Source organism: Pseudophryne corroboree, chromosome 1 (genome assembly GCF_028390025.1).
Source record: "Pseudophryne corroboree isolate aPseCor3 chromosome 1, aPseCor3.hap2, whole genome shotgun sequence".
Lineage (NCBI taxonomy): Eukaryota > Metazoa > Chordata > Amphibia > Anura > Myobatrachidae > Pseudophryne > Pseudophryne corroboree.
In genome coordinates this window covers 292497285-292641463 of record NC_086444.1, presented here as the reverse complement: position 1 = coordinate 292641463, position 144179 = coordinate 292497285, and the positions used below count along the sequence as shown (strand labels likewise).

The 144179-nt window shown below is 45.3% G+C and overlaps 1 long non-coding RNA gene across 1 annotated transcript; it reads right to left on the bottom strand.

Moving 5' to 3' along the window:
- Window positions 1–66492: 66492 nt before the first annotated feature.
- On the bottom strand, window positions 66493–124705 carry LOC135058800 (uncharacterized). Its single transcript, XR_010245277.1, has 3 exons — window positions 124168–124705; window positions 89481–89630; window positions 66493–67512 (listed from the first exon to the last, which is right to left on the bottom strand). It is a non-coding gene; the product is annotated as an uncharacterized LOC135058800 (long non-coding RNA).
- Between the last annotated feature and the right edge of the window lie 19474 nt (window positions 124706–144179).

Below are 144179 nucleotides of genomic sequence, written 5' to 3'. Positions count from 1 at the left end.
GTGAATGGTGTGAGGTGTGTAAGTCTGTTTTTTCAAGGAAAGTTGTGTGTTTAAGTAAAAGAGGCGTGTGTGTGTGTGTGTGTGTGTGTGTGTGTGTGTGTGTAATTGTGTGTATGTGAAAGTGGCGTGTGTGTGTGTGTAATTGTGTGTGTAAGTGAAACTGTTGTGTGTGTGTGTGTGTGTGTGTGTGTGTGTGTGTGTAATTGTGTGTGTATAAATGAAATAGGCATGTGTGTGTATTTGTGTGTGTGAAAGTGATGGATGTGTGTGTGTGTGTGTGTGTGTGTGTGTGTGTGTAATTGTGCAAGTGAAAGTGACTGTGTGTGTAATTGTGTGTAAGTGAAAGTGGCACGTGTGTTTGTATGCAAGTGAAACTGACGTGTGTGTAATTGTGTGTAAGTGAAAGTGGCATGTGTGTGTGTAACTGAAAGTGGCGTGTGTGTATAATTGTGTGTGTAAGTGAAAGTGCCGTGTGTGTGTGTGTGTGTGTGTAATTGTGTGTAAGTGAAAAAGGCATGTGTGTGTAAGTGGAAGCAGTGTGTGTGTAAGTGAAAAAGGTGTGTGTGCGTGTGTATGTGAAACAGGCACGTGTGTGTAAGTGAAAAAGGTGTGTAAGTGAAAAAGGCATGTGTGTGTAACTGAAAAAGGCATGTGTGTAAATGAAAAAGGCGTGTGTGTGTGTGTAAATAGAAGAAGTGTGTGTGCAAGTGAAAGAGGCGTGTGAGTTGGTGAAAAAGGCATGTGTGTGTGTGCAAGGAAAAGAGGCATGTGTGTAAGGGAAAGATGTGTGTGTATACTACTATTGTGAAAGGCATCTGAGTACGCCGCTACTGTTCACCCTGAGTACCAGATATCTACATATGGCATATATGTGTGTGTGGGGGGGAAAGGGGGGCACCAACATTTTATCATGCCTCCGGGCGACTGGGGTGAACTTACGCCACTGAGTGTACCCATCAAATAATTAAGGATGTCTTTGAGAGCAAATAGCTTACTAAACTAAGCAAGCAATAAGGTGACCATATCAGCCTCTGTCAATGATAGTCTCAGAAATGCATACACTATGCTTTGATATTGTTGGCACATTACATTAAAATACTAGTAAACAAGTTGAGTATTTTTTCCTTAATTGAATTTAACATCCTATAACAGATGTTGCTGAATTGCATTATACTTACAATAACTTTGTCTGATATACTTATTGTTCCCCTCATAAGTAAAAGGGGATCCGGTCTGAAGATCGACAGTGTCTAGGTCGACAATGTTTAGGTTGACCACTATAGGTCGACAGTCACTAGGTCGACATGGATGGAAGGTCGACAGGGTTTCTATGTCGACATGTGCTAGGTCGACAGGTCTAAAGGTAGACATGAGTTTTTCACATTTTTTTTATTTTTTTATTTTTTCATACTTAACGATCCACGTGGACTACGATTGGAACGGTAAAGTGTGCCGAGCGAAGCGGTAGCGGAGCGAAGGCACCATGCCCGAAGCATGGCGAGCGAAGCAAGCCATGCGAGGGGATGCGGTGCACTAATTTGGGATCCCGGTCACTTTACGAAGAAAACGACAAAAAAAAAAAAAAACCTCACGTCGACCTTTAGACCTGTCGACCTAGCACATGTTGACCTAGAAACCCTGTCGACGTTCCATCCATGTCGACCTAGTGGCTGTCGACCTATAGTGGTCGACCTAAACATTGTCGACCTAGATACTGTCGATAAAACGAACCACACCCAAGTAACAGATGCTGGAGTGTTATTAAACCAAACTTCCTAACATCGTAACTGAGCATGGTACAAGTTATTAGGTACAAGTTATTTTAAAATCATTATTGTAAAAAATAAAACTTCTATACATGGAATATACAGTTTTACTTTAACTTTCACCTGGCTTGTTATAAAAAGTAAACTGTAAAAAAAAAGAAGTGACTCCTCCCCTTTCAAATTATGACTGCAAAATAAATGCCTAAAGGTGAGTAATAATTAGTAGGGGGGTGCAAGCGGACTGGGTGACACCATTCAAAGAGGTTACAGCAAAACAGAGGAGCTGCTCTGCTATTTTGGTGTTCCCCCTTGCAATGATGTCACTGAGAATCATCCACACTGTGCCCCTGTGCGACGAGAATGGGGCAAGACATGCAGTCACGCTCCCAAAACCTTGGGTCGGGTAGGGGGTTCTTGGACCTTTGTCGCAAGCAATTGGAATCAGACATGGCAGTGCCAGGGTAAGTAAAGCACACTGAATTATGTGATGTGCAAATAGTAGGGAAATTTAATGTGTGTCAGATGGCACTTTATGAGTGATGGGTATGAAATGATGAGTAGGTGATGATTAGAGACACCACAAGTCAAGGAAGGATGATAAGTTGATGATATGTATAAGGGCCCTCATTCCGAGTTGTTCGCTCGGTAAAAATCTTCGCATCGCAGCGATTTTCCGCTTAATGGGCATGCGCAATGTCCGCACTGCGACTGCGCCAAGTAAATTTGCTATGCACTTAGGAATTTTACTCACGGCATTTTCATCGTTCTGGCGATCGTAATGTGATTGACAGGAAATGGGTGTTACTGGGCGGAAACAGGCCGTTTTAGGGGCGTGTGGGAAAAAACGCTACCATTTCCGGAAAAAACGCAGGAGTGGCCGGAGGAACGGAGGAGTGTCTGGGCGAACGCTGGGTGTGTTTGTGACGTCAAACCAGGAACGACAAGCACTGAACTGATCGCAGATGCCGAGTAAGTCTGGAGCTACTCAGAAACTGCTACGAGGTGTGTAATCGCAATATTGCGAATACATCGTTCGCAATTTTAAGATGCTAAGATTCACTCCCAGTAGGCGGTGGCTTAGCGTGAGCAACTCTGCTAAAATCGCCTTGCGAGCGAACAACTCGGAATGACCTCCAAGGTTTTAAAATGACAGCAAACATGTCACCCTAGGGACCAACAAGCCAGCAATACATCCAGCATGTTAAATGCATTGTATTTATTCCCCAGCCATCTGAGAACAGTTAACTTCATCATTTGCAGCTCCATGTGGGGAGAGGTGCTTTCTGGAAGTTGTTCATACACATTTATAACCTGCCAATTATTATTTAGTACAATCATCAGGGAATTTATAGAGGATGAGAAACTGATGGAGTGTGAAATGGAAAACAAGACTCGCTCGTAGACTGGACTTCAATACAGACGCTCTTTTAGTTATCACAAAATTTTCCATAATCTTATCCGTTACCTACTTGCATGGGACCGCGTCACTTGCCATTTGTCAAGCTGAGATGTGAACGCCTACATTTTCACACTTAACTGCATTCACCTGCATTACACCATCATAATCATTCTATACATTTGTAAGTGCGGAGCACAATTCCGTGCCTGGTGTGCTTACAGAACTGAAAGGATTGTTAGCTGCCTCAACCCTAATTGGCACTACACACTGGCAGATCCGCCGCCGAGCTGCCCGACGGCGGATACGGCCGACGGGTGACCCGGCGGGGAGTGGTGACGGGGGAGTGAAGTTTCTTCACTCCCCCCGTCACCCGGCTCCATAGCAGTGCATAAAAATATGGACGAGATTGTCCATATTGGCCTGCATGCACAAGCGACGGGGCACCAACGATGAACGGGTGCGGGGCTGCCTCCACACTGAAAGATATGAACTGTATCGCGTTCATTAATGAACGAGATTGTTCATATCTTTCAGTAATATCGGCCAGTGTGTAGGGCCCTTAAGCTGTGGCTATTTTATTGTAACTTTTCACCTCCGAACCATAGAAGGTTAGCCAGAGGCCCAGCAACAGCTATTTAAGTGTGCCATTCAATTGGTGATATGCAATCTTGATAAGCGGTTTTGTACATTACTAATAATTAGTACACCAACATCTATGGGGTGGAAGAAAAAATATGCGCAATTGGCGGTCATGTGCTGCTGGAGAACAGTCTGAAAACTGGCACCTCATCGCCAGTAATTTAATATCCCTGTAAATGCACATTTTTTTAGTAATATGTGAAAGTAGATACTGTAGAATATAAGCAACGTAAGGCAATTGTGACAAGAGAAAAACAGCCATTTATATATATATATATATATATATATATATACAGGTTGAGTATCCCATATCCAAATATTCCGAAATACGGAATATTCCGAAATATGGAATTTTTTGAGTGAGAGTGAGATAGTGAAACCTTTGTTTTCTGATGGCTCAATGTACACAAACTTTACATATACACAAAGTTATTAAAAATATTGTATTATAGGACCTTCAGGCTGTGTGTATAAGGTGTATATGAAACAAATTCATTGTGTGAATGTACACACACTTTGTTTAATGCAAAAAGTTATTAAAAATATTGGCTAAAATGACCTTCAGGCTGTGTGTATAAGGTGTATATGAAACATAAATACATCCTGTGCTTAGACTTGGGTCCCATCGCCATGATATCTCATTATAGTATGCAATTATTCCAAAATACGGAAAAATCCGATATCCAAAATACATCTGGTCCCAAGCATTTTGGATAAGGGATACTCAACCTGTATATATATATATATATATATATATATATACTTTGCAGAGGTGCGGCACTCATACCAAATAACAAGACATCAGAGGCGTAAAAGCTTATGCATCAACGTTTCAATATTTACATATTGTCTTCCTGAAGACAATATGTAAATATTGAAACGTTGATGCATAAGCTTTTACGCCTCTGATGTCTTGTTATTTGGTATGAGTGCCACACCTCTGCAAAGTATATCGTTTCCCTGTGAGGGCACCGCCGCAGCTGCTGATTCAAGCATGGAGTGCCGGACCTGCGTTTCCTATATATATATATATATTAGTGATGAGCGCCGGAAATTTTTCGGGTTTTGTGTTTTGGTTTTGGGTTCGGTTCCGCGGCCGTGTTTTGGGTTCGACCGCGTTTTGGCAAAACCTCACCGGGTTTTTTTTGTCGGATTCGGGTGTGTTTTGGATTCGGGTGTTTTTTTCAAAAAACACTAAAAAACAGCTTAAATCATAGAATTTGGGGGTAATTTTAATCCCAAAGTATTATTAACCTCAAAAAACATAATTTCCACTCATTTTCAGCCTATTCTGAACACCTCACACCTCACAATATTATTTTTAGTCCTAAAATTTGCACCGAGGTCGCTGTGTGAGTAAGATAAGCGACCCTAGTGGCCGACACAAACACCGTGCCCATCTAGGAGTGGCACTGCAGTGTCACGCAGGATGTCCCTTCCAAAAAACCCTCCCCAAACAGCACATGACGCAAAGAAAAAAAGAGGCACAATGAGGTAGCTGACTGTGTGTGTGAGAAAGATAAGCGACCCTAGTGGCCGACACAAACACCGTGCCCATCTAGGAGTGGCACTGCAGTGTCACGCAGGATGTCCCTTCCAAAAAACCCTCCCCAAACAGCACATGACGCAAAGAAAAAAAGAGGCGCAATGAGGTAGCTGACTGTGTGAGAAAGATAAGCGACCCTAGTGGCCGACACAAACACCGGGCCCATCTAGGAGTGGCACTGCAGTGTCACGCAGGATGTCCCTTCCAAAAAACCCTCCCCAAACAGCACATGACGCAAAGAAAAAAAGAGGCACAATGAGGTAGCTGACTGTGTGTGTGAGAAAGATAAGCGACCCTAGTGGCCGACACAAACACCGTGCCCATCTAGGAGTGGCACTGCAGTGTCACGCAGGATGTCCCTTCCAAAAAACCCTCCCCAAACAGCACATGACGCAAAGAAAAAAAGAGGCACAATGAGGTAGCTGACTGTGTGTGTGAGAAAGATAAGCGACCCTAGTGGCCGACACAAACACCGGGCCCATCTAGGAGTGGCACTGCAGTGTCACGCAGGATGTCCCTTCCAAAAAACCCTCCCCAAACAGCACATGACGCAAAGAAAAAAAGAGGCGCAATGAGGTAGCTGACTGTGTGAGAAAGATAAGCGACCCTAGTGGCCGACACAAACACCGGGCCCATCTAGGAGTGGCACTGCAGTGTCACGCAGGATGTCCCTTCCAAAAAACCCTCCCCAAACAGCACATGACGCAAAGAAAAAAAGAGGCACAATGAGGTAGCTGACTGTGTGTGTGAGAAAGATAAGCGACCCTAGTGGCCGACACAAACACCGGGCCCATCTAGGAGTGGCACTGCAGTGTCACGCAGGATGTCCCTTCCAAAAAACCCTCCCCAAACAGCACATGACGCAAAGAAAAAAAGAGGCACAATGAGGTAGCTGACTGTGTGTGTGAGAAAGATAAGCGACCCTAGTGGCCGACACAAACACCGTGCCCATCTAGGAGTGGCACTGCAGTGTCACGCAGGATGTCCCTTCCAAAAAACCCTCCCCAAACAGCACATGACGCAAAGAAAAATAAAAGAAAAAAGAGGTGCAAGATGGAATTGTCCTTGGGCCCTTCCCACCCACCCTTATGTTGTAACTATAAACAAAACAGGACATGCACACTTTAACCAACCCATCATTTCAGTGACAGGGTCTGCCACACGACTGTGACTGAAATGACGGGTTGGTTTGGACCCCCACCCAAAAAGAAGCAATTAATCTCTCCTTGCACAAACTGGCTCTACAGAGGCAAGATGTCCACCTCATCATCATCCTCCGATATATCACCGTGTACATCCCCCTCCTCACAGATTATCAATTCGTCCCCACTGGAATCCACCATGTCAGCTCCCTGTGTACTTTGTGGAGGCAATTGCTGCTGGTCAATGTCTCCGCGGAGGAATTGATTATAATTCATTTTAATGAACATCATCTTCTCCACATTTTCTGGATGTAACCTCGTACGCCGATTGCTGACAAGGTGAGCGGCGGCACTAAACACTCTTTCGGAGTACACACTTGTGGGAGGGCAACTTAGGTAGAATAAAGCCAGTTTGTGCAAGGGCCTCCAAATTGCCTCTTTTTCCTGCCAGTATAAGTACGGACTGTGTGACGTGCCTACTTGGATGCGGTCACTCATATAATCCTCCACCATTCTATCAATGGTGATAGAATCATATGCAGTGACAGTAGAAGACATGTCCGTAATGGTTGTCAGGTCCTTCAGTCCGAACCAGATGTCAGCATCAGCAGTCGCTCCAGACTGCCCTGCATCACCGCCAGCGGGTGGGCTCGGAATTCTGAGCCTTTTCCTCGCACCCCCAGTTGCGGGAGAATGTGAAGGAGGAGATGTTGACAGGTCGCGTTCCGCTTGACTTGACAATTTTCTCACCAGCAGGTCTTTGAAACCCAGCAGACTTGTGTGCGCCGGAAAGAGAGATCCAAGGTAGGTTTTAAATCTAGGATCGAGCACGGTGGCCAAAATGTAGTGCTCTGATTTTAACAGATTGACCACCCGTGAATCCTTGTTAAGCGAATTAAGGGCTCCATCCACAAGTCCCACATGCCTAGCGGAATCGCTCTGTCTTAGCTCCTCCTTCAATGTCTCCAGCTTCTTCTGCAAAAGCCTGATGAGGGGAATGACCTGACTCAGGCTGGCAGAGTCTGAACTGACTTCACGTGTGGCAAGTTCAAAGGGCATCAGAACTTTGCACAACGTTGAAATCATTCTCCACTGCGCTTGAGACAGGTGCATTCCACCTCCTATATCGTGGTCAGTTGTATAGGCTTGAATGGCCTTTTGCTGCTCCTCCAACCTCTGAAGCATATAGAGGGTTGAATTCCACCTCGTTACCACCTCCTGCTTCAGATGATGGCAGGGCAGGTTCAGGCGTTTTTGGTGGTGCTCCAGTCTTCTGTACGTGCTGCCTGTACGCCGAAAGTGTCCCGCAATTTTTCTGGCCACCGCCAGCATCTCTTGCACGCCCCTGTCGTTTTTTAAAAAATTCTGCACCACCAAATTCAAGGTATGTGCAAAACATGGGACGTGCTGGAATTTGCCCAGATGTAATGCACGCACAATATTGCTGGCGTTGTCCGATGCCACAAATCCACAGGAGAGTCCAATTGGGGTAAGCCATTCCGCGATGATCTTCCTCAGTTGCCGTAAGAGGTTTTCAGCTGTGTGCGTATTCTGGAAACCGGTGATACAAAGCGTAGCCTGCCTAGGAACGAGTTGGCGTTTGCGAGATGCTGCTACTGGTGCCGCCGCTGCTGTTCTTGCGGCGGGAGTCCATACATCTACCCAGTGGGCTGTCACAGTCATATAGTCCTGACCCTGCCCTGCTCCACTTGTCCACATGTCCGTGGTTAAGTGGACATTGGGTACAGCTGCATTTTTTAGGACACTGGTGACTCTTTTTCTGAGGTCTGTGTACATTTTCGGTATCGCAACCCTAGAGAAATGGAACCTAGATGGTATTTGGTACCGGGGACACAGTACCTCCAACAAGTCTCTAGTTGGCTCTGCAGTAATGATGGATACCGGAACCACGTTTCTCACCACCCAGGATGTCAAGGCCTCAGTTATCCGCTTTGCAGTAGGATGACTGCTGTGATATTTAATCTTCCTCGCAAATGACTGTTGGACAGTCAATTGCTTGGTGGAAGTAGTAAAAGTGGTCTTACGACTTCCCCTCTGGGATGACCATCGACTCCCAGCAGCAACAACAGCAGCGCCAGCAGCAGTAGGCGTTACACGCAAGGATGCATCGGAGGAATCCCAGGCAGGAGAGGACTCGTCAGAATTGCCAGTGACATGGCCTGCAGGACTATTGGCATTCCTGGGGAAGGAGGAAATTGACACTGAGGGAGTTGGTGGGGTGGTTTGCGTGAGCTTGGTTACAAGAGGAAGGGATTTACTGGTCAGTGGAGTGCTTCCGCTGTCACCCAAAGTTTTTGAACTTGTCACTGACTTATTATGAATGCGCTGCAGGTGACGTATAAGGGAGGATGTTCCGAGGTGGTTAACGTCCTTACCCCTACTTATTACAGCTTGACAAAGGGAGCACACGGCTTGACACCTGTTGTCCGCATTTCTGGTGAAATACCTCCACACCGAAGAGCTGATTTTTTTGGTATTTTCTCCTGGCATGTCAACGGCCATATTCCTCCCACGGACAACAGGTGTCTCCCCGGGTGCCTGACTTAAACAAACCACCTCACCATCAGAATCCTCCTGGTCAATTTCCTCCCCAGCGCCAGCAACACCCATATCCTCCGCATCCTGGTGGACTTCAACACTGACATCTTCAATCTCACTATCAGGAACTGGACTGCGGGTGCTCCTTCCAGCACTTGCAGGGGGCGTGCAAATGGTGGAAGGCGCATGCTCTTCACATCCAGTGTTGGGAAGGTCAGGCATCGCAACCGACACAATTGGACTCTCCTTGTGGATTTGGGATTTCGAAGAACGCACAGTTCTTTGCTGTGCTTTTGCCAGCTTGAGTCGTTTCATTTTTCTAGCGAGAGGCTGAGTGCTTCCATCCTCATGTGAAGCTGAACCACTAGCCATGAACATAGGCCAGGGCCTCAGCCGTTCCTTGCCACTCCGTGTGGTAAATGGCATATTGGCAAGTTTACGCTTCTCCTCCGACAATTTTATTTTAGGTTTTGGAGTCTTTTTTTTTCTGATATTTGGTGTTTTGGATTTGACATGCTCTGTACTATGACATTGGGCATCGGCCTTGGCAGACGACGTTGCTGGCATTTCATCGTCTCGGCCATGACTAGTGGCAGCAGCTTCAGCACGAGGTGGAAGTGGATCTTGATCTTTCCCTAATTTTGGAACCTCAACTTTTTTGTTCTCCATATTTTATAGGCAGAACTAAAAGGCACCTCAGGTAAACAATGGAGATGGATGGATTGGATACTAGTATACTATATATACAATTATGGACGGACTGCCACGGTTAGGTGGTATAAAAAAACCACGGTATAAAAAAACCACGGTATAAAAAAACCACGGTATAAAAAAACCGCACTGTACACTGGTTGATAAAGAGATAGTAGTATACTCGTAACAATTAGGATGACACTATGACGGTATAAAGAATGAAAAAAAAACCACGGTTAGGTGGTAGGTATATAATAATAAATAATACAATTCTGGTCGGACGGACTGCCTGCCGTGTGCCGACACAGAGGTAGCCACAGCCGTGAACTACCGCACTGTACACTGGTTGATAAAGAGATAGTAGTATACTCGTAACAATTAGGATGACACTATGACGGTATAAAGAATGAAAAAAAAACCACGGTTAGGTGGTAGGTATATAATAATAAATAATACAATTCTGGTCGGACGGACTGCCTGCCGTGTGCCGACACAGAGGTAGCCACAGCCGTGAACTACCGCACTGTACACTGGTTGATAAAGAGATAGTAGTATACTCGTAACAATTAGGATGACACTATGACGGTATAAAGAATGAAAAAAAAACCACGGTTAGGTGGTAGGTATATAATAATAAATAATACAATTCTGGTCGGACGGACTGCCTGCCGTGTGCCGACACAGAGGTAGCCACAGCCGTGAACTACCGCACTGTACACTGGTTGATAAAGAGATAGTAGTATACTCGTAACAATTAGGATGACACTATGACGGTATAAAGAATGAAAAAAAAACCACGGTTAGGTGGTAGGTATATAATAATAAATAATACAATTCTGGTCGGACGGACTGCCTGCCGTGTGCCGACACAGAGGTAGCCACAGCCGTGAACTACCGCACTGTACACTGGTTGATAAAGAGATAGTAGTATACTCGTAACAATTAGGATGACACTATGACGGTATAAAGAATGAAAAAAAAACCACGGTTAGGTGGTAGGTATATAATAATAAATAATACAATTCTGGTCGGACGGACTGCCTGCCGTGTGCCGACACAGAGGTAGCCACAGCCGTGAACTACCGCACTGTACACTGGTTGATAAAGAGATAGTAGTATACTCGTAACAATTAGGATGACACTATGACGGTATAAAGAATGAAAAAAAAACCACGGTTAGGTGGTAGGTATATAATAATAAATAATACAATTCTGGTCGGACGGACTGCCTGCCGTGTGCCGACACAGAGGTAGCCACAGCCGTGAACTACCGCACTGTACACTGGTTGATAAAGAGATAGTAGTATACTCGTAACAATTAGGATGACACTATGACGGTATAAAGAATGAAAAAAAAACCACGGTTAGGTGGTAGGTATATAATAATAAATAATACAATTCTGGTCGGACGGACTGCCTGCCGTGTGCCGACACAGAGGTAGCCACAGCCGTGAACTACCGCACTGTACACTGGTTGATAAAGAGATAGTAGTATACTCGTAACAATTAGGATGACACTATGACGGTATAAAGAATGAAAAAAAAACCACGGTTAGGTGGTAGGTATATAATAATAAATAATACAATTCTGGTCGGACGGACTGCCTGCCGTGTGCCGACACAGAGGTAGCCACAGCCGTGAACTACCGCACTGTACACTGGTTGATAAAGAGATAGTAGTATACTCGTAACAATTAGGATGACACTATGACGGTATAAAGAATGAAAAAAAAACCACGGTTAGGTGGTAGGTATATAATAATAAATAATACAATTCTGGTCGGACGGACTGCCTGCCGTGTGCCGACACAGAGGTAGCCACAGCCGTGAACTACCGCACTGTACACTGGTTGATAAAGAGATAGTAGTATACTCGTAACAATTAGGATGACACTATGACGGTATAAAGAATGAAAAAAAAACCACGGTTAGGTGGTAGGTATATAATAATAAATAATACAATTCTGGTCGGACGGACTGCCTGCCGTGTGCCGACACAGAGGTAGCCACAGCCGTGAACTACCGCACTGTACACTGGTTGATAAAGAGATAGTAGTATACTCGTAACAATTAGGATGACACTATGACGGTATAAAGAATGAAAAAAAAACCACGGTTAGGTGGTAGGTATATAATAATAAATAATACAATTCTGGTCGGACGGACTGCCTGCCGTGTGCCGACACAGAGGTAGCCACAGCCGTGAACTACCGCACTGTACACTGGTTGATAAAGAGATAGTAGTATACTCGTAACAATTAGGATGACACTATGACGGTATAAAGAATGAAAAAAAAACCACGGTTAGGTGGTAGGTATATAATAATAAATAATACAATTCTGGTCGGACGGACTGCCTGCCGTGTGCCGACACAGAGGTAGCCACAGCCGTGAACTACCGCACTGTACACTGGTTGATAAAGAGATAGTAGTATACTCGTAACAATTAGGATGACACTATGACGGTATAAAGAATGAAAAAAAAACCACGGTTAGGTGGTAGGTATATAATAATAAATAATACAATTCTGGTCGGACGGACTGCCTGCCGTGTGCCGACACAGAGGTAGCCACAGCCGTGAACTACCGCACTGTACACTGGTTGATAAAGAGATAGTAGTATACTCGTAACAATTAGGATGACACTATGACGGTATAAAGAATGAAAAAAAAACCACGGTTAGGTGGTAGGTATATAATAATAAATAATACAATTCTGGTCGGACGGACTGCCTGCCGTGTGCCGACACAGAGGTAGCCACAGCCGTGAACTACCGCACTGTACACTGGTTGATAAAGAGATAGTAGTATACTCGTAACAATTAGGATGACACTATGACGGTATAAAGAATGAAAAAAAAACCACGGTTAGGTGGTAGGTATATAATAATAAATAATACAATTCTGGTCGGACGGACTGCCTGCCGTGTGCCGACACAGAGGTAGCCACAGCCGTGAACTACCGCACTGTACACTGGTTGATAAAGAGATAGTAGTATACTCGTAACAATTAGGATGACACTATGACGGTATAAAGAATGAAAAAAAAACCACGGTTAGGTGGTAGGTATATAATAATAAATAATACAATTCTGGTCGGACGGACTGCCTGCCGTGTGCCGACACAGAGGTAGCCACAGCCGTGAACTACCGCACTGTACACTGGTTGATAAAGAGATAGTAGTATACTCGTAACAATTAGGATGACACTATGACGGTATAAAGAATGAAAAAAAAACCACGGTTAGGTGGTAGGTATATAATAATAAATAATACAATTCTGGTCGGACGGACTGCCTGCCGTGTGCCGACACAGAGGTAGCCACAGCCGTGAACTACCGCACTGTACACTGGTTGATAAAGAGATAGTAGTATACTCGTAACAATTAGGATGACACTATGACGGTATAAAGAATGAAAAAAAAACCACGGTTAGGTGGTAGGTATATAATAATAAATAATACAATTCTGGTCGGACGGACTGCCTGCCGTGTGCCGACACAGAGGTAGCCACAGCCGTGAACTACCGCACTGTACACTGGTTGATAAAGAGATAGTAGTATACTCGTAACAATTAGGATGACACTATGACGGTATAAAGAATGAAAAAAAAACCACGGTTAGGTGGTAGGTATATAATAATAAATAATACAATTCTGGTCGGACGGACTGCCTGCCGTGTGCCGACACAGAGGTAGCCACAGCCGTGAACTACCGCACTGTACACTGGTTGATAAAGAGATAGTAGTATACTCGTAACAATTAGGATGACACTATGACGGTATAAAGAATGAAAAAAAAACCACGGTTAGGTGGTAGGTATATAATAATAAATAATACAATTCTGGTCGGACGGACTGCCTGCCGTGTGCCGACACAGAGGTAGCCACAGCCGTGAACTACCGCACTGTACACTGGTTGATAAAGAGATAGTAGTATACTCGTAACAATTAGGATGACACTATGACGGTATAAAGAATGAAAAAAAAACCACGGTTAGGTGGTAGGTATATAATAATAAATAATACAATTCTGGTCGGACGGACTGCCTGCCGTGTGCCGACACAGAGGTAGCCACAGCCGTGAACTACCGCACTGTACACTGGTTGATAAAGAGATAGTAGTATACTCGTAACAATTAGGATGACACTATGACGGTATAAAGAATGAAAAAAAAACCACGGTTAGGTGGTAGGTATATAATAATAAATAATACAATTCTGGTCGGACGGACTGCCTGCCGTGTGCCGACACAGAGGTAGCCACAGCCGTGAACTACCGCACTGTACTGTGTCTGCTGCTAATATAGACTGGTTGATATTTAAAGAGATATTAGTAGTATACAACAATACTATACTGGTGGTCAGGCACTGGTCACCACTCCTGCAGCAAAAGTGTGCACTGTTAATTAATATAATTGTACTCCTGGCTCCTGCTAACAACCTGCAGTGCTCCCCAGTCTCCCCCACAATTAATTATAAGCTTTTAATTTATACATTGATGACTGTGCAGCACACTGGGCTGAGCTGAGTGCACACAGACTGAGTCACACTGTGTGACTGACTGTGCTGTGTATCGTTTTTTTTTTCAGGCAGAGAACGGATATAGCAGAGAGAAGTGAACGGATATATTATATTAAATAAAAGTTAACTAGCAACTGCACTGGTCACTGACTGTGGTAAACTAACTCTGTCTGCGACTCTGCACAATCTCTCTCTATCTAATCTATCTATCTCTATTCTAATGGAGAGGACGCCAGACACGTCCTCTCCCTATCAATCTCAATGCACGAGTGAAAATGGCGGCGACGCGCGGCTCCTTATATAGAATCCGAGTCTCGCGAGAATCCGACAGCGTCATGATGACGTTCGGGCGCGCTCGGCTTAACCGAGCAAGGCGGGAAGATCCGAGTCGCTCGGACCCGTGAAAAAAAACATGAAGTTCGGGCGGGTTCGGATTCCGAGGAACCGAACCCGCTCATCTCTAATATATATATATATATATATCAAGTCCACGGTGCGGCACTCATGCTAAATTCAGTATTAAACGGACCAGAGTCCTGGTTGCTTTAACGTTTCAATTTATTGTGTCAAATTGTCATCAGGAAGTGATACAACAAGAAATGCAAAACATTTATATAGACATACCACATCAGGAGCAGGAAAGAATCAAGCTGGAAAATCACCCCGATCACCGGTGTGTGGATTATTCTGACATCATCAATCCAAGACCAAAGGCCAACCCCTTTGACCTCAGTAATATTGGTTGTCATAGTAACCGTGCAAATATATTTATTAAACATCACATGTATTAAAAGAGAACAATTTTAAAAATTACTTTAAAAATACAGCCGTCAGAAAAACCCATAACACCTTTACTATAACATATATACAAACGGTGTAGTATTGACAAACTTTTCATAGTTGCACCGCACCACTCAGAGCGCGGCGCTACGAACATTGTATTACAACATAAACAAGTAAAAGGCTGTGCCATGGGAAGTTCCATGGCACCGACATACGCCAACATCGTTATGTTCATGATAGAAAATGCATTATTTTTTTCTGATACAAACATAAGTGGACATATATTACAATATTCAAGGTTTATAGACGACTTATTTCTGGTTTGGCAAGGGGATGTGTCGATTTTATTATCATTAATTGAGACACATAATCAATCTCCCAGCCCCATTAAATTTACACATACAGTATCACAAAACACAATTAATTTTTTGGATGTTAAAGTCACGATATTAGATAATAGCATCCACACAAGTCTATACGTAAAGCCAACTGATAGAAACACTTTTCTGAAAGCACAGAGCTGCCACCCTAGAGCTATGGTTAATAGTTTACCCTACTCCCAGATGATCCGCATTCATAGGATCAATAGTAATCATATTATTGCAGAACAAGAAATTGATTTGTTAATTCAGAAGTTTCTGGTTCGTGGTTATAACAAAAAATCCTTATTGCGTGATAAACAACGGGTGTTGTCAATGGATAGGACAGCGTTATTAAATAAGGCATCCAAGAGAAATCACCACTTAAAAAACATCCCTTGGGTGAGTACATACAATACCTCTTCGGAATGTATAGTAAAGACAGCCAAAAAAAACTGGCCGATTGTCCAAAGCGATTTGAATTTGAACTTGCAGGGACACAGGTTAATGCCATGTTATAAACGAGGTAGAAGCCTTAAAGATATACTGGTGAAGACAGACACGACACGTTTAACTGATCGGTCTGGTATATTTGGTTTTAAGAGGAACGGTTGCTTTAAATGCACATGTGTGACCTGTCAATTTTTGTTGACAGGTGATGTATTTTACCATCCACATACAGGTACACCTTATAAAATTAAACATCACTTCACTTGTAACTCGTGCTTTGTGATCTATCAGATCATTTGCCCGTGTGGCCTTAGCTATATTGGCAAAACTGAATCAAAATTCAAGGAGCGCATGGGTAATCACAGAGCAGCTATACGAGCTGCGATCACATTGGGCACTGGTGAACAACCAGTAGCTCGTCATTTTGCGGAGAAAAAGCACACATTATCTAGCTTGAGATATCGGATGATAGACACTGTCTTACCTAATATACGAGGTGGTAATAGATCATTAAAATTGTTGCGCTTGGAAGCGAGATGGATACACCGCCTGAATGTTCTATCTCCTAAGGGCTTAAATTAGTGTATTACATATTTTAATCTACGATAACACACATTGGGATGTATTTTTAAAATACTGTAAGAATGTGGTTAGAGCACTGGTGGCTCTTTATGTATGCATTAATAAATATGTATTACCTTGTTTTCTAGCTTGCATTTGAACACTTTTTGACATGTTATGTGTGGAAGGGTTAATTAGATGCAAGGAGACGGCCTCCTCTGATGAGCAGTAACATACACCTGTGAGCCACTTTATAACAAGCATTAATGGATGCAGCATAATGACTATAATAGTTGATATTGGTCATATAAATTAAACAGATTTTTAGTATCAACAGTATTGATTTATTCTGGATAATAAATTCTGCACATTGGATGTTTATGTTGTAATACAATGTTCGTAGCGCCGCGCTCTGAGTGGTGCGGTGCAACTATGAAAAGTTTGTCAATACTACACCGTTTGTATATATGTTATAGTAAAGGTGTTATGGGTTTTTCTGACGGCTGTATTTTTAAAGTAATTTTTAAAATTGTTCTCTTTTAATACATGTGATGTTTAATAAATATATTTGCACGGTTACTATGACAACCAATCTTACTGAGGTCATAGGGGTTGGCCTTTGGTCTTGGATTGATGATGTCAGAGTAATCCACACACCGGTGATCGGGGTGATTTTCCCGCTTGATTCTTTCCTGCTCCTGATGTGGTATGTCTATATAAATGTTTTGCATTTCTTGTTGTATCACTTCCTGATGACAATTTGACACAATAAATTGAAACGTTGAAGCAACCAGGACTCTGGTCCGTTTAATACTGAATTTAGCATGAGTGCCGCACCGTGGACTTGATATCACTAATTTTTCGTGAGGGCACCAGCGACAGTTACTACTATGGCTTACATGGAGTGCCGGACCGCAGCTTTCTATATATAAATATATATATATATATATATATAGTTTATAATTTGCAAACAATCTGCAAAAATACATACTGTATCTGTAGTAACCAATATCTAACAACTAAACATTTGCTTTGATCTAATGCGAGTAAGATAATGAGAACATGTCTGGTTGCTATGAGTTACTGCATATTTTCAGAGTTTGTTGGTAAATAACTCTGGTTATATTATTTGAATAAGTGAAGCAAACACATCAGTTTGTGTGTTTTAAATTAGCTCTTCATATCAGACTGCACAAAGCCATTACATTGAGAACAGCAGTTTTAATTGACTGTATATAAAGTATGGCTGCGGTTTGCGTGTCCGATAGTGTATTTATGAATATAAGATGATGATGCCAGGAGAAAATATGTAAATATGTACTTGATACCAAAGTATATTCACTTCTCGCTAACAGCTTGTCTTGTATTCATAAATACACTCTTTACAGGCAGCACAAATAGCTCACAGAGAAAGCTTTTAAAGGATGTTGCAGAACACAACAGGAACATTCGGATACAGAAGGAGTGTATGTGAAAATTGGTATCTGGACTCAGGGTCGACACCCATTAGGTCGACACATATTGGTCGACAGTGAATAAGTCGACACTAGAAATAGGACAACGCGACCATTAGGTCGACATGAACAAGGTCGACATGCAAAAAGATAGACGTGCGTTTTTCACATTTTTTGTTTTACTTTTTCATACTTTACAATCCACGTGGACTATGATTGGGAACAGTAACCTGCCTGAAGCATGGCGAGCAAAGCGAGTCATGTGAGGGGACCTGGCGCTCTAATTGGGGTTCCCGGTCACTTTATGAACAAAACAACACCAAAAAACCATGAAAAACTCATGTTGACCTTTTTTCATGCCGACCTAATGGCAGTGTCGACCTATTTCTAGTGTCGACATAGCCACTGTCGAACCAATAGGTGTCGACCTAATGGGTGTCGACCTAGACACTGTCGACCATGAGTCCCATACCCATGAAAATCACTTACAGGATGTTCTGCAACACACATGAGGAAGAATAGTTAACATTTGTTATACATAGATAATATTAAATACAGTCATTAATGATTTGCCATTTGCATTATTAATTATATGACAACAGTTAAGATATGTTGGATATAATCTGAGCCATGGGCAAACAAATAAGGAACATCTTCATATCCAGAGCTATCCATTTGTTGACTGAGCTGTCACAGATGTTAGAAGACCTCTATCACAGAGTACTGGAGTGAAATGTTCTTCAGCTTTATTTGCGTACAGCAAACTTGATCCACATGGAACCCCAGCAGTGTGTGTTTTTAAGGTATAGTATCCTCATGAACAATTAGTACCACTTGTAGATCTATTAAACACACCAGTGCTGTAGCTAGATAATCTGGAAAACATGCAGACCATGAGGATCAGGTTGTAGAAGCACTGGTGTAGTCAATTACTGTGTACACTTGTGCATCAGCAAGGATCTACAGTATGACAGAATAATAGCTGGTTTATACACAACATGGGGGCAAATGTATTAACCTGGAGATGACATAAGGAAGTGATAAACCAGTGATATGTGCAAGGTGATAAAGGCACCAGCCAATCAGATCCTAACTGGTAATTTACATATTGGAGCTGATTGGCTGGTACCTTTATCACCTCACACATATCACTGGTTTATCACTTCCTTATGCCTTCTCCAGGATAATATATCTGCCCCAAGGACCTTTAGCATACAGTGGGGCAGATGTATTAACCTGGAGAAGGCATAAGGAAGTGATAAACCAGTGATAAGTGTAAGGTGATAAAGGAACCAGCCAATCAGATCCTAACTGGTAATTTACATATTGGAGCTGATTGGCTGGTGTCTTTCACCTTGCACTTATCACTGGTTCCTGATGCCTTCTCCAGGTTAATACATCTGCCCCAGTACACCTCCCAACATGACCCTATTCAGGTGAGACATATTGCCCTGCTTCTGGTCTTTTCTCTTAATTTATGATTGCCGGCACCTGTTTTAAGCAGGTAAATGGATAAGAAAGGTATTTCAGCACAGGTGATGGCAATCATAAATTGAGAGGGAAGTCCAGGAGCAGAGCATTCTGTCCCTCCTGTAGAGGGTCATGTTGGAGAATATGGCAAACATATGTTAAGCCACTAGCCACGGCCAGGTGTCTCTGCTCTGGTGGTTCTACACTATATGATAATAGCACCATTTTGGCACATATTTTTAAACTGAGAACCAAATCAAATCACCTGAAGGCACCCCAGGATCCTCCTTTATGGCACTACAAGTATCAGCATCCCCTTCAACTACTGATCCAATAGACGCCTCTTAGATCAGTGATACACAGAATGGTGGATGCTCAATCAATTTATTGGGACATCACAAGTACATGTAAGGGAGGAGTTCCTCTAGGCAAGAAAGGGCAAATTCCCCAAACACACTGCAATGGTCCAAGTTTCTGCTTTTTTTCCCTCGCTTTTTCTGGTAATTACTGTCACATGCCATGGCTGTGTTTATGCAATAGTTCAGCTGGCTCCAAACACAGAAATAATACTGTGTGACCTACTGTATGCCTGTCTAATAACCTAGATCAATCGCAATTAATGTTGCCAGTTGGCCAAGAGGCTTACTGCTCCTTTAAATCAATTGTCCAAACTTATGCACCGTATTCAGAATCAGTTACTGTTTTGCTAATTTAGCAAAACTACAACTTTTAACATCTGCATGCTGGTGGCCGCCCAGTACAGGGCAAGGCCACCCAGCATGCCAATTGCCATCAGCGATGCGATCATGATGCAATTGCTATCGCATCGCAGATCTGGCAAAATAAGGGTAGGCCACTGACTGGCTGTGTATGCAGTCGGACTGCCATCATGATTCTTCTCGCAGCGGCCGCATGCGACGTCACTCAGCCAGACCTGTCCGAGTTCCCATCGCCATGTCCCCGCAATGCCGCAAGTGAAACCCCTCTGCCTTTCAATTAAGCAGAGGCATTTGCATCACGGTGATACGATCGCATGTCCCGGGCCGCGTGTGCGCAGAATGGGCCCTGCCCATGAGCACTGGCATAAAAATCGTGAGAATACATTGCAGGTGCGATCAGTACTGAATTAGGCTTTACATCCCTAAATGTATCCCCTACTAGAGATGAGCGACTCAGGCCACCCCGAACTTCCGGGTTCCGAGTCATGGCTTGGGTTCTCTCGCCTGGCTCGGGTTCCAAATCAAGGCAAAACATCATCCTCCCGGCGTCGGATTCTCACGAGTTTTGGATTCAATATAAGGGGGGCTGGGACTCTGGGCCATTTCACTCCAGTCCAGGTGCATTGCTGTATGCTGTGCTCTGGTTTAAGTGGCTGTGCGGCGTCCATCTCAGAGTGGCTGCACAGTGTCCATATCAGAGTGGCTGTGCAGTGTCCATCTCAGAGTGGCTGTGCAGTGTCCATCTCAGAGTGGCTGTGCAGTGTCCATCTCAGAGTGGCTGTGCGGTGTTCATCTTAGAGTGGCTGTGCGGTGTCTATCTAAGTGACTGTGTGGTGTCCACTGTGTTCACATAAGCAGTGGGTTAAAAAAAGTAAAAAAAAATTATATAGTAAAACAAAGTTTAAAATTTTTTTATAATTTATTTGCACTGTTCTGTGCACTGCACTCAAGTACACTGCACTCCAGCATGCTCTGTAGCCCAGTGCACATAAGTAAAAGTGGTCTGCTGGACAGCCGTTATGCATGCATAAAAGTATTCTGAAACAGTGTGACCTGTGCAGTCAGTTAAAAAAAGAAAAAAATATTATTGTATTATTTGTTTGAACTGTTCTTATTTTGTGGGGGCCCAAACAAAACAAGCACTTCAGCCACAAAAGTGTCCCTTTCCGTGAAGCACTTGGTTTGTTAAACTGTGCATATCCTTTTTAATATCAAACATAAGGATGGGTGGGACGGCCCAAGGACAATTCCATTTTGCACCACTTTTTATTTCTGCCGTTGCTGTGTGGCAATATTTCTTAGATGTGCTATAAACTGCCATGTGTGTGTGCCGCTGCTCTGTTGCTTAGAAACTACCCAGCTTGCTGCAGCCTAAAGAGGATGAAAACAATATTGTGAGCTTCGAGGTGATCACAATTGACTGGAAATTAATGTTATTGAGATTAATAATACTCTAAGAACAAAAAAATGCCCAAATTATGTATGGAAAAAATCCAAAACCAAAACCATTCACAGATGAAATACAAAACCGAATCCAAAACCAAAAATTAATTAGAACCATAACCAATAAAAATGGTCAAACACACATCTCTAATTCTTATCTTGCCTATGAAGCCAGTTTATTACCCTGAAATATCACGTGTCACACACAGAAGAACTGAACACAAGTCTGTGCATACTGTAATTACACCTGCATCGCATGCATGGACAAAATGTAGGTACAGTATATGCCCAAATGCTGACCCACTGCCCCAACCTATACATTTGGTTTCATAGCCATCATCATACTAGTGCATTAGCCCTCAACATACCCTTACTAGACTTAGCCTATGTCTGCTTGGCTAGTTGCTACCTAGTTACGTCCCTTAGCTGCAAGTGTAGATGTGACTGGGTTGCGTATACCTCCCTATTACCGGTAGATGTGTGAGCCCATCTATAGAGCATGTGCTGTGGGAAAACATGGCAAATCCAACTGTGTGCAACTATGCATCAGCCCCACTGTGTTAATGCTGAAAGAAGTCAATAAATGAAATAAGTCTGGATCTGGGCAGACCCTTTTTCTTTACTTACTCATACAGTGCAACTTTTAAAGATACAGGACCTGATTTAGAGATAAACTCTGTTGGCAAAGCCGCTGAGTCTTAGGAGGCATCTGCAGTAGAAAGACGCCAACTGCATTATTTTGTGATCTGCTACTACGTCTGAAGATGCAGCATCGGATAATACACTGGTCATCTGAGTAACTTCGGTGCACTCAGGATGGCTGGAAGTTTCACACTGCTGAAACCAGTGAAGCTACAGCTAAAGACACAGCCATTGGCTTCACGGGCTCAGATAACAAGGCCAACATTTTCCAGTTGTCTGCAATGCTGCCTGTAGCCGCCCCATCACCACCACAATACGCCAGCAGTGTCAATCATGCTGCAGGGCATGACATCGTAGCAGCAGATCTGTGCAGTACGGCTTCTGCACATGCACAGATCCATAAAACATTGGAGATATAAATACATATTTGGTTTACGAATATCTCTGAATTGGGCACCACGGTACATAAGTGGAAAGTATCTTTACAATACAAAAAAAATACCTACCTAATGTAATTTGATGATATCACAATTCTTGGTCACAGACCAAATTTCTGTTTCAAATAGAAAAGGAGGACTGAGGCACAGGTGTAAAGTTTGACTGGAGCATATTCCCGGGCACACAATATCATGCACTGTCAACTTTCAGGAGCTCTCACAAAGCAGCAGCACAAGAGAAAAGAGCAGTTTCTTTTATCAGTATGTTAACAAAAGAGATGAGCGCCGGAAATTTTTCGGGTTTTGTGTTTTGGTTTTGGGTTCGGTTCCGCGGCCGTGTTTTGGGTTCGACCGCGTTTTGGCAAAACCTAACCGAATTTTTTTTGTCGGATTCGGGTGTGTTTTGGATTCGGGTGTTTTTTTCCAAAAAACCTAAAAAACAGCTTAAATCATAGAATTTGGGGGTCATTTTGATCCCAAAGTATTATTAACCTCAAAAACCATCATTTCCACTCATTTTCAGTCTATTCTGAATACCTCACACCTCACAATATTATTTTAAGTCCTAAAATTTGCACCGAGGTCGCTGGATGACTAAGCTAAGCGACCCTAGTGGCCGACACAAACACCTGGCCCATCTAGGAGTGGCACTGCAGTGTCACGCAGGATGTCCCTTCCAAAAAACCCTCCCCAAACAGCACATGACGCAAAGAAAAAAAGAGGCGCAATGAGGTAGCTGTGTGAGTAAGATAAGCGACCCTAGTGGCCGACACAAACACCGGGCCCATCTAGGAGTGTCACTGCAGTGTCACGCAGGATGTCCATTCCAAAAAACCCTCCCCAAACAGCACATGACGCAAAGAAAAAAAGAGGCGCAATGAGGTAGCTGTGTGAGTAAGATAAGCGACCCTAGTGGCCGACACAAACACCGGGCCCATCTAGGAGTGTCACTGTAGTCACGCAGGATGTCCCTTCCAAAAAACCCTCCCCAAACAGCACATGACGCAAAGAAAAAAAGAGGCGCAATGAGGTAGCTGTGTGAGTAAGATAAGCGACCCTAGTGGCCGACACAAACACCGGGCCCATCTAGGAGTGGCACTGCAGTGTCACGCAGGATGTCCCTTCCAAAAAACCCTCCCCAAACAGCACATGACGCAAAGAAAAAAAGAGGCGCAATGAGGTAGCTGTGTGAGTAAGATAAGCGACCCTAGTGGCCGACACAAACACCGGACCCATCTAGGAGTGTCACTGCAGTGTCACGCAGGATGTCCCTTCCAAAAAACCCTCCCCAAACAGCACATGACGCAAAGAAAAAAAGAGGCGCAATGAGGTAGCTGTGTGAGTAAGATAAGCGACCCTAGTGGCCGACACAAACACCGGGCCCATCTAGGAGTGTCACTGCAGTGTCACGCAGGATGTCCCTTCCAAAAAACCCTCCCCAAACAGCACATGATGCAAAGAAAAATTAAAGAAAAAAGAGGTGCAAGATGGAATTGTCCTTGGGCCCTCCCACCCACCCTTATGTTGTATAAACAGGACATGCACACTTTAACCAACCCATCATTTCAGTGACAGGGTCTGCCACACGACTGTGACTGATATGACGGGTTGGTTTGGACCCCCCCCAAAAAAGAAGCAATTAATCTCTCCTTGCACAAACTGGCTCTACAGAGGCAAGATGTCCACCTCATCATCATCCTCCGATATATCACCGTGTACATCCCCCTCCTCACAGATTATCAATTCGTCCCCACTGGAATCCACCATCTCAGCTCCCTGTGTACTTTGTGGAGGCAATTGCTGCTGGTCAATGTCTCCGCGGAGGAATTGATTATAATTCATTTTAATGAACATCATCTTCTCCACATTTTCTGGATGTAACCTCGTACGCCGATTGCTGACAAGGTGAGCGGCGGCACTAAACACTCTTTCGGAGTACACACTTGTGGGAGGGCAACTTAGGTAGAATAAAGCCAGTTTGTGCAAGGGCCTCCAAATTGCCTCTTTTTCCTGCCAGTATAAGTACGGACTGTCTGACGTGCCTACTTGGATGCGGTCACTCATATAATCCTCCACCATTCTTTCAATGGGGAGAGAATCATATGCAGTGCCAGTAGACGACATGTCCGTATCCGTAATCGTTGTCAGGTCCTTCAGTCCGGACCAGATGTCAGCATCAGCAGTCGCTCCAGACTGCCCTGCATCACCGCCAGCGGGTGGGCTCGGAATTCTGAGCCTTTTCCTCGCACCCCCAGTTGCGGGAGAATGTGAAGGAGGAGATGTTGACAGGTCGCGTTCCGCTTGACTTGACAATTTTCTCACCAGCAGGTCTTTCAACCCCAGCAGACTTGTGTCTGCCGGAAAGAGAGATCCAAGGTAGGCTTTAAATCTAGGATCGAGCACGGTGGCCAAAATGTAGTGCTCTGATTTCAACAGATTGACCACCCGTGAATCCTTGTTAAGCGAATTAAGGGCTCCATCCACAAGTCCCACATGCCTAGCGGAATCGCTCCGTGTTAGCTCCTCCTTCAATGTCTCCAGCTTCTTCTGCAAAAGCCTGATGAGGGGAATGACCTGACTCAGGCTGGCAGTGTCTGAACTGACTTCACGTGTGGCAAGTTCAAAGGGCATCAGAACCTTGCACAACGTTGAAATCATTCTCCACTGCGCTTGAGACAGGTGCATTCCACCTCCTATATCGTGCTCAATTGTATAGGCTTGAATGGCCTTTTGCTGCTCCTCCAACCTCTGAAGCATATAGAGGGTTGAATTCCACCTCGTTACCACTTCTTGCTTCAGATGATGGCAGGGCAGGTTCAGTAGTTTTTGGTGGTGCTCCAGTCTTCTGTACGTGGTGCCTGTACGCCGAAAGTGTCCCGCAATTCTTCTGGCCACCGACAGCATCTTTTGCACGCCCCTGTCGTTTTTAAAAAATTCTGCACCACCAAATTCAAGGTATGTGCAAAACATGGGACGTGCTGGAATTTGCCCATATTTAATGCACACACAATATTGCTGGCGTTGTCCGATGCCACAAATCCACAGGAGAGTCCAATTGGGGTAAGCCATTCTGCGATGATCTTCCTCAGTTGCCGTAAGAGGTTTTCAGCTGTGTGCGTATTCTGGAAACCGGTGATACAAAACGTAGCCTGCCTAGGAAAGAGTTGGCGTTTGCGAGATGCTGCTACTGGTGCCGCCGCTGCTGTTCTTGCGGCGGGAGTCCATACATCTACCCAGTGGGCTGTCACAGTCATATAGTCCTGACCCTGCCCTGCTCCACTTGTCCACATGTCCGTGGTTAAGTGGACATTGGGTACAACTGCATTTTTTAGGACACTGGTGAGTCTTTTTCTGACGTCCGTGTACATTCTCGGTATCGCCTGCCTACAGAAGTGGAACCTAGATGGTATTTGGTAACGGGGGCACACTGCCTCAATAAATTGTCTAGTTCCCTGTGAACTAACGGCGGATACCGGACGCACGTCTAACACCAACATAGTTGTCAAGGCCTCAGTTATCCGCTTTGCAGCAGGATGACTGCTGTGATATTTCATCTTCCTCGCAAAGGACTGTTGAACAGTCAATTGCTTACTGGAAGTAGTACAAGTGGGCTTACGACTTCCCCTCTGGGATGACCATCGACTCCCAGCAGCAACAACAGCAGCGCCAGCAGCAGTAGGCGTTACACGCAAGGATGCATCGGAGGAATCCCAGGCAGGAGAGGACTCGTCAGAATTGCCAGTGACATGGCCTGCAGGACTATTGGCATTCCTGGGGAAGGAGGAAATTGACACTGAGGGAGTTGGTGGGGTGGTTTGCGTGAGCTTGGTTACAAGAGGAAGGGATTTACTGGTCAGTGGACTGCTTCCGCTGTCGCCCAAAGTTTTTGAACTTGTCACTGACTTATTATGAATGCGCTGCAGGTGACGTATAAGGGAGGATGTTCCGAGGTGGTTACCGTCCTTACCCCTACTTATTACAGCTTGACAAAGGCAACACACGGCTTGACACCTGTTGTCCGCTTTTCTGTTGAAATACCTCCACACTGAAGAGCTGATTTTTTTGGTATTTTCACCAGGCATGTCAACGGCCATATTCCTCCCACGGACAACAGGTGTCTCCCCGGGTGCCTGACTTAAACAAACCACCTCACCATCAGAATCCTCCTGGTCAATTTCCTCCCCAGCGCCAGCAACACCCATATCCTCCTCATCCTGGTGTACTTCAACACTGACATCTTCAATCTGACTATCAGGAACTGGACTGCGGGTGCTCCTTCCAGCACTTGCAGGGGGCGTGCAAATGGTGGAAGGCGCATGCTCTTCACGTCCAGTGTTGGGAAGGTCAGGCATCGCAACCGACACAATTGGACTCTCCTTGTGGATTTGGGATTTCGAAGAACGCACAGTTCTTTGCGGTGCTTTTGCCAGCTTGAGTCTTTTCAGTTTTCTAGCGAGAGGCTGAGTGCTTCCATCCTCATGTGAAGCTGAACCACTAGCCATGAACATAGGCCAGGGCCTCAGCCGTTCCTTGCCACTCCGTGTGGTAAATGGCATATTGGCAAGTTTACGCTTCTCCTCCGACAATTTTATTTTAGGTTTTGGAGTCCTTTTTTTACTGATATTTGGTGTTTTGGATTTGACATGCTCTATACTATGACATTGGGCATCGGCCTTGGCAGACGACGTTGCTGGCATTTCATCGTCTCGGCCATGACTAGTGGCAGCAGCTTCAGCACGAGGTGGAAGTGGATCTTGATCTTTCCCTAATTTTGGAACCTCAACATTTTTTGTTCTCCATATTTTAATAGGCACAACTAAAAGGCACCTCAGGTAAACAATGGAGATGGATGGATACTAGTATACAATTATGGATGGACTGCCGAGTGCCGACACAGAGATAGCTACAGCCGTGGACTACCGTACTGTACTGTGTCTGCTGCTAATATAGACTGGATGATAATGAGATGTAGTATGAAATAAAGAAGAAAGAAAAAAGAAACCACGGGTAGGTGGTATACAATTATGGATGGACTGCCGAGTGCCGACACAGACGTAGCTACAGCCGTGGACTACCGTACTGTACTGTGTCTGCTGCTAATATAGACTGGATGATAATGAGATGTAGTATGTATAAAGAAGAAAGAAAAAAAAAAACACGGGTAGGTGGTATACAATTATGGATGGACTGCCGAGTGCCGACACAGAGGTAGCTACAGCCGTGGACTACCGTACTGTACTGTGTCTGCTGCTAATATAGACTGGTTGATAATGAGATGTAGTATGTATAAAGAAGAAAGAAAAAAAAACCCACGGGTAGGTGGTATACAATTATGGATGGACTGCCGAGTGCCGACACAGAGGTAGCTACAGCCGTGGACTACCGTACTGTACTGTGTCTGCTGCTAATATAGACTGGATGATAATGATATGTAGTATGTATAAAGAAGAAAGAAAAAAAAAACCACGGGTAGGTGGTATACAATTATGGATGGACTGCCGAGTGCCGACACAGAGGTAGCTACAGCCATGGACTACCGTACTGTACTGTGTCTGCTGCTAATATAGACTGGATGATAATGAGATGTAGTATGTATAAAGAAGAAAGAAAAAAAAAACCACGGGTAGGTGGTATACAATTATGGATGGACTGCCGAGTGCCGACACAGAGGTAGCTACAGCCGTGGACTACCGTACTGTACTGTGTCTGCTGCTAATATAGACTGGATGATAATGAGATGTAGTATGTATAAAGAAGAAAGAAAAAAAAAACCACGGGTAGGTGGTATACAATTATGGATGGACTGCCGAGTGCCGACACAGAGATAGCTACAGCCGTGGACTACCGTACTGTACTGTGTCTGCTGCTAATATAGACTGGATGATAATGAGATGTAGTATGTATAAAGAAGAAAGAAAAAAAAAACCACGGGTAGGTGGTATACAATTATGGATGGACTGCCGAGTGCCGACACAGAGGTAGCTACAGCCGTGGACTACCGTACTGTACTGTGTCTGCTGCTAATATAGACTGGATGATAATGAGATGTAGTATGTATAAAGAAGAAAGGAAAAAAAAACCACGGGTAGGTGGTATACAATTATGGATGGACTGCCGAGTGCCGACACAGAGGTAGCTACAGCCGTGGACTACCGTACTGTACTGTGTCTGCTGCTAATATAGACTGGATGATAATGAGATGTAGTATGTATAAAGAAGAAAGAAAAAAAAAACCACGGGTAGGTGGTATACAATTATGGATGGACTGCCGAGTGCCGACACAGAGGTAGCTACAGCCGTGAACTACCGTACTGTGTCTGCTGCTAGTATAGACTGGATGATAAATAATGATATAAAAAATATATATATATCACTACTGCAGCTGAACAGGTATATATTATATAATGACGGACCTGCTGGACACTGTCTGTCAGCAGAATGAGTTTTTTAATTTTTATAGAATAAAAAAACACCACACAAGTCACACGATGAGTGTACTTTTTCAGGCAGACATTCAATCACAATATACTATACTGGTGGTCAGTGTGGTCAGGTCACTGGTCACAGTGGTCAGTGGTCAGTCACACTGGCAGTGGCACTCTGGCAGCAAAAGTGTGCACTGTGTTTAATATGTACTCCTGGCTCCTGCTATAACCTATAACTGCTCCCCAGTCTCCCCCACAATTAAGCTGTGTGAGCACAGTCAGATATTATACATAGATGATGCAGCACACTGGGCTGAGCACAGATATGGTATGTGAGTGTGACTGAGTCACTGTGTATCGTTTTTTTCAGGCAGAGAACAAGAACAGAATGGATTATTAAATAATAATAAATTATAAAACTGCACTGGTGGTCAGGTCACTGGTCAGTGGTCATCAGTCACTAGTATAACTCCTCCTAAGCTCCAGTAAGTAAATGAAGTGTCTCACTCTCACTCTCCTATCTATTTTAATTTCTAAACGGAGAGGACGCCAGCCACGTCCTCTCCCTATCAATCTCAATGCACGTGTGAAAATGGCCGCGACGCGCGGCTCCTTATATAGAATCCGAGTCTCGCGATAGAATCCGAGCCTCGCGAGAATCCGACAGCGTGATGATGACGTTCGGGCGCGCTCGGGTTAACCGAGCAAGGCGGGAAGATCCGAGTCGCTCGGACCCGTGTAAAAAAACATGAAGTTCGGGCGGGTTCGGATTCAGAGAAACCGAACCCGCTCATCTCGGGTTAACATACAGTATTTCAAGACGTCAGATGGACATAACATGAAAATAATAACAAATATGCCCTATTCTATATGGAAAACAAAATTGATTTTGAGCTAGAAATTCTCCTTGAGGTAAAACACTTTATAACAAATGATGACAAATAAGCTTGCAGGGATTGATTTGCTCAGTTCAGCGGGGGATTTACATTGGCTTACTTAGCAAGCAATTATTTACTATGGAAAGTATTCTCTCAGTTCAAGAATGATGGGATTTGTGTTAAATAAACCACATGGGTAGTAGCTACAGTAGTGTACAGTAATCACCGCTGATAGTGTACATATAAACTTATTTAGATTTAGAAGCAAGTCCAGTTACACAGCACAAATTTGCACCAGGACAAACCGTGTTGTATGGGCTATCCATGGCCCAAAGTTGTTGGTTTTTTTCTATTTGAGCGCTGCCTTATACCTGCTGCCCCATATAAAATTTGTGGCTTTTTGATGAGTTTTCAGCACAACTGCAAGGAGAATCTGGTGGCAGTCTTCTCCAGAAAGCATGCAGTTAGACCTGGGACACAACAGAGCAGTAGTGTTAGGTCAGTCGGGGAGCACTTAACCTTGTGAGGTTTTATGCATGTTTATAGTGCAGTGAAAGAGGTCAGTTTGTGTAGGGATCGTCATAAACACACTATACAATGCTGCTTTCCTTTAGCTTGAATTTAGATGAGTAATGTCATTGTATTACATGTGTTCATCAATAAAATAAAATTGCTTTGCAGAGACAGACTTTGTTACAGAGGGGGTCACAGATCCAGGTCCCTTGAGTGCATTATATAATTTGTCATTCAATTTACTAATCCATAAGAGGCCTTTAGAACAAATGGACACCTGGTTAATCCAGTTGCTATAGTACAAGTGCATACCTCGGGTGGAACAAACATCTGTCTTTAAATTATTGACTGAAGCAGTGTCACAAGCCTTTGTCTAATACTGTATCTGTTTTATAGTATAAATGTCGGTGTCACTTGGAACAATAACCTTACAACTTTTGTTTCAGTGATAATATTATGTATTATTAGTAGAGATGAGCGGGTTCGGTTGCTCGGGATCCGAATTCCCCCGAACTTCACCCATTTTACACGGTTCCGAGGCAGCCTCGGATCTTCCCGCCTTGCTCGGTTAACCAGAACGTGCCCGAACGTCATCATCCCGCTGTCGGATTCTCGCGAGATTCGTATTCTAAATAAGGGGACGCGCGTTGCCGCCATTTTCACTCGTGCATTGGAGATTGAACGGAGAGGACGTGGCAGCGTTCTCTCCCTGAAAAGCTCCGTAATCTGTGCTCAGTGTGCTGCAAATATCTGTGCTCAGTGTGCTGCAAATAATCTATGCTCAGTGTGCTGAAAAATAGAGATGAGCGGATTCGGTTTTACTCGGTTTTACTCGGTTCTCAAAACCGAATCTTATTGGCTATCCAAAACACGTGACATCCGTGAGCCAATTAGATGCCGTTTTGAGAACCGAGTAAAACCGAGTAAAACCGAACCCGCTCACCTCTAGAAAATATCTACGTTCTCTGCCTGAAAACGCTCCATATCTGTGCTCAGTGTGCTGCAAATATCTGATTAGTGTGCTGCATTGTGGGGACTGGGGACCACCAGTATAAGTATATACATGATGTGGCCATTCACTGGTACCTGGTGACAGAACGTATACTGGATTCCCCCACAATGTAACTTTATATCTGTCATCTATATACATGATGTGGTCATTCACTGGTACCTGGTGATAGAACGTATGCTGGATTCCCCCACAATGTAACTTTATATCTGTCACCTATATACATGATGTGGTCATTCACTGGTACCTGGTGACAGAACGTATTCTGGATTCCCTCACAATGGGGGTAATTCCAAGTTGTTTGCAGCAGGATTTTTGTTAGCAATTGGGCAAAACCATGTGCACTGCAGGGGAGACAGATATAACATGTGCAGAGAGAGTTAGATTTGGGTGGGGTGTGTTCAATCTGCAATCTAATTTGCAGTGTAAAAATAAAGCAGCCAGTATTTACCCTGCACAGAAATAAAATAACCCACCCAAATCTAACTCTTTCTGCACATGTTATATCTGCCTCCCCTGCAGTGCACATGGTTTTGCCCAATTGCTATAAAAAATCCTGCTGCGATCAACTTGGAATTACCCCCAATGTAACTTTATATCTGTCACCTATATACATGATGTGGCCATTCACTGGTACCTGGTGACAGAACGTATACTGGATTCCCCCACAATGTAACTTTATATATTTCACCTATATACATGATGTGGTCATTCACTGGTACCTGGTGACAGAACGTATACTGGATTCCCCCACAATGTAACTTTATATCTGTCGCCTATATACATGATGTGGTCATTCACTGGTACCTGGTGACAGAACGTATACTGGATTCCCCCACAATGTAACTTTATATCTGTCACCTATATACATGATGTGGCCATTCACTGGTACCTGGTGATAGAACGTATACTGGATTCCCCCACAATGTAACTTTATATCTGTCACCTATATACATGATGTGGTCATTCACTGGTACCTGGTGATAGAACGTATGCTGGATTCCCCCACAATGTAACTTTATATCTGTCACCAATATACATGATGTGGTCATTCACTGGTACCTGGTGACAGAACGTATTCTGGATTCCCCCACAATGTAACTTTATATCTGTCACCTATATACATGATGTGGCCATTCACTGGTACCTGGTGACAGAACATTACTGGATTCCCCCACAATGTAACTTTATATCTGTCATCTATATAATAATTATAGTAGTACAGTATAGTAGGCCATTGCTGTATCTTGCAGCTCTGTGTCACTGCAAGTATCCATTCCATATCTGTGCAGCATTTTTGTGAGCAGTATATATAGTATTACAGTGCAGCATTTTGGTGACTAACAGTATATAGTTGTACAGTAGGCCATTGCTGTATCTTGCAGCTCTGTGTCACTGCAAGTATCCATTCCATATCTGTGCGGCATTTTTGTGAGCAGTATATATAGTATTACAGTGCAGCATTTTGGTGACTAACAGTATATAGTTGTACAGTAGGCCATTGCTGTATCTTGCAGCTCGGTGTCACTGCAAGTATCCATTCCATATCTGTGCAGCATTTTTGTGAGCAGTATATATATATATATATATATATATAGTATTACAGTGCAGCATTTTGGTGACCAACAGTATATAAGCACATGAGGGAAGAGGGCCCTGCTCGTGAGAGCTTATAATCTAAAGGGGAGGGGTAGACAGACATGGGTGACACAGATGGGGTACATAGAGAACGTGGAACAGAGGGTTAGGAATCAGGATGAGATTTGGCTGGGTTTGGTGAAGAAGTGGACCCCCAGAAGGCACAAGTCAATACTTAACATTGCAACATTTTACTGGGCTATGCAGGAGAAAATTAAAAATAGGGGGAAAAAAAAAAAGAATCGATAACTTCTACCGCTTTCAAAAAGGTCAATGGAAGCTGAAATAATGGACAACTACCTCATGGAAGCCAGATACAGTATACCAAACAGTACTTAGCAGAGTTAGGAATGAGTGCTTATGAAATACAGTAACATTTTGTCATAATATTTCAGAAACTGCATGGCTGGTCTCTTGCACTCTTTTGCTCTAATACACCACCTGCTTTAGGATTTATATTCAAAAACATTATTGTCTCCATAATCCCAAAAACGTCAGTCTTCTTGGAAAGTGGTTTGTTCCTTTGTAAGGGAAAGAAAACAAATGTTCTCAAACAACGGTTTCTCAATTTCTTTTTCCTCTGGGAAGAGATTGTGGATTCGCAGGAATATCTGAGCATTTCTGTAATCAGAAAGCAGTGACTTTCTACAGATGTTTACGAATAATTCCAGTGATTTTGTCATTTTCTTCCAGTGATTTGGACCAATAATACCATTGATTAGCACGAATAATTCCTGTGATTTTGTCATTTTCTTCCAGTGATTTGGACCAATAATACCATTTATTAGAACGAATAATTCCAGTGATTTTGTCATTTTCTTCCAGTGATTTGGACCAATAATACCATTGATTAGAATAAATAATTCCAGTGATACTGAAGTGTTTGTGTCGCTTAGCTTAGCCGTCCAGCGACCACAGTGCACCTCTTTTTCTCTTTTCTTTGCATAATGTGCTGTTTGGGGCCAATTTTTTTAAGTGCCATCCTGTCTGACACTGCAGTGCCACTCCTAGATGGGCCAGGTGTTTGTGCCGCCCTCTTTGGTTGCTTTGCTTAGTCATCCAGCGACCTCGGTGCAAATTTTAGGACTAAAAATAATATTGTGAGGTGTTCAGAATAGACTGGAAATGAGTGGAAATTGTGGTTATTGAGGTTAATAATACTATAGGATCAAAATGACCCCCAAATTCTATGATTTAAGCTGTTTTTGAGGGTTTTTTGAAAAAAAACCACCCGAATCCAAAACACACCCGAATCCGACAAAAAAATTTCAGGGAGGTTTTGCCAAAATGCGTCTGAATCCAAAACACGGCCGCGGAACCGAATCCAAAACCAAAACACAAAACCCGAAAAATGTCCAGTGCACATCTCTAATTATTAGGGATGCTATACATCCCAGTTTTCCCAGTATTGCGCTGGTGCTAATGTGCACCAAATCACTAAAATGACTCCCAAAATTACTGAGTTTCATTTTTTTTTTTTTACAGAATTTGTTTTAGCATTTATCCAAGGTTCAAAATGGCATTGTAATTTTGAAAAAAATGAGTAGTAGGTATACAATCATTACACATGACCAAATAATGCACAATGAAAAATAAAATCTCTGGACTTAGTAATGACTTCCATTAAAAAATAATGAATGTTATAGCATATTTTTTTTTTAAAAAATGCATGACTGGATTTAAAATAAAAAAAAGGTGACTATATAAAAAAATCAGTTTGCCCATTCACACAGTGCATTCAACGGTTCCTGCACTGCTAGCAATTCTAAGCTTTGTACTCGAATAACTCAGAATTTGTATTCACATACATTCTATCTATCAGTTTGACAACATGCTCATGAATTCCTCATTTATCTGTGTACTTCATCTACCCTAATTTAAATTATCCAGAATCCCTTGTAGTTATCTATCACATTTTTGGCAGTTGCAATTTCCATCCATCTATTCTGCTTTTGTCCAGTATAATTTGTCCTTCTCTGGAGCTTGTCCATCATTAATGGTTCTCAACACAGCTCAACGTTTAATTTATAATGTGATCTCCAAGCAACGCTTTGGCACAGCAAGCCAAATTAAGAACAGTTCAACGGCCATTAGCAGCATGGAAGCTGTTGAGTAACCTCTAGTTAAATAGTTCAGCGATGACTGTATTATCAGATGATACATAACCATGAACACTAATGTGCACTTATACTATGCCCTGAGTATGTACAGTAGGTATACATAATGTTATTCTCAAGAACATGATGACAAGTATTTTGTAATACAAAATATTCAAAAACAGTATTAAAATTAATAATAATAATAATAATAATAATAAAATTAATAATAATAATAATAATAATAATATTAATAATAATAATAATAATAATAGCAATAGCAATATAGAATGTCCATTTGGGATGTGACAGGATACATAGACAGAGCAGAGGTTGCTCCAGGGACTGTGGCTGTATAATGTCTCTTTTATTGCAACAGTGCAAATATACAATTAATGCTGGTCTGAATCAGATCTTCTCACATCTGTTTGATTAAATGTTATTTTTTAGTTATTTTGAATAAATCATTATGTGCCGAAAATAACCAATGTATTTTATATACTCTCTACAGTTTTTCTTCAGACAGAAGAACAACATCATCATCAAAGCCTCACGAACAAGTCTCTCAAACTCTGGGGTCTATTTACTAAGCCTTGGACAGAGATAAAGTGGACAGAGATAAAGTACCAGCCAATCAGCTCCTAAATGCCGTGTCGCAGGCTGTGTTTAAAAAATGACAGTTAGTAGCTGGTTGGCTGGTACTTTATCTTTGTCCAAAGCTTAGTAAATAGACCCCTCTATCGGCAACTGTCACTTGCTTCTCCAGTTAGAATCTCTCCTGTCCGTCAGTTTTACACTAGATCTATTTATTAATCAATTCTGCCTTTAAAATATGCAGTTTCCGCATGTTTAAGACTTGAATTAAGATGCACTAATTAGGAAATTAGGAGATATCGTAGATATTGTCTGCTTTCTGTAAACGAGCCCCCACATCATCCATAATCATAGTTTTCAGATCTTACCTTTATGGGCTAACGTCATCTTCAATGATCCCCGTGTATCACTGCTTTTTCCCTATTGCACATGTGCAGCTGGAAAGCCGCATAGTAGCCTTGAGGTGTCCAAATTGTAGATAGAAGTTATAAATGGTATATGATGACTTTATTTTTTCCTGATCACTGGGACAGGGTCATATTAATGCCTGTGTCCTGGCAATTTAAATTAAATCATTTTGACAGAAAAATAATCCTTATTGCCACAATATGCAGTGATAAGGATTGTTAATATTCGGAAACTGGCCGCAAATCATATAAATATGCCCCTAATTGTTGGTTTCTATAGCACATACCTCCCAACATTGTTCAATGGTAATTTGAGTGACTACGTCATAGGGGGAATTGCCATGCCATGCGTTTTTAAGTAAATAATTCCCAACTGATAACTGACAGAGCTGAAACTCCTGATTGTAGAATGGCAGAACAGTGCCCTGAAATCAAGATTCTCCTGCCAGACTAGGGACAGCTTGGAGGTATGATGGTGGTCAGGGTCGTAGCAAGAACTATGTGGGCCCCATAGCAACATTTTGAAGGGGCCACCATCCCAATGCTTCTAGAGAGACACTTCTCTGCAGAAGTTGTTAATTTTATGCCCTATAATAGTGCCCTAGTTCATTTTCTGAATCATAGTAGAGCCTTATTTAATGTTGTGTCCCATAGTAGTGCCCTAGTTTCTTTTCTGAATCACAGTAGAGCTTATGTTCACCCTATGTCACATTTCAGAGCTGACAGTAATAATAATAATAATAATAATAATAATAATAATAATTTTATTTATATAGTGCTCTTTCTCCAATAGGACTTATACCGCACAGTACCCCCAATTTACATTATGATATATAGTGTTCCCCGTTCATATTGTGCCTCATCACAGTGCACCAGTTCATATTATATAACATTAAAATGCCCAACAGTTTATTTTATACCACACTACAATGAGCAGGTCCAGGGGCATATCTAGATATAGTGCAGGCCCCAAGGAAAAAGTTTGAAAGGACCCCTACCTACGTACCACCCAGTCGCAAAAAAAAATGTATATAACACATGTAACTGTGACAAGGAAGGTGGGCCCCTCTCAGCTCTGGGTCCCATAGCAGCTGCACTGCCTGCACCTATGGTACTTACTCCCCTGATGGGGGGTCATTCCTTTGGAAGCAGCATTGATAACGCTGTATGTACTGTAAATGCAGCAAGAGGCGTCCATTACATGCAAACACCTCCTGCTTCACTAGTGATCCGAGCTGCATCCTAGGCCGCAAGCCGCCCGTTGCAGAAGCCAGGAAATCTCCGTCATATGAGACATAACATTAACAAAGACACTACTACGGTTCAGAAAATTAACAAGGGCACTATTATGGGGTATAATATTAACAACTCCAGTGGTCTCTCTCTAATCATTGGGACAGGGCCCCCTCACAATGTTGCTATGGGGCCCACAAAGTTCTGGCTATGCCCCTGAACTCTCAGGTGCACCTGCATGACCTCCTGTACGGTGGGTTTACACAGTGTGCCATATTAAAAAAACCTGCTGATTATCTACATATTCACGTAACTGGTAGGAGTTGGTGTTCTGGTTTTGAAAGATTTTAGAAAAGGGAATGCCCATAGGGGGGTTTTCAATAGCCAAGAACTTTCTCACACACATTCGTATCACAATAGATATATGGTTTAGATGGAGGAAGCAGATTCTAGGAACCTCACAGTTAGTGCTTCATTTAAAAACTTTGTCATCTAAGACCCATGTTTGTAGGAATCTGCATATATTTTAATGACTTCAACAAAATGGTCACCGTTATTGTTATTACTTATATTTTTGGCTCCAGTGTATGGTTCTTAGTAGTTTATTATTTGCTCAACTATTTATGTGACTTTAAAATAATTAAAATGCAGAGTTTCTCTTTGTAGTTTTTGTCTCCAGTTGACAAAGGTCAAATGCCTTTTCCGTGGATTTCCCTTTCCGAGTTTCACCATACTGTTTAATCATCCATTAAAATTTTAACTTCTCTAGATCTTAGCTGATTTTGGAAATATCAAAACAAGGAGAATTGCCATTGTTGTTGATCTTTCATGGTCTGACATTTTCCAATACAGTGGCAATAATCAATGGATAATTAGTGGATTGAAGCCTGGAAAATATTTCTTTTCTTGTATAATGTTTCTCACTTTCTCTATTATCCTTTAACCTTGAGCATTTAAGTATTACATTTGCATATGACAGCAAATAGGACGAATCATTTGGTTAGTGACCAATTCAACAAACAAGAGGCAATTGTGTGCCTAATGGAAAATCTGACTTGATCACATACAGTAATTCACATCTCCACTTTAATAACGCCTTTACATATATAAAATGCACTTATAGTATGTTGCACGTATCTCCTATGTACCATTTGTCATTCCTTTTTCATTTCCTCATGTGTATTGATTTTTATGCCTTTCATTAGCCCTGAGTGCATTTTCTCCCTCCCCCAGTGTGTGCATCATCTGTGTCCCTTTCTGACTCTGCTGTATGTCTATTGTCTGCAACAATACCTCATCTTTTGTTGGGGGGGGGGGGGGAGAGGGGGGGGGGGTGTTTGTCATTTGTTTGCACCTTCACTTTGGGGCTGATACAGAGCCAGACAGATGCTACTGTGGCACCTGTGCAGAAGTGAATATGCACATCTTTGCGTATCTCCGTACGATTCAGAGTTGGATGGATGTTGGTGCGTGAAATGGGAGGTTCAGGGCAGAAACCGGGCAATGAAACTGGGAAGGCGCAGAACTTTTCGGTCTAGAGATGAGCGGGTTCGGTTCCCTGAGAACAGAGCCGGCCCTAACCAATATGATGCCCTAGGCAAGATTTTGGCTGGTGCCCCCTAGCACCACCGCTGGTACCGCCTCTGACCTTGCACCTCTTTCCCAGCACCATCACCCCTCACCCATAGCAGTCCTTATTTTGGTGTTTGTACCCCCTATATTTTAAATAGGAACAGTTTGCACATTTGGCGCATAGCCCAAAAAGGGGGGTGTTTTTGCTGGCAAGGGGCATGGCCACACAATAGTAACCCCAATTCCAATTACGCCACACAGTACTGCAACTTTATTCACATTTGATCATGCGATAGTGTCCATAATTCATATTACATCCCACAGTAGTATCACTTTACCTTATAAACGTTACTCCTCACAGTAGAGCCCCTTATTCACATTACACCACACCCTATTGCTCTTTATTCACATTAGACGACACAGTAGTGCCCTTTCTATATGCAACGCCACACAGTAGAGCACCTTATACACATAATGCCACAACTTAGTAATGCATTTATACACAATTCCACACAGTAATGCCCCTTACACATATGAGACACATTATTAATGTCTTTATAAACATAATGCGCCTTACACATTATGACAACCTTTATTAATGCCCTTTTACACATAATGTTCCTTACACATATGCCGCACATTATTAATGCCCTTATACACATAATGACACATATAGTGCCCCTTAACACATATGTTGCACATTATTAATGCATTTTTATATGACACACATAATGCTCCTTACACATATTCCGAACACTACTGCACAACCAACCCACTCACATGCACACAGCACTCACACTGCCACTAACACTGTGACCTCTGCCTCTGCTTGGATACAGATGTGTCCTCATAAATCTTGTCTCAATGCTAACGTCGGGCACCTTTTTTTTAATGAAAATGCATCTTATTTGCATTGCAATGTGGCTAGGATGCACAAGCAGCTTCTGCTGATTAAATTGATACGCAGCATGCCTATCTTCTGTGTGTGACTGCGGCTGTATCTGCATACGAAATGCTAAACACAGAATATAGGCATGCCGCATATCATTTTAATCAGCAGAAGCTGCTGATGCCCCTAGGCATATCAAATGCCCTAGGTAACTGCCTAGTTTGCCTATGCCTATGGCCGGCTCTGCCTGAGAACCAAACCCTACTGGACTTCACTACCCGAGCCCGGATCCGAGTCAGGCTCGGGTTTTCCCGCCTGACTCGGAAACCAGAACGAGGCAAAACGTCACCATCCCGCTGTTAGATTCTCGTGGGGTTTGGATTCCATATAAGGAGCCGCACATCGCTGCCATTTTCACTATGGCATTGGAGAGTGTAGAGAGAGGACGTGTCTTTGTCCTCAGTGTCCTGCATCAGTTCAGTGGTAGTGTCTTGTGCTGCATCAGTCCAGTCACAGTGGTTGTGTCCTCTGCTGCCATATGTCCAGTGCTGCTGTATAAGTCCAGTCCAGTGGTGCTGTCTTATGCTGCATCAGTCCAGTGGTGGTGTCTTGTGCTGCATCAGTCCAGTCACAGTGGTGGTGTCCTCTGCTGCCATATGTCCAGTGCTGCTGTATAAGTCCAGTCCAGTGTTGCTGTGTTGTGCTGCATCAGTTCAGTGGTGGTGTCTCGTGCTGCATCAGTCCAGTCACAGTGGTGGTGTCCTCTGCTGCCATATGTCCAGTGCTGCTGTATAAGTCCAGTCCATTGCAGTGGTGCTGTGTTGTCCTGCATCAGTACAGTGGTAGTGTCTTGTGCTGCATCAGTCCAGTCACAGAGGTTGTGTCCTCTGCTGCCATATGTCCAGTGCAGCTGTATAAGTCCAGTCCAGTGGTGCTGTCTTATGCTGCATCAGTCCAGTGGTGGTGTCTTGTGCTGAATCAGTCCAGTCACAGTGGTGGTGTCCTCTGCTGCCATATGTCCAGTGCTACTGTATAAGTCCAGTCCAGTGGTGCTGTCTTATGCTGCATCAGTCCAGTCGTGGTGTCTCGTGCTGCATCAGTCCAGTCACAGTGGTGGTGTCCTCTGCTGCCATATGTCCAGTGCTGCTGTATAAGTCCAGTCCATTGCAGTGGTGCTCTGTTATCCTGCATCAGTCCAGTGGTGGGGTCCCTGTGCTGCTGTATATGTCCAGTGGTACTGCCTTATATGTCCAGTGATACTGCCGTATAAATCCAGTGATACTGCCGTATAATTCCAGTGGTACTGGCGTATAATTCCAGCGGTACTGGCGTATAAATCCAGTCCAGTGATACTGCCGTATATATCCAGTGGTCATGCCGTATAAATCCAGTGGTACTGGCGTATAAATACAGTCCAGTCATACTGGCGAATATGTCCAGTGGTACTGCCGTATAATTCCAGTGGTACTGTCGTATAATTCCAGTGGTACTGGTGTATAATTCCAGCGGTACTGGCATATAAATCCAGTCCAGTGATACTGCCGTATATGTCCAGTGTTACTGCCATATAATTCCAGTGATGCTGCCGTATGTGTCCAGTGGTCACGCTGTATAAATCCAGTCGTACTGGCGTATAAATCCAGTCCAGTAGTACTGCCGTAAAAGGTCCAGTGGTACTGCCGTATAAATCCAGTGATACTGCCGTATATGTCCAGTGGTACTGCCATATAATTCCAGTGATAGTGCCGTATATGTCCAGTAGTACTGCAGTATAAATCCAGTGGTACTGCCGTATAAATCCAGTCCAGTGATACTGCCGTATAAGTCCAGTTGTACTGCCGTATAAATCCAGTGGTACTGCCGTATAATTCCAGTGATACTGCCGTATAATTCCAGTGGTACTGGGGTATAAAAACACGAAAAGTGCCCGCCGTACATCTCTAGTTCTGTCTTTTGCGCATGTAAATAAACGTCTGTGCTATTCTGAGTCACATGTATGGAGAAGGGAAGCGTGATTCAAATGGATGTCTTGTACCTAGCAATGGGCTGGAGCCAGTGCCAATACTAATGATGACATTGCAGGAAGGGTGCCTTCCCACTTCCTTGAATTAGCCCTATGGAAAATCGCATCAGCATACAGATGTGTCCTAATACAGTACACTCTGGTTCAGATCACACCCATATAGCCCCTCCAGTGTGATTCGGTAACAATAAGCATCTGTTTATCTGAAAATGTGCATCTTATTCACATAATTAAAGCAGTGAGAAGTGAGAAAATTACATTGCTAGCAGTGACGTATGGTGGGGTGAGACAGGTGTGGCAGAGCTTTTCCTGTCATACTAATGTATACGCCAGAGTTTTAACTGTATAAATCATATAAAAAATACATATGAGAAATATCACCTTTGTATTATTCTAATAATTTTTATAGTCAAAACTGTGGAGTAAAAAGTATATGACAGGTGAGGCAGTAGCTCCCCTGCCTTTCTCTCGACACATCTCTGATCAAAGCTCACCAAATTTCTAGCAGTATATAATGCTGCACCTCTATACAGGGGGTGATTCAGACCTTATCGTAGATGTGCTAAATTTTGCACATCTACGATCAGCTTCCCTGACATGCGGGGGGGGGGGACGCCCAGCTCAGGGCTAGTCCGCCCTGCATGTCAGGCCCTACCCCGTCGTACAAGCGATGCTTTTGTACTGTAGGAGCAGCTCCCAGCCAGCGCAGCTCCTGCTCGCTGACAGGGAGCTACTCGTTGCTGCCCGGATCGCAGTGGCTGCGTGTGACATCACGCAGCCGATGCGTCCTGCTCTCCCAACAGCTGTCGGCTGTCTGCCATGTGCCGGTGCACTGCAGCGCCAGCGCATGTGCACTTCAGACCTAATCGCTGCTGTGCAAACACGCACAGCAGCAATCGGGTCTGAATTAGCCCCATAATGCCCACATAAACCCTTGGGCTCATATATTGTGTGTAAATCTGGGTCTGGTTCTAGCCAGTGCATCCTGATCTATTTACCTCATCACAAGTCCCCGATTGCTGGGGCTTACAGTACTTAAACATCTGTGCGCAACTGAGATTGCTTCTGTGTAAAAAGGGCTCTGATAAAAAGCTGAGGCTTTTCCTTACACAACATTCCATTGAGCTTTATTTGTACATGTGTCATTACACTGCATGATGAAAGTCACAGCCGAGCCTCTCTGGTACACTGGGGTAAATTTACTAAAACTTAATTTTCGATCCTTAAATGTGTGGACCCACTTTACTAAATTATCATTGTAAATTAGTCCTCTCATTGACAGCATGTATAATCCAGGCAGCATACAATATGGGAGTACATTATTTCACCATTCCGGTGATAAGCGTCCTCCAATGTTGGTATTGTTTTTCGGATGCCACACTTAGTAGTGCATATGTGCCGTCACTTACTCCCATATGCTCCCACTTACTCCCATGTGCTTGTGAGTCGGTGCATGAACGGTCAATGTTTAAGCACACCAGAGCTGAGCAGAGTGGTGGCGCGGAGGTGAGGGATGGCGCCTGTGCATTATTATCTTATCTAGTTGATTTGTTTTAACTAAAATGATCATTTGGGAGACATATATATATATATATTTTTTTTTTTTTTCTATTTTAATGGATGGACATGCTTCATTTCTACACTTGCCCCGCTGTCCTCTCACAACTTCTAATGCTAATTTGTGGCTCCCCTAACCCACCTCTGAGCCATCTTTTATTGTGTATGTTTTGAGTTTAGTTTCATCCTTTGCTATTCCCTGCTGTCGCCCTCATATTATGCTTCTATTGTGTTTCTATTGTTAATCTCACGGCTGTCCTTTTTTTGAGTAACCTTATCCAATGGATTCGGTATGAAATACCAGGGTGTCAGGATTCTAGCGGTTAGGAGTCTTACATCAGAATCCCGACAGCAAGCGTAACAAGTCCCCTCTTGGGCTCACTGCACTCTCCACGCTTCGCTTACCACACAATTATATTCCCCCTCCGGTGGTGGCGTGGCCCACCACCTGAGTGGGAATAAGATTTATGGTAGATTTACCATGGTTAAATCTCTCTCTGCGAGGTACACTGGATTCCACAGGTAATACATCGGGGTGTAGAGTTGGATCTTGATCCGAGGCACCAACCGGCTAAAGCTTTGACTGGTCCCAGGATGCACTGCACCGCATCCTTTATAACCCCGCCTCCGGGCACTGGAGCTCAGTTTCATTAACCAGTCCAATGCAGCAGTATGTAAAAGAGATGGCATATGTTAGTCACATAGGGGGTCATTCCGAGTTGATCGTAGCTGTGCCTAAGTCCGACACCCTCCTAGCAGAGGCAATAGCAAGCAGAAACACGACCTTAAGCGTAAGGCATTTAAGGTCCACAGACTCAAGATGTTCAAATGGAGACTCTTGTAGGGCATTTAAGACAACAGAGAGATTACAGGAGAGACATAGGGAGGCTGAATCCGTAACACACCCTGAGTGAAAGTACTGTATGAACATCAGGAATAGACGCAATTTTTCTCTGAAACCACAACGAGAAGGCAGATATATGAACCTTGAGGGAGGCCAGGCGAAGGCCTAAATCTAGGCCTTGTTGGAGAAAAGCCAAAAGCCTGGAAGTTCTGAACGAATAGGCAACATAATTTTTAGCAGAACACCATGTGATGTAAGAGTTCCAGACCCTGTAATAAATCTGTGCAGAAGCCGGTTTGCAGGCCTTCAACATAGTTTGAATAACCGCCTCAGAGAATCCTTTGGCCCTCAGGAGTGAAGCTTCAAGATCCACGCCGTCAAAGCCAGTCTGGCCAGGTCTGGGTAGACACAAGGGCTCTGAAGGAGGAGGTCTGGGCATTGAGGAAGTAGAAGAGGACGCTCTATCAATATGCCTGCAGGTCTGAGAACCAATGCTATCTAGGCCACGCTGGAGCGACCAGAAGCAGTATTCCTCTTTCTTGCTTGAACTTCCATAGTATCCTGGGCAGGAGTGACACTGGAGGGAACACATTTGGTAGCCGAAAGTTCCATGGAATTGCCAGCGCATCCATGAACGCTGTTTGAGGATCCCTTGTCATTGATCGGAACCTTGTGATTGTGCCGAGATGCCATCAGGTCTACATCTGGTAGGCCACACTTATCCACTAGGAGTTGAAAGACTTCTGGATGAAGACTCCACTTTCCGGCGTGTATGTCCTGACGACTGAGGAAGTCCGCTTCCCAGTTGAGGACCCCCAGAATGAACACTGCCGATATTGCTGGCAGATGGCGTTCCGCCCAATAAAGGATTTTTGATACTTCCATCATTGCCATGCGGCTTCGAGTGCCACCTTGATGATTTATGTATGCCGCCATGGTGGCTTTGTCTGGTTGTACTTGAACAGGCCTGTTCTGTATCAGAGGCAGGGCAAGAGTCAAAGCACTGAACACTGCCCGCAATTCCAGAATGTTTATCGGGAGGCGAGATTCCTCCCTGGTCCACCGACCCTGGAGAGAGTGTTGCTCCAGCACCGCGCCCCAACCACTCAGATTGGCGTCCGTAGTCAGGAGGAACCAGTTGGGAATCCAAAAGGGACGGCCCCTGCTCAACTGTTGGTCACTGAGCAACCAGCTCAGTGGCAAATGAACCTCTGGAGTCAAGGAGATCATTTAAGATCTGATCAGGCCATCCCACTTGGAAAAGATTAACCTCTGCAGAGGGCGGGAATGAAATTGAGCGTACTCTACCATGTCGAAAGCCGACACCATGAGGCCTAGCACTTGCATCGCTGAGTGTATTGACACTCTTGGGCGAGAGAGGAAGTATCTGATCCCGTCCTGAAGTTTCAGGACCTTATCTGGAGACAGAAACAATCTCTGGCTGTGTGTGTCCAGAAGTGCCCCCAGGTGCACCATGCTCCGAGCAGGGACCAGCAAGGAATTTTTACAGTTGATGAGCCACCCGTGGGCTTGTAGGAAATGGACCGTCAGTTCCAAATGACTGAGGAGAACATATTGGGAGTTCGCCAGGATCATCAAGTCGCCCAGATATGGCAGGATCCTGATTCCCTGATGGCGGAGAAGGGCCGTCATTATGGCCATGACCTTGGTGAAGATCCGAGGGGCCATGGCCAGTCCAAATGGTAGTGCCTGGAATTGATAATGTAGGTTGCCAATAGCAAACCGCAGCTTTTGCTGATGCGATATGGCAATAGGTATGTGCTGGTAAGCATCCTGTATGTCCAGGGATACCATATAGTCTTCGGGTTCCATGACCAGTACATTAGAGCGCAGAGTTTCCATACGGAATTTGGACACTCTCACAAATTTGGTCAATGATTTGAGGTTGAGTATAGGCCGGAAGGACCCATTTGGCTTCGGAACTAGAAACAAGGTCGAAAAGTATCCCCTGCCTCTCTGGGACAGAGGCACCGGCACTACCACTCCTGTGTCCAGGAGGGATTGTACGACCAAGTGTAGAGCTTGCGCTTTCAATGGATCCGAAGGGATAACCATTGAGCGGAACTGGTGAAGGGGACATCTCTTGAAAGAGACTGCGTACCCATGAGAGACAACTTCCCGCACCCAGGCGTCCAAAGTGGTCTTTAACCAGCCCTGGGCGAACTGCAGAAGTCGGCCTCCCACCCTGGGGTCCTGCCCTGTCATGCAGCAGGCTTGCCTTGTTTGGAAGCAGGTTGACGGACGGCCCAGGATTGTTTAGGTTTGGGTTTAGTGGATTTGGAAGTACGAGCCTGTCTCAGGTATGCCTGACCCTTTGCCTTCCCTGGAGGTCGAAAGGAATAAAAAGTGGTACTCTTTGCCTTCGGTGCAGAAGGATTAGTACTTGGGAGAAATGCAGTCTTAACAGTTGCCAAGTCAGTCACAATCTTATTCAGATCCTCCCCAAAAAGTACGTCTCCCTTAAAAGGGAGCACCTCCAAGGTCTTTTTGGAGACTAGGTCCACCTTCCAGGACCTCAACCACAGAATTCGGCGAGCCAGTATAGACGTAGTGGACGCCTTGGCTGCCATTACACCTGCCTCAGAGGCCACCTCCTGAATATAGAGGGAGGCTGAGGTAATATGAGACAGATATTGTCTGGCAGTGTCAGAAATATCCTGAGACAGCTCATACTCAATTGCCTGAACCCATGCTTCAATTCCTTTCTCTGCCCAGGAGGCAGCTATAGTGGGTCTATGTACAGCACCATTAAGAGAGTAAATAGACTTCAGGCATCCCTCCACACGCTTATCTGTTGGTTCCTTCAGTAAGGTGACAGTGGTGACAGGCAGAGTAGATGACACCACAAGACAGGCGACATGAGAGTCCACTGGCGGTGGAGTTTCCCACTTGTTACTCAACTCTGCAGGGATAGGATAACGAGCTAGCATATTTTTAGACAGGGAAATGTATTTCCTGGAGACGACCAGGATTCCTGACTATGTCAATTAAATGGTCAGAATGTGGTAAGACGACTTTAGTAACCTTCTGATGTTTGAAATTATCAGGTTTCTTAGATGCCGTAGTGGAATCGATCTCATCATCTATTTGGAGAATCAGCTTAATAGCCTCCACTAGGTCAGGAACATCAACCTGGGTTGTAGATTCCTCATCAGAAGCAACTGTATCAGTTTCTGATGGATCAGTATATTCCCCATCCTCATCAGAAAAATTATCCCAAATATTAGTGGATTGTGAGGAAGAAATGGCCTGCTTAGATGACCCCTTGACCCAAGAGGGGCGTGGGGTAGACTTTTGTCTAACCAAAGATTGATTTAATTGTTGTAACTGGGTAGACAGAGTGTCCGCCCAGGGTGGATTGACTACAGGGACAATAATTGGCTGTAAAGGCACAGGAGGTCCCACTAGGGGGCGTAAGATGTGTCACAAGCATATTCAGCATACTTGAGAATGCTGCCCAAGGTGGTTCCTGATTGGCCACAGGTGCTGCGGGCTGACTGGGAGATGTATGGCACCCAGTGCCTGAACCATCAGCTAAAACTTCCCCCTCAGGTAAATCCTTTGTGCCAGCACTGCATGATGCAGAAGTGTCCGCGGATTTCCCGCCCTGTGTGGCAGACATTATAAGGAATGTAGCCTTAGAGCGTAACAGTACAATATAGCCAGACAAACATTATACCTGCAAATAACCCCCTGATTTATGTGACAGTAAATACAGGGCACAAACAGAGGATTAAAGCGGTATGAGGTGACTGAAATACACAGAAAAAAATACAAAACAGTGTGTACTGTGTAGCACTATATATATATATGAGTCCCTGACGCACCTAGCCCCGCAGGGTACAGAATATAGTGATAGCAAGTAGTGTGATACACGATAATGAAATCCACACAGCAGCTACAGGCACACTCAGTCACAGGTACAATGCAGAAGTTATCTCAAATAAACAATAAAACTGCACTGGACTGGTAAAACTACATATAGATATGTATGTATATAGATATAACAATGCCCAGTAGATACTGGATGTATATCACAGAATACTTGTACTAAATATTCAGATAGCAGTACACTTGTTCTTAACTAACACTGTCTAAAATGACATGTAGAATACTTAAGTGTCTGTAAATGCACAGCGCTGATGAAACAGGCTGCTTTACAGAGGAGACCATGCCCTTCAGTCCCGGAGTTCAGCTCAGCTACTTGTGTACAGGTGGCGCCAAAATCTCTGTCAGAAAGTGAGGGAGAGTGAAATGCAGCTCCAGGGCGGGAACACCAGCAGTAGATGGCGCCCCGGAGCTGGGGGAGGGGCTACAGGTCAGCGCCTTATCTCCTATGCTGGTCTTCACCACCGGGTACTGCGGAGCCTATGTAAAACGGATTTTAGTAAATCCGACCTGTGCTCCCTGCCCTGGTGGATATAGTGGGGTCCCTGTGCAATACAGTGTCCACGCCAGCGGCGCGGTCCATCTCCCGGGACCGCAACTGGACCGCGATTTACCGGCGGGTCCCACCTGGGGGACCCTCTTAGCTCCTCCCTGATGTGTAGCCAAGCGATCCAGAAGAGTGTCAGCGGTGGTGTGCCCTCCGCTGCAAGTACCCGGGATCCCGGCCGCAGGAGTATGCAGCGCTGCTGGGGATGTGATGGAGCCGCAGCACAGAATGTCAGAAAGACAAACAGTGTTGCGGCCCTTGAAATCTTCTTAAAAAGCTCTTTTCAGGGCTGCCTAACTCAGCCCCACCTGTTAGTGACCTGCTCTGCAGGCACCAACTTACAAACTGAGCTCCAGTGCCCAGAAGCAGGGTTATAGAGGAGGCGGTGCAGTGCATCCTCGGAACGATCAAAGCTTTAGCCTATTGGTGCCTCGGATCAAGATTCAACTCTACACCCCAATGTATTCCCTGTGGAATCCCAATGTGACCCGCTGCTGAAATATTCGGTTGGTATTCCGACTGCCGGGATTCCGACAGCTGGTAAATGAACTGCGTCTCTATCCAATGCTTTCTTCCTAGAGGCTCACCTCAGTGTCACTCTCTGTCTCCCCAGTGTTACCCTGTCTGTCACCTTATGCTCCCCTTCAGCATCACCCACTGTGTGTTCCAACCATCTTCCTCCATATGTCACACTTCACATCTCTCCAGTGTCACCCTATGGCTCTCCTCCAGTGTCACCCTGTCACCCATTGCGTGTCCCTAGTTTAACCCTCTATTTCTCTTGCATTAGTCTCCCCAGTGTACCACTCTGTCATCCATTATGTGGATGTTAATGTCCTACAGGTAGTGTGTGTATTTATGTGTGTTTGTGAAAGGGTGTACAGTAAAGTCTGCATGTTAAGTTACAATTTTATGTGCTGAGAGGTAAATGCATTATGCTCTCATTTCATTCCTTAGGTGTGTGGACCCTCTTCACCTCTGTATTGTGGTGAAGCAGGTCCACATATTGCATACCTCCCAACACATACTTGCCTACCTGACCCTCTCCATGAGGGAGAAAATGCTCTGTTCCTGGACTTTCCTGGTAATGTATGATTGCCATCACCTGTGGTGAGCTAGTTAATTGATAAGAAAGGTGTTTCAGCACAGGTGATGGCAATCATACATTACCAGGAAAGACCAGGAACAGAGCATTTTCTCCCTCATGGAGAGGGTCAGGTAGGCAAGTATGTCCCAACATGATGCTCTCCAGGAGGGACAGAATGCTTTGCTCCTGGACTTGCCTCTTAATTTATGATTGCAGACACCTGTGTTGAACAGGTGAATGGATAAGAAAGGTGCTTCACTACAGGTGCTGGCAATCATACATTAAGAGGAAAGTCCAGGAGCAGTGCATTCTGTCCCTCCTGGAGAGAGTCATGTTGGTAGGTATGTATTGGCGGAATGCATACTTGCCGATATTGCTGGTCATCGAACAGGGAGCGTGTCTGTCTGTAAGGGGGCTTGTCCGGCGGGCGTGGCAGCAGGAATACATCATCGTGGCTCTGCTTCCGCCATACAGTGCAGAGGAAACAGGCACTGGGTAGCGGGGGCGGAGCTACAATGACGAGGGTTCTGCTTGAATCGCGTCATCGATGCCCCCTCGAACCGCCCTCTGGTGCTCCATTGTGGGCAGCTGAAGGGGGTGCGAAGGCTGGCGGCAGATGTGGGAAACTTACCTTCCTTTCCATGGGTCCGGGAGCACCTCCCGGGTGTTCCGGGAGGGTAGGCAAGTATGGCAGGATGTATTATAACTGTTGCAGCTGACGTAGGAGAGTGTTAAATTACCTGTCCGAGATATGTGCTCTCCCACTTTCGGTAGTCGTGTTCTGCACCCTGGTCCCCACTGTGTAGGTGCCGAGTCTCCCTCTCCCAGCGACCCCTGCACCATAGTGCTTTGCACATGCGTGCTTGTTATTGTAGGACGCCAGTGGTGTTTGAAAAAAACTTTATTATACAATAAACAATGGTCAGCCAGGCCACTGTGTGAAAGAGTCAGAGGAAAGCAGCAACTTCAGTAAGAGCTGGCGATATCATTACAGGTACAAAACAAAATGGTCATGTGAACTGACCGTTCATCCATCAGTCTGGGCACATCGCCGCCATCTACCTTACAGTGGCACCAAGAAGGGGAGGAGTGCTATGCACACCCGGCATTTACCACAAATACAGGCTGTGATACATTCAGAGAAATTGTAACTGCCTCACTTAACATGTGCAGTTACTGTTTTCTCAGCTATCATCTATCCCTGAATGTATTATACCTGCATGTATTGTGCGGGTAAAATTCCTCATGCTGTGCTTCAATACCGAGGTGAAGCAGAAAATAGGATTTTAAATCCTTTTCTCTTAGTCTGTAGAGGATGCTGGGGTCACATCAAGAACCATGGGGTATAGACGGGATCCGCAGGAGACATGGGCACTTTAAGACTTTCAAAGGGTGTGACATGGCTCCTCCCTCTATGCCCCTCCTCCAGACTCCAGTTTAAGGAACTGTGCCCAGGGAGACGGACATTTAGAGAAAAGGATTTATAGTTAAACCACGGTAAGCATCTTACCAGCTCACACCTCAAGCATGCCGCAGAACGTGGCATTTAATAGAACACCAGTCAACGGCATGAAGAATATACAGCAATATGCTGACAAAAATCATAACACAACCTGTGTGTAACCACAACCAATAACTGCAGATACAGTACGCACTGGGACGGGCGCCCAGCATCCTCTACGGACTAAGAGAAAAGGATTTACCGGTAGGTATTAAAATCCTCTTTTCTCATACGTCCTAGAGGATGCTGGGGTCACATCAGGAACCATGGGGTTTATACCAAAGCTCTAGAAAGGGCGGGAGAGTGCGGATGACTCTGCAGCACCGATTGACCAAACTGAGGTCCTCATCAGCCAGGGTATCAAACTTGTAGAACTTCGCAAAGGTGTTTGAACCCGACCAAGTAGCCGCTCGGCAAAGTTGTAATGCCGAGACACACACCCCCCCCCCCCCCCCTGGGCAGCCGGCCAGGACGAACCAACCTTTCTGGTAGAATGGGCCTTCACCGATTTCGGTTACGGCAATCCAGCCGTAGAATGAGCCTGCTGAATCGTATGACAGATCCAGCGCGCAATAGTCTGCTTGGAAGCAGGAGCCCCAATTATGTTGTGAGCATACCGGACAAACAGAGCCTCCGTTTTCCTAAACTGAGCCGTTCTGGCCACATAAGTTTTCAAAGCTCTGACTACGTCGAGAAACTTCGATTCCAGCAAGGCGTCAGTAGCCACTGGCACCACATTAGGTTGGTTCAAGAGGAACGACGAAACCACTTTTGGCAGAAACTGCTGACGAGTCCTCAACTCTGCTCTATCTTCATGGAAGATCAAATAAGGGCTCTTGTGAGATAAGGCCCCTAACTCAGACACCCGCCTTGCAGACGCCAAGGCCAACAGGATGACCGCTTTTCAAGTGAGAAAAACCGCAACTCCACCTTCTGTAAAGGTTCAAACCCACGTGATTGAAGGCACTGCAACACCACATTAAGATCCCAAGGTGCCACTGGAGGCACAAATGGAAGTTGGACGCGCAACACGCCTACACGAAAGACTGAACTTCCGGAAGGGAAGCCAATAGTTTCTGAAAGAAAATTGCCAATGCTGAAAACTGGCCCTTAATGGAGTCCAATTTCAGGCTGCATTCCCTCCAGCCCGTAGGAAATGGAGAAAACATCCTAACTGAAACTCTTCCATTGAAGCTTTCTTGGATTTACACCAAGACCCATATTTTCTCCAAAGACAGTGGTAACGTCTAGACGTTACTCCTTTCCTGGCTTGAATAAGAGTGGGGATAACTTCCTTGGGAATACCCTTTCGGCTAGGATCCGGCGCTCAACAGTTATGCCGTCAAACGTAGCCGCGGTAAGTCTAGGTACACGCACGGCACCTACTGTAGTAAGGTTCTCTCGAAGAGGAAGAGGCCCAGGATCTTTTTTTTTTTTTTTTTTTAAGTAACTCTGAAAGTTGGCCAGTCTGGAACAATGAAAATTTTCCCAAAACCATGATCTTCTCATGATCACGAGAACTTTTGGGAACAGTGGAAGTGAAGGGAGTACATACACTGACCGGAACAGCCACTGGGTCACCAGTGCATCTATCGCTATTGCCTGAGGGTCTCTTGACCAGGAACAATATTTCTGAAGCTTCCCGTTGAGACGCGATGTCATCATGTCTACCGAAGACTTCTTGGTGGAGGTTCTACTCTCCCAGATGGAGATCGTGTCTGCTGAGGAAGTTTGCTTCCCAGTTGTCCACTCCCAGAATGAAAATTGCAGACAGAGCCCTTGTTTTTCTGCCCAGAGGAGGACCTTCGTCACCTCTGCCATTTCTGCTCTGCTTTTCGTTCCGCCTTGCTGTTACATTATCCAACTGGACCTGCACGGGATGATCTTGAAGAAGATGTACCACTTATTGAAGACCGTTGTAAATGGCTCTCAATACCAGCCTGTTCATGTGAAGGCAGGCTTCCTGACTTTAGCATTTTCCTTGGAAGCTTTTCCTTGAGTGACAGCTCCTCAGCCTCGGAGACTTGCATCCGTGGTTACCAGGACCCAGTCCTGAATCCCGAACCTGCGTCCCTCTAATAGGTGCGAGCTGTGTAACCACCACAGGAGTGAAAACCTGGCTTTCGACAACAGGACTATCTTCCTGGTGCCTGTGCAGGTGGAATCTACTTTACCAACAGGTCCCACTGGAATACCCTGGCATGGAACCTGCCAAACTGTATGGCCTCTTAGGCCGCCACCATATTTGCACGGATGGATTGACCCTCTTGATGGTTTCAAAACTAGTATTACCATTTTCTAGATTTCCAGAGCCTTTTCCACCGGAAGAAAAAACTCTCTGAACTACCCTGTCCCGAAAAACAAATAATCTTTCCTGGAAAATTTATGATCCAACCGTGTTGTTGGAGTATGGACAGGGAGAGCACGATGTTTTGTACCAACCGCTCACTGGATCTCGCCTTTATCAGGAGATCTTTTAGATAAGGAATAATATTGACTCCTTCTTGACGCAGGAGGACCATCATTTCCACCATCCCCTTGGTGAAAAGCCCTCGGCGCTGTGGAGATACCGAAAGGTAGTAAGAATGCCAAATTAATTTCTCACAAATATTTAAAATGCCTGCTCTAATATATATTGCAGACGCCAGGCGCATCTTAATACCATATACGATAAAAGTGCGCTGTACATCGCAAAACACTATATCCCATAAGAGAAAACAATACACCCACACATTATCTGAGTTCCAAAGCTCATTGAAGTATATATTTGCTATTAAAAGGATATGGATTCAATATATATTACAAAGTACAGTATACCTATAGTTACATGAATACAACTCACACAGTAAGCAGTTAAAACATAGTTACATACAATTACATGCCAGCGATACAATACCATTATCCTTAAGTTATATAAATTCGTCTTTCCATATCACTCTCTCTCTCTGTAATGTAATGGTGGGACTCCATCTTCCTCTGAGACCTTACAGCAACTCTGAGACCAAAACAGGAACTACCTTCCTGTGTGATCAGCAAAATGTGTTAACTAGTTTCTGGGGGAGGGGACTCACGATGAGTCACCAGTTCCTTTGTATGTGCTGGACAAGGTTCAGCCTTGGGGATGTCCAAAGGGCTGGCCTGAGTTTCCTGGTCATTACCTGTTTGGAATATCTATTGTTCTAATAAAAGTGATTTTAGCTTTTATACATTCAATCATAATTCCGTGTTGCAATGTCCTACAACTTAATAACAAGTATCAAGTGAATCTACACATTAATCTGGTTGTTTTAATAGTAAATATGACCGGTCTATCTGGTTTCGTTCAAATAATACACATTCATGACATTAATTCATTAGATAATTTTAAATCATCATGATGTCTGGCGCTTGATATTATTATAATTATGTACTGTATGAAATAAGTGTCGAATCCATCTCTGTGGCATGTCCGTGTAAATGCGTGTGTTACCATATATTGCTGTGCTCGCTGCGCATATTTGCAAGTATAGCGACTTAAATGTGTGTAGTTTGTATGTTCTCTTTATGTAATATTTCTGACTTCGACAGTAGCGTCTGGAATTGGTAATGGCAATTCTGAACCGCAAATCTCAGATAAGCCTGGTGAGGAGGATAAAAGGGAACATGCAGGTAAGCATCCTTTATCTCCTGACCCCCTGTAATCCCCCTCCTCCAGACTGGAAATCACTGCCCCCAGTGATTCCATCTTGAACTTGAACCGTTTTAAGTAGAGATTCAGATTTTTAGGTTCAGGGTCGGTCTGACTGAGCCGTCCAGTTTCGGAACAACAAAGAGGCTTGAATAACCCCCTCCCTTTGTTGTGACCCAGGCACCAGGACTATGACCTGGTCCTGACATAACATTTGAATTACCGATATAACTGCTTCTCTTCCTGGAAGTGACGCTGGCAAGGTCGATTTTAAAAATTGGCATGGGGAAACGTCTTGAATTCGTACCCCTGGGACACTATATGTAAAACCCAGGGATCCAGGCCAGATTGACTCCAATTCTGACTGAGTAGTTTTAGACGTGCCCCCACCCGAGCGACCTCCCGAGAGGGAGCCCCAGCGTCATGCTGTAGACATGGCAGAAGTATGGGTAGACTTCTGTTCTTGGTAACCTGAAGCCGCTGTAGACATCTTTATGTCTCTTCCCCTACCTGCAAAATACGGGGAACCCTTTTGCTGTATTTACTGGGTTGAAAGGACTGCATGTGAGGGTGATCTTTTGCCGGTGCCGGTACAGAGGGCAAAAAATGTCAACTTACCTGCGGTAGCCGCTGAGACCAACGCCTCCAGTCCATCACCAAATAAGGCCTCACCTTTGTATAGGAGATCCTCCATATTTCTCTTGGAATTTGCATCCGCGTTCCACGGGCGAATCCCCAACGTCTGCCGAGCCAATACTGCCCTGGTAGCGGCTTGTGAACTGAAGAGTCCAATATCTTTTATTGCTCCTAGCATGTATGCGGCAGCGTCTTTAATATTTCCTAACTTGGGAGTATCTCATCTCTATCAATCGTGTCAATTTCTGATGACACGCTCTGACCATTTTGTAATAGCATGACACACCCACGCGCAAGCAATAGTGGGCCTGAACAGTGTCCCTTTGCAACATATAGTTTTCACCTTTCGGTTCGTCGGCCCGTTTAGTGAAGCCGTGCCAGGTATAGGGAGAATTACCTTCTTTGTCACCCTAGACAGTGCACTGTCTAACACAGGGGGTGACTGCCGGGAAAGAATATATTAAGCTCGTCTAATTTTATCTATTTCCCTGAAATCCCTATCGGCGACACAGGACTCAGAGTCCACGTCGGTAGCAGTAGTCATAACATTTGTAAATGGACTTTATGTGACCCAGAGAGGGTCGCCTGCAGATGGAAGAAACAGAATGCTGACAAACATATCTTCTACATATCCAGCATGCAGCATTAGATACAGCCTTATCTAATCCCCATGCAGGCTCTTGGTGTGCCGGTAGCGTCACCACCTTACAACTCTGCGTCCCCAAATGGTTTCCTCCGTGAAGGAACTCCCTGCTTCAGATATGTCACCCACGTGTACCACACACACCTACAGACACACTGGGACTAATAGGGGACAGACCTCTGTCAGACGGACACAAAAAAAGGTTAGCCAGTTCACACCCCAGTGCAAACACACAAATCTGTGAAATATATCATAAAACAGACCTGCAGCGCTTTATAATATAACATGATACAATACAAGCACCATATACATCGCCCCCCCCCCTTTTGCACCCTGATACAAGTCAGTAGTGAAGGGAGGACCAGCGTTTCTCTGGAGGACAAAATGGCGCTGAGTAGTGTGCTGGCTTAGTGAGGAAGAAGCCCCGCCCCCATAGTGAAGCGCTTCTCCCGCTCTTAATTAAATAATTAATTTCACTGGCGGGGGTAGGACAGTGTGTGTTAATGTCCCTTTTTGCCATAAACAAGTGTTTTTTCTGCCCAGGGAGCCCCCCCTGCGCCCTGCATATGTCTAGCAGTGTATGTGTGTGTGGGCTGTGAGAAGAAAGCTCCGCCCCCTCAATGGCGCGCTTCATCCCGCTTTTTTCCAACTAATATTTATACTGGCGGGGGTTAGGACAGTGCCTTGGCACTTATGTCCCCTCTTGCCAGTGTATTTTGAGGATTTATATGCTGCCCAGGGCGCCCCCGCGCCCTGCACCCTGTAGTGCCGCTGTGTGTGGGAGCAGAAGCCGTCACTGAAGTCTTCTTTCCTTCTTCTACTCACCTGTCTTCTGACTTCTTGCTCTGCAAGGGGGGTGACGGCGGGCTCTGGGAATGAACCCCTAGGCGTACCTAGTGTTCCAAACCCTCAGGAGCTAATGGTGTCCTGTAGCCAAAGAAGCACAGCCTTTAAACTCACATCTGACTTCTCTCACCTAAGTCCCACGAAGCAGGGAGACTGTTGCCAGCAGTTCTCCCTGAAAATAAAAAACCTAACATAAAGTCTTTTCAGAGAAACTCAATAGAGCTCCTCAGAGTGCATCTAGTCTGCCTGGGCACAGATTCTAAACTGGAGTCTGGAGGAGGGGCATAGAGGGAGGAGCCAGGTCACACCCTTTGAAAGTCTTAAAGTGCCCATGTCTCCTGCGGATCCCGTCTATACCCCATGGTTCTTGATGTGACCCCAGCATCCTCTAGGACGTATGAGAAAGCAACAGTGCCAAGATGTATTAATATCTCGGAGGCCAAAGTGGGTGAACGAAAACTCCCGCTTGGCGATTGTTGGTAGAGCACACTGTGCATTATACAAACACAATGATCAACGTAGATTCCCCTGGCGATTGATTAGTTCCACCGGAACACTGGATTTGGAACAAAATAAGCCAATGCGGATGTCTTCCACACTGCACCTTAAAGAAAACAGATAACACACCTCATAGGGCAATACATTCTGTCTCTTTGCAACTATTCACAAAATGATATTGAGGACTCCTACCCTGTGAAGGGGTCTATATGCAAAGTAGACAAAACAGCATTTGGTTTTGAGAGGGTAAATCCCACAATGGATTCGTCATTCACACTGTGCATTAGCCTAATGCTGATGCACTTTCTTACCCCTGGCAGGCTCCTGGGCACATGCGCAAGATCTTGCAATTCTTGTGCAATTCAACATGCACTTCGGATCTTGCAGCCACTGCAGACAAGGTGCTGTCCCTGGCTTGCAGCTGTTGAAATTGTTAGCTCAGGTGGTGAAGTGGTCAGGGATTCTTACTGTTCATACAGTGGATGAATCTCTGGGAATATACAAGTTTTCGCAAATTTGTGATATCTCCTGTGTTACCATTGAGACGGCACCCGCCACAGTCAGTGACAGATCTTTTGTTGATGAGGTGTATGGTGGAACAACACCTGCAGCTGTCAAAATCGATATTTGCAGGTGTCAGTATGGTCATAGCAACTATCCTCTAGCACACTCTTCTCAAGTCAAACATTGGGTAAAAATGGACTTGTTGCACATAACCAGCACTGTTATCCACTTTTGCCCCATATTGTCAGTTCATTCATCTAACCCACACCTTTTTTATCCTTATCTTTTCAGAACCATTATGTCTGGCGAAAATACACGTGTAAGTAATGGTTGTACAAATACAGACATACAAGATACTCACTTCCGAAAATACACAGCAAATTAAAAAAAAAGAAGAAAATGAAAAATTCAGAGGAGCGTCTACATTCACACACATTTACAACAGAGGAAAACAAGACCCTCATTGATGGTGTAATAACCAATTATATGGAAGACCAGGTGGCCTCAATTACTCTGTGGACTGCAAAGAGGCGATATAGCAAGAAATTGCCAATGATGTCCGTTCACTATGCACATGTATTTTGATAAAGATATCATGATTGCAAGAGTTCAGTTAAAACTTCCCCGCTGGCGATCGCTGCTAGAGTACATGTAATGTCAACCCCTGTGATGGTGTAGAGACGTATCTGCTTTCTTCCGATGATGCTGGATGGTTCTATACCTCTCCCGACTTCTTCCGTTGGAGCCTGTGGCAGAAGAATGGACACCCCAAAAGGACCCCGCAGGTAAAGGATAAGCCAATTCGACGATGACAACAATTTTATTTGTAAGGAGATGATTAGTCACCGCTATAAGGTCAATTGCGTTTAGAGCGAAACACATACACTATGTATCAGCGTAATAAACATTAGTATTAAGGCAGGTGGTAACATCAAACATCAACCATTGTAGTATAATTACCTATTTTAAGAATTGTCAAGTAAAATCTGGTTTGGGCAATAAATTTGCACACTCGTCTGGACTGTCCACAGGGTGGCGCTGTGTGCCAAATATTAACATTCAGTACTTGCACTGTAATGGGATTTTCCTGAGATAGTGTCAGCGGACACTAGGTAAGTATTTGCAGGAAATTGGTACGTTGACAAGTAACACAACCACAAATAGTAACGGTACTGAAGGTATTTGTATCCACAAAAGGTAAGTCATTTAGCAAAGTTATAAATCTGGATGTTCCTAAAGGTAATTGTATCCACGGAAAGGTAGGTCAATTAACACACCGTCTCATAATATAAACTAATAAAGTCGTGAGACGATTCTGGCTGTCAGAGTGAGGATGGAAGTTCCTGCAACTCTGTCCCTTCTGTTGAACTGTGTAATAATTACTGGATGCAGTTCACATATAATGTCAACACCGGGGGCAGTAGTGAGACATTCTTAACTTGGGAGTCTTTGGTTTGACCAGTTGGGGTCAGGGGCGTCCCCCTTATTCCCTACCACAAATAGTTATCAACAGGAGTGGAGGTGCACAATAATAGTAGTCAGCGGGGAGATTGGCTAGTGTACCTGCAGTATTCTGATCACTCTGCCGGGTGTTTATGAGTACCCCTGTGTCCTCAGCTGCTGCTTTTTCCTTGTGTCGGCTGCTGAGGCTCCCCTCCTGTCTCTCTCCTATTAAATTGTCTGTGGCTTAACATCCACTATGTGTGGGCTGCTGTAGTGACCCTTGGTGTAGCGACGCCTCACCTGCTCCCGCTGGTCTTAGCCGGGTGTGGGCCGCCTGGGTGCCTTGCTCCATCCAGAATGCGAGCACAGCAGCAGAGCCCTGTGCTGCACTGTGATCAGCCGCGTCTCCTCCCTGGCAACAGTCGGCGGCTTGGTGTTCTCCCGCGGCTCCCTCTTGCCGCACCATGCCGCACACAGCTCTCCGTCTCCTGCCTGTGGCGGCTCTCTCTCTCTTCGGCGGCGGTGGGTGGTTGGGAGGTCTCTCGCGGTTCACTGCCGTGGCCTCTTCACACGCCTGCGATGGTCTCAGCTCTGCTCCCCACAGCGCTGCACACTCTGCTTTCCTCCTTCCCGGTGTCCGCTTACTTCAGACCTCGGTCCCCGTCACTCACGCCTCCTCCTCTCACGTCCCCCAGAGCCAATCCGCGGCGGACCAGTTTTTCCCGCGTTAATGGGCTACTGGTCTCAGGACCTGGGTCCTAGGACTCTTCCTCTCAGTCCACTTCTTGGACCGTTGCTAGGCAATGCAAGGGGAGAGAAATTAACCCTTGCAGGGTCAATTACCAGTCTTATAGGCAGCTTTGGCTGCCATTCGGGGCTGCAGCAGGATACAGCAGAGGTACCCAAATGTGGGTATCACATGTTCCCCTGGTGGAATTATGCGTGTCCTCACGCATATTCTTTTAAAGTGACTCAACAGTCCCGGTTAACAGTCATTGAAAGACAACTTTGGTCAATAAAAGGTAATCACATTTGTCACACTCTACATACTACTTTCGGTAGGGCAAGGGCAAAACGCCTTTAGTGCTACGTTCTGACCTCCTGATACCGATTACAGTAGATCCACTTTCAGAATCAGAGACACCAGAAGAAAAGTACTCTCTGTCACTGGCAAGTTCGTCATCCGGCGATTCTGGAGCCGTGCTCCGGGTAATGGAGTAGGGAATGGCGCTTCCCATAAACATTAATAACTTAATGGGGTCATTAAGCGGTATACCTCCCTGGGGCCCCCATCCCTTCGCCACAGGACTCCCCTCCTTCTGCAGTACAGGTTCTTCGGAAGTGCACAACTTCAATTGGTCACGAGGTACATTGGTGAGTCGACCATCTTCTCCCTTGGTCTGGTACGTATACAGGTCTTCAGTCAGGAGTCTTACAATAGTGTATGGCACAGCCTCCCACATGGTGTTGAGTTTACTGATTCACCAATTTTTCTTTTGCCACACTCTGTCGCCTACTTGTAGAGGCATCGTCCGGGCATCAGCGTTGTAATTCCTCTCTTGCCGGGCGTGACTTCCAGCCGCTTTTCTACAAATAGCCTGGCGGTCTCAATGCAAAGTTGGTGTTCTTGGACCCAGTCGGTTTGCGGAATATTGGACTCTTCCACTTCAGGAGTCAATTCCAGGTCCTTGGGAAGTTTGCCTTGTCTCCCAAACATCAGGAAGAAAAGTGTGAATCCTGTCGAACAGGTTCCATGTTATTGTACAGGTACGTCATTTCCGGTAGGAGTGGGCCACCAGGCCCTGACTTCTGCCGCGAGGCTTCTGAGCATCCCTATAACGGTCTGGTTGGCTCTCTAGTAGAGGCCGTTTCCCTGCGGGAGATAAGCGGTGGGCCTCAATTTCCGGCATCCGTACATGGAGCATAGCTGGTGGAACAGTAGGGATTCAAAGGCAGGGCCTTGATCCGTCAGGACCCGATCAGGTCGCCTCAGTATTCTGTGTCTCAAAATGACCGGACTGGTTGTGATATGCGGTAAGCAAGAAGCAGGCTCGTTCTTTTGGGACCACAACCTGGTGAATGGGTTGATGGGTCCCAGGGTCAAGACTTGTGCGAATGACAAGTCCTTGCCGAAGACTCAGGCAATCACGTTGTCTCAATAGTTTGACCAACTCTAGATCTGCATTAGCTCTCTGTACTTTGCTCAGCCGACCATTCCAGTGGAGAAGTTCTTTAAGGTTCCTGATCACGAACTCTCTTTTTGGATCAGCTCCCAATCGAACCCTCCCTTGTCTTATAGACTTGGTTCACGCGAGGGGTCTGTGGTGACAACAACAGCGTCGGAGGTGACCATACGTCTTTGTGCCTTAGGAGCCTTGAAGACCGGGGTATCAACGTCTTCAGCCCAATCTTTCTTCTTCCTCGACATCTGCCATGGGCAGGCGGGACAGGGCATCTGCATTGTCATTGGATTTTCCACTGCGATACGTTACTGTGTAGCAGAAGTTGGCCAGGCGTGACAACCATCTCTGCTCCATGGCTCTCAGCCGGGCCGTGGATAGGTGGGCCAAGGAGTTGTTGTCGGTGACAATTACAAAAGGGGTGGCGGCCAAGTAATTTTTGAACTTCTCTGTCACGGCCCAAATCAGGGCGAGCAGCTCCAGTTTGAACGTGCTGTAGTTTTCGTTATTGCGTTCTGTTTTCCTGAGGCCCCAAATGGCATAGGCGATCACCCTTTCCCAGCCATTCTGTACCTGCAATAGCACACGTTCCAGGCCGCGGTGGCTGGCATCTGTATAGACCTGGAAGGGCTTCTCGTAATCAGGGTTGGCCAGGAGGGGTGCCTCGACCAGTGACCGCTTAAGCTGTTCAAAAGATGCTTGATAGTCTTCGGTCCATGCGACCACTGCTGTACTTCGCCTCTCTTGGCCCGACTTGCCACGCAGGAGTTCATGCAGTGATGAGGCCACTTTAGCAAAGTTCTCAATGAAGTGTTGGTAGTAACCGACGAACCCCAGGAAGCTGGGTACGTCTTTGACGGTTCTTGGTACTTGCCAGTCACGCACCACGCAAATCTTCTTTGGATCTGGCTTCACCCCTTCAGCGCTCACGATGTGCCCGAGGTATTGCACTTTTGGCTTCAGGAGGTGGCATTTGAATGGCTTCAACTTCAGGCCACATCGAGTCAGCTGTCCGAACACTTCCTCCAGGTGTTTCATATGGTCCTCGTACGTCTTTGAGAAGATGATCACGTCATCGAGATACAGGAGGACAATATCAAAGTTCCAATGGCCCAACCAGTGTTCTATGACCCCCTGGAAGGTGGCATGGGCATTGCAGAGTCCGAACGGCATTCTTTCGAATTCGAATAGGCCCATGGGGTGGTAAAAGCCGTTTTCTCCCGATCTTCCAGGGCCATCGGGATCTGCCAGTACCCGCTGGTCAAATCCAAGGTTGAGAAATAGACAGCGGTCTTCAGGGCAGTCAGGGACTCCTCAGTTCGTGGCAGTGAATATGCGTCCCTGTGGGTGACTATATTCAACCTCCTGTAATCTATGCAGAAACAAAGGCTGCTGTCCTTCTTCTTGACAATGACCAGCGGGGCGGCCCATGGGCTGTGGTTCTCCTTGATCACGCCGGCCTCTTGCATCTCACTGATCATGGTTCGTACCAGTTGGTACATGGCCGGTGTGAGCGGCCTGTGTCTCTCTTTAATTGGCGGGCTCACTCCGGTGGGAATGTGGTGTTGCACACCCTCTGCTTTACCAAAGTCAGCTGGATGTTGGCTGAAAGTTCCTAGTGCTGATGCACTGAGTCACTCCCCCCACAGGATCCAGTGCACATGTGTGAGATCTTGCTACTCGTGCTAGATTTCACATGCAGTCCGGAGTCAGCAGCAATGTCATTATCGGCAGCAGGATGTGGTGTATGGCCAACTACACCTTCAGCTGTCAAAACTGATAGCTGCGGGTGTCTGAACGGTCAGTGGTTCTGACCATTCATACATTGCCTCTACATAATGACATGCTAACTTTTAGATAGCAGGGCCAATACTGACAGGGGTGCATTGTGTCCCTGTCATTTAGCATGCACCGCTGCTATCATACATGGGGAAGAAGCTGTATCAGTGCACATATTGTGCACAGATATTGCTTCTCCCGCATAAAGACACTTCATTGCCTCTTTGTGGTGCTATAATAAATAGATAAATTAAAAATAATTTGATATGTTATTGATTTTGACAGCTGCAGGTATTGTTGGCCATACACCAGAGCTGTCCTTAGCTGTGGCGAGTGCCAGCTCTGTGCTGCATGTGAAATCTTGCATGAGTACTGAAATCCCGCACATTTACACTGCAGCCGGCCGGGCAGGCAGACACAGCGCATCAGCACTAAGCAGATGCGCTGTGTGATCCGGCAGGGAGCGCCGGAGAGGGAAGTTTGCACTAATCCGCTCTGGCAGACAAGATGATGATACATCTTGTCGATGTAGCTTCCTGCTTCGCCTAGGTAATGAGGCAAAGCAGGAAGTGCTATAGCGGCATGATGCATGCTGCTATAATACAGCTGCCCCTCAGTGCCCCGATGTGCTTTGCAATGTAAGAATGATCAGTTGCACTGGCCATTCCAACACCCACAGCTATCAATCAAGCAAGCTGCAGGAGTCCGAACGGTTAATGTCACTGCACATTAATACATTGTCCCATTAGCTGTGCTGATTATGAACAAAGCTCTATGCTGCTATGTCATTTGTCACAAACCACCTCACTAAATAGTCCTGTATCTGAAACTTTGAATGAAAACACACAGTTGTCCAACCATTCAAACATCATTTCTGAAGATACCAGCATTGACCAATGTCCTGTACCAAATGCTGCAAACATTGAATTGGGGGCAAAATCTAATCCAATCATCCAACATATGAATGAGCTTTTTTTTGTAATTCAATTTCAGAATTTAAGAATTTCTGACATGTTGAACTGGGACAGATGTCTCAAAATGTACAGGATATTCACAGTTCCCTAAATAAAATCAGAGAGATTCAAGAACAAAATACTCTTGTGTTAAAAAATGCTTTAACATCAATTTCAGATTATTTCAGGAATCTAACTGATATTTAAAAAAAATTAGAATCTACACTGGGGCTTAATAAAGCAACTAGTTCCAAACAACCACAAAAAAAAAAAGAAAAAAAAGAAGAGGAGCAAACTCTTGAGTGTCCAGAGGAATCTGAATCCTCATGAAATTCAAGTTTCCCATTCTACTAAACAAAAAAAAATGGAAAAAAAATGCTGAAAATGAAGCAACACAGATTATAAAAAATTGGTAATTTTCTACTTCTATCAAAAATGTATACACTAATCTGGCTTTTATCAAAATTCAGGCATAAATTTGAAAATGAATACCCTTTATACGGAAGACGGACTTAACAAAAAAATACAACTAAATCTTTAATTGTATTTTTTGGCTTACATTCTTAAACTGTAAATTAAAATTTTGCATTGTACTAATGGTATTCAATTTGCAGAAATATTTTCTGAATATTACAAATAATTAAATTTTTGAGACATAAATCATAATTTTACACTGTTATTTTTTTTATAGAGCAGGTTCTATTTCTATTTTAATGACAAGTTAATAATTTTAATGTGAAGTCCGTAATTGGCCTCAAAAACTGTTGCAGTTAACTGTTCTCCAAATGTACTGTATCAGTCAGGATTAGTGCTAGTTAGGATGGTTCTTAGCTACAGTATCCAATTTTCCTGCTAGCTGCTAAGATGATGGGGTCATTGTTCCTAACTCAATTTTTGATAATTCCATCTAAACATATTTGTTTCAGTTATTTAAACTTTCGCCAGGTATGATGACTAATCGGCAATTTTATGTATTACCTGAATGAGTTAAACAATTTTTACACATGATTTTGATATTATAACTAGAGATGTTTTGTTGCAACTATCCGTAATACAACGTAAGAACTGATATATGCATGACTATATAGCCTAAAGAATTTGCAATCTGTTACAATTTTAACATAAAATTGTGTTTCTACTTGAAAAATTTTTTTTTTTTGATAGAGTACAACTTATTTGAACAAGATTATTATGTACAAACAATTTGGAAACTATCTTTATTACATATTGATATTTTTTAAATGATCTTTTTTGTTTATATTTAGTCAGTTTTTATTTTTCTGATATCAATAGTTCTGTATTCGCCCCTGTCACCTTGCACACATCCACACAGATAAACATAGGGTACAAGTGGTAACAGTGTATATAACAGCGCTGATGCCGCTTATCCCCCATAATGACCGTTCTTAAGTTCTTAATGTTGAGAAGTGGTATCAGTCCAAGTTATGTACACTGATACCGCTTCTCCCCCATCTATTACAGTGGCATGCAAGGTGACAGGGTCACTATGCTCCACTGTCATTATCGGCACTGCTACTGTATCTGTAAGATAGCGTGCTGATGTGCAGGGGCAATATAAAAACAGTAGGTTTCGACATCTGCAGGTGTCGTTGCAGCATACAGAGCCAATCTTACCAGGCTGTGAATGGCGGTTCCTAAGTGCGTACAAGAGATCACTCGTTAGTAGAAAGATCTTGCACATGAGTCATTGAGCTGGCCAGGGGAGGAGACCCAGTACATCAGTACTAGGCTAATGCGTTGTGGGGATCTGACAAGGATTGAAGTGTAGTGGTGGTAGGGAATTCCACTTACCCACTCTTGGAAAACAGGATGTTAATACATTCTAACGATATTGCTTCCTGCTTTGTCTTGGTATAGAAGCGAAGCAGGAACAGTATTACCATCACAATCAGTGCTTGATAGCAAATTTACCCTTTTATTTTTGTATCATAAATAATTTAGCTTTCAAATTTTTACACAAAATTAACTTTTCTGATTCAACACAAATCCTTTATTTGAAACTGTTAACTGTAGCATTTGTTCATACAATATATTAATAAACGCAAATATCAATGCAAATAATTGAAATACATAATAAAAAAAAATAAAACCCCCCAAAAAATATAGGGGTCACTTCAATTTGCCGACAGTTGATTAGCGCCGGGAATTAGCTCCCAGTGCTATTCGATACAGCGCCATGTGACCCTTAATTGTTGGAATTTATTCTCACACCCCTGGGGAGTACAAGCAGAAATCCGACACAAAAGTGCTGCCATATGGCCGTCGCAATGCAGATTCTGTAGGAAATCAGCATCACGCCGGGCAATTAAGTCGGAGAATGCCCGTTCTCCCGACAAATCAACCTGTGTGTTAAGTCCGGGAGAACGGGCATTCGCTGAATTAACAGTGAGTAGAATTGAATAGTTTGATGGATCTAAAAGAAGCCATACAATTAAACATCTAAGATAATGTAAGGCTCTTATAACATCACCTAGGAAAGTAGACTGTATAACATTTAACCTATTAAAATACTGTATATTTTTACATACTGTATAAATTATTTTACATTTTTTATACTAAAGAACAGTATTCATTATTTTAGCTAAATATACCACAACTGTTACACAGTTTTAAAATAATACACTATTCGCCCTAATAAATTATTTTTATTTTGTACTCCTGAACATTCTTTTTAGACTGTTGGAGCATATAAATCAATTCTGAGGGAAAATAGTTCTAATTAAATTAGGGAGGGAGAAACCTCTGGATCAGGGTGGTTTTGTTGTCCAACAACCATTTGAAGTTTGTGTCTTAAACAAATTTTATGAAGAACACAGCAGGTTGGAAAAATATGGCATACTTTGTGAGGGCCATATACAGTAAACGGGTGCCACCTGACTTATCCAAACTACAGAACTGAATTTTAAGCATTCCATAAGTTCTTTCAATTATACTTCTTGTGGCAATATGGGCTTTGTTATAAATAAAATCCTGTCTTCGAGCAGGCTTATAAATTGAAGTCAAAAGCCAGGTTCGAGCGGGATAACCTCCATCACCTGTAATAAAATTTTGGGAAAAAATAAATAATATATAATTACAAGTTTCTAATACAGTATATGTCACCAATAACCATGGTTGTATAAACCAAATTAATCACAAAATTTAGAACACTCTTGATTGGTGTAAGAACAGCAAATAGGTTTTACATGGTTAAGGTTGGAGGTTCGAATTAGAGTGTGAAAATAAACCTAAAGTATGAATTTCAACGGTGTATCTATTTTTATTGTTGTCATCATACAGTATATTATACATTATCATCATTATATTAGTTTCTTATTATTTTTATTTTTATTTTTTATATTATATGTAGTTTTAGAATTCAATAAATGAAATAGGTTTTGTTTATATCAAGTATTTAATCAAACCTTATAAATGAGGTTGAACACCTATTGAGATGAACAGGAGTCTGATGGAGGAGTGGTAGAGAAATTGACTGTGAAGAAAGAGGTTGGGAGTTCAATCCAAAGAGTGGGAGGATGTAGTCTTTTGGTTATTTATTTACATTTTTAATTTTCATTTTTATTCACAATAAACACTATTTTGTGGAGGTGTTCATTGGAATTTATTAATTTGTGAATAAAACTATGTATGATTTTTTGAGAGCGCATATTATTACGACGGTATAGAAATGAGGTGGAACCACACTTTACACAGGCTGAATGCAGCTCACTAACATTGAGAGCTGACGATGGAGTAACAGTAGTGTAATAGTTTATGAGGGACTGGGCAGTGAGTTTGATTCACCGGTAAGGTGTAATCGTTATTTTCTTTAAATATTAAATAGGTAGATTTTATATATATATATTTTTCTGAAGGTCTAAAAATAGGGACCTTTTGTGGACAGAGCGGGCATTGAGATAATAAGAATTTACTTACCGATAATTCTATTTCTCGGAGTCCGTAGTGGATGCTGGGGTTCCTGAAAGGACCATGGGGAATAGCGGCTCCGCAGGAGACAGGGCACAAAAAAGTAAAGCTTTACTAGGTCAGGTGGTGTGCACTGGCTCCTCCCCCTATGACCCTCCTCCAGACTCCAGTTAGGTACTGTGCCCGGACGAGCATACACAATAAGGGAGGCATTTTGAATCCCGGGTAAGACTCATACCAGCCACACCAATCACACCGTACAACTTGTGATCTAAACCCAGTTAACAGTATGATAACAGAAAGGGCCTCTTAAAGATGGCTCCTTAACAATAACCCGAATTAGTTAACAATAACTATGTACAAGTATTGCAGATAATCCGCACTTGGGATGGGCGCCCAGCATCCACTACGGACTCCGAGAAATAGAATTATCGGTAAGTAAATTCTTATTTTCTCTATCGTCCTAAGTGGATGCTGGGGTTCCTGAAAGGACCATGGGGATTATACCAAAGCTCCCAAACGGGCGGGAGAGTGCGGATGACTCTGCAGCACCGAATGAGAGAACTCCAGGTCCTCCTTTGCCAGGGTATCAAATTTGTAAAATTTTACAAACGTGTTCTCCCCCGACCACGTAGCTGCTCGGCAGAGTTGTAATGCCGAGACCCCTCGGGCAGCCGCCCAAGATGAGCCCACCTTCCTTGTGGAGTGGGCTTTTACAGTTTTAGGCTGTGGCAGGCCTGCCACAGAATGTGCAAGTTGAATTGTGTTACAAATCCAACGAGCAATCGACTGCTTAGAAGCAGGTGCGCCCAACTTGTTGGGTGCATACAATATAAACAGCGAGTCAGATTTTCTGACTCCAGCCGTCCTTGAAATGTATATTTTTAAGGCTCTGACAACGTCCAACAACTTGGAGTCCTCCAAGTCGCTAGTGGCCGCAGGCACCACAATAGGTTGGTTCAGATGAAATGCTGATACCACTTTAGGGAGAAAATGCGGACGAGTCCGCAGTTCTGCCCTATCCGAATGGAAGATTAGATAAGGACTTTTATAAGATAAAGCCGCCAATTCAGATACTCTCCTGGCAGAGGCCAGGGCTAGTAACATAGTCACTTTCAATGTGAGATATTTCAAATCCACCTTTTTCAATGGTTCAAACCAATGGGATTTGAGGAAATCTAAAACTACATTTAGATCCCACGGTGCCACCGGAGGCACCACAGGAGGCTGTATATGCAGTACTCCCTTGACAAAAGTCTGGACCTCAGGGACAGAGGCCAATTCTTTTTGGAAGAATATTGACAGGGCCGAAATTTGAACCTTAATGGATCCCAATTTGAGACCCATAGATAATCCTGATTGCAGGAAATGTAGGAAACGACCCAGTTGGAATTCCTCCGTCGGAACACTCCGATCCTCGCACCACGCTACATATTTTCGCCAAATGCGGTGATAATGTTTCACGGTGACTTCCTTCCGTGCCTTAATCAAGGTAGGAATGACTTCTTCTGGAATGCCTTTCCCTTTTAGGATCTGGCGTTCAACCGCCATGCCGTCAAACGCAGCCGCGGTAAGTCTTGAAAAAGACAGGGACCCTGCTGTAGCAGGTCCCTTCTCAGAGGTAGAGGCCACGGTTCGTCCGTGAGCATCTCTTGAAGTTCCGGATACCAAGTCCTTCTCGGCCAATCCGGAACCACTAGTATTGTTCTTACTCTTCTTTGCCGTATGATCTTCAATACCTTTGGTATGAGCGGCAGAGGAGGAAACACATACACTGACTGGTACACCCAAAGAGTTACCAGTGCGTCCACAGCTATTGCCTGTGGATCTCTTGACCTGGCGCAATATTTGTCCAGTTTCTTGTTGAGGCGAGACGCCATCATGTCTACAATTGGTCTTTCCCAACGGTCTATTAACATGTTGAAGACTTCTGGATGTAGACCCCACTCTCCCGGATGAAGATCGTGTCTGCTGAGGAAGTCTGCTTCCCAGTTGTCCACGCCCGGGATGAACACTGCTGACAGTGCTATCACGTGATTCTCCGCCCAGCGAAGAATCTTGGCAGCTTCTGCCATTGCACTCCTGCTTCTTGTGCCGCCCTGCCTGTTTACATGGGCGACCGCCGTGATGTTGTCCGACTGAATCAACACCGGCTTTCCTTTCAGGAGAAGTTCCGCCTGGCTTAGAGCATTGTAGATTGCTCTTAGTTCCAGAATGTTTATGTGAAGAGACTTTTCCAGACTCGTCCATACTCCCTGGAAGTTTCTTCCTTGTGTGACTGCTCCCCAGCCTCTCAGGCTGGCGTCCGTGGTCACCAGGATCCAATCCTGAATGCCGAATCTGCGGCCTTCTAATAGGTGAGCCTTCTGCAACCACCACAGAAGTGACACCCTTGTCTTTGGTGACAGGGTTATTCGCAGGTGCATCTGCAGATGCGACCCTGACCATTTGTCCAACAGATCCCTTTGGAATATTCTTGCATGGAATCTGCCGAATGGAATTGCTTCGTAAGAAGCCACCATTTTTCCCAGGACTCTTGTGCATTGATGTACTGACACCTTTCCTGGTTTTAGGAGGTTCCTGACCAGATCGGATAACTCCTTGGCTTTTTCCTCTGGAAGGAAAACCTTTTTCTGAACCGTGTCCAGAATCATTCCTAGGAACAGCAGACGAGTTGTCGGGATTAAATGGGATTTTGGAATATTCAGAATCCACCCGTGTTGTCTTAGCACCTCTTGAGATAGTGCTAAAGCTGTCTCCAGCTGTTCTCTGGACCTTGCCCTTATTAGGAGATCGTCCAAGTATGGGATAACTAATACGCCTTTTCTTCGAAGAAGAATCATCATCTCGGCCATTACCTTGGTAAAGACCCGAGGCGCCGTGGACAATCCGAACGGCAGCGTCTGAAACTGATAGTGACAGTTTTGAACAATGAACCTGATGTACCCCTGGTGTGCGGGGTAAATCGGAACGTGTAGATACGCATCCTTGATGTCCAAGGATACCATAAAGTCCCCTTCTTCCAGGTTCGCTATCACTGCTCTGAGTGACTCCATCTTGAACTTGAACTTTTTTATGTAGAGGTTCAAGGACTTCAGATTTAGAATAGGCCTTACCGAGCCATCCGGCTTCGGTACCACAAATAGAGTGGAATAATACCCCTTTCCTTGTTGTAATAGGGGTACTTTGACTATCACCTGCTGAGCGTACAGCTTGTGAATGGCTTCCAACACCCTCTCCCTTTCGGAAGAGACGGTTGGTAAAGCAGACTTCAGGAAACGATGAGGAGGATCCGTCTCTAATTCCAACCTGTACCCCTGAGATATTATCTGCAGGATCCAGGGGTCTACCTGCGAGTGAGCCCACTGCGCGCTGTAATTTTTGAGACGGCCGCCCACTGTCCCCGAGTCCGCTTGAGAGGCCCCAGCGTCATGCTGAGGTTTTTGCAGGAGCCGGGGAGGGCTTCTGTTCCTGGGAAGGAGCTGCCTGTTGGTGTCTCTTCCCTCTTCCTCTGCCTCGTGGCAGGTACGACAAACCCTTTGCTCTCTTATTTTTGTAGGAGCGAAAAGGCTGCGGTTGAAAGGTCGGTGCCTTTCTCTGTTGGGGAGTGACTTGAGGTAAAAAAGTGGATTTCCCGGCAGTAGCCGTGGCCACCAAGTCTGATAGACCAACTCCAAATAACTCCTCCCCTTTATACGGCAAAACCTCCATGTGACGTTTTGAATCCGCATCGCCTGTCCACTGTCGTGTCCATAAGGCTCTTCTGGCTGAAATGGACATAGCACTCACCCGAGATGCCAGTGTGCAAATATCCCTCTGTGCATCACGCATATAGATAAATGCATCCTTTATTTGTTCTAACGACAGTAAAACATTGTCCCTATCTAGGGTATCAATATTTTCAATCAGGGATTCTGACCAAACTACTCCAGCACTGCACATCCAGGCAGTTGCTATAGCTGGTCGTAGTATAACACCTGCATGTGTGTATATATTCTTTTGAATAACTTCCATCTTTCTATCTGATGGATCCTTAAGTGCGGCCGTCTCAGGAGAGGGTAACGCCACTTGTTTAGATAAGCGTGTGAGCGCCTTGTCCACCTTAGGGGGTGTTTCCCAGCGCGCCCTAACCTCTGGCGGGAAAGGGTATAATGCCAATAACTTTTTTGAAATTATCAACTTTTTATCAGGAGCAACCCACGCTTCATCACACACGTCATTTAATTCTTCTGATTCAGGAAAAACTGTTTGTAGTTTTTTCACACCATACATAATACCCTGTTTTACGGTATCTGTAGTATCAGCTAAATGTAACGTCTCCTTCATTGCCAAAATCATATAACGTGTGGCCCTACTGGAAAATACGTTTGAATTTCTACCGTCGTCACTGGAGTCAGTGCCTGTGTCTGGGTCTGTGTCGACCGACTGAGGCAAAGGGCGTTTTACAGCCCCTGACGGTGTTTGAGGCGCCTGGACAGGCATTAATTGATTGTCCGGCCGCCTCATGTCCTCAACTGACTGTTTAAGGGAAGATAAACCATCACGTAATTCCACAAATAAAGGCATCCATTCTGGTGTCGACCCCCTGGGGGGTGACATCTGCATATTTGGCAATTGCTCCGCCTCCACACCAATATCGTCCTCATACATGTCGACACCCCGTACCGACACACACCGCAAACTCACAGGGAATGCTCTAATGAAGACAGGACCCACTAGCCCTTTTGGGGAGACAGAGGGAGAGTCTGCCAGCACACACCACAAAGCGCTATATATACAAGGGATATCCTTATATTAAGTGCTCCCTTATAGCTGCTTTAATATATAATATATATATATATATAGCCATTAATGTGCCCCCCCTCTCTGTTTTACCCTGTTTCTGTAGTGCAGTGCAGGGGAGAGACCTGGGAGCCGTCCTGACCAGCGGAGCTGTGACAGAAAATGGCGCCGTGTGCTGAGGAGATAGGCCCCGCCCCTTTTCCGGCGGGTTCTTCTCCCGCTATTTTTCCAGTCAGGCAGGGGTTAAATATCTCCATATAGCCCCTATGGGCTATATGTGAGGTATTTTTAGCCTTGTATAAGGTTTATATTTGCCTCTCAGAGCGCCCCCCCCCAGCGCTCTGCACCCTCAGTGACTGCCCAGTGAAGTGTGCTGAGAGGAAAATGGCGCACAGCTGCAGTGCTGTGCGCTACCTTATGAAGACTGAGGAGTCTTCAGCCGCCGGTTTCCGGACCTCTTCACGCTTCAGCATCTGCAAGGGGGTCGGCGGCGCGGCTCCGGGACCGGACTCCACGGCTGGGCCTGTGTTCGATCCCTCTGGAGCTAATGGTGTCCAGTAGCCAAGCAGCAAATCCACTCTGCATGCAGGTGAGTTTACTACTTTCCCCCTAAGTCCCACGTTGCAGTGATCCTGTTGCCAGCAGGACTCACTGTAAAGAAAAAAAACCTAAACTAAACTTTCTCTAAGCAGCTCTTTAGGAGAGCCACCTAGATTGCACCCTTCTCGTTCGGGCACAAAATCTAACTGGAGTCTGGAGGAGGGTCATAGGGGGAGGAGCCAGTGCACACCACCTGACCTAGTAAAGCTTTACTTTTTTGTGCCCTGTCTCCTGCGGAGCCGCTATTCCCCATGGTCCTTTCAGGAACCCCAGCATCCACTTAGGACGATAGAGAAATGTATTTTTAGAATATGTATTTATATATTATTGATTCATTTATATTGTGTGTATAATTGTATTTATATGTTAAAAGATTTCTTATAAGATTTGTACCTAGTAAATACTGTGTGTGTGTGTGTGTGTGTGTGTGTGTGTGTGTGTGTGTGAGAATCTTTGAAGCTTTAATTATCTGGAGGTTGGACTAGCAGGTGGTTGAGCAGGTGTATAAACAGGTATTCTATATTCATTATCATGTGCACCAATAGGATTCAACATTATTCCTTTAAAAAGGGTCCTGTGACTTTTGGAAATCATTCTTTGATAAAGCCCCTGTGGGAGGAGCGAACGCGTCAGAAGCTTTGATTTTTGGACCCCTGCATTAATTGGACCCGTACTTTGCATCAGCTATTGATACCATCATTTGCTGGAACAATTACTGGGAGGAGAGAAACCACTCACCAGTGCCTGCATACGGCACTAAGAGGTGTGGACTCACAGAGCCTTGAAGTCGGGCAGGATCATATACAGCAGGCACCAGCACAGGTGCTGTTTCCCGGAGCCAGAGACCACCTCGGTAGACACTGGGACTCCTTCTTGCTGACATCATTGGCTTAAGCCTCACGTAAGGCTCCGGTTTGGAGCGGTTCTCACGCAGCTCATTGCTTTGTGCTGGATGGTTACTTTTAAAGGAACTGTGATAAAAAATAACTATCTATGGATATTTAATCAATGTACGGGTTCTAACTAGCAGCTGATATTGGTTACATACTGACTAGTATTCACGGACTGAGTTATTTCCTTACATAATAGTATATACACTTCTGTGCACAGATTATGCTTAAGTCCACCTCCTTATAGTATAATATATACTTGTTATTCTTATTCAAAGATTTTTATGGTATTAATGAGACCGGTCTTGCTTTAAAATTTGAGATGTATTATGTATGAATAAATGTTATGCTTATAAAATACAAGATTTTGATGTATTGAAATTTTCAGCAATATCATATTATCTAGTATAGCGCAAGAGGGTATTAGTTAGAGTTCTATAAACCAAATTAATCACAAAATTTAGAACACTCTTGATTACACAAATTCTCACTAACTCACTAGTGAATAAGGGATCTATTTACTAAGCCTTGGATGGAGATAAAGTAGCTGGAGATAAAGTACCAGCCAATCGGCTCCTAACTGCTATGCCACAGGCTGTTAGGCGCCGGGGTCCGCTCGTCGGTGCGGCCCGGCGCCTAGCAACCAGGGACGCCGTGCGCGTACAGCCGCCGGCTCCCTGGCAACGCTAGACGCCGGGCGCACGGAGCCGCTCAGACCCTAGCAACGGGGACGCCACGTTCGGGCCGCGTTCCCCGTTGCTGGGTCTTTTCTAATTGTATAATGGTGTGCTGGCCGTGCAGCATGCAAGCTGCACGGCATTACTTGTGATTACCCAGTCTGGCTCCTGATTGGGGAGCTCACAGTTATAAGCACCCTTTGGACTTCTCACAGACGCCGGTGATAGCTTCCTGTTTGCCTGTGTGGGTTACAGAGAGTTTCCAGTCCTGCTCTATCCGGTTGTTCCTGTCCTCAGTGATCCTGTACTCGGAAATTGTCATCTGTTCCTGGAGTCTGACCGAGCACCTTTAACATCCCGTGGTGTTCGTGAGTCGCGGCGTAGCCGTGTGTTGCGGCTTGACCGCTTACTGTTTATTATTTTGTATCTTTGTGTTCTGGAGCTTTTGCGGAGGATTCCGCTCCCCCTGATCCACTCTGGTATCCAGCGGTGCTGGATAGGAGTTACGGATCAGTGGATCTTTGGTTGTCCTTTTCCCTGGCGGCTAGTCCGCACATACTTTTTGGTTTAGTTAGTTAGCTTGTAACCCCTGGCCTGGTTGCTTAGTCAGAGGGCCCCTTGTTATCACCCTGTCTCGGATTTCCCTTTGTCTCCCATTAAGACCTGAGGGGGCATCGGGGTTGGGCAGACATAATCCGCCCTTCGAACGCGGCTGCCATGGGCTCAAGCAACCATAGTCTCGCAGGGGATTTCTGATAACACGGGCGAGACAACGGAGTTAGGGCGCCAGGGGTTACTAGGCTCTCCTGCTCCCACAACCAGTATATCTTTTCAGTACTCAGACCTCTGCCATAAGATCTCCTCTGGTCTGGAGTACGGGAATCATAACATTATCACCGGCCAGACTAAATTTAAAATTAAACAGGAGTTAATTTTTTCCCTTGTTCAGTTGGGAGATTTGTCGGCCTCATGAATCCCACCGGTGTCGGGCCAAATCCTGGCCAGCTTCTAGTTAGCCAGATTCAAGAGCTTACTCAGATGGTTCAGGATCTGTCCCTTCGGGTGAGGTCACAGGAAGATCTGTTACGGACTTCCCCGAGGGTCATTCCTGAACCAAAAATGCATCTGCCTGACCGTTTTTCTGGGGATAGAAAACAGTTTTTTAATTTTAAAGAGTCTTGTAAACTTTATTTTCGTTTGAGACCAGTCTCCTCAGGTACGGAGGCTCAGCGGGTTGGAATTATTATTTCTCTGCTTCAGGGGGATCCTCAGACCTGGGCTTTTGGTTTAAAGACAGACGATCCGGCTTTATTTTCTGTAGACGCCTTTCTAAAGTCTTTAGGGCTATTGTATGACGACCCTGATAGAGAGGCATCCGCCGAGAGTCAGTTGCGTGCTCTCAGACAGGGTAGGAATCCCGCAGAGATTTATTGTACGGAGTTTCGCCGTTGGTCGAACGACTGTGGATGGAATGACCCAGCCCTGCGCAGTCAGTTTCGCCTCGGCTTATCTGAGTCTATAAAAGACAGTCTCCTTCAGTATCCCGCTCCTGAGACTCTCGATAAACTCATGGAGCTCTCTATTAAGATTGATCGTCGGCTCAGAGAGCGGAGGGCTGAAAAAGGAGCATCTGTCGGGTCAACTCCTTGTGTTTTTTCCATCCCTGTGGACATAGAGGAGCCTATGCAGATGGGTCTCTCCAAACTGTCTCCTGAAGAAAGAACCAGAAGGCAAAGTTCTGGTCTTTGTTTATACTGTGGAGGTAAGGGACATTTTGCCCGTAGTTGTCCGAACAAGTCGGGAAACGTCTCGACCAAGTGAATTGTGAGGGGGTTCACTTTGGTCTGCAGCTTATCTCCTCAAATAATTCACTGTTAGTCCCAGCTAAAGTTTCCTTTGGCAGCCTCTGTTCCTCGGTCTCTGTTTTTGTGGACAGTGGAGCTGCAGGGAACTTTATGGATTTGACATGGGCCAAGACCTTAGGTATTCCTCAGTTAGCCTTGGGTAGGTGTATCACCATGCATGGTTTAGATGGGAGTCCCTTGTCCAATGGGGTTATTTCTCTCTGTACACCTCCTGTTCTACTCTCGGTAGGAGCTCTGCATTCTGAAAAAATTGAGTTTTTCCTCACCCATTGCCCAGCAGTTCCAGTGGTTCTGGGTCACCCTTGGCTGGCCTTTCATAATCCCATCATTGATTGGCAGTCGGGGGAGATCTCACAATGGGGTACCATCTGTAATAAGGAATGTATTACGCTTCCCATCAGAATAGCTGCTGCCATTCCCGCACCCATTCCTGTGGAATACCAGGATTTTGTTGATGTTTTTTCCAAGGGCAATGCGGATATTCTGCCTCCCCATAGGCCTTATGATTGTGCCATTGAGCTAATTCCTGGTGCCACTTTGCCTAAGGGAAGGTTATATGCATTGTCCGGACCTGAAACTGTGGCCATGAATGAGTATGTTAAAGAAAGCCTAGGGAAAGGATTTATCAGGCCATCTAAATCCCCTTTAAGTGCAGGCTTCTTCTTCGTAGAGAAGAAGGATGGTTCACTCAGACCCTGCATTGACTTTAGAGCCTTGAATAAAATCTCAGTAAAAAATACTTACCCTCTGCCACTGATCTCTGTCCTCTTTGATCAGCTACGTTCGGCTGTGATTTTTTCTAAGATTGAACTGAGAGGAGCATATAACCTCATCAGAATCAAGTCAGGGGATGAGTGGAAAACGGCATTCAGTACTCAGTCAGGCCACTATGAGTATCTGGTTATGCCATTCGGCCTGTCTAACGCTCCGGCAGTTTTCCAGGATCTCATTAACGATGTGCTCCGTGAATTTCTTGGAAAATTCGTTGTAGTCTACTTAGACGATATTTTGATTTATTCTGACTCTGTAGAACAACATGTTACCCAGGTGCGTCAGGTTCTAAAAAAATTACGTGAAAATCACCTATATGCCAAGCTGGAGAAGTGTGAATTTCATGTCACGGAGGTATCCTTTTTAGGATACATTATTTCCCCTCGGGGATTCCGTATGGAACCAAAGAAGCTCCAAGCCATCCTTAGTTGGGCGCAACCCACCAACTTAAAAGCAATTCAGCGCTTTTTAGGGTTTGCGAACTACTATAGAAGATTTATTCACTCTTTCTCTGACCTAGTTGCTCCCATTGTGGCACTGACTAAGAAGGGAGCGGATCCTACCAATTGGTCACGTGAAGCCGAGCTATCTTTTCAGGCCTTGAAACAAGCCTTTGTCTCAGCCCCTGTCCTCAGACACCCCAACCCAGAATTGCCTTTCATTGTTGAGGTTGATGCCTCAGAGGTTGGAGTAGGGGCTATCCTATCTCAGAAGGATCCGGATTCCCTTGAATTACACCCTTGTGCCTTTATGTCCAGAAAATTCTCTTCTGCTGAATCCAACTACGATGTTGGTAACCGGGAATTGCTGGCTATTAAATGGGCTTTCGAGGAGTGGAGGCATTGGCTTGAGGGAGCGACTCATATCATTTCAGTTTTGACTGATCACAAAAATCTTCAATACATTGAATCAGCTAAATGACTGAATGCCCGGCAGGCTCGTTGGGCTTTATTTTTTACTCGTTTCAAATTCATTATCACCTTCAGGCCAGGTTCCAAGAATACCAAGGCAGATGCCCTGTCACGCAGTTTTCTTCCAGTTCAAGACAACAGTCCTGTTACTCCCATACTTCCGTCTTCAGTCATTCGGGCAGGCCTCACACAGGATTTATTTACCCAGTTAAAGCTGCTTCAACATCAGGCTCCTGGAAATACTCCTGCTGGTCGTCTTTTTGTCCCTGAGTTTTTGAGAGCAACTGTTTTGACGGAGTTTCATGATAGCAAAGTTGCCGGGCATCTGGGAATCGCTAAGACTTTGGAATTAGTATCCCGCTCAGTATGGTGGCCTGGTCTTTCCAAAGACATTAAGGAGTTTGTTTTTTCGTGTCAGGTCTGTGCACAGCATAAAGTTCCCCGTTCTTTGCCTATCGGTCAGCTTATGCCCTTGAATGTTCCTCTTAGGCCATGGTCTCATATCTCCATGGATTTTGTGGTGGACCTCCCTCTGTCAGCCGGATGCCGTGTCATATGGGTGGTAGTGGACCGTTTTAGTAAAATGGCCCATTTCATTGCTCTTCCCCGATTGCCATCTGCCCAGGGATTGGCAGTCTTGTTCCTCCGCCATGTTTTCAGACTCCATGGGTTACCCACTGATATTGTTTCCGATCGGGGTCCACAATTCATTGCACAGTTTTGAAAATCTTTTTGTGTCTCATTGAAGATGAAATTATCTTTAACGTCAGGCTACCATCCCCAATCCAACGGGCAGACTGAGCGAGTTAATCAATCACTAAAACAATATTTGCGGTTGTACTCGGCCAAACTCCAAAATGACTGGTCTGAGTTTCTTCCATTGGCGGAGTTCGCTTACAATAATGCCTGTCATTCCTCCACCAATGTGTCTCCATTTTTTGCAGTTTTTGGTTTTCACCCCAGAGCTAATTCCTTTTTTCAACATTCCTCTGTCTCCTCACTGACCTTGACCTCTCATCTTAGGCTCATTTGGAGAAAAGTGCACCTGGCTCTCAGAAAAGCGGCATTTCAGGAAAAGAGATTTTCTGACAGGCTCCGGCGGCCGTGCACTTTTAAAGTAGGAGATAGGGTGTGGTTGTCGACTCGCAACATTAAACTTCGACAAACCTCAGCCAGATTGGGTCCTAAATTTATTGGACCATTTCACATTATCAAAAAAGTCAATCCAGTTGCCTTCCGGTTACGTTTACCAAAAACTTTACGGATCGGAAATACTTTCCATTGCTCATTGCTGAAACCATATGTTTCGTCCAGTAGATTTCCTCGTAAGATATCTCAGGGGAGATCACCAATAGTTGTACAGGGTCAGCAGGAGTTCTTGGTGGAGAAGGTTCTCGATTCCAAGTTGTCCTGGGGTCGGCTTTATTTTTTGGTGCATTGGAGAGGTTATGGTCCAGAAGAAAGGTCTTGGGTCCTGGATAAGGATCTCCATGCCCCGAGGCTCAAGAGGGCATTTTTTCGAGAATTTCCTCGGAAACCGGGCTTTAGGGGTTCCTTGACCCCTCCTCAAGGGGGGGGTACTGTTAGGCGCCGGGGTCCGCTCGTCGGTGCGGCCCGGCGCCTAGCAACCAGGGACGCCGTGCACGTACAGCCGCCGGCTCCCTGGCAACGCTAGACGCCGGGCGCACGGAGCCGCTCAGACCCTAGCAACGGGGACGCCACGTTCGGGCCGCGTTCCCCGTTGCTGGGTCTTTTCTAATTGTATAATGGTGTGCTGGCCGTGCAGCATGCAAGCTGCACGGCATTACTTGTGATCACCCAGTCTGGCTCCTGATTGGGGAGCTCACAGTTATAAGCACCCTTTGGACTTCTCACAGACGCCGGTGATAGCTTCCTGTTTGCCTGTGTGGGTTACAGAGAGTTTCCAGTCCTGCTCTATCCGGTTGTTCCTGTCCTCAGTGATCCTGTACTCGGAAATTGTCATCTGTTCCTGGAGTCTGACCGAGCACCTTTAACATCCTGTGGTGTTCGTGAGTCGCGGCGTAGCCGTGTGTTGCGGCTTGACCGCTTACTGTTTATTATTTTGTATCTTTGTGTTCTGGAGCTTTTGCGGAGGATTCCGCTCCCCCTGATCCACTCTGGTATCCAGCGGTGCTGGATAGGAGTTAAGGATCAGTGGATCTTTGGTTGTCCTTTTCCCTGGCGGCTAGTCCGCACATACTTTTTGGTTTAGTTAGTTAGCTTGTAACCCCTGGCCTGGTTGCTTAGTCAGAGGGCCCCTTGTTATCACCCTGTCTCGGATTTCCCTTTGTCTCCCATTAAGACCTGAGGGGGCATCGGGGTTGGGCAGACATAATCCGCCCTTCGAACGCGGCTGCCATGGGCTCAAGCAACCATAGTCTCGCAGGGGATTTCTGATAACACGGGCGAGACAACGGAGTTAGGGCGCCAGGGGTTACTAGGCTCTCCTGCTCCCACAACCAGTATATCTTTCCAGTACTCAGACCTCTGCCATAAGATCTCCTCTGGTCTGGAGTACGGGAATCATAACACAGGCTGTGTTTGAAAAATGACAGTTAGGAGCCGATTGGCTGGTACTTTATCTCCAGCGACTTTATCTCCATCCAAGGCTTAGTAAATAGACCCCTAAGTGAGACACTTATAAACACTTCTCAGAATATGCAAATGAAAAGTCTCCAGCTTAGCATCCTTACAAAGGTAAGTCATAAATCATCACAATAACAAGGTATAAACATCTCATATAATATTGTTGGCGATTGAAAACTTCACCATCTAGCAAATCACTCAACATCCTACATCGCTAGGATGCCTTTGGGGTAGACGTACGATTGGTTGTTAGGGGGAGAAATGATATCTTCACACGTTAAATGCACCAAAACTACTTCTCTCCCATGTATGAAAGAGGAGGTGTGCTGAATGACAGGGTCACTATGTGCCCTGTCTATATTGGCACAGCTATCTACAAGAAAGCACGCAGATATGCAGGGCAGTTTATGAAGGATCAGTGGCACGGACCTGTTCCAACACCTGCATCTTTCAATTTCGTCAACTGAAGGTGTCTTTGCCACATTCACAACAGCAGGGACAGCGTAGTCCCTGGTTGCTGCACATGCGACCTCTGGGATGCACGGGTGAACTCGTGATAATAGCAAGACTGCACGTATCCACAGAGGAGATGGAAATGTATCATCACTGTAGTAGGGATCGATGGGGGATAACTACCCTGCTTCAGTAAACTAGTTGTTTGTATATCTTGTTGGTGGAGCTTCCTGCTTCACCTTGGAAATGAGGCACAGTAGGAACTGCAATAGCAGCATGACGCGTGCAGCTATAATACATCTCCCCGTCTTATTTCCGAGCAGTCACCTCAGGCGGTGCACATGATGGTGCATAAAAACCATGATATCCCATTTTAGAAGGAGCACTGCATCTACATACAACCTGGAACACAGGTTTCCTTAATGGTGTGTTCGTTAATATCTGCCACAAATGTTTTGAAAGTATACCTGCAGTTTTCAGAATGAACATTAGCATTAATATTTACTGGTCAGGCTGTATTCGCAATGAACAATTGCAAAGAAAACACTCACTCAAGATTGTCAAGGATGTGGGGAAACATCAGAGAAAATAGTTCATTCTCTGCTTTTAGTGAGAAACAGAAACAGCGTATGTTATGTACACTGATACCATAGTGACAGTCTACAATTTATCACACTGTTATGCCGGGCCAATGAAAGATTGGTTTATACCACTGACTGTTCCGACACCAGCAGCTATCGATTTTGAAAGCGGCAGATGTCGTTGCCCATACACCACAGCAAGGGACCGCGCTACCCCTGGCTGTGCTGGCTGCAGGATCTGTGCCTTTCTCACGAGCGTAGCGATATCTTGAGCATGCACCCTGGATCTGCCTGGGTGGAAAGACACAGCGCATCAGCACTAAGATGATGCACTGTAAAGAACAGGGGTATGGTTCACTCCTCAACTCCAGCAAATGAGATGATCTTACATTGTGTCAGTTAACCTTCTAAGTTTCGCATTCATAAAGAGGCAAAGCAGGAAGACCGATAATTGCATGATATGTACAGCTATACAGTAGTACATATAGCACAAACGTAATGAAAAGGTTAAGAAAGTCATAGATGGATAGCTAAAGATCAAAATAGGATCAAAATAGAGAAGGGGAGACCAGGAGAGAAATAATGAGGTCTGAAAAATATATATGGGGATAGACGAAAGAAGACTCGAAATGGGGGAGAAGTGGTATCTGTGCACATTATGGACACTGATACCACTTCTCCCTCATGTATTAAAGCGGTGGTGCTTGCTTGGTGACAAAGGCGCAGTGCGCTCTTGTCTATATCCGCGCTGCTACCTAAAAGACAGTACGCCGATATTCAGGTCAATGCTCTGCTGACCGTTCCAACATTTGTAGCTATCAATTTCGACAGTTGCAGGTGTTGATGCCCTACAGTATCTCAACACCAGGGACAACACTATCCCTGCCTGTGGCGGGTGCCAGCTCTGGGCTGCATGTGAGTTTTCACGCGAGTAGCGAGATCTCGCACATGCTCACTGAAGCTGTCTGGGCAGGGATACACAGCACATCCGCACTAAGCTAATGGCCTGTATGTTTTGGTAGGGATTACAGGTGGGGGGAGTTTTCACTCCCCACTTCGGCATTCCGAGATGTTAATATATTTTGTCAATGGTCCTTCATGCTTCCCCTTGGTAATGAGGTGAAGCAGGAAGTGTTATAGCGGCATGATCCGTGTGGGTATAACACATTTTCCCCAGGGTTACAGAGATAGAGGTTGTCAGAAAGAGAGGGAATGAGAGAAATAAAAAGGGAAATGCAAGATAGAAAGACAGGGTGTTAGGAAGGGAGAGAGAAAAAAAAGCAACTAAGACACAAAGTCTAGAGAAAAATACTGTACGCTATTCAGCTTGGGGCATCTCAGTTGCTCCAGGTGTCCTGGCGCGCACACTCAGTGTATGAAAACACATCTGTCTAGTAGTAAAACAAGCTTCGGAGGCATCACTCATACACAGCCACTTTGTGTCCGACTCACAATGAGCCCCTTAGTCTGTAATATGAGAGCTGAAAGATCACAGAGGCTATAGAATCTGCACACAAGCTGTCATATCAAAAGCGTTTAGAATTTTTGTGCAAGGACCTGCTCGCTCTAAGAATGCATTCCTTGGTCTTGCAGGATAACTCATTAGTCTTTTGTAGACTCAGGGGATGCCACTTTGCCCGTTCATAATATATTTGCCCGTTGTAGGTATATGGAGACTTTGAGACAATAAAAGCAGCCCGATCTCATTGTGATGGCAAAATTGGCATTTAAACCAGGTGGCAGATTGGCCACACACTGTAGGGCCCACAGTAATTCCTTGGCAGGGAACTAGATAGCCAGACTGGGTTCCAACTCTATCCATACCACCAGCTGTAATTTATTTTTAGACATTTTTATTTAAATATTTTTATTGCAGCTTTGCAATATATTACCTAATGCATTGTCATGCATATCAAAGTTACAGCATTAGAGGCAACATAAAGGTGTCCTAATATCTGTAGTCTATTCAAAACAGATGAACAGTAAATAATAAAGATTCACAAATATGCCAGGGGAAATACTGCGCTCAATGGTTGGTGAGAATAAATACTGTATATTAATATAAATAAAAGAATTATTAAAATAACAATTTTAACTCAGCTTTATAAAAGGTGTATTCAATATTATACAAGTACTAAAAAAAAAAGATGATACAAGAAATAATTGATGAGCAATAAGTAGTGATACAGCAATTAGGTAACATTATCATGCCTTGTAGTTAGTCTTTATCCAACACTTTGTAAATGTCACAATATAAAGCTGAGTCTATTAGCTAGAGATGTGAGCGGAGCCCCTAATTTTGATTCTACTTCATCATCGTGTGTTTTGGCAAAACTGCCCTCAAGTGTTTTGGTTCGGATTCGGTTCGGTTTTGGACTCCTTTAAAATTAATAAAAACCGATAACAGAAAATTATATCAATAAAACTCAATAAAAGTACCTAAACTCATGTAATTTGGACCTGTTTACATGCAATCCAAAACCCAATCTGAGTTCCAAACTGACAACAGATCCAAGTCGGGACTCATCTCCACTCGGAACCCCAAAGTGATTACGAACTAGGATTAAATTCAACTAGGAGCCCCTAAATTCGGGTGTGTTTGTATTTCAGGAAAACCAAACTGCACATTTCTACTTTTAGCAGTGATATATTGGAGGATAATTAGGTGCAAAATTTAATGTGAAGATCAGGGTTTAAAGATTGAATATTATTTAGATATTTTACCAGATGTGTCAGTAAGTCTCTCTGGAAGAGAACAAGAAGATCAATAATTCAATACACACACTGGTTTCCCCAAATGTAAGTAAAACCAGCTTCTCAGTTTACTGTAGATGAATAAACAAATATTATTGTCCACACAGTACATTATCAAAGTGTTACAAAGTATCAGCTTGCCACAATCTCCAGCTGATACATTTCTGTACCGTCGCTTTTGTCAAAAGAAATTTGAAGGAATACATTTCCTTCCAGGATACTCTATTCTTAAAGTCCCGCTGAACAAAACCTTTATCACTGCAGGCAGGTGTATTCATAATTAAAATTCCTGGTGTTAGTAGTCTGAATACTAATGGCATTCCTGACTATTTTAAACACAAAAAGGTGTAAATATAAGTACAATGTAAATGTATATATGTATATATATATATATCTAGTTCCCACAATATACCCCATTGAACTGTTAAATGCAACATGAATTAATATTATACATATGTGTTGTGTTATAGGTGCAGTGGTATATTAAAACTATAAGTTACACTGCTGTGACCAAGCCCAATCATGGGCGATTAACAAGTTACTGCAATAGGTTGTTGTTTCTGGGCAATAGACTTCCTTGCTGTGAGGTTCTGTTAAGATCATTGCTGTGTGGAGTTTCACACAGAAACAGTTTTTGGTTACAATAATAAAAAATAGCTAATTTAGTGTAAACATTAACTCTAAACATAAATGATTATACCATTTAGTCCAACACCAGTGTCAGGAAAAGGACAATAGGGATACTTTTTTTTTTTTTTTTTGCAGTCCCCATGTTTGTGAGAAACTAGGTGTAGGCTTGTAGAAATTAAATTAGCTCCATATTTATTCACATTCATCCATAATTTTTTAGTCCTTGTTTCTCAAAGACTTAGCTGATCATGAGAACAAATTTTTGTCCAAGTTCATCTGAGCCTGGTGGCATGACCGACATCAGTTATCGGTTGCTAGAGATCCAACCAGGGTCCCATTGTTTAAGCCATGCAACAGAAGTTGAGGCAACAAAGACACTGGGACAATCCTGTGTTCACAATTTTGGTAGCAGTATTGGCCAAAACTGGGTTTCCTTAAATGGCCATATATTCCTAAGAGGTCACATTAACCTCCCATACATGTCCAAGCGAAAACTGAACAGTGGTAGGCAAACATGGGAGCTCTGTGCCAAAATTCTCCTTCCCAATTCCAATCCTCCAAATTGTGTAGAAATGGAGCCTCTTGCTCACCAGGATAGAGTGCATCCTAATATGATTCCTGTTGGAGAACAAGGTGAATTGACTTTTGTGTCCCTCTGTGCCATTATTCAGGTCTATGTTGGACAGTGGCTGTGTATGAGTGATGCCACAGAATCTGCAATTACTTCTGATAGTCTGCTACCAAAATCTTTTCTGTAGTCAAGCTTTCACTAAATACCTCCTGCTTTATCTCCTTTACTATTACATGTTACAGCGGGACATCACTTTCAGTGGCAGGAATGGACAGGAAATTATATCTTGAATTAAGTCAAAGTCCAAAACTCTCTCAGGAATATTACATTGGAATCCCAAATTCCTTCCAGTTCTGGCTCAGATTTAATTACATTATCTGATAGCCTGGTCCCTTCTGAGCCGCAGGAGAATGGGGATATTTTGTATAGACACACAAGTTATAATTCCTCGTCATCCAATTTGCTCAAGTGCATACTTTTCTTAGTCCTTCTTGGAATATTGGTATAACAAGATATATGCATCATATTTCCTCTTCTACATCCTCAAGCATAGCACAACTACTGTAGCAGCTGCTTCCCCTAACTGTGGCAAAAGTTTTTACCAGCGGTGCCTTTCGGAATCCTCACAGCAACACAGGTCCCCGCTCTGATGCCATCAAAACATAATATACAGTAAGTATCTGCATCTGTCCCCAGTGATTTCTTAACTGAAAGCATGGATTGAATATTCCTTGTCCCAGGAAATACTCTGGAAGATATTTAGTGCAGTATTTCTAAGAAGTGCCTTGCATCTGGCATTGTTTTATGGAGACCTTGCTATTATAGTACTTCATTGAAGCAGGAGGTGCTGTTCTTTCAATGGACTTTTGCTACTCTGGCAGATTAATAGTTTATTGGCAATGATTCTTTATCAATGAACATATACCAAGCGTGCACTATGAAACCATAGTGATCTGAGACTACATTCTCAGACACAGCACTTGGATCCTCACTAATGCTAACAGGAGGCTTCTATCTCCTAGAGACACCTCCTGCTGCATTTGAATTTTAATTAGACGGAATTACACAGCCGCTTCCTTGTGGCTGTGCAATTCCATACAAACATGAATTAGGCTCTTCCACTGCCTTTCCAGACTTTCTAATATTCAATATGTCTAAAACTGAAAGCATTATCTTCTCCTGAGTCCTCTTACAGTATCTCCACCCTCTACCTACTGAAGGCAGGCCCACTGCCTGGAATTCATCTTTGACTCCTGCCTCTCTTTCACTCCCCGTATTGAGATCCTCCCATTCGCATTACTGCTCATTTGCCCTCCTTAACATCTCTAGGAATTGGCCCTTTCTCACCTTGGAAGCAACGAAAAATGACATTTAATCTCTTAAATCAATTATGATAACCTCCTTCTCTTAAGTCTTTTGAAGTCTCACCTTGTTCCTCTTCTATTGTGCACACTGCTGTCCCTCCCCTTTTTTTTTGCTCTTTTGAAGCGCTGTTTCAGCTGATCCTCTCTGACAAATACTCCACTTGCTCCCTAACTTCTACTGAATCAAGTTCAAACTCTTCAACCAGACTTACAAAGGGATCGGTATGGGATGCCGAATGTCAGTATACCGACATTGGTATCCCATGCAGCAGAATGCTGGCAGAGAGGGTTAGTGCAACGAAGCCCCTTGCGGGCTCTCTGCACTTGCCATGCTGCGGGCTCGGTGGCGAGCAAAGGGTTCTGTTCTCCCTCTATGGGTATCATGGACACCCACAGAGGGGGAATCACCTACTTCGCCGGTAATCCGGTGGCAGTATAGTACCCCTGTCGGGATCTTGGCGCCCCTATTGAGATAGCTGGGATCCCGGTGGGTGGCATTTTAACCACATACCCTTACAAAGCCTGTAGCTCTGGCTCCCATAAATCTTCAACCTCATTTCCCCTTTAACAGCTACTTATCAGAGATGATAACTTTCTTGTCAATCACTGGATCAGCAATTTAATGTTTTGTTTTTACTCTGTTAATTTGCTGTTGATTAGTCATTGTATTATTTTGTATTGTGCAATAAATCATTGTTCGTTGTGGTCTGTGCAATGTTTAATACTGTTAAATGTGTTCTTTGTTCACCCCCTAAATTGTACGGCACTGCAGACCATTTGTGCCATGCAAATAAAACATAATAACAATAATAATAATAATAATAATAAAAAAGCATACAGTACTTGACTGATGGTGTGTTGGCGGCAGCACTTTAGAGACAGTAGTACAGTTCATACTGTGGAGATACAGTGAGTTCTGGTTTTGTCTATATTTCATATGCTTTTATCTGAATGTTTCTCTTTAGTCTAATAAATGGAAGATTATTACAGCATGGATGTGCTCCCTTTCTGTGCTTTAAGATTTCTGGTATAATAAAGTATTCTGCACTTTCATATCTATGTAATCTCAGCTGTCACGGCAAATTGCACATTATCAATCACTGAGCCATTCTGCTTCATTATATTATGCTGTTGGGGAGTACGCATCTTGCCCCCTTACAGGAACAGTAGTCCTTACTTATTTTGTAAACAATTGATGCAGTTTGTCTTTTGCTTGTGAGTTATCTTAATTTGTTCAATTAATTTTTTTCACCTTCAGATTCAATTTTAAGGAGTATTTCTACCTATAAAACAGATTTTAAAAAAAGTATTGCATTTAATGTTGGAGTGCTAACCTGCATGGTGATCCTTTTTAGTGTTGACTGGCTTTCTATGTACAGACTGGATACTTTACATTCTACGTAGCTGATGCAAAGTGAGATCTACACAAGTTGGTGGAGTGTAAAATGCATTTATGTTCTCTGCAAATGGTGAGAAACCAGCCTCAAGTATATGTGGCTATGTATATTTGCACGTTCCTGCCTCTTAGGACATGTGGGAGGGAAATGTATGCTGAGCACATTAAGGGAGTGTTCACATAAACAATGCAAACCTACACACAGACAGATATACAAGGTCTGACAATTAAGTTTGCAAACTCACCGAGGCAGCACTGGACAGAAACCTCAGTAATTTGATGGCGTTGGCATATCAGCGTTTCACAGCTGTGTTGTTGTTGATCTACGGCAGTCTCTTCCTGAGTGGCATCTATTATTGTCTGTTTTTTGGTGTGCGATCTTAAGAATGTCAGAGCTTGAATTAGAGCAACAAATGAACATTAAGGGCCTGATTCAGCATGGATTGCAAAAGCAACATTTTTCTCTAATGGATGCAACCATCTGCACTGCAGGTGGGGCAGATATAACATGTGTAGAGAGGGAGTTAGATTTGGGTGCAGTGTGTTCAAACTGAACATTAAATTGCAGTGTAAAAATAAAGCAGCCAGTATTTACCCTGCACAGAAACAGGTCATTAGTAATTATTCAGCTGGTTTAGTTTCCATGAAGGTACTGTAAAATATCACCTGTTTAAAAACAATCAATATTTCTAGGGTTTATTTAATAAAATAACAGTCACTTGTCTGACATCCTTATATCACACAAACCAACAAATAAGAAATTCTGTGTGCCACTTGGCCAGGCGGATAAAGAACTTCTACACATTGATACTCCAAACAGTGGAGATATATGGATGCTCACCGGTATGCTTACATGGACAACGTGGTTAGTAGATATAAAAGGTATCTTTGTTTTGCCTGGAATTGCAGTCCGCTCCCTGGTGTAGGGGAACCAAATTCTATAAACCACATTCCTCTTGTGAAACCGTATACACACTGAGTGTTTACATGAACGCTTACATAGAAGCCTCTTTTTCAAACATATAAATGGGTTATTCCTTATAACCAGTGGCGGATTTCTCACTAGGCACATGAGGGACGTGCCTTGGGGCGGCATTTGCTGGGGGGGCAGCACAGCAGGCTGATGAGGACAGGTGATTCTTTTTTTTGTCATTACGACTTATTTGTTAAATATTTTAATTTGCAATGGACAGGAGTAGGACAATGGGCAGAAAATTTTGGTCCGGTATCTGGGAGTAGGGTAAGCTTGGCTGCTTTGGTGGTCTCAAGGCATCCGGAGTGGCCCAGAAATGAAGGGGGCAGTGACATGATGGGAAGGAAGCCAATAATGTGCCTAGGGGCAGCCTGGCTTCTAAATCTGTCCCTGCTTATAACGGTCATCTACACCATCAATAAAACATAAGAATAAAACAAAAAGAGTACTCATAAGGAGGAATTCAATTGTGGGCAAAAACATCTGCACGGTCGAGTCATTGCGGCAATAGCCGCCCTTTACAGTAGCCAGATCTCGTACAAAAGTGTTTCCTGACCCATAGGGTAGTGAGAAATTATGTGCGAATTTGGGATACAGCCAGGCGGGCAAAAGGGTCAAGATGCGGTGCCGTTGCCAGCACTTAAATGCTGTGGCGACATCAATTTGCACCCTTTGCCCTGGAATTGAATATCCCTAATAGCGTAGTATGCCAAATCTTTAATCAGAAATATACTTTAAAATATAGACTTGAGAAGGACCAGCATCCGTAGCAGATAAACGTGGAGTTGTAGATCACATAGTCACAGGAATCACAAAGGACCCAGGTATGGTCATTCCATGGATGGGTAATGTACCACACATACACATGGATAGTCCGGCACCTCAACACCAATGCGTTTCAACAAATCAAATATCTTTTTCAAGATGATGGTGCCTGTAATAATGGTGTCTCTTATATATTAGCTACAGTACTGACCACTCCTTGCAGATACCTTCCTGAATGGGGCTATTCTTTAACTCAAAATATGATATAAACATACTCACTGAAACAGGTCAATAAAAACTGTTCCACATTATGACAACAAGAACAGGAAGTTAACTATGAGATCGGGTTATTTCATGTAATTACGGTTGTTACCACAACCGGCATAACTGACCAATCCATACCATACATTGTAATTGAGGCACAAGAGGAGAACCAGTTTTTCCTCTAGTGGTAGGAGATTACTGCAGCTGCGAGATTTACATAACTTCTTTTATGCGTTCCACAGTTATAAAGCGGAAGTGGCATGCCTTCCACCAGGAAAAACTCAAATTATATATGTAAACTTAACATGGGTACTGGGTTAAATACATAATATATATGTAAAAATAGACTACAGAAATAACCCAACTTCCAGTTTGTATTCCATACCATCAAATGCAACTTCCTGGTATAAATATCAATATTATCAATTCAAGAACGTAAAATCATATAAATATATGAAAAACAGAGTATATAAAAAACTTATAAAGTACAAAAGACATTACATAAAAACAACATTACAACAGGATCACAGAAATCACTTCAATTCAAAACATGTTTTTAACCCATAAGGGAAGAATGTGTTCATGTCATGAATAAATTTCCTTTCACTACAAGCTACTGTGGCATTTGGTTTTTCTATCGACAGTTTTCCTAAATTTTCTTTATACCTATAGCCTGTTTTATGGAATTTAAAAAACATTCGTAGGTTTGTTTAAAATGGTTGGATAAAGTATGTTTGTCAACAACATTTTTAAAATTTCTAATGTGCTCAGCCCATCTTTCTCTCAGGGTGCGAGAGGTCTTCCGTATGTATGGGAATCTGTATTCACACTACAATTACACACGAACAGCTTGCAGGGGTGGAAATTGCTGTTGCGGAGGTGTGCAAATGCCGCTAACGGCACCCAAATTTGCCCTATGAGGCTGCAAACAAAAATCTGCGAGTCCTGCTGTACCATAATAGTCAAGTTTAGAAGGAGGAGTTAGATATTCATGTTATGGTTGTGTTTTGTGCAACTTGTTGGATGTATGTGTTCCCGCATTGTATCCATGAAGACTAATTCATATATTCACCTTTATTCGGAGTTGCATGCATCTGTGGTGTGCCAGCCCTACTGACACACTAATGGAGGGTTTTCAAGTATCTAGAACCCCCCCCCCCCCATTGAGCTGAATTTTCTATTTTGAGATGTGTCTCCGTCTCAGCAAAAGCCGCGACTACGATCGCGACCGCAGAGCTGCAACACAGCAGCGTTTACAGAATGTCCGGGAGGAGCTCCATCCATCCTCACAGTACCGTCCCGTCTGCTCCCAGACCCTGATGTATGCATATAATACTGTATATGTGTTACGGTTGTCAGTACCCAGATGACCAAAGTTACCTGTATATAGAGAGACACGGGCAAAGTGATAATGCAATAAGAAATGGTGACTTTATTGTCACAAAAGAACCTGGACACAAATAACAATCACTCAGAGTCCAAAGCAGGAGATACGGCTGAACGCCGATGATGCGACTGATAGAGTTCTAAGCAGGAAAGACGGCTGAACACTGATGATGCGGCTGAACGCCGGTGATGATAAATTAAACGTGGAGTGACTACTGAGCTGTGGAGGTGGTTAGTGAGTCTATATTACAGCTAGGGAGCCAGTATAATGGTTTGTAATCAAACAGTGTGGCAGTTCTGCCAACGTTGCGGCTAGTGAGCCGATCTAGTAGTAAGTTTACGGACGGTGCGGCAATTGCGCCGATGTTGTGGCTAGTGAGCCAGTATGGTAGTTTGTTTGTTGAAGAAGTGGCGACTGCGCTGAAGTTGCGGCTAATGCTGATATTGTAATCCGTTAGTTGAAAGTGCGGTGATTGCGCCGATGTTGTGGCTAGTGAGCCAATATTGTTGTTTGTTTGCAGGCGATGCGGCGAATGCGCCGCTGTTGTAGCTAGTGAGCCGATAGTGTAGTTTGCTTGCTGAAGGTGCAGCGATTGCGCCGATGTTGTGGCTAGTGAGCCAATATTGTTGTTTGTTTGCAGGCGATGCGGAGATTGCGCCTCTGTTGTGGCTAGTGAGCCGATATTGTTTGCTTGCTGAAGGTGCGACCAGGGGCCAGAAATGCAGGATCCAGATGGCCGCCAGGCAGATCAGGAAGATGCAGGTACACAATCTGGAGAAAACGATGTAGAGCTCACTGCAGGTAAAGTCTATGGTTTCACCAACCTTCAGATGAAAAAGGTGGCACGCCAGCAGAGCTGACTACTGGAAGGATTCAGCAATAGTCTCATTGAAACTTGCAAGCTGAGAAGCCTCTGGAAAGTCTGTGTTTGGAGACAGTATAAACAGCACTGAGTACAGGGCTGGCAGTAACTTAGAGAAGGCAGGGCCCAATCAGACAGCTCCTGGAGAGTAATTCTAAATCAAAGGCATGTGTGTACCTGCTCTGTAGACAGACAGCTAATTACTTAGTGAACACATGATGTGAACACACAGGGAGGCAGGAAAGACCAGCTAAGCTGTATGAAAACAGAACCGTGTTTGAATCTGTAATCCATGGCAACAAATAACCAGGACCTGCCAGCAAAATGATCCGCTACCTGCGGATCCTAACAGTACCCCCCCTTGACGCTGTGTTGAAGAACCCCTTGCGCCCGGCTTAAATGGAAATTCTCGAAAGAATGTCTTCTTCAGCCTAGAGGCATGTAAGTTACCTTCTGCAACTCAAGAGCGTTCTTCAGGTCCATAGCCCTTCCAGTGCACTAAGAACTGGAGATGACCCCTCGAAAGTCTAGAGTCCAGGATCCTCTCGACCACAAACTCCTCTTGACCTTGAACCTCCACTGGTCCAAGCCTGGAGGTGCAAGAAGTCCCAAATTTAGTAGAGGTAAAGACAGCCTTGAGAAGGGAGCAGTGGAAGGATTTGTTAATCTTAAGAGAGGTTGGTAGCTGAAGTTTGAAGGTGACTGGATTGATCCGTGAGATAATGCGAAAGGGACTGATGAACTTGGGACAGAGTTTCTGCGTGGGCTGACGCAATCTAATATCTCTGGTGGAGAGCCAGACCAGATCTCCTCTTTGAAAGGTGCATGGTTTCTTGTGTCTGCCAGCAATCTCTTTGGCCTGGACTGAAGCCTTGAGGAGGTTGGAATGGACCTTACTCCAGATGCGTCAGAACCTAGAGATCGAGGGAGGATCTTCAGACGTGACGAAAGTTGCGTCAAAGGAGTTCGCCCTGGGATGTTGCCCAAAGACACAAACAAATGGAGAAATAGACGACGCTGAGTGACAGGCGTTGTTATAAGCAAATTCTGCCAAAGACAGATGTGATACCAAGTCATTTTGGCACTTGTTTGTGTGACATCGCAAATACTGTTCCAATGTCTGGTTGGCTCTTTCAGTTTGCCCATTAGATTGCGGGTAATAACCCGAGGAGAGGCTGAGATGAAAGTTCAATGCGGAACAGAAGTGTTTCCAGAAAGAGGCAATGAATTGAGTCCCTCTGTCAGTGTTATGCACACCAGTGCCAGCAGGAATGTACTGATGTCTGAACGGTGAGGGATGCAAAACAAATGAACTCACAGACAGACTGGGGAATATGACATTACATACACAGAAGGTGATAGGGTAACAAAATAAACACAAAGTGAACAGAGAAGCCCAAAGGCTAAGAAACTGGGTGTCTCCCTAGTATTAGGAATGCTCAGATGGAAAGAAGCGAGATGTAGTGATTTAATACGTAGAGAACCTGAAATGCTGTTGCTAAGGGCAACAGCAAAACCTAAAGGGTTACCAACGGGTGTGGCAGTAAACTCCTTGGTCAGAGATGGAATAATAGACACAAGGAGAGTCTCCACAATCCTAGTCCTCACTTGCAGTGCACTGGTTCAGCTTACTGCCACTAAACTGACATCTGAACACCTTGCACAGTGAGAAAGGATTTTGGCAGGCAAGTCTGAGAATACAGCCGCAAACTTGCTAGGTTCACAGAGTAGCAAAAGAACCCCAGCAGGTTAAACGACTGACTCCAGTCTTACTGCTAGGTCTGGATTGGCAGAGTGTAATACCAAATCCCAAGGCCTATTTGCAGTAAGCAACAAACATATACAAAGTTTACACAGTACTAGCTAGCTTTCAGGAACTGACTAACCAACAAAGATTCAGCAGCATCTGCCTAACCTGAGAAGAGGGTTTATATAGCAGGTGCTGTCCACGCCCCACTCAGACCTCACAGACTGTGAGCACAAAAACCAGCACCGGATCCCCTGCCGTGCACAGAGCCTGTAACCACTGCACAGCAAAAGACCCGAACCGGAGTATCAGCTACGCTCAGGTTACTCCGCTAGCACTTGTCTCCCGGTTGCCATGACGACGTGGCAGCACAGAGCAGGAGACCCTAACAGTACCCCCCCTCTGACGAGGGGTCAAAGAACCCCTACCACCGGGTTTATCGGGGAACTGCGAGAAGAAAGAGCGTAACAGTCTGGGGGCATGAAGATCACAACTGCGCACACACGACCGCTCCTCCGGGCCATACCCTTTCCAGTGCACCAAAAATGACAGCCGACCCCGAACCATCTTGGAGTCAAGAATCCTTTCAACAACAAACTCCCTCTGGCCACGTATCAGAAGAGGGGAAGGTCTTCCACTGGAAGAAGGATTACTAATCGCCGGTTTTAAAAGGGAACAATGAAATGTTTTATTGATACCCAAAGAACGGGGTAGATCTAACTGAAATGCCACCGGATTGATAACCCTAGTGATCTTATAAGGACCGATGAACCGGGGGCCTAACTTATGAGATGGCTGTCTCAACTTCAAATTCTTGGTAGACAACCAGACGAAGTCTCCTAATTTGAAGCTGCAGGGTCTTTTCCGCTTATCAAAAACCCTTTTGGTCACTAATGACACAGACACAAGGGCTTTCTTCACTTTCCTCCAAATACCTCTAAGGACCAAAACCACAGAGGAACCACCAGGCGTGGAGTCCAGGGGGTCAAAAGAATTGGCCTTAGGATGATGCCCATACACACAAAGGAAGGGAGAGATCCCTGTAGCAGAGTGAGCCGCGTTGTTATAGGCAAACTCCGCCATGGACAGATGAGCAACCCAGTCAGTATGACACTTGGAGACATAACACCTGAGGAACTGCTCCAAGGACTGGTTCACCCTCTCAGTCTGCCCATTAGACTGTGGATGGTAGCCTGACGACAAGCTCACAGAAATCTGGAGATCAGAACAAAATGCCCTCCAGAATTTGGCCACAAACTGGGATCCACGGTCAGAGACCACATCAAGTGGCAACCCGTGGAGGCGCACAACATGCTGCATAAATAACTCAGACAGGCGTCTGGCCGATGGCAACCCAACCAGTGGAACGAAATGCGCCATCTTCGAAAACCTATCAACGACAACCCAAATGGCTGTCATCCCCGAGGATTTGGGCAAGTCCACCACAAAATCCATGGAAATGTGGGTCCATGGCTTAGACGGAATAGAGAGTGGATGTAATGGGCCAACAGGAACCCCTCTAGGAGTCTTATTTCGGGCACAGATGTCACATGCCCGAACCCACTGATCCACATCCCTAGCCACCGAGGGCCACCACACCGCCCTAGATAGCAACTCCCGAGTTCTGGCAATACCCGGGTGACCTGCCGACTTCTTGGCATGGAATTCCGGGAACACTCGCTGTCTTAACCTAGGAGGCACAAACAAAAGACCTACCGGAAGGTCTGGAGGAGCCTGCTCCTGTGCTCTAAGGACTAATGACAAGAGGTCCTGGGTAATGCCCACTTTAATACATGATGGAGACACAATGGGCAATGGCTCCTCGGTGGTCTCCTGGATTGGAGCAAAACTCTGCGAGAGCGCATCAGCCTTGATGTTTTTTGACCCAGGGCGATATGTTATCAAAAAATTAAAGCAAGCAAAAAACAAAGCCCATCGTGCCTGCCTGGCATTGAGGCGCTTCGCTGACTCTAAATATGCCAAATTCTTATGGTCGGTGAGAATTGAGACCACAAACTTAGCCCCCTCAAGCCAGTGTCTCCACTCCTCGAGTGCATCCTTAATAGCCAACAATTCCCGGTTACCCACGTCATAATTCATCTCGGCAGGCGAAAATTTACGGGAAAAGTAAGCACAGGGATGAAGGCGATTATCAGACACCCCCATCTGAGAGAGCACTGCCCCAATACCCATCTCAGAGGCATCCACCTCCACCACAAAAGGATGCTCTGGATCTGGGTGTCGCAGCACCTTGGCCGAGACAAATGCCCTTTTGAGACGGGCAAAAGCCGCTTTGGCCTCACAAGACCAGTGAGCAACATCCGCCCCTTTCTTAGTGAGTGCCACCAAGGGCGCCACTATAGACGAAAATCCAGCGATAAATCGTCTATAAAAATTCGCAAAGCCCAGAAAATGCTGAAGCGCCTTCAAACTAGTGGGCTGCACCCAATCCAGGACTGCCTGTACCTTGGAACCCTCCATTTGGAAACCTTCTGGGGAGATAATATATCCTAGAAATGCGATTTGCTGAACTTCAAATTCGCACTTCTCCAGCTTCGCCCCAAGCCGGTGGTCTCTGAGTTTCTGGAGGACTAAGCGTACATGCTTCCGATGTTCCTCCAGGAAATGGGAGAAGATTAGGATGTCATCTAAGTATACAACTAAGAATCTATCCAAATATTCCCTGAGCACATCGTTCATGAAGTCCTGGAAGACTGCCGGGGCATTAGAGAGCCCAAAAGGCATCACCAAATATTCATAATGCCCTGAGTGGGTATTAAAGGCAGTCTTCCATTCATCCCCCTCTCTTATTCGGATTAGATTGTACGCACCGCGTAGGTCAATCTTAGAAAAAATGGTGGCAGTACGAAGCTGGTCAAACAAGACCGAAATGAGAGGCAGTGGGTATGAGTTTTTAATCGTGATACGGTTCAATTCCCTGAAGTCGATGCAGGGTCGCAACGAACCGTCCTTTTTACCCACGAAGAAGAACCCCGACCCAACTGGAGACTGTGAAGGTCTGATAAATCCCTTAGCCAAGTTCTCCTGAATGTACTCTGCCAAAGCCTGAGTCTCAGGACGTGACAGGGAGTACAACCTGCTCTTGGGAAGCTTAGCATTCGGCAACAAATCAATGGCACAGTCATAGGGACGATGGGGAGGTAGTACCTCTGCAACTCTTTTGGAGAACACGTCCGCAAAATCTGCATAACATCCTGGCAATCCTGGCAAACTTAGCTGCGAAAGCCTGACTGGAAGGCTCAAGCAACTCCTGAAACAATCAGTACCCCAACTAAGAATCTCCCCAGAGACCCAGTCAAATTGAGGATTGTGGGCCCTTAACCAGGGTAACCCCAACACCAATGGGGCAAAAGTACAGACAGTCACATAAAAGGACAATTTTTCAGAGTGTGTGGCTCCAATAAACAAAGAAATCTGGCTAGTGCAAGAGGTAATTTTACCCTGGAATAATGGTTCCCCGTTTAACCCACAAATCTCAATTTCCGATGCCAAGGGTACTAAGGGAACAGAGTGTTTCAGGGCGAATTGGCAGTCCATAAAAACCCCGTCGGCCCCACTGTCCACAAAGGCCTCAGTCTTGACAGTTTGACCGAGGAACTTCAAGGTCACCGGAATGATAAAAGTCTTCTTGGGAAATTCCGACTTCTGACCTGACAGGATATTTCCCATCACCCTCAGGCCCTGAAGTTTTCCGGCTTTTCTGGGCATGATACTACCACATGACCTTTATTCCCACAGTACCTACATAACCCCTGCTGTCTCCTCCGCGTCTTCTCACGCGAGGAGAGGCGGGTAGCCCCAATCTGCATAGGCTCCTCGGAAAATTCCTCAGAGTCTGAGGTTCCCTTGGGAAAGAAGGAAACCTCGGTCTCCCTTTCAGGCCTGCGCTCTCTCAGCCGTCTATCCACCCGAATGGATAACTGCATGAGCTGATCCAAGCTATCAGGCAAGGGATATTGTACCAGTTGGTCTTTTAACTGGTTAGAAAGACCTCTTCGGTACTGGTGTCTCAGGGCTGGGTCATTCCACTGGGTATCATGGGCCAACCTCCGAAACTCCGTACAATAAACCTCAACTGGCCTTCGCCCTTGCTTAAGGATCGAAATCTGAGCCTCGGCTGAGGCCGTCTTGTCAGGGTCATCATACAACATGCCCAGTGCCGTACAAAAAGCATCAACACTTTTAAGCGACGGACAGTCAGGCTGCAACCCATATGCCCAGACCTGTGGGTCTCCTTGTAGCAAGGAAATCACTATGCCCACCCGCTGAATCTCCGACCCAGAAGACTGAGGCCTAAGCTGGAAATATAGCTTGCAGCTCTCCTTGAAACAAAAGAACTGCGAGCGATCTCCAGAAAAACGATCCGGGAGATTTACTTTCGGCTCCTTAACCCCTGAAGGTACTGCTGCTGCGGGAGCTCCACCAGCGGCCTGCGAGGTGTGCATTTTAATGGACAAATCATTAAATTGTCGAGTCAGGACCTGCACCTGATCGACCACCTGTTGCAAAGTATTTTGAGGGGTATGCTCCATATTCCCACAAAATTTCAACAGGAGTATTAGGCTGCTGAATATGTTATGCACACCAGTGCCAGCAGGAATGTACTGATGTCTGAACGGTGAGGGATGCAAAACAAATGAACTCACAGACAGACTGGGAAATATGACATTACATACACAGAAGGTGATAGGGTAACAAAATAAACACAAAGTGAACAGAGAAGCCCAAAGGCTAAGAAACTGAATGTCTCCCTAGTATTAGGAATGCTCAGATGGAAAGAAGCGAGATGTAGTGATTTAATACGTAGAGAACCCGAAATGCTGTTGCTAAGGGCAACAGCAAAACCCTAAAGGGTTACCAACGGGTGTGGCAGTAAACTCCTTGGTCAGAGATGGAATAATAGACACAAGGAGAGTCTCCACAATCCTAGTCCTCACTTGCAGTGCACTGGTTCAGCTTACTGCCACTAAACTGACATCTGAACACCTTGCACAGTGAGAAAGGATTTTGGCAGGCAAGTCTGAGAATACAGCGGCAAACTTGCTAGGTTCACAGAGTAGCAAAAGAACCCCAGCAGGTTAAACGACTGACTCCAGTCTTACTGCTAGGTCTGGATTGGCAGAGTGTAATACCAAATCCCAAGGCCTATTTGCAGTAAGCAACAAACAAATACAAAGTTTACACAGTACTAGCTAGCTTTCAGGAACTGACTAACCAACAAAGATTCAGCAGCATCTGCCTAACCTGAGAAGAGGGTTTATATAGCAGGTGCTGTCCACGCCCCACTCAGACCTCACAGACTGTGAGCACAAAAACCAGCACCGGATCCCCTGCCATGCACAGAGCCTGTAACCACTGCACAGCAAAAGACCCGAACCGGAGTATCAGCTACGCTCAGGTTACTCCGCTAGCACTTGTCTCCCGGTTGCCATGACGACGTGGCAGCACAGAGCAGGAGACCCTAACAGTCAGAAACAATATCGGCTGGCAGCTCATGTAACCGTAAGACATGTTGAATGAATAGGCCGGACAATTCTTTTGCCGATGGTAATTTGGGCAGCAGAACAAAATGAACCATTTTGCTGAACCGGTCCACGATGGTCCAAATAACGGAGTAACCTGCTAAGACGGGATGGTCCACAATAAAGTCCATCGCTATATGAGTCTATGGTCTTTTGGGCACCGAAAGTGGCAGCAGGAGGCCCAAAGGAGCGGTGCGAGGGGTCTTGTTACGGGCACACATCTCGCAGGCCAGCACAAACTCACAGGCTTCCAGGGAGAGGGAGGGCCATTAAATGGACTGAGAGAGAAGTTCAATGGACTTATTGATACCTGGATATCCAAAAGTTCGTCGGGCATGAAAATCCAGCAGGACCTGTCGTCTGAACTTTTCAGGAACAAACAGCCACTGAGGAGGTTTGTCAGGAGGTGATTCCACTTGATGGACATGAATGGTATCTGCCAAACCTCGGGTGAGTGCCAGGTGAAGACAGGAACTAGTCACAATGGATTTGTCCTGACTATCGTCCAGCTGGATTGGTGAAAAGCTTCTGGACAAGGCATCTGCTTTAACATTTTTGGATCCAGGTCTAAAGGAGATGGAGTGGTTAAAGCGGGTGAAGAATAATGCCCAGCGTGCATGCCTAGCATTCAGTCTCTTAGCTGCTCCAATGCTGACCTAGTGCTTGGCCCCCTCCAGCCAGTGTCTCCAGTCTTCAAATGCCCATTTAATAGCCAGCAGTTCGCGGTTCCCCATATCATAGTTTCTCTCAGCAGAAGAAAACTTTTGCAAAAAAAAGCACACGGATAGAGTTTGCGGTCCGTTGGATCCTTCTGAGACAAAACTGCTCTTGCACCAACCTCAGAAGCGTCCACTTAAACCACAAAAGGAAGGTCCGGGTCAGGATGACGAAGTACAGAAGCGCTGATAAAAGCCTTCTTGAGATGCTGGAAAGAACGAACAGCCTTGACGGACCAATGGGCTGTATCAGTGTCCTTCTTCGTAAGTTCAACAATGGGTGCAACAATGGTGGAGAAGGACTCGATGAACCTCATATAATAATTTGCGAAGCCAAGAAACCATTGGATAGCCTTCAGTGTAGTTGCCTGGACCCAGTCTAGGATGGCCTTAACCTTCTCTGGTTCCATAGCAAACCCGTGAGGAGAAATTACGTATCCTAGGAATGTGACTTGACGCATGTGGAATTCACATTTCTCGGCTTTGGCAAAGAGGTGATTCTCCCTGAGCCTCTGTAGAACTTGCCTGATGTGGGTCTGATGTTCACTCATAGATGGCGAAAAAATGAGGATATCATCTAGGTACACCACGACGAACTTTCCCAGAAAGTCCCGGAGAATGTCATTAATAAGGTCTTGAAAGACTGCAGGGGCATTTGCCAGACCGAACGGCATTACCAAGTACTCATAGTGCCCTGTATGGGTGCTAAATGCCGTCTTGAACTCATCACCGCTCTTAATCCGGACTAGGTTGTATGCACCTCGTAAGTCAATTTTTGAGAAGATGGAGGCCTGTCGGAACTGGTTAAAGAGAACAGAGGTGACTGGCAAAGGATACAAATTTTTTACTGTGATTTCGTTCAGATCCCGGTAATTGCTGCAGGGTCTGAGGGAGCCATCTTTCTTCTGAACAAAAAAGAACCCTGCACCCACTGAAGATTTAGATGGTCGAATAAAAGCATTAGCCAGAGCCTCCTTGATGTATTCCTCCATAGCTCGGGTCTCAGGTATGGAAATAGAATACAACAGACCTTTAGGCAGCTTAGCTCCGGGAACCAACTGGATGGCACAATCATAACGTTGTGGTGTGGAGGCAGGGATCTGGCTTTCTGCTTCGAGAAAACATCCTGAAAGTCCCAATATGGAGATGGCAGCCAACTAATTACTCCGGACAACTTGGGCTGTACAACTCTAGTAGGGACAAACAGTAGAGATGGCAAGTTGGTCCCCACTGAAGAATATCTCCCGTGCTCCAGTTCACAGGAGGATTGTGTGTCTTCAGCAAAGGGAGCCCAAGAACTATGGGAGCCAGTGGACATTGGAGTAACAGAAAAGAAATTTCCTACGTATGCAATAGGCCCATAGATGATAGGAGAGGCAGAGTCTGAATCTTAACTGTACCACTGGAGATATGGGTCCCATCCAGGCCACAGATGGGTATCTCTCCTTCCAGCGGAATAGTAGACAAACCAGACTGGCGGAAGAATGACAGGTCCATAAAATTTCCCGCAGCTCCACTATCTAGGAAGGCGGACACTGAGAGGGAAGCCTGGGGAAATTGGACTGTAGCTGGCAGCAGGATGGAATTGTTGGAGGAGATGGAAGCAAGACCTAGGTGTATTTCCTCCTGAACACCTAGGTCCTGTCTTTTCCCGACTTGAGAGGACAGGTCTTCAAATTGTGTCCCTTGCAATCATAATATAAGCAGAGACCCTGTGCCCATCTTCGGCATCTCTACTGAGGCGGCAGGCGGAAGGCGCCAATCTGCATGGGTTCCTCCGAGTCATGACTTGGAGCCCACGCAGCCGATGGTTGATGAGACCAAACGGGCAGGTTCTGCTCACGTTTTCATTCCCGGAGAAGATCAATTCTGATGGCTGTGGAGATGAGCTCATCCAATGCTCTTGGTGCGAACTTCTGAACCAGGATATCTTTGATCACCTCAGACAAGCCTAGGCGGTATTGTCTTCGTAGAGCTGGATCATTCCATCTCGAGTCTACGGCCCATCTGCGGAACTCAGAGGAGTAATCTTCTGCGGCCCGTTGGCCTTGGGACAAGGATCGTAGTTTAGACTCAGCCACTGCCACCTGGTCTGGATCTTCCTACAGAAGGCCAAGTGCAGAGAAAAATACCTCAACGGATTGTAATGAGGCCTGAGCCAATGGCAGGCTAAAGGCCCAAGTCTGAGGGTCACCCTGGAAAAGGGAGATAATGATCCCAACACGCTGCATCTCTGACCCTGAGGAGAGAGGCCGGAGTCGAGGCCGGAGTCGGAAATACAACTTACAACTCTCGCAATAGTTCAAGTACTGCTCCCGATTACCTGGGAGATTGATCTTGGGTTCTCGAATGACTGACGAAGTGACCGATGCTTGGACTTGTGCTGGATTTTGCACCTGCTCCATTCTAGATGCCTACGTGATCTCTCCAAAGGGGCTGATTATAATGTTACGGTTGTCAGTACCCAGATGACCAAAGTTACCTGTATGGAGAGAGACACGGCCAAAGTGATAATTCAATAAGAAATTATGACTTTATTGTCACAAAAGAACCTGGACACAAATAACAATCACTCAGAGTCCAAAGCGGGAGATACGGCTGAACGCCGATGATGCAACTGATAGTCACTCAGAGTTCTAAGCAGGAAACACGGCTGAACACTGATGATGCGGCTGGCAGTAACTTAGAGAAGGCAGGGCCCAATCAGACAGCTCCTGGAGAGTAATAAGGCATGTGTGTACCTGCTCTGTAGACAGACAGCTAATTACTTAGTGAACACATGATGTGAACATACAGGGAGGCAGGAAAGACCAGCTAAGCTGTATGAAAACAGAACCATGTGTGAAGCTGTAACCCATGGCAACAAATAACCGGGACATGCCAGCAAAATGATCCGCTACCTGTGGATCCTGACAATATGTAACTTTAAATAAGAATTTACTTACCGATAATTCTATTTCTCGGAGTCCGTAGTGGATGCTGGGGTTCCTGAAAGGACCATGGGGAATAGCGGCTCCGCAGGAGACAGGGCACAAAAAGTAAAGCTTTAGGATCAGGTGGTGTGCACTGGCTCCTCCCCCCATGACCCTCCTCCAAGCCTCAGTTAGGTACTGTGCCCGGACGAGCGTACACAATAAGGAAGGATTTATGAATCCCGGGTAAGACTCATACCAGCCACACCAATCACACTGTACAACCTGTGATCTGAACCCAGTTAACAGTATGATAACAGCGGAGCCTCTGAAAAGATGGCTCACAACAATAATAACCCGATTTTTGTAACTATGTACAAGTAATGCAGATAATTCGCACTTGGGATGGGCGCCCAGCATCCACTACGGACTCCGAGAAATAGAATTATCGGTAAGTAAATTCTTATTTTCTCTATCGTCCTAGTGGATGCTGGGGTTCCTGAAAGGACCATGGGGATTATACCAAAGCTCCCAAACGGGCGGGAGAGTGCGGATGACTCTGCAGCACCGAATGAGAGAACTCCAGGTCCTCCTTAGCCAGGTTATCAAATTTGTAGGATTTTACAAACGTGTTTGTCCCTGACTAAATAGCCGCTCGGCAAAGTTGTAAAGCCGAGACCCCTCGGGCAGCCGCCCAAGATGAGCCCACCTTCCTTGTGGAATGGGCATTTACATATTTTGGCTGTGGCAGGCCTGCCACAGAATGTGCAAGCTGAATTGTTTTACACATCCAACTAGCAAAAGTCTGCTTAGAAGCAAGAGCACCCAGTTTGTTGGGTGCATACAGGATAACAGCAAGTCAGTTTTCCTGACTCCAGCCGTCCTGGAACCTATATTTTCAGGGCCCTGACCACATCTAGCAACTTGGAGTCCTCCAAGTCCCTAGTAGGCGCAAGACACCACAATAAGCTGGTTCAGGTGAAACACTGACACCACCTTAGGGAGAGAACTGGGGACGAGTCCGTAGCTCTGCCCTGTCCGAAAGGACAAACAGATATGGGCTTTTTTGAGAAAAAAACCACCAATTTGACACTCGCCTGGTCCAGGCCAGGTCCAAGAGCATGTTCACTTTTCATGTGAGATGCTTCAAATCCACAGATTTGACTGGTTTTAAACCAATGTGTTTTGAGGAATCCCAGAACTACGTTGAGATCCCACAGTGCCACTGGAGGCACAAAAGGGGGTTGTATATGCAATACTCCCTTGACAAACTTCTGGACTTCAGGAACTGAAGCCAATTCTTTCTGGAAGAAAAATCGACAGGGCCGAAATTTGAACCTTAATGGACCCCAATTTGAGGCCCATAGACACTCCTGTTTGCAGGAAATGCAGGAATCGACCGAGTTGAAATTTCTTCGTGGGGCCTTCCTGGCCTCACACCACGCAACATATTTTCGCCACATGTGGTGATAATGTTGTGCGGTCACCTCTTTTCTGGCTTTGACCAGGGTAGGAATGACCTCTTCCTGAATGCCTTTTCCCTTAGGATCCGGCGTTCCACCGCCATGCCGTCAAACGCAGCTGCGGTAAGTCTTGGAACAGACCTGGTACTTGCTGAAACAAGTCCCTTCTTAGCGGCAGAGGCCATAAGTCCTCTGTGAGCATCTCTTGAAGTTCCGGGTACCAAGTCCTTCTTGGCCTATCCGGAGCCATGAGTATAGTTCTTACTCCTCTACGTCTTATAATTCTCAGTACCTTAGGTATGAAAAGCAGAGGATGGAACACATACACCGACTGGTACACCCACGGTGTTACCAGAACGTCCACAGCTATTGCCTGAGGGTCTCTTAACCTGGCGCAATACCTGTCCCGTTTTTTGTTCAGACGGGACGCCATCATGTCCACCTTTGGTAATTCCCAACGGTTTACAATCATGTGAAAAACTTCCCCATGAAGTTCCCACTCTGCCGGGTGGAGGTCGTGCCTACTGAGGAAGTCTGCTTCCCAGTTTCCATTCCCGGAATGAAACACTGCTGACAGTGCTATCACATGATTTTCCGCCCAGCGAAAAGTCCTTGCAGTTTTTGCCACTGCCCTCCTGCTTCTTGTGCCGCCCTGTCTATTTACGTGGGCGACTGCCGTGATGTTTTATCCCACTGGATCAATACCGGCTGACCTTGAAGCAGAGGTCTTGCTAAGCTTAGAGCATTATAAATTTACCCTTAGCTATATTTATGTGGAGAAAAATCTCCAGACTTGATCACACTCCCTGGAAATTTTTTCCTTGTGTGACTGCTCCCCAGCCTCTCGGGCTGGCCTCCGTGGTCACCAACATCCAAAACTGAATGCCGAATCTGCGGCCCTCTAGAAGATGAGCACTCTGTAACCACCACAGGAGAGACACCCTTGTCCTTGGATATAGGGTTATCCGCTGATGCATCTGAAGATGCGATCCGGACCATTTGTCCAGCAGATCCCACTGAAAAGTTCTTGCATGAAATCTGCCGACTGGAATTGCTTCGAAGGAAGTCACCATTTTTTTACCATGGCCCTTGTGCAATGATGCACTGATTTTAGGAGGTTCCTGACTAGCTCGGATAACTCCCTGGCTTTCTCTTCCGGGAGAAACACCTTTTTCTGGACTGTGTCCAGAATCATCCCTAAGCACAGGAGACTTGTTGTCGGGATCAGCTGCGATTTTGGAATCTTTAGAATCCACCCCTGCTGTTGTAACAGTATCCGAGATAGTGCTACTCCGACCTCCAACTGTTCCCTGGACTTTGCCCTTATCAGGAGATCGTCCAAGTAAGGGATAATTAAGACGCCTTTTCTTCGAAGAAGAACCATCATTTCGGCCATTACCTTGGTAAAGACCCGGGGTGCCGTGGACAATCCAAACGGCAGCGTCTGAAACTGATAGTGACAGTTCTGTACCACGAACCTGAGGTACCCTTAGTGATAAGGGCAAATTTGTGACATGGAGGTAAGCATCCCTGATGTCTCGGGACACCAGATAGTCCCCTTCTTCCCGGTTCGTTATCACTGCTCTGAGTGACTCCATCTTGATTTGAACCTTTGTAAGTGTTCAAATTTTTTTAGATTTAGAATAGGTCTCACCTAGCCTTCTGGCTTCAGTACCACAATATAGTGTGGAATAATACCCCTTTTCTTGTTGTAGGAGGGGTAATTTAATTTTCACCTGCTGGGAATACAGCTCGTGAATTTTTCCCATACTGCCTCCTTGTCGGAGGGAGACCTTGGTAAAGCAGCCTTCAGGAGCCTGCGCAGGGGAAACGTCTCGACATTCCAAACTGTACCCCTGGGATACTACTTGTAGGATCCAGGGGTCCTGTACGGTCTCAGCGTCATGCTGAGAGCTTGTCAGAAGGGTTGGAACGCTTCTGTTCCTGGGAATGGGCTGCCTGCTGCAGTCTTCTTCCCTTTCCTCTATCCCTGGGCAGATATGACTCTTATAGGGACGAAAGGACTGAAGCTGAAAAGACGGTGTCTTTTTCTGCAGAGATGTGACTTAGGGTAAAAACTGTGGATTTTCCAGCAGTTGCCGTGGCCACCAGGTCCGATGGACCGACCCCAAATAACTCCTCTTCCTTTATACGGCAATACACCTTTGTGCCGTTTGGAATCTGCATCACCTGACCACTGTCGTGTCCATAAACATCTTCTGGCAGATATGGACATCGCACTTACTCTTGATGCCAGAGTGCAAATATCCCTCTGTGCATCTCGCATATATAGAAATACATCCTTTAAATGCTCTATAGTCAATAAAATACTGTCCCTGTCAAGGGTATCAATATTTTTAGTCAGGGAATCCGACCAAGCCACCCCAGCTCTGCACATCCAGGCTGAGGCGATCGCTGGTCGCAGTATAACACCAGTATGTGTGTATATACTTTTTATGATATTTTTCCAGCCTCCTGTCAGCTGGCTCCTTGAGGACGGCCCTATCTATAGACGGTGCCGCCACTTGTTCTGATAAGCGTGTGAGCGCCTTATCCACCCTAAGGGGTGTTTCCCAACGCGCCCTAACTTCTGGCGGGAAAGGGTATACCGCCCATATTTTCTATCGGGGGGAACCCACGCATCATCACACACTTCATTTAATTTATCTGATTCAGGAAAAACTACGGTAGTTTTTTCACATCCCACATAATACCCTCTTTTGTGGTACTTGTAGTATCAGAAATATGTAACACCTCCTTCATTGCCCTTAACGTGTGGCCCTAATAAGGAATACGTTTGTTTATTCACCGTCGACACTGGATTCAGTGTCCCTGTCTGTGTCGACCGACTAAAGTAAACGGGCGTTTTAAAACCCCTGACGGTGTTTTTGAGACGTCTGGACCGGTACTAATTGTTTGTCGGCCGTCTCATGTCGTCAACCGACCTTGGCGCGTGTTGACATTATCACGTAATTCCCTAAATAAGCCATCCATTCCGGTGTCGACTCCCTAGAGAGTGACATCACCATTACAGGCAATTGCTCCGCCTCCTCACCAACATCGTCCTCATACATGTCGACACACACGTACCGACACACAGCACACACACAGGGAATGCTCTGATAGAGGACAGGACCTACTAGCCCTTTGGAGAGACAGAGGGAGAGTTTGTCAGCACACACCAAAAACGCTATAATTATATAGGGACAACCTTATATAAGTGTTTTCCCTTATAGCATCTTTTTTATATATTTCTAACGCCAAATTAGTGCCCCCCCTCTCTGTTTTAACCCTGTTTCTGTAGTGCAGTGCAGGGGAGAGCCTGGGAGCCTTCCCTCCAGCCTTTCTGTGAGGGAAAATGGCGCTGTGTGCTGAGGAGATAGGCCCCGCCCCTTTTTCGGCGGCCTCGTCTCCCGCTCTTAACGGATTCTGGCAGGGGTTAAATATCTCCATATAGCCCCCGGAGGCTATATGTGAGGTATTTTTAGCCAAAAAAGGTTTTCATTTGCCTCCCAGGGCGCCCCCCTCCCAGCGCCCTGCACCCTCAGTGACTGCCGTGTGAAGTGTGCTGAGAGGAAAATGGCGCACAGCTGCAGTGCTGTGCGCTACCTTAAGAAGACTGAGGAGTCTTCTGCCGCCGATTCTGGACCTCTTCTCGTTTCAGCATCTGCAAGGGGGCCGGCGGCGAGGCTCCGGTGACCATCCAGGCTGTACCTGTGATCGTCCCTCTGGAGCTAATGTCCAGTAGCCAAGAAGCCAATCCATCCTGCACGCAGGTGAGTTCACTTCTTCTCCCCTAAGTCCCTCGTTGCAGTGATCCTGTTGCCAGCAGGACTCACTGTAAAATAAAAAACCTAAGCTAAACTTTTCTAAGCAGCTCTTTAGGAGAGCCACCTAGATTGCACCCTTCTCGGCCGGGCACAAAAATCTAACTGAGGCTTGGAGGAGGGTCATGGGGGGAGGAGCCAGTGCACACCACCTGATCCTAAAGCTTTACTTTTTGTGCCCTGTCTCCTGCGGAGCCGCTATTCCCCATGGTCCTTTCAGGAACCCCAGCATCCACTAGGACGATAGAGAAAAGTCTCTGTTTATGTATGTATTTGTGATTGTGTGTGTGTGTGTGTGTGTGTGTGTGTGCTTATGTATGAATGTGTGTGCTATATATGTATACAGGTTGAGTATCCCATATCCAAATATTTTGAAATACGGAATTTTTTGAGTGCAAGTGAGATAGTGAAACCTTTGTTTTCTGATGGCTCAATGTACAGAAACTTTGTTTAATACACAAAGTTATTAAAAATATTGTATTAAATGACCTTCAGGCTGTGTGTATAAGGTGTATATGAAACATAAATGAATTGTGTGAATATAGACACACTTTGTTTAATGCACAAAGTTATAAAAAATATTGGCTAAAATTTCCTTCAGGCTGTGTGTATATGGTGTATATGAGACATAAATGCATTCTGTGCTTAGATTTAGGCCCCATCACCATGATATCTCATTATGGTATGCAATTATTCCAAAATATGGAAAAATCCGATATCCAAAATACTTCTGGTCCCAAGCATTTTGGATAAGGGATACTCAACCTGTATATATATATATATATATATATACAGGTTGAGTATCCCATATCCAAATATTCCGAAATACGGAATATTCCGAAATACGGACTTTTTTGAGTGAGAGTGAAATAGTGAAACCTTTGTTTTTTGATGGCTCAATGTACACAAACTTTGTTTAATACACAAAGTTATTAATAATATTGTATTAAATGACCTTCAGGCTGTGTGTATAAGGTGTATATGTAACATACTCAACCTGTATATATATACAGTATATATATATATATATATATTTATTTGTATAAATATAACTGAAAAAACACACGATACAAACATTCATACACACTTTGCGTCTTTCCCTGTATGAGATTTGGATGGTGCACAAGCCCTGTTAGCATTTTAATGGCATCAGATAGAAAATGTTGCTAGTACATCTCTATGAGATTAATGGCACTGCTTGAGCTCATTTGATGAACACTCTAGAGTACAGATGGATAAGTAATGATTCATTACCTGTGTCAGGGTAACTAAGCCCCTGTATGTATTCTAACTCAAACTAGGACAAATTACTCTTAGAGTGATTGCTAGAAAAAAACAATGTCACGGTGACGGGTGACCGGATCTGCTTTACATGTCATCCATAATGTTAGGTTAATGTAATATATCAATTGTCAGTAATTTAGCAAACTATTCTGGTCCTTTTAAATATCTCTATTTGTAACTAGCAGCATTGTGTTCGTAACAGTTAAGTTTACTCATAAAGATCAAGAACAAAGAAAATAGAATGTTGTGCTGTGGCTGCTGTGTTACATGAATCTTTGTGTAGATCAGAGGTGCCCAGCTTGTGGGTGGGGTCTACACGTGGAGTATCAGAGTCCGTAGGGCGTCAAAATATGTCTTAGGAAACCCCTGATAACCAGAACAACAGATAAAATCGGGGGAATTTAATTGTCAAGCTAGACTTATTCAATTAGCGGGGTCTCCCCCGCACGTGAGCCCCCGCAGTCCCATGTGCAATTTCTGAAGATGGACTGAACCTTGCAGCTCCACGAATAGTCAGATTGCTTATAACTGAAGCAAAAATCACTATGTGTGTACCCCCCTGTACTGTACTGTAGCTCCCCGGCAATACTGGCTAGCAGTGGTAAGAGGAGTCTTCATGCTACATCAGGCAGTCCTGTATGCATCAGCATATACAGTGGAATGGAAACCTAGACTTGGCGTCATTCCACTTTCTACAAAACAATAAAAAAGAGAAAAAAAGGACAGTGCTTTTCTTTTAAATAAAGCATTTTTTCCTGAACATAGTCTTCTCTATCACCATCCTGAGATAGTGACAATGATACAGTAGGAGGAAATGTGTGACTTGTCATGCTGTGCATGCAGAAAACTTTGTAAGAGAGACCCCATGAAAACCATTACCAGCCAAACTCAGGGGATGCAGTCACAATGCCGGCTGTCGGGATACGGCAGTCTAAATATTAACGCCAAAATCTCGACGCCGGAACTCCGAAATGGTCGGGAGACCAACGCTGGAATCCTGACAACCACCATACCGACAGTAAGTATACCCGGCGGCTTAGGTTTAGGGCCAAGGGAGGAGGGTTTAGGTTTAGGTTCCAGATGGGGGACTGTGGGGTAAGGGGAGGTTAGGGTTAAACATTTGAAATTGTGATCCAAAATGTTGGTCTTTGTATTTATGTAGCCATGGGGAATATGGGTCACGCAAATGTCCAAAAGTTATGTTAGAACTCCTTTTCAGTGCAAATCATTTGAACATGGTAATCCTACCTAAGCACTAAGACCTTGTTTATTTTTTCCATTTTTAGTGTTATTTAGGTTTTTTTTTTCCTTAATGTTTTGTGCTCTGCATAAAAAATGAACATTTCATTACAGCCAGAATCAGAATCAGCTTTATTGGCCAGGTGTACTTTCGTATACTAGGAATCTGTCTGTGGTTTGCTATACAACAGCCAAGTAGGTAAGAGATAAGCAGGTGTGTATGTGTGGTGGGGGGGAATGGGGGCAAGTAAAGTCATACAGATAGGAATACTGTAGGGACACAAAGTGAGTTACATGTACGTCTAGTCAGTCAATGTTCAGGAGTTCAGTAGGCGGACCGTTTGGGGAAAGAAACTTTTGAAGCTTCTGGTGGACCTGGCGGGGATGGCCCCGTAATGCCTGCCTGAAGGAAGTAAGTTAAACATGCTGTGGCCGGGTGTAGCTGGTCCTTTACTATCTTCGTTGCCCGCTTTTTAGCTCTGGACAGGTACAGGTCCTGGACTGAGGGAAGGTCGGCCCCGATGATCTTCTCTGCGGTTCTGACCACAGAGCCTGCATCTGCAGCCTGCATTTTGGAGCCTGCATCTGTCCCTCGCGCTGGCGAAGCTGTACCATGCTAGTATCGAGGAGCACAGTACCGACTCCACAATCGCGGAGCAGAAGAGGAGCAGAAGCTTCTGTGGGATGTTGAAAGTCCTTAGTTGCCTGAGAAAGAATAACCTCTGCTGCGCTTTTCCAACAGTGGCGTCACCGTTGGACCCCCATTTAAGGTCCCGGGAGATTGTGGTCCCTAGAAACTTGAAGGAGTCCACTAGCGACACCACACTGTCAACAATCGTTAGCGGAGGTACACTAGCTGACTTCTTCCTGAAGTCCACTATCATCTCAACAGTTTTGAGGGGGTTGAGCTCAAGGTTGTTGTGGCTGCACCACTGGGCCAACCGGTCTACTTCCCATCTACAGGCCAATTTGTCCCCTTCCTTGATAAGGCTGATGACGGTGGTGTCATCGACGAATTTGATGATCTTTACTGATTACGCCTCTGAGGTACAGTCATTTGTGTACAGGGAGAAGAGCAGGGGTGAGAGGACACAGCCCTGAGGGGCCCCTGTACTAATGGACCCCCGCTTTCACCACCTGTCTCTTATCTGTCAGGAAGTCTACTATCCAGGAACAGGTAGCTTTTGGGACGCCTAGGCGAAGTAATTTGGGGTGGAGGATACTGGGAACTATTGTATTGAAGGCCGAGCTGAAATCGACAAACAGGACCCTTGCTTAGGTTCCAGGAATGTCTAGGTGCTGTAGAATGTAGTGCAGTCCCAGGTCGACTGCATCCTCGACACACCAATTTGATCGATAGATGAACTGTAGGGGGTCCAGTTGGGGGCCAATCACAGTTTTCAGGTGATTCAAAACCAGATGCTCGAACGTTTTCATGACCACAGACGTCAGTGCTATCGGCCTGACAGGTTCGTGATAGAGGGTTTCTTGGGGACCGGGACGATAGAAGACATTTTGAAGGGACTTTCTGTAGCTCCAGCAATTTTTTGAAGATCTTGGTGAATATGGGGGCAAGCTGACCCATACATGTTCTCAGTGCAGATGGTGGCACTCCGTCAGGACCCAGAGCTTTCCTGGGTTTGGCCTTTTTGAACAATGCCTCCACCTCTTCTTGGGCGACTTGCAGTGCCTGGAGTTGGCCATTGGTGTTCAGGGCATCGTAGAGGTGATTGTTTGGGTCACAGGGGACTTCTTTTGCGAACCTGCAATAAAAGTGGTTCAGCTCGTCTGCTAGGTTTTGGTGCATGGTGGTTGACTTTGATGTTTTGTTGTAGTTGGTTATGGATTGCAGTCCTTTCTATACAGATATGGGGTCATTGGTGGAGAGATCATTTGTCAGTTTGTCCGAGAATCGATTTCTTGCTAGCCTGATTTCTTTAGTCAGAGAGTTCCTAGTTCAGTTGTATAGTGCTCTGTCACCGCTGCTATAGGCCTCCGCTTTGGCCCGATGAAGTTGCCTGAGCTGGGCATTGAACCAGGGCTGCTTGTTGTAAATGCAGTAAGTCTTGGTAGGTACACACATGTCCTCACAGTAGCTGATATAGGATGTGACAGTGTCTGTCAGGTCATTCAGGTTGGTTGCCGAGGCTTCGAAGACCCCCCATTGCGTGCACTCGAAGCAGGCCTGGAGCTTCTTAGCTTTGTTGGTCCATTTCTTAACAGTCTTGACGAAAGGCTTAACCGCTCTCAGCTTCTGTGTATAGGTAGGGAGTAGGTCAATGTGTGAGTCTAAAGACTTCTGATTGCAAGGACTCTCACTAGTGGACAGCACCGCTCAAGGGGTCATATGGTCTCAGCTGCACAGGTGGGTACTGCACGTGGCAGAGAAAGGACCACAAGACTGCCAGGTAAGGTTCAAGTATCAGGTGGGGAGAGCCAATGAGTCCATCTCAACATGAAGCATTCTCAGGCAACTCTTCAGCAGCTGCCCAGGATAGCGCCCAGAGTGTCAGGGGTGCCAGAGGAGAGAAGGGGCTGTAGATATGAGGTGCAGCCAGTCCCAGGGGATCCAGAAGGTGCCTACTGGAGCTGCAGAGCTGTAATGGACCACAGTATCCCTGTGCCACATCCCCAGGTGGAGTCAGCTCAACGCAGGGGGCAACCGATGTGTAGTGATCACTGAGGAATGAGGATCTATAAATGCCAATGCTGAGCCCTAGGTCCCACTGCAACTAGGTCAGTCGTTGTATAATGCCAATGCTGAGCCCTAGGTCCCCACTGCAACTAGCTCAGTAGTTGTTTAATGGGGAAGCTGCACTCAGAGATCTATGTGTTTGGAAGGGAAGATGGAAATCTGTTAGTCTATGGGTGATATTCAATTGATTATTGCGCCCAATCTCCCATCTAAAGTGATGAGAGATAGCGGGGCGATATTCAATTGTATCTCTTTTTCACGCTGATCGCTCCCATAGAGGTCAGGTTTAGCCACATTAAGCAGATAAACCTGTCCATTTGCTTCTGAATGGAGCTACAATTGAATAACTCCGTTTGGATGCCATCTTCTACTGGCCGCCAGCAAAAATAGGATTTTAATTACCTACAGGTAAATCCTTTTCTCGTAGTCCGTAGAGGATACCGGGGTCCACATTAATACCATGAGGTATAGACGGGTCCACTTTAAGAAATCAGCAGTGTGGGCTGGCTCCTCCCTCTATTCCCCTCCTACCAGACTCAGTCTAGAAACTGTGCCTGAGGAGACGGACATACTTCGAGAGAAGAATTTAACTGAACAGTGGTGAGATTCGAACCAGCGCACACACAAGAGGAAAGCCATGCTAACCAAACTGAACAGGAACAGCAACAGCTGAACCAACAAATTTACTTAACTAAGTAACAAGGCAGGAAACACGGATACTGGGTGCCCGCCCAGTGCTTCTCTGTGGACTATGAGAAAAGGATTTACCGGTATGTAATTAAAATCCTATTTTCTCTTATGCTCTAGCGGATACTGGGGTCCAGATTAGTACCATGGGGATGTACCAAAGCTCCCAAACTGGGTGGGAGAGGGCTGAGGTTCCTGCAGAACTGATTGACCAAACTTAAGGTCCTCAGAGGCCAAAGTATCAAACTTGTAGAACTTAGCAAACATGTTTGATCCTGACCAAGTAGCTGCTCGGCAGAGCTGTAAAGTCGGGACACCCCGGGCAGCCACGCAGGAAGAACCCACTGACCTAGTAGAGTGGGCTTGGATTTTCGGAACCGGCAATCCTGCCGATGAATAAGCTCGCTGGATACTAAGCCTGATCCAGCGAGCAATAGACTGCTTTGAAGCAGGACACCCAATCTTTTTGGGATCATAGAGAACAAACAGCTGTCCTCTTCACGTAGATCCTCAAAGTCCTCACAACATCCAGGGACTTTGAGGTAGCAGAGGTGTCAGTAAGCAACGGAACCACAATAGGTTGGTTGACATGAAACGCAGACACCACCTTAGGAAGAAATTGCTGATGAGTTGTGAGTTCAGCTCTATCCTCATGAAAAACCAAATAGGGGCTTTTGTAAGACAACGCCCCAGTTCGGACAAACGCCTTGCAGAAACAAAGCCAAGGCCAAAAGTGTAACAGTCTTCCACATAAGAAACTTTACATCAACCTCCTGTAAAGGCTCAAACCATTCTGATTGTAGAAACCGCGGCTAGATGTGCAGAACCCCTTTCAAGAATATCTGAACCTCAGGGACGAAAGCCAATTGTTTCTGGAAGAAAATGGACAAGGCCGAAATCTGGACTTTCAAGGAGCCCAAACTTAGGCCCACATCCACACCTGACTGTAGAAAAAGGAGAAAACGTCCCAGTTGAAATTCCACTGAATTTCCTGTTTTCACACCACAAGACATATTTTTCCCAAATATGGTGGTAATGTTTAGACGTTACCCCTTTTCTAGCTTGGATCAGGGTTGGAATAACCTTGTTCGGAATGCCTTTCCGGGCTAAAATCTGACGTTCCAACTTCCATGCCATCAAACGTAGCCGTGGTAAGTCTTGATAGACGAATGGCCCCCATTGCAGAAGATCCTCTAGCAGAGGTAGAGGCCACGGGTCCTGCAGGAGCAACTCCAGTAGATCCGTGTACCAGGACCTTCTCGGCCAATCTGGAGCAATGAGAATCACTTGAACCTTTTACCTTTTTATTCTTTTGAGAATTCTTAAGATCAGTGGAAGAGGCGGAAGAGGCGGGAACTTCTGGTAAACCCAGGGAGTCACCAGAGCGTCCACAGCCACTGCTTGTGGGTCCCTTGACCTGGAACAATAGTGCTTTAGCTTCTTGTTGAGACGAGATGCCATCATGTTTATTTGTGGAATTTCCCACCGACTTGTAAAGGAATCGAACACCTGCACGAGAAGGCCCCACTCTCCTGGATGGAGGTCATGTCTGCTGAGGAAGTCCGCTTCCCAGTTGTCTATTCCTGGAATGAAGACTGCCAACAGCACCACCGCGTGTCTTTCTGCCCAGAGGAGAATTTTTGTCACCTCTGACATTGCAGCTCTGCTCTTCATTCTGCCCTGTCAGTTTATGTACATTACGGCTGTCACATTGCCCAACCGAACCCTGAATGGCTTGATCTTGAAGAAGATGCGATGCCTGTATAAGGGTGTTGTATATGGCCCTTAATTCCAGAATGTTGATCGGAAGAAAGGCTTCCTGACTTGACCATTTTCCTTGGAACTGTTCCCCTTGGGTGACTGCTCCTCAACCTCTGAGGCTTGCGTCCGTAGTTAGCAGAATCCAATTTTGAATCCCAAACCATCGACCCTCAGTCAGGTGAGAAGTCTGGAGCCACCATAGAAGAGAAATCCTGGCTTTCGGTGACAGACGTATCCTCTGGTGCAAGTGAAGATGTGATCCGGACCATTTGCACAGATGCACCGATATCCGGGTTGATTTTAGGACATCCCACACCATTGACTGGATTACCAATGCCTTTTCTAAGGGATGGAACACCTTTTCTCCGTATCCAGGATCATTCCTAGGAACGGAAGCCTCCGTGTTGGTTCCAGGTGGGATTTTGGTAGGTTCAGAATCCATCCGTGATCCTGGAGAAGTCTGGTTGAGAGGTCAATGCTGTCCAAAAACCTCTCCCTGGAAGGCGCTTTTATCAGCAGGTCATCCAGGTATGATATGATGTTCACTCCCTGTTTGCGGAGGAGAAACATCATCTCTACCAACACCTTGGTGAAAACCCCTTGGTGCCGTGGAGAGGCCAAATGGCAGGGCCTGAAACTGGTGTTGACAGTCCTGCAGGGCAAACCTTAGATATGTCTTATGAGGCGGCCAAATCAGGATGTGAAGGTACGCATCCTTGATGTCGAGAGACACCAGGAATTCCCCCTCCTCCAGACCTGAGATCACCGCTCTCAGAGACTCCATCTTCAATTTGAACACCCGTAAGTACGGGTTCAGTGACTTGAGGTTTAAAATGGGCCTTACCTAACCGTCTGGTTTCGGTACTACAAACAGGGTGGAATAATAACCCTTGTTTTGTAGGTGTAGTGGAACTGGAACAATGACCTGAGTCTGTATCAGTTTTTGAATCGCTGCCTGCAAAGTCAAACCTGCTTCTGGAGAAGCTGGTGAGCCAGATTTGAAGAATCTGGCAGGTGGGAGTTCCTGAAATTCCAGTTTGTATCTCTGTGCGATAAGCTCTTTGACCCAGGGATCTTGACATGATGTCGCCCATATGTGACTGAATTAATGTAACCGTGCTCCCACCTGCCTGTCTTCCAGGCAGTGTGGTCCACCGTCGTGCTGGAGGCTTTGAGGAAGCAGATCCGGAAAGGTCTGTTCCTGAGAACCTGCAGCCGCGGGTTTTCTAGGTTTACTTTTACCACCTCGTAAAGGTTGTAGACGAACCCTTGGATTTTCTTTTAAATGTTACAGTCCGAAAGGACTGCAGAGTTGGAGCAGAGTAGGTTTTCCTAGCTGGGGTTGCTGCGGAAGGAAAGTATGTAGACTTACCCGCCGTAGCTTTGGATATCCACGTATCCAGTTCATCTCCAACAAGAGCATCAACCGTGAATGGTAGGCTTTCCATACCTTTCCTGGAATCCGCATCCGCAGTCCACTAGCGTAGCCACAAGCCTCTGCGTGCTGACACTGCCATGGCAGTTGCGGGTGCGTTGAGCAAACCAATTTCCTTTAAGGCCTCCACCATAAAGTTAGCAAAATCCTGAATATGCTGTAGGAGTAAAATAATCTCCCCCCTGGGTAAGGAATCTAAGCTGCCAATTAGGTTACCTGACCACTTAGCAATGGCCCTAGTGATCCAGGCACAAGCAATAGTGGGTCTCTGGGCCACCGCAGCTGCAGTGTAAAAAGATTTGAGAGTGGTCTCAATCTTGCGGCCAGCTGCATCCTTTAAGGACGCGGCCCCGGGAACCGGTAAGACTATCTTACTCGACAACCGGGACACTGATGCGTCCACAATCGGCGGGTTTTCCCATTTCTTCTTTCTTTCACCCACCCACATCTCTTCAAACAGGGCATTTAATTCCTTTGAAGCGGGGAAAGTAGCTGAGGATTTCTTTTTAGTGTTAAAATAAGATTCCTCTTCTACATCTTCAGTCTTATCAGGAATATGTAGGACAGATCTGATAGCCTCAATGAGGGCCTGTATACCCTGTGACAGGACAGCATCCCCCCCATTCGCATCCACTTAACCCTCCTCTGGATCCGAAGTATCAGGATCAGTATCACCCTGCATGATTTGGACCAGAGTATGCTTTTGTGGGCAAATGGCGAGTGTGGGGTGCAGGCATGGGAGCTGAATCTCTATTTATCAGGTCATCCATAGACTGCCGTAAGAATTTTGTCTCATTCTCAGTATGAGACAGCTTAGTAGAAATATTTGAAATCATCCTTTTAATGGAGGTCAACCATGGGGGTTCAGCCACACTGGTATGGGAGTGAACACTATCCTGAGTATAGGGTAGTGAGTCCCCAGGGGATGACAGACAGTCCGCTGTACAAGACACACAGTCCCTGGACATGATTGTAAAGGGACACCTACGCACAGACACTAGTGAAAACTCAGTATATGTAGGCAGGGTCCTCAGAGCACACAGAAATCAGAGCCAGCCACACAGTGCCCCTTCTAGCAAGGTAAAACCTAGCTGGGTCGCACAGAAATAAGCACCTTAGTAGTGGTTATAATCTTAAACTTGCTCCCCCCTTTACTAAGACCCCTGGTACCACTGAGGAGACTTGGAGTCCTTGTGGAGGAGCTGTGCATCCATGGGAATTCTGCCTGTATGAGCTGCAGAGGGAAATGGCGCTGGAGAGCTGTAGGATCCGCTCTGAGTGAAGCCCCACCCCCTGTAATGGCGCGCGGCTTCCCGCATTTTTTATACTGGCCCTGAGGTAAAAAATGTCTAACCAAGAGTTAAAACCCCTGTTAGAACGTTGTGGTCAATGTGGGCATCAGCGGAGGCTCAGAGCGCCCCTCACAGTGGGACACACCGCCAGCGTGTGTCTGTCCGAGCCCCCGAAAGCGCAGCCTGCAGTCAGAGCTGTGCTCCAGTCCTTGTGCCGCCATTCCTGCCGGCGCCCCGCTAACCGGGACGCTGGCGTTGTACTCACCACTCTTCATCTTCTGGCTCTGAGAGGGGGTGGCGGTGTGCTGTGGGAGGGTACGCTGCGCCATGGTGTGGCTTGAGAATGGCAGAGAAGCGGGACCATTAACTCTAAGGAAGTTGGGCTGTTCTCCCCCCTAAGTCCCACGAAGCAGTCAGGCTGTTGCCAAACAGCCCTGAGTGAAAATAACAAACATTTTAAATAAAGGTAGAAAACTCTTCAGGAGCTCTCCAAAGCATGACCGGCTCCTCTGGGCACATTTTCTAAACTGAGTCTGGTAGGAGGGGCATAGAAGGAGGAGCCAGCCCACACTATTGATTTCTTAAAGTCCCCATGGCTCCTAGTGGACCCGTCTATACCCCATGGTACTAATGTGGACCCAGTATCCTCTAGGACGTAAGAGACAAAACAATTGAATATCGCCCTATATGTTTGGAGGTGAAGCTGCACTCATTACTCTGTGTTTAAAGAGGAAGCTGCACTCAGGGGCCTGTTAGTCTGTGTGCTTGGAGAGGAAGATGCACAGAAAATTTAGAAATGTGAGACTACTGCAGCACATTTGTTAAAAGTACCATAAAGAATAATAGTAAGTCATAGTTGCCTACCCTCCCTCATACTGCAGGAGACTCCCTGAAATAGCAGCAATCTCCCTCACTCCCTGAATAGTCCAGCAATCTCCCTGATTGTAGTTTACCCCCATTATGCAGCTATTACATTATTGGGGGGAAAATAAATCAGAGATACATACATTCAAATGAGATCATTAGTGCCATTTCCCTGGATTGGTTATAAGGCACAATTTGGGGCAGATGTATTAACCTGGAGAAGGCATAAGGAAGTGATAAACCAGTGATATATGCAAGGTGATAAAGGCACCAGCCAATCAGATCCTAACTGTTCATTTACATATTGGAACTGATTGGCTGGTGCCTTTAACACCTTGCACATATCACTGGTTTATCATTTCCTTATGCCTTCTACTACAGGTAAATACATCTGCCCCAATGACCACTTACAGTATATGGAAGCTCTTGTAAAACACAATACACAAACAAATCCTGCAAAATATCAGTGTATTTTCTTCAACAAGTACATCTTACTAACTTTGGGGCTCATTTACATTTGTATGTAAGTCATGTTTATGACACGCCTCTCCGATGTAGCAGTACGCGCCCGCGCTGATAGGTGTAACTTTCAAAATCTCCCTGAAATGCTTTTTCAAAAGTAGGCAAGTCTGTAGTAGGTATAGATTTGTTTTTGCAGTTGAATTACTAATAATTATAGGTGGCAGATCCTCTTATAATCATTAAATTGAGCTTTGAAATGCCCCTAGATAAAGGTTGTTACACTCACAGCCTGTCACAGTGCTGTTATTCCTTATGTACGCTAGTAGGGGCCAAGTTTCACAGAGAATGCTCAATTGTTAGAGATGAACACGATTTACAAAACAAATCAACAAAATATCCTCATAATTCTGTATTTGGCAGCGACAAGCTGGTGTGAAAATTTCGATCGCACAGCCAAGCTAATTGACAGGAAGGGTCTGTTTGTGGGTGGAAACTGGCCATTTTATGGGAGTGTCAGGGAAAAAGCAGGTGTTCCCAAGCATATTCTGGGAGGGTGTGTGATGTCAGCTCTGGACCCGATCAGCCTGTTCTTTGTGCACTGTAGGAGTAAGGGGTATATGCAATTGCGGTCGAATTCTCGAAATTGACACACCCCTTTCAGTCCGCGGGCACGGGTTTTTGCGTTTTTTTATTTTGCCAAGTACCTGGATTATACTCTGGACGTGGATTTATCTCTGGACACTGGAAGCTGAGTATCATTTTTTCACAGGTACCCTCGGATCGTCGGAGACTGTGGCAGTCGGCGTGTCAACATAGGTAAGTATGTGTGTGTCGGCAGTATGTAATAAAGTTGTACTTGTCACGGTGTGTGTGTCCTGTTTTTATTTGGGTATTTTCCCCCCAGTAGTACTACAGGTACCAGCGGGCCCGTTTTTCTCCCGCATGCTGGTACTTGTGGTTCTCCAAGTACCAGCTTGCGGGGGAGGCTTGCTGGGACTTGTAGTACTACTGGAAAAAAACAATATTCTGACATTTTTCTCAAGGCTATCAGCCTCCCATCCGCAGCCCTTGGATGGGGGGGACAGCCTCGGGCTTCACCCCTGGCCCTTGGGTGGCTGGGGGGGGACCCCTTGATTGAAGGGGTCCCCACTCCCCCAGGGTACCCCGGCCAGGGGTGACTAGTTGGATATTTAATGCCACGGCCGCAGGGCACTGTATAAAAGTGACCCCCGGCTGTGCCATTATCTATCCAGCTAGTGGAGCCCGATGCTGGTGTAAAAAATACGGGGGACCCCTACTCTTTTTGTCCCCCGTATTTTTTGCACCAGCACCAGGCGCAGAGCCCAGTGCTGGTTTTAAAAATACGGGGGATCCCCTGTCAAATTTTTCACCGCATTTTTAGAACCAGGGCCAGCTCGAAGAGCCCGAGGCTGCTTTGGAGGGGGGACCCCACACCATTTTTTTCCGGGTTTTTCCCGTTTTTTTAATTCGCGGCAAAATCCGGCAAATCGGCCGTTTTTCGCCCACGGGAATGTCGAATCCGTTTTTCATTGAATATGGTGAATTCCGGCAGCCACCTGCCGGAATTCACCTGTCGAATTGTGTCGAATTAAAAAAACGGCGATAATTTGCCGCGATTCGCTCGCAATTGCATATACCCCTAAGTCCTTTATATTTAGAATTACATCTAAAACATCCTAAAACTACATTAACTGGAGGCTTATACAACGTAACTACAAGGGCCAAATGTAATAGAGGGGGTCATTCCGAGTTGTTCGCTAGCAGATTTCGGTCGCTGCGCAGCGATCAGGCAAAAAATCGGCACTTCTGCGCATGCGTATGCGGCCCAATGCGCACGCGCATCGTACTATTACAACGAACTATGTAGTTTCACACAAAGACTAGCGAAGCTTTCCAATCGCACAGGCAGCCGCAAAGTGATTGACAGGAAGAGGGCGTTTCTGGGTGTCAACTGACTGTTTTCAGGGAGTGTACTAAAAAACGCAGGCGTGCCAAGAAAAACGCAGGCGTGGCTGGGCGAACGCAGGGCGTGTTTGTGACCTCAAAACAGGAACTGAATAGTCTGAAGTGATCGCAAGCGCTGAGTAGGTCTGGAGCTACTCTGAAACTGCACAAAATTTTTTTGTAGCTGCTCTGCGATCCTTTCGTTCGCATTTCTGCCAAGCTAAAATACACTCCCAGTGGGAGGTGGTATAGGGTTTGCACGGCTGCTAAAAACTGCTAGCAAGCGAACAACTCGGAATGACCCCTAGAGTGAGAGTTTCAGAAAGTGAGAGATCTGGTAAGGTTTTGTAGTTTTTTTTTAAAGTGTCAATCATTTACACGGCAAAACCAGGTTGATCTTGCAGTGTATATGATTGCCACTTTAAAAAAACTGCAAAACCTTACCAAATCTCTCACTTTCTGAAACTCTCACTCTATTACATTTGGCCCCTATTCCTCTAGTAAAACAATACTTGTGATATTACTTATCTGTCTCTCATGTTGCATAACTTAGGACCTCATTCAGATTCAAGATCTGCATCCATCTCACATGCTAGGGGCCGCCCAGTATGTGTGGCAACGCCTCACGATGCGTCCGCAATTTTATTGTGGACGCCTCGATTTGTGGTTTGCCTCTGCCTGCGCATGCAGGCGGCGCTCCGGTGTCATTTCCCATGAAAGTACTAGCTTACACATCACCTGCTTCTCTATTATAATACATTAGGTGCTTTCAAGTTAAAAGCATTTTACCTGCTGATCTCTTCTTTTTGTTGCCTGTTTCTTCAGTTGTATGAAACCTCTTATGGACCGTCAAACTGACACCTCTATGATGGTACTGATGGGCATGCTGGGTCCCTTGTCTGGACTGTCATATTGTTCCTCCTCTTTCTTTTTCTTACTCCTCCCACTGTCACCGGTCCAGTCCGAGGGTCTTTTAGTGGCTGCTCTCTTAAGCCTGCCCTCAGTTCTTCTACTGATAGTCTTTTCCATCTTTCTCTTATTTGGGGCATCATCCGACGTCTTCTCTTTTCTCTTCTTTTGGAGAGTCTTTGACTCCACCTCGGTTTTCTGGTTCTCATCTCTCAACTGAATGTCTCCTACCAATATGATTTTAAAAACACTGCCTCTCCCATCACATACATATTCCTTCTTATTCCTCTTGCTAGGAGCCTCTAACTCCTTTGTAGCTCACCCGTTGTTTTTTGGTTGCTTTCTCTTTTTAAAAAACGTTTTATAACCAATAAAAACAAATTTGCCAAGGACAAAGAAAAGCTGCATCCACTGGAATAGGTGAAGACAAACTAATGGAAATGATGCTGATGAACCCCTGGTGGAAACATAGAAAGAAACATAGAATTTGACGACAGATAAGAATCACTTTACCCATCTAGTCTGACCCTTTTTTTATTCTTTAGGTAATCTCATCCCTTTTTGAACCCTAGTACTTTGTAAGGATATTCGAAAGCCTATTCCAAGCATGTTTAAATTGCTCTACTGTCTTAGCCTCTACCACCTCTGATGGGAGGCTATTCCACTTATCCACTACTCTTTCTGTGAAGTTTCAGTGCATGTCCTCGAGTTCTAATACTTCTCTTCCTTTCAAGAATGTTTCCTTAATGTTGTTTGTTACATGACCCTATATCCCTGTCTCTAACAATCTTGGGGCTCTAGGATTAGAATCCTTGGGCCTTTTATTGGGCTTATTTTCCCGTTGTAGTGTCAGGTGAAAAAAAAAATACAATGGTAACAACTTCTGCTCACATACTACCTTTCAATATTTGTTATGGATCCATGTCTTGTTATTACATTTCTAATTACATCGGAGTGCAGCCTGATGATATAACTATAACGTATGAAAAGCATTTTGAATACAATATCAGACACACAGTGGGTGCGTTTTATCAAGCCATGAAAAAAGATTCCTCTGTACATGTCTACATTATAAACGAATTAGTAGGTGCATTACACAGGACTATTGTTAAGAGAACATTGCAATCATCTATACCTGTAACCTTACTGGGAGCATAACATCCTCCACATCTGTAACCTCACTAAGAGCATAACCTGCTCTATACCTGTAATCATATTAGAAGCATAACCTCTTCTATACCTGTAATCATATTAGAAGCATAACCTCTCTATACCTGTAACCTTACTAGGAGCATAACCTCTTCTATACCTGTTACCTTACTAGGAGCGTAACAACCTCTATACCTGTAACCTTACTAGGAGCGTAACCTCCTCCATACCTGTAACCTTACTAGGACCATAACATCCTCTATACCTGTACCCTTACTAGGAGCGTAACATCCTCTATACCTGTAACCTTACTAGGAGCATAACATCCTCTATAACTGTAACCTTACTAGGAGCATAACATCCTCTATACCTGTACCCTTACTAGGAGCGTAACATCCTCTATACCTGTAACCTTACTAGGAGCATAACATCCTCTATAACTGTAACCTTACTAGGAGCGTAACATCCTCTATACCTGTACCCTTACTAGGAGCGTAACATCCTCTATACCTGTAACCTTACTAGGAGCATAACATCCTCTATACTTGTAACCTTACTAGGAGCGTAACATCCTCTATACCTGTAACCTTACTAGGAGCATAACATCCTCTATAACTGTAACCTTACTAGGAGCATAACATCCTCTATACCTGTAACCTTACTAGGAGCATAATATCCTCTATACCTGTAAATTTACTAGGAGCATAACATCCTCTATACCTGTAACCTTACTAGGAGCATAACATCCTCTATACCTGTAACCTTACTAGGAGCATAACATCCTCTATACCTGTAACCTTACTAGGAACATAACATCCTCTATACCTGTAACCTTACTAGGAGCATAACATCCTCTATAACTGTAACCTTACTAGGAGCATAACATCCTCTATACCTGTACCCTTACTAGGAGCGTAACATCCTCTATACCTGTAACCTTACTAGGAGCATAACATCCTCTATAACTGTAACCTTACTAGGAGCGTAACATCCTCTATACCTGTAACCTTACTAGGAGCATAACATCCTCTATACCTGTAACCTTACTAGGAGCATAATATCCTCTATACCTGTAAATTTACTAGGAGCATAACATCCTCTATACCTGTAACCTTACTAGGAGCATAACATCCTCTATACCTGTAACTTTACTAGGAGCATAACATCCTCTATACCTGTAACCTTACTAGGAGCATAACATCCTCTATACTTGTAAATTTACTAGGAGCATAACATCCTCTATATCTGTAACCTTACTAGGAGCATAACATACTTTATACCTGTAACCTTACTAGGAGCATAACATCCTCTATAACTGTAACCTTACTAGGAGCATAACATCCTCTATACCTGTAACCTTACTAGGAGCATAACATCCTCTATACCTGTAACCTTACTAGGAGCATAACATCCTCTATACCTGTAAATTTACTAGGAGCATAACATCCTCTATATCTGTAACCTTACTAGGAGCATAACATACTTTATACCTGTAACCTTACTAGGAGCATAACATCCTCTATACCTGTAACCTTACTAGGAGCATAACATCCTCTATACCTGTAAATTTACTAGGAGCATAACATCCTCTATATCTGTAACCTTACTAGGAGCATAACATACTTTATACCTGTAACCTTACTAGGAGCATAACATCCTCTATAACTGTAACCTTACTAGGAGCATAATATCCTCTATACCTGTAACCTTACTAGGAGCATAACATCCTCTATACCTGTAACCTTACTAGGAGCATAACATCCTCTATACCTGTAAATATACTAGGAGCATAACATACTTTATACCTGTAACCTTACTAGAAGCATAACATCCTCTATACCTGTAACCTTACTAGGAGCGTAACATCCTCTATACCTGTAACCTTACTAGCAGCGTAACATAATCTATACCTGTAACCTTAGTAGGAGCGTAACATACTCTATACCTGTAACCTTAGTACAAGCGTAACATCATCTATACCTGTAACCTTACTAGAAGCGTAACATTGTCTATACCTGTAATCATACAGTAGTAGAAGCATAACCTCCTCTATACCTGTAATCATATTAGAAGCATAACCTCATCTATACCTGTAATCATATTAGAAGCATAACATCCTCTATACCTGTAACCTTACTAGGAGCATAACATCCTCTATACCTGTAAATTTACTAGGAGCATAACATACTTTATACCTGTAACCTTACTAGGAGCATAACATCCTCTATAACTGTAACCTTACTAGGAGCGTAACATCCTCTATACCTGTAACCTTTCTAGGTGCGTAACATCCTCTATACCCGTAACCTTACTAGCAGCGTAACATACTCTATACCTGTAACCTTAGTACAAGCGTAACATCATCTATACCTGTAACCTTACTAGAAGCGTAACATTGTCTATACCTGTAATCATACAGTAGTAGAAGCATAACCTCCTCTATACCTGTAATCATATTAGAAGCATAACCTCATCTATACCTGTAATCATATTAGAAGCATAACATCCTCTATACCTGTAACCTTACTAGGAGCATAACATCCTCTATACCTGTAAATTTACTAGGAGCATAACATACTTTATACCTGTAACCTTACTAGGAGCATAACATCCTCTATAACTGTAACCTTACTAGGAGCGTAACATCCTCTATACCTGTAACCTTTCTAGGTGCGTAACATCCTCTATACCCGTAACCTTACTAGCAGCGTAACATACTCTATACCTGTAACCTTAGTACAAGCGTAACATCATCTATACCTGTAACCTTACTAGAAGCGTAACATTGTCTATACCTGTAATCATACAGTAGTAGAAGCATAACATCCTCTATAACTGTAACCTTACTAGGAACTAGTGATGTGCACCGGAAATTTTTCGGGTTTTGTGTTTTGGTTTTGGATTCGGTTCCGCGGCCGTGTTTTGGATTCGGACGCGTTTTGGCAAAACCTCCCTGAAAATTTTTTGTCGGATTCGGGTGTGTTTTGGATTCGGGTGTTTTTTTTTACAAAAAACACTCAAAAATAGCTTAAATCATAGAATTTGGGGGTCATTTTGATCCCATAGTATTAACTTCAATAACCATCATTTCCACTCATTTTCAGTCTATTCTGAACACCTCACAATATTATTTTTAGTCCTAAAATTTGCACCGAGGTCGCTGGATGACTAAGCGAAGCGACCCAAGTGGCCGACACAAACACCTGCCCATTTAGGAGTGGCACTACAGTGTCAGACAGGATGGCACTTCAAAAAAATAGTCCCCAAATAGCACATGATGCAAAGAAAAAAAGAGGCGCAATGAGGTAGCTGTGTAACTAAGCTAAGCGACCCAAATGGCCGACGCAAACACCTGGCCCATCTAGGAGTGGCACTGCAGTGTCAGACAGGATGGCAGATTTAAAAAATAGTCCCCAAACAGCACATGATGCAAAGAAAAAAAGAGGTGCAACAAGGTCGCTGGATGGCTAAGCTAAGCGATCCAAGTGGCCGACACAAACACCTGGCCCATCTAGGAGTGGCACTGCAGTGTCAGACAGGATGGCAGATTTAAAAAATAGTCCCCAAACAGCACATGATGCAAAGAAAAAAAGAGGCGCAATAAGGTAGCTGTGTGACTAAGCTAAGCGACCCAAGTGGCCGACACAAACACCTGGCCCATCTAGGAGTGGCACTGCAGTGTCAGACAGGATGGCAGATTTAAAAAATAGTCCCCAAACAGCACATGATGCAAAGAAAAAATGAGGTGCACCAAGGTCGCTGGATGGCTAAGCTAAGCGACCCAAGTGGCCGACACAAACACCTGGCCCATCTAGGAGTGGCACTGCAGTGTCAGACAGGATGGCAGATTTAAAAACTAGTCCCCAAACAGCACATGATGCAAAGAAAAAAAGAGGCGCAATGAGGTAGCTGTGTGACTAAGCTAAGCGACCCAAGTGGCCGACACAAACACCTGGCCCATCTAGGAGTGGCACTGCAGTGTCAGACAGGATGGCAGATTTAAAAAATAGTCCCCAAACAGCACATGATGCAAAGAAAAAAAGAGGTGCACCAAGGTCGCTGGATGGCTAAGCTAAGCGACCCAAGTGGCCGACACAAACACCTGGCCCATCTAAGAGTGGCACTGCAGTGTCAAACAGGATGGCAGATTTAAAAAATAGTCCCCAAACAGCACATGATGCAAAGAAAAAAAGAGGTGCACCAAGGTCGCTGGATGGCTAAGCTAAGCGACCCAAGTGGCCGACACAAACACCTGGCCCATCTAGGAGTGGCACTGCAGTGTCAGACTGGATGGCAGATTAAAAAAATAGTCCCCAAACAGCACATGATGCAAAGAAAAAAAGAAGTGCAAGGTGGAAGCTGTGTGACTAAGCTAAGCGACACAAGTGGCCGACACAAACACCTGGCCCATCTAGGAGTGGCACTGCAGTGTCAGACAGGATGGCACTTCAAAAAAATAGTCCCCAAACAGCACGTGATGCAAAGCAAAAAAGAGGCGCAATGAGGTAGCTGTGTGACTAAGCTAAGCGACCCAAGTGGCCGGCACAAACACCTGGCCCATCTAGGAGTGGCACTGCAGTGTCAGACAGGATGGCAGATTTAAAAAATAGTCCCCAAACAGCACATGATGCAAAGAAAAAAAGAGGTGCACCAAGGTCGCTGGATGGCTAAGCTAAGCGACCCAAGTGGCCGACACAAACACCTGGCTCATCTAGGAGTGGCACTGCAGTGTCAGACAGGATGGCAGATTTAAAAAATAGTCCCCAAACAGCACATGATGCAAAGAAAAAAAGAGGTGCACCAAGGTCGCTGGATGGCTAAGCTAAGCGACCCAAGTGGCCGACACAAACACCTGGCCCATCTAGGAGTGGCACTGCAGTGTCAGACCGGATGGCAGATTAAAAAAATAGTCCCCAAACAGCACATGATGCAAAGAAAAAAAGAAGTGCAAGATGGAAGCTGTGTGACTAAGCTAAGCGACACAAGTGGCCGACACAAACACCTGGCCCATCTAGGAGCGCACTGCAGTGTCAGACAGGATGGCACTTCAAAAAAATAGTCCCTAAACAGCACGTGATGCAAAGCAAAAAAGAGGCGCAATGAGGTAGCTGTGTGACTAAGCTAAGCGACCCAAGTGGCCGACACAAACACCTGGCCCATCTAGGAGCGCACTGCAGTGTCAGACAGGATGGCACTTCAAAAAAATAGTCCCTAAACAGCACGTGATGCAAAGCAAAAAAGAGGCGCAATGAGGTAGCTGTGTGACTAAGCTAAGCGACCCAAGTGGCCGACACAAACACCTGGCCCATCTAGGAGCGCACTGCAGTGTCAGACAGGATGGCACTTCAAAAAAATAGTCCCTAAACAGCACGTGATGCAAAGCAAAAAAGAGGCACAATGAGGTAGCTGTGTGACTAAGCTAAGCAACACAAGTGGCCGACACAAACACCTGGCCCATCTAGGAGTGGCACTGCAGTGTCAGACAGGATGGCACTTCAAAAAAATAGTCCCCAAACAGCACGTGATGCAAAGATAAAAAGAGGCGCAATGAGGTAGCTGTGTGACTAAGCTAAGCGACCCAAGTGGCCGACACAAACACCTGGCCCATCTAGGAGTGGCACTGTAGTGTCAGACAGGATGGCACTTCCAAAAATAGTCCCCAAACAGCACATAATGCAAAGAAAAATGAAAGAAAAAAGAGGTGCAGGCACCGCAACCGACACAATTGGACTCTCCTTGGGGATTTGTGATTTAGAAGAACGCACAGTTCTTTGCTGTGCTTTTGCCATCTTAACTCTTTTAAGTTTTCTAGCAGGAGGATACGTTTTTCCATCCTCATGTGAAGCTGAACCACTAGCCTTGAACATAGGGCTGGCTCTCAGCCGTTCCTTGCTACTCTGTGTCGTAAATGGCACATTGGCAAGTTTACGCTTCTCCTCAGACGATTTTGATTTAGATTTTTGGGTCATTTTACTGAGCTTTATTTTTTGGGATTTTACATGCTCTCTACTATGACATTGGGCATCGGCCTTGGCAGACGACGTTGATGGCATTTCATCGTCTCGGCCATGACTAGTGGCAGCAGCTTCAGCACGAGGTGGAAGTGGATCTTGATCTTTCCCTATTTTACCCTCCACATTTTTGTTCTCCATTTTTTAATGTGTGGAATTATATGCCAGTAATATATCAATAGCAATGGCCTACTACTATATATACTGCGCACAACTGAAATGCACCACAGGTATGTATGGATAGTATACTTGACGACACAGAGGTAGGTAGAGCAGTGGCCTACTGTACCGTACTCCTATATAGTATATACTGGTGGTCAGCAAACTGTGCAAAACTGAAATGCACCACAGGTATGGATGGATAGTATACTTGACGACACAGAGGTAGGTAGAGCAGTGGCCTACTGTACCGTACTGCTATATAGTATATACTGGTGGTCAGCAAAATTTGCACTGTCCTCCTACTATATACTACAATGCAGCACAGATATGGAGCGTTTTCAAGGCAGAGAACGTATAATACTGGTGGTCACTGGTCACTGGTCAGCAAAACTCTGCACTGTCCTCCTACTATATAATGCTGCTGGTCCCCAGTCCCCACAATAAAGCAATTAGCACACTGAGCACAGATATTTGCAGCACACTGAGCACAGTCAGATATGGAGCGTTTTTCAGGCAGAGAACGTAGATATTTGCACTTGCAGCACACTGAGCACAGATATTTGCAGCACACTGAGCACAGATATTTGCAGCACAATTTGCAGCCCACTTTACATAGAAACTGAGAGGACGCCAGCCACGTCCTCTCACGATCATCTCCAATGCATGAGTGAAAAATGGCGGCGACGCGCGGCTCCTTATATAGAATACGAATCTCGCGAGAATCCGACCGCGGGATGATGACATTCGGGTGCGCTCGGGTTAACCGAGCAAGGCGGGAGGATCCGAATCTGCCTCGGACCCGTGTAAAATGGGTGAAGTTCGGGGGGGTTCGAATCCAGAGGATCCGAACCCGCTCATCACTACTAGGAACAGTGCCAGATTAAGGTCCACATGGGCCTGGAGCTGAGATTTGGAAATGGCCTATTATGTGCTGTCGCCGGTAGTATGATCAGCGCCGTAGAGAAGTTCTCCTTGGTGGACACACAAGCTGATCACAGTGTAAAAAGGGAGCCGGTGTCCGCTGCTGCGGTGAGCGCTGTCAGGTGCCGGGTCCCCATGTGCTGCAATGTGACCCCGGTGCAGTAAAGTGACGCTGCAAAGCGGCAGCGCACTTTACAGCACTGGGGGTCACCGCAGCACACAGGATCCAGTTCCCGGCAGCCCAGCAGGAGCAGCGTGGACTGGCTCCCTGGACAGGTGAGTGTATTACCCTGCTGGGGGGTGTCCGCGGTGCGCGGGGTAGTCACGATGGGGGGGTTGACCGGGCAGTGGCGGTAGCAGTGATGTCGGTGGGGGCGGCGCATGCGCAGCAGGACATCTGGGTATTTTTTCCGCAAGCTCTGTCCCTGCATGCAATATTTGATACATCCCTGCGATGTAATCAGTTGTCAAAGTGCGAGATTGGGCAATTTTATCACCTGTCATCCGCATGCTGGATGCGGATGGTGATAAATAGGCCCCTATTATTCACACTACATCACTGCACTTTGCCGTACCACATGATTGCGCTACCTTCCCACACCACCGTACTGCCGTACCTTCCCACAACCCATACCACATTACGGAGTTACCTTCCCATACCACATTAGTGCATGACTTCTCGCATCACCATACTGTTCTACCTTCCTGCACCCAGGGCCGAAACTAGGATTCTTGTCACCCGGGGCAAAACAGTAATCCGGCGCCCCACACACAAACACACACACACACACACACACACACACACACACACGCACACACGCACAGACAACCAACCCACCACCACCACCACCACCACCACGTGTAACTCTGTGCGAAGACTGACAATGCCATCAGCCAGTACCAGCTAACGGGCTATTTCCACTCATTGGTGTCCACGACACCCATAGAGTGGGAATAGAACCTGTGGCGAGCGCAGCGAGCCCACAAGGGGCTTTTTTACACTCACCCCTGACGGCATTCTGGTGGCCGGGATCCTGGCGTCGGTATGCTGACCGTGCACCGGCCACGTAACCCCAACCCCTATATACTCCATGAGAGCAAAGGGCTGGTAGCTGCTATATAGCTTCTTTTCTAGACATTTAGCTGGACTCAGGGGGTCATTTTCGACCCGTTTGCACGCTGCGGTTCATTGCAGCGGTGCGAACGGTTCAGAACTGCGCGTGTGCGGCGGCCGCATTGTGCAGGCGCGTCATTGCCTGGTGATGGCAGTCTCCGGGCAGCGACGCCGCATACTAAGAAAGCGGTCGCAGCGGCGACCGCAAGAAGATTGACAGGAGGAAGGCGTTTCCGGGGTGTCAACTCACCGTTTCCCAGACGTGGAGATCCGAACGCAGGTGTATCCAGGCGTTTGGAGGGCGGATGTGTGATGTCAATTCCGGTACCTTCATCGCTAGATCCCTCGCACAGGGTAAGTAGGTCTAGGGCTGGTCTTGTTTTACACAAAACTTTTTTAGCATAGCAGGGCTGCACAAGTGATCACAACCCTGCTATGCTACAATACACTCCCCCATAGGCGGTGTCTAGTTGATTGCTACGTGCGATCAACTCGGAATGACCCCCTTAGTTAGACACTTGGGCTACAGATTAAGTTAACAAGGAAATAATACCCCATACATTGATACATATGTAAAATCACACACATACATACTGTCACACATCTAAACACGCACGCATACATTAAATTCACTCACGTACATAGGGGGTCATTCCGAGTTGTTCGCTCGCAAGCGGATTTTAGCAGATTTGCTCATGCTAAGCCGCCGCCTACTGGGAGTGAATCTTAGCATCTTAAAATTGCGAACGATGTATTCGCAATATTGCGATTACACACCTCGTAGCAGTTTCTGAGTAGCTCCAGACTTACTCGGCATCTGCGATCAGTTCAGTGCTTGTCGTTCCTGGTTTGACGTCACAAACACACCCAGCGTTCGACCAACACTCCTCCGTTTCTCCGGCCACTCCCGCGTTTTTTTCCGGAAACGGTAGCGTTTTTTCCCACACGCCCATAAAAGCCTGTTTCCGCCCAGTAACACCCATTTCCTGTCAATCACATTACGATCGCCAGAACGATGAAAAAGCCGTGAGTAAAAAACCTAACTGCATAGCAAATTTACTTGGCGCAGTCGCAGTGCGGACATTGCGCATGCGCATTAAGCGGAAAATCGCTGCGATGCGAAGATTTTTACCGAGCGAACAACTCGGAATGAGGGCCATAGTCACACACTGTCCTGTATACATACATAGTCACACATACATACATACATACATACATTATACATACATACATACAGTGACACACAAGCACGCATACAGATATGTAGTGACACACCTATTCACATACAGTCACACACATGCACAACACATTCATACACACACACATATAGTAGTTGCACACACAAACAGTGTCACACTCACTATTTAGGCTTCGGTGTGTGCTGCTGCTGCTCCTCTCCCCTCCTCTCTTCGATGGTGCTGGCTGGCCTGGCACTGAGTAAAGTGCCGTGTAGCTCCGCCCCCTTTTCGGACCATTCATGTTTCCAGCTTAGCAGTGCAATAGTGCACTGCTGCGATTATCAAAGGCAGCAGGGGGGGCTGGGGTAACTTGTTCCATGTGCCCCGTCTTAGGGCACAACAGGCAGCACACGACAGTCAGCATAGAAGAAACTGAAAGTAAACTACAGCTCCCGCAGCAAGGGCTTCTGGGAGCTGTAGTTTATTTTCAGTTTCATCACACACAGACTGGACTGCTTTGTGCTGCTCCTGCGACAGGACCTGTGCGCATCGGGACTCGGAGGGGGTGTAAGCATTGCGGCGCCCCCTCCAATCCGGCGCCCAGGTCACATGCCCCCCTAGCCCCCCCTTAGTTACGGCTCTGCTGCACCACATTACTGCGCTACCTTCCCCCACCATATGACTGCACTACATTCCTGAACCACTGTACTGTGCTACCTTCCCAAATCACATTACTGTGCTACCTTCCTGCACCATCGTACCTCACTACCTTCCCGCACTACATGACTGCACTACCTTCCACACCACATTACTGTGCTACCTCTAAACACATTACTGCACTACCTATTCACACACAATCACTAGACTACATCATTACACTACCTCCCCATACAACTTTACTGTACTGCCTCACCACAATACATAACAACACTATACTACCGACCCACTCTGCAACACTACTCTACCTATCCATACTGTGATGCCCCACAAATGGCCCCTGTGCAGACATATGTGTGATATCACACGGCTTATATGTGATGCTTCATGCTCTAATAATTATATGTATGTGTATGAGTCATTATTAATTCTAATATAATTTCATACCCTCCAACATTTTACACCTAAAAATCGGTACAAACAAGGCAAGGGGGCGTGGCCACGGGGAAAGGGCCTTTTCCTATACTTTCAATGGAAAAATGGAGAGTCAAAAATCAGTACAGACCATAGAAAAAGGTACTGTACCTGCCAAAAAGGTACAGTTGGAAGGTATGTAATTTGTCAGCCAAAGTTGTTTTCGTCTGTAAGACAGATAATTTCCAGTAGCCTTGACAGCTGCTGAAGAGGTCAGGAGCAGGTCACATGATCAGGTCAGGTAGTGAGGGAGGAGACAGTTGGTAAGGGAAGTCTGAGGGGGATATAGGAGGTCATTCCGAGTTGATCGCTAGCTGCCGTTGTTCGCAGCGCAGCGATCAGGCTAAAAATTGGCCATATGGGCCGCAATGCACACGCGCTTCGTACGGGTACAAAGCCCGTTGTGGTTGTGCACAGGTTGTAGCGAAGTTTTCAGTTGCACTGACGGCCGCAAGAAGATTAACAGGAAGGGGGCGTTTCTGGGTGTCAACTGACCGTTTTCAGGGAGTGTTTGCAAAATCGCAGGCGTGTCTGAAAAAACGCAGGCGTGGCTGGGCGTTCGCTGGGCGGGGGTGTATGACGTCAAATCCGGACACGGATAGGCTGAAGTGATCGCAAGCGCTGAGTAGGTTCAGAGCTACCTGAAACTGCACTGAGTGCGAACGCGTGTGCAGAGCTCGGCTGCACATGCGTTCGCACTTCTGCTAAGCTAAAATACACTCCCCAGTGGGGAGTAGCGTTTGCACGGCTGCTAAAAACTGCTAGCGAGCGATCAACTCGGAATGACCCCCTTGGTCGTTAGGTCGACAGTCATTAGGTCAACAGTCATTAGGTCAACCACTATTTATCGACATGCAGTAGGTCAACAGTGTTGCTAGGTTGACATGGTCTATAGGTCGACATGTGATAGGTCGACATGAAAAAAGGTCGACATGCGTTTTTCACAATTTATTTTATTTTTCCTACTTTTTCATACTTTACGATCCACGTGGACTACAATTGGGAACGGTAACCTTGCACGAAGTATGGAAATCGAACACGGTGCACTAATTGGGGTTCCTGGTAACGCTACGAAGAAAACGACACCAATTTTTTTTTAAACCATGTCGACCTTTTTTCATGTCGACCGATCACATGCCAACCTATAGACCATGTCGACGTACTACATGTCGACACGTAGTGGTCGACCTAATGCCTGTCGACATAAGTGTGGTCGATCCAATGACCCATACCTGTCTGAGGTACCTGATGGCTGGGGTGGTCCTTTGCTGCTGACGGGTCCTGTGAGACAGAGCGACAGGACAGCTGCGAGGAGGGCACAAGGATTCCATCGCACTCACCTCTGTGACAAGCCATACAAGCCACTCCTTAAGGTCAGTGAAATACAGGAGCACCCTGAGAGACTGTGATGATGGTTGCTGCTGGAAAGCTGACAGGAGAGACTGAGCTTGCTGGGTGTCCAATTTTCCTCTCCGGGAGAAGCCTGGAGAGGATGCAGGAGACTGCAGGGGGCGGGGACGATACACGTCATTTGAACCCCTTCCCCTCCCCTCAGACCCGCGAATACGGGAGAGTATGTCTCCATCCTGCCCGCATCACTAGGGTGCTAGCAGGATGCGGGAGACCTGCCTCCTCTTCTGGGGGTTGCGGGGAACTACCTCAAAAAACGGGAGCCTCCCGCAGCTTCCGAGAGAGTAGGCAAGTATACTGCACAGATATATATAATATATGCTTATAATGGAAGAGGTTGGTGTTATTTCCTTGATCACACTACAGAGACAGTTTTTTACCTCAGAGACAGCTTAGTATAGAGCCAGACTCTACTGCAGAGACAGTTTTCATGATAGAGACAGTTCTTTTACCTCTGAGACAGCACTCTACTGCAGAGAAGTTTGCATGATAGAGACAGTTACCTCAGAGACAGCTTCACTACACAGGGAGTCATTCCGAGTTGATCGCTCGCTAGCTGTTTTTAGCAGCCGTGTGAACGCATAGTCGCCGCCCACAGCGGAGTGTATTTTAACTGTGCAAGTGTACGAACGCTTGTGCAGCCGAGCAGTTTCTGAGTAGGTCTGAACTTAGCCGCTGCGATCACTTCAGCCTGTCCGGTCACGGAATTGACGTCAGACACCCGCCCTGTAAACGGTTGGACACGCCTGTGTTTTTCCAAACACTCCCAGAAAACGGTCAGTTGACACCCATAAACACCTTCTTCCTGTCAATCTCCTTGCGATCGGCTATGCGAATGGATTCTTCATTAAATCCATGTCCTAGCAACGTTCTGCTTTGTACCCGTACGGTGCATACGCATGCGCAGTAGTAACCTGATCGCTGCGCTGTGAAAAACGGCAGCGTGCAATCAGGTCGTAATGACCCCCACAGTCTCTTGAACACAGAGACAGGCACTATAGAGCTCTACGCTTTCCTCACCAGTTACTTCTAATAGGCTTTAACAGAGATATATTTAATTGCTCATAAATCTTTTTAATATACCCATTCACCACCTCCAACAACAACAACAAGTTTGACTGTCGACCTATGGAGTACCAACCTGGACTGAGGGAGCTACTTAAATTCAAAATAAAGGAGTATGTTTACTAGAGATGAGCGGGTTCGGTTCCTCGGAATCCGAACCCGCCCGAACTTCATGTTTTTTTACACGGGTCCGAGCGACTCGGATCTTCCCGCCTTGCTCGGTTAACCCGAGCGCGCCCGAACGTCATCATGACGCTGTCGGATTCTCGCGAGGCTCGGATTCTATCGCGAGACTCGGATTCTATACAAGGAGCCGCGCGTCGCCGCCATTTTCACACGTGCATTGAGATTGATAGGGAGAGGACGTGGCTGGCGTCCTCTCCATTTAGATTAGAAGAGAGAGAGTGAGATTGAGACAGAGACACTTGATTTACTGGAGCTTAGGAGTACTAGAGTGCAGAGTTTACTAGTGACTGACCACTGACCAGTGACCACCAGTGCAGTTTTATTTAATATAATCCGTTCTCTGCCTGAAAAAAACGATACACAGTGACTCAGTCACATACCATATCTGTGCTCAGCCCAGTGTGCTGCATCATCTATGTATAATATCTGACTGTGCTCACACAGCTTAATTGTGGGGGAGACTGGGGAGCAGTTATAGGTTATAGCAGGAGCCAGGAGTACATACATATTATTAAAATTAAACAGTGCACACTTTTGCTGCAGGCAGGAGTGCCACTGCCAGTGTGACTGACCAGTGACCTGACCACACTGACCACCAGTATAGTATACTATATTGTGATTGCCTGAAAAAGTTAAATACTCGTCGTGTGACTTGTGTGGTGTTTTTTTTTTTATTCTATAAAAAACTCATTCTGCTGACAGACAGTGTCCAGCAGGTCCGTCATTATATAATATATACCTGTCCGGCTGCAGTAGTGATATATATATATTTTTTATATCATTATTTATCATCCAGTCGCAGCAGACACAGTACGGTAGTTCACGGCTGTAGCTACCTCTGTGTCGGCACTCGGCAGTCCATCCATAATTGTATACCACCTACCCGTGGTTTTTTTTTTCTTTCTTCTTTATACATACTACATCTCATTATCATCCAGTCTATATTAGCAGCAGACACAGTACAGTACGGTAGTCCACGGCTGTAGCTACCTCTGTGTCGGCACTCGGCAGTCCATCCATAATTGTATACCACCTACCCGTGGTTTTTTTTTTCTTTCTTCTTTATACATACTACATCTCATTATCATCCAGTCTATATTAGCAGCAGACACAGTACAGTACGGTAGTCCACGGCTGTAGCTACCTCTGTGTCGGCACTCGGCAGTCCGTCCATAATTGTATACCACCTACCCGTGGTTTTTTTTTCTTTCTTCTTTATACATACATACTACATCTCATTATCAACCAGTCTATATTAGCAGCAGACACAGTACAGTACGGTAGTCCACGGCTGTAGCTACCTCTGTGTCGGCACTCGGCAGTCCATCCATAATTGTATACCACCTACCCGTGGTTTTTTTTTCTTTCTTCTTTATACATACTACATCTCATTATCATCCAGTCTATATTAGCAGCAGACACAGTACAGTACGGTAGTCCACGGCTGTAGCTACCTCTGTGTCGGCACTTGGCAGTCCATCCATAATTGTATACCACCTACCCGTGGTTTTTTTTTCTTTCTTCTTTATACATACATACTACATCTCATTATCAACCAGTCTATATTAGCAGCAGACACAGTACAGTATGGTAGTCCACGGCTGTAGCTACCTCTGTGTCGGCACTCGGCAGTCCGTCCATAATTGTATACCACCTAACCGTGGTTTTTTTTTCTTTCTTCTTTATACATACATACTACATCTCATTATCATCCAGTCTATATTAGCAGCAGACACAGTACAGTACGGTAGTCCACGGCTGTAGCTACCTCTGTGTCGGCACTCGGCAGTCCATCCATAATTGTATACCACCTACCCGTGGTTTTTTTTTCTTTCTTCTTTATACATACATACTACATCTCATTATCAACCAGTCTATATTAGCAGCAGACACAGTACAGTACGGTAGTCCACGGCTGTAGCTACCTCTGTGTCGGCACTCGGCAGTCCATCCATAATTGTATACCACCTACCCGTGGTTTTTTTTTCTTTCTTCTTTATACATACTACATCTCATTATCATCCAGTCTATATTAGCAGCAGACACAGTACAGTACGGTAGTCCACGGCTGTAGCTACCTCTGTGTCGGCACTCGGCAGTCCATTCATAATTGTATACTAGTATCCATCCATCTCCATTGTTTACCTGAGGTGCCTTTTAGTTGTGCCTATTAAAATATGGAGAACAAAAATGTTGAGGTTCCAAAATTAGGGAAAGATCAAGATCCACTTCCACCTTGTGCTGAAGCTGCTGCCACTAGTCATGGCCGAGACGATGAAATGCCAGCAACGTCGTCTGCCAAGGCCGATGCCCAATGTCATAGTACAGAGCATGTCAAATCCAAAACACCAAATATCAGTAAAAAAAGGACTCCAAAACCTAAAATAAAATTGTCGGAGGAGAAGCGTAAACTTGCCAATATGCCATTTACCACACGGAGTGGCAAGGAACGGCTGAGGCCCTGGCCTATGTTCATGGCTAGTGGTTCAGCTTCACATGAGGATGGAAGCACTCAGCCTCTCGCTAGAAAACTGAAAAGACTCAAGCTGGCAAAAGCACCGCAAAGAACTGTGCGTTCTTCAAAATCCCAAATCCACAAGGAGAGTCCAATTGTGTCGGTTGCGATGCCTGACCTTCCCAACACTGGACGTGAAGAGCATGCGCCTTCCACCATTTGCACGCCCCCTGCAAGTGCTGGAAGGAGCACCCGCAGTCCAGTTCCTGGTAGTCAGATTGAAGATGTCAGTGTTGAAGTACACCAGGATGAGGAGGATATGGGTGTTGCTGGCGCTGGGGAGGAAATTGACCAGGAGGATTCTGATGGTGAGGTGGTTTGTTTAAGTCAGGCACCCGGGGAGACACCTGTTGTCCGTGGGAGGAATATGGCCGTTGACATGCCTGGTGAAAATACCAAAAAAATCAGCTCTTCGGTGTGGAACTATTTCAACAGAAATGCGGACAACAGGTGTCAAGCCGTGTGTTCCCTTTGTCAAGCTGTAATAAGTAGGGGTAAGAACGTTAACCACCTCGGAACATCCTCCCTTATACGTCACCTGCAGCGCATTCATAATAAGTCAGTGACAAGTTCAAAAACTTTGGGTGACAGCGGAAGAAGTCCACTGACCAGTAAATCCCTTCCTCTTGTAACCAAGCTCACGCAAACCACCCCACCAACTCCCTCAGTGTCAATTTCCTCCTTCCCCAGGAATGCCAATAGTCCTGCAGGCCATGTCACTGGCAATTCTGACGAGTCCTCTCCTGCCTGGGATTCCTCCGATGCATCCTTGCGTGTAACGCCTACTGCTGCTGGCGCTGCTGTTGTTGCTGCTGGGAGTCGATGGTCATCCCAGAGGGGAAGTCGTAAGCCCACTTGTACTACTTCCAGTAAGCAATTGACTGTTCAACAGTCCTTTGCGAGGAAGATGAAATATCACAGCAGTCATCCTGCTGCAAAGCGGATAACTGAGGCCTTGACAACTATGTTGGTGTTAGACGTGCGTCCGGTATCCGCCGTTAGTTCACAGGGAACTAGACAATTTATTGAGGCAGTGTGCCCCCGTTACCAAATACCATCTAGGTTCCACTTCTCTAGGCAGGCGATACCGAAAATGTACACGGACCTCAGAAAAAGACTCACCAGTGTCCTAAAAAATGCAGCTGGACCCAATGTCCACATAACCACGGACATGTGGACAAGTGGAGCAGGGCAGGGTCAGGACTATATGACTGTGACAGCCCACTGGGTAGATGTATGGACTCCCGCCGCAAGAACAGCCGCGGCGGCACCAGTAGCAGCATCTCGCAAACGCCAACTCTTTCCTAGGCAGGCTACGCTTTGTATCACCGCTTTCCAGAATACGCACACAGCTGAAAACCTCTTACGGCAACTGAGGAAGATCATCGCGGAATGGCTTACCCCAATTGGACTCTCCTGTGGATTTGTGGCATCGGACAACGCCAGCAATATTGTGTGTGCATTAAATATGGGCAAATTCCAGCACGTCCCATGTTTTGCACATACCTTGAATTTGGTGGTGCAGAATTTTTAAAAAAACGACAGGGGCGTGCAAGAGATGCTGTCGGTGGCCAGAAGAATTGCGGGACACTTTCGGCGTACAGGCACCACGTACAGAAGACTGGAGCACCACCAAAAACTACTGAACCTGCCCTGCCATCATCTGAAGCAAGAAGTGGTAACGAGGTGGAATTCAACCCTCTATATGCTTCAGAGGTTGGAGGAGCAGCAAAAGGCCATTCAAGCCTATACAATTGAGCACGATATAGGAGGTGGAATGCACCTGTCTCAAGCGCAGTGGAGAATGATTTCAAAGTTGTGCAAGGTTCTGATGCCCTTTGAACTTGCCACACGTGAAGTCAGTTCAGACACTGCCAGCCTGAGTCAGGTCATTCCCCTCATCAGGCTTTTGCAGAAGAAGCTGGAGACATTGAAGGAGGAGCTAACACGGAGCGATTCCGCTAGGCATGTGGGACTTGTGGATGGAGCCCTTAATTCGCTTAACAAGGATTCACGGGTGGTCAATCTGTTGAAATCAGAGCACTACATTTTGGCCACCGTGCTCGATCCTAGATTTAAAGCCTACCTTGGATCTCTCTTTCCGGCAGACACAAGTCTGCTGGGGTTGAAAGACCTGCTGGTGAGAAAATTGTCAAGTCAAGCGGAACGCGACCTGTCAACATATCCTCCTTCACATTCTCCCGCAACTGGGGGTGCGAGGAAAAGGCTCAGAATTCCGAGCCCACCCGCTGGCGGTGATGCAGGGCAGTCTGGAGCGACTGCTGATGCTGACATCTGGTCCGGACTGAAGGACCTGACAACGATTACGGACATGTCGTCTACTGTCACTGCATATGATTCTCTCAACATTGAAAGAATGGTGGAGGATTATATGAGTGACCGCATCCAAGTAGGCACGTCACACAGTCCGTACTTATACTGGCAGGAAAAAGAGGCAATTTGGAGGCCCTTGCACAAACTGGCTTTATTCTACCTAAGTTGCCCTCCCACAAGTGTGTATTCCGAAAGAGTGTTTAGTGCCGCCGCTCACCTTGTCAGCAATCGGCGTACGAGGTTACATCCAGAAAATGTGGAGAAGATGATGTTCATTAAAATGAATTATAATCAATTCCTCCGCGGAGACATTGACCAGCAGCAATTGCCTCCACAAAGTACACAGGGAGCTGAGATGGTGGATTCCAGTGGGGACGAATTGATAATCTGTGAGGAGGGGGATGTACACGGTGATATATCGGAGGATGATGATGAGGTGGACATCTTGCCTCTGTAGAGCCAGTTTGTGCAAGGAGAGATTAATTGCTTCTTTTTTGGGGGGGGTCCAAACCAACCCGTCATATCAGTCACAGTCGTGTGGCAGACCCTGTCACTGAAATGATGGGTTGGTTAAAGTGTGCATGTCCTGTTTATACAACATAAGGGTGGGTGGGAGGGCCCAAGGACAATTCCATCTTGCACCTCTTTTTTCTTTTATTTTTCTTTGCGTCATGTGCTGTTTGGGGAGGGTTTTTTGGAAGGGCCATCCTGCGTGA